Genomic DNA, 137,531 nt, shown 5'->3' with positions numbered 1-137,531 from the left:
GTCCCCCGAAGTGTCCCCAGGCCCCTCTCTGCTCCCCCTTGCCTCAGGCAATGCCTATTAGAACAGGGAAAGCAGATGTGTCTCCAGGGCAGTAGGAAGATGCCTTCAGACAGTGCAGCATCTCCCAATTACTCCAACTCCAGTGTTAACCTGGGGTCCCTTTTCTCTTTTCCAGTTCTCAGAGACTTCTCTTGTCTCTGAAGATGGACATCTTACCCCAGGCCCAATGTGCCTGCCTGCATTTTGAGTTGGGCAAACTGTAACAAAGGCTCGGTGAAAATTCTGGCACCTCCAAGGTTCAAATGTCCAGCCTTGGAAGCCACGATTCCTGCAGAGCCAGTTCCGCCTGCTGGTTTTCCATCCTCAGTTGGTCTTTCTTCTCTTCAACTTTTCATTGCCTTTCATTTCTCCTCCGGTCCTTTCCTTCATGACATTAATGCTGTGTCTTGATGCTTCCTTCTCCCTGCTTCCTTCACCTCAGTCACAGCTCAGTCACTGTTCATGGTCATGAGGACACCACATCACTAACACTGGGCTTCCCAGAACTGCTTGAAATCCCCTAATTTTTAGGTCTTAGAAGCAAGGAAGAGCTTTGTGTGAATTAAGTACTTCCTCATTGTGCCATGCCTGGCACTGGCTATAAACTAAATCACTTCTCCCACACACCTCATTAGCAGTAATGAAATCCGGACTGGCCTCCTTAGCATGGCATCCATATGCAAATGAATTTCCTCAGCTCAAACGATCTGTACAGCCAATGCGTGGCTGCTTGGGATGCCTCCAGCAGCCTCTGTCGGGTCACAACTGGAATATGTTTGGGGACTACTGTTTACCAGGAAGAGCTTTATGATACCTTTAAATCCATCATTCTGCACCCTAATTCCATCGTGAACTTTAATAGGCACTTGCAGCACTCTGGGATAATGAAAAGGCCAAAGCAAAATATCCCTTTCATGTCTACTTTGACTGTGAAAGAAAGTAGTCATGAACTAATGGAAGGTTGAAACAAAGACAAGGTTACTAAGACATCCTAATCCCTTGCCAGTCCTAAATTAGAAAAATCCCACTTCACGTAACAGCTTAATAAAAGATGTATTTACTTCCATAGACCTTGCAGAACAAATTCCAAAAAACTCACTATCCAGATGTCCCAATAGTAAACGTGGATGATCAGATCATGCATTTCAGGAGAAGGAAATGCATCCACTAGGAAGAGCTTTCCAGCACCCTCATCTCCTCACCTCTGTCAGGCTGCATGCAGGACTGCCTCCTTGACAGTCCCTTGGGAAACAAGGGCTGGAAACAAGAACCTCGGGTCATTCCTTATTGTCACTGCTCCACAAATACACTCACTCACAACAGGCATTTGTTGCTGCAGAATCAGTGCTGGGGTCCCCTTTTGTGTTGCTGAGGACCTTGGGGTCAGGAAAAACAAAGGGTCACACTTCAGTTTCTGTGAAATGCCTCCTTTCTTTGCAGTTGACTCATACCCTTTGTAAGGCCCTGAATGGAGCCTCTTACGTGAATGGGGCTCCTACCACACAGATTTCAATACAGCCCTGCTCCTTTCTTCACTTGTCATAAACCTGGCAAAGAAAGTGCTTTGCTCATCACACTTTGGAAACACCTTGCACATCTTTAAACTCTTCCATTTACATTTCTCAGATACTTCTCATTACATGTGTGTTTCTCTTGTAATCAGTTAAAAACGCCAAGGATATGCAAAAATCCTGCTTCCTTCTTTTGGACCACATGCAACCTTCATCCCTGCTCCTCTCTGCTGCTCCCCAGTTCCTAAATCTGCTTCTTCACTCAGGATTCCGGCACCCAAATCCCTTGCTTAGCCCACCAACACAGCAAACACCAGTCACCTCTGCTCCAGGCTCCTTACGGCCCATCCCTGTCTCACTGTGGTGCTCCGACATCTCACTGAAAAAGGGAAAAGTCCACCCCAGCACCAGAGATTGCTGCTGTATTTGCAAAATGAGGGATCAAAACCTGCTTTATTCTCCTTTATGTGAGAGAGCACATAATGCTCCTTGTGCTCAGCACTTAAACAATAAGGTACAAATCCTCTCCGCAGATCTCCTGATCTCTAAGTTCAAAACAGCACTCTCCTTTGCTCTTCAGTATTGCAAGTAGTAGCAAAATGGTTTGTATTAAATGCCCTGAATGTTACATGTCTAATAAACAGAATAAAACTTCCCCCACAAAAATCTGTATGTGGTGATAACTTAGTCATCTTTTACACAGGAAACTAACTGTGTGAATTAAAAAGTCTCTCCTGTTTCCTGTTCTGCTTCATTATGTATTGTCATTACCTCTTGCTGCTGTTTGAAAAGAAAATCTTCCTGAAATCTACTTAGAATTTAAATCCTTATTGAAAAGCATCAAAGAATAATCAAAATGTGCTCTCTCATATCAATGTAATCTAATCAGAAAGGCTCATAGAATTATTTATATACATACATTTTAATGATAATTTAATAATTTATAGGCTTAAAGAAATAATCTCATTCTCTTCTATTTCATAATATACATCATGAAATACTATATTTCATTACTGTGTACATTTGCCATTTTATTTACTTAAATGCAGATTTGAATAAGTTTGATCAATAATTTTCTAGTGGAAGAAAAAGACTATTTCTTTTGCGGTGTAATACTGTGTGGACTTACTCATCTTAAAAACATAATCCTATTTGTAACTTTTTTCTTTCAATTTATGTGAAAGATTGAGCAAAGTCTGCAAACAAAAAATGCCAGTAGTTACTCGGGCCCTGCTAATGTGCAGGTTGGAACTGTTAGCCATAACCCCTCTCCATAATTTTCAAAGATGGCACTAAAACTCTGGAGGCAGAAGGACAAGAGATGCAGGCAAACCCCAAGAAGAAATGAAAAGTAATGACATGAATAAACACTGCACTCATGCACTACAAATTTCCTCCAGTAATGTACACATGCGGCAGCAACTCCCTTAAGTCAAAACGAACTCTGCTAACTGCAGGATGCTGAACAGGTGGAGCAAATGCATTGCTGCACCTTGTCCGTATCCAACAGCTGCACAAGGGTCTTGAAGGGTACCTGGATCCTGGTTGTGCGTGGGAGCAGGTAACTCCTGGAAACCTTGGGAAACTGCTCTGAGGTGGGAACTAGTCCTCTCTCCCCTCCTCCCCCACTTGCATCCCTCCTTCTGCCACCATGCAGATCCTGGAGAGATACTGCCATGCCTCTGGCATGTTCAAATTCAACCTAACACAGAACCAAAAGGATTTTTCCAAGATTCAGTAAGCCAAGTGTAGAGCCAAAACTGCCAGCAGGTAGTGCTCTCCCATTAGACAGATCTTCATGCAAAGATGATTCTGTGACATGACTATTACCCCTCCAAATCTCAGCACCAGTTAATGTTCATTGCACAGCTTCAGCAATCATGAGCCTTGAGATGCAAGATTAGGAAACTCTTTGTGGGTATTTTTGGTGCAAAGGTTTTTCTTGTCTTTAAAAAAGAAAACCACCATGATGTGCCTTGCCTCTGTGTGTGTGTCCTTTCCTCTCCTCTTCCCACACACTCTGCCCCTCCCCTGCCAAGCCCTCAGGAGCATATATGTATGTGTATGTGTTATACGTGTATTGATGCGTGTTTGATATACATATGCCTGCTTTGGACACATGCTGGCTACATGGGTGCCTACATCAGTGCAGAAGGTAGAACAAAGAAAATAACACTAACAGGAACTAATGGGGAGGCATTTAGGAGTTAAAAAGGGGGAGAATGTCAATGGAAACCTTCTGTAGGTCTAGCAGAAGTAAACTTGTCTAAATATGTAAATTAGGGATCAAAATGTCACCTTCAGTCATAAATGATTATCCCAACGTATAGTGCAGGTTTTCCCAGTCTAGTGTTGCACTACACCTTGGCAAAACAGGAATGAGCCACCTCCATGAAACACCCAGTACATAGTCCTGAAATTTACAGACTTGCCTTGTTCCAATGAGAGAGACATATTAAAATATTAGTTGTCTATGGACAACTAATTCATACATGTTATTACACAGCCTAATAAGAATTACTGAAATTACTAGAAATATTTAAAGCTGCTAAAGTAAAATCACTCCTCAGGCTGAACTCCTTGACACTAAATACTTGTCTTTTACAGACCTGTTCCTCCAAATAAACATTCCTGCTCCCAGAAAGCACCAAAACCCATTAGCAAGGAGAAAAAGAAATTATCTCCAGGTCTTTATTAAATCATTTGGGAAAACTAAAATATGTTAAAGTCAGTAATTCTCCAGGGAAGTGGACAGGCGCTTACTAGTGGTTGGAGTTACTTCCCTTATTCCCTATAGTGGCTCTCTCACTGCTCCACCCTGCCTGAGCAGGAGGAACAGTCCACGACACCCATGCACGGTCTCAGTTGACTGCTCCATGGTTAAATTCATGCACTGTGAGTTATATACAATATGTAGATCTGCACAACCCACAAAGACTTTTTTCAGAATCAAGACCTTTTATAAAGTAGGTAGTTTTGCCCGGGGGGAAGATTTCAGTAGTATTTTCTACCAAATCTAATATAAAACTCATCAGAAAAAAAATTATTAACTATTTATCTGTGTTATCAATCCTCCAAATATTTTTACCTCTAACTGTATTTCTTTGCACATATATGAGATCTCTCTTAATGAATCTGCTTCAGTTGACCAAATAACTTTTCTCCATTATATTGCTTTTTTCTTCATACTTATTAGTTTTTTAAGTATTTTGCTTGTTAAAGTGTCTACCCTCAGTATTAGTCTACTTTAATTTCATAGAAGTACTTAAAAAATAGCCCTTTGTGGATTTGCCACTTGAATGTTGCAACACTGAAAATCTGAATACAAAACACAGAGTGTAACCCTAAATTAAATTGCTCTACAGGAATTGATTTTTATTGTCTCAGCTGATAGAAGAACAAAATGTAAAAAGCACACTGAAAAGTAAATTCAATTAAGTGCTAGTAATCTGAGGTGTCATTAGTAGCATAAGCAAAGAGAGGTGTTGATTTACAATGTGTTGTGTTCAGCCTGGCTCTGGTGCTCTAAGCAGCTCTGCTCTGCCAGAAGGAAGGAACCTGGCAGGGCAGGATTGAGCTGCAGAGATTTTCTGTGGCCCATCCTCAGGGGCTCATGGGCACCATGGGCAGCCCTGGCGGTGGGAGCAGGGTTGGGGGTAAAGACTTCACGGGCGGACCAGGTCAGGCAGAGGAGACTGCCAAAGGAGTTGGTTGCTGAGCCAGGGTGAAAGTGGGACTTTTACTTGAGGTTAAAGACAGCTGCCTAACTACATGATTCCCTTTCTATTTCTTGAAATTTGGCTGTAAGAAGCTTTTTTTTTTTTTTGTAAGTTTCTTTTTCATTTCTTTAAACCAGCTCTCTAAGCTTAAATGTGTGCTTGTTCTTCCCAATTTGACTCCAACTAAAACCGTGTATTCTCAATGTGTATTCAGTCAACAATGTCATCAGAGGTTGTGGACTGCAGCTACCCATGCTTCTGACCTCTCATATGATAGATGGGATAAAAGAAAAAGGATTATGAGTATTTCTATGTATGAACCTTTTTGCAAAATAAAACGCTGTTTTGTTCCAGCAACCAAAGCCACAGGAGGTGCCTCAGTTTTTAGATGACAGTTGATAAAACCGTAGGATGTATTTTCTGTTTCAGGTGAAAGCTTACTGTAAATGGGAGGGATTTAGCTGCAGCTTAAAGAACACCCATGGAAAGTATGAGAGACCTGCAAAGCACCACAGCTTTTAAATCTGAATGATCACTGGGAGGTAATGGTGGCCTTGAAACAACTTCAGTTCTTGTGTAAATGATCCTCTGCCTCTACACCTCTCACTCACAATGAACTCGGGCTACACTGTCAACCCTGTAACAACTTTAGTTTTCTGAACTCCTTAATATAGGTCATGCTTCTTTTTTTTATCAGACTCCAAATATAAAGTATACCATCACAGCTGTGGAAGTATATACATTGTTAATGATAGACATATTTTTCTTCTTTTTTCCTTTCTTTTCCTTCTTTTTTTTTTCCCTTTCTTTTTCTTTTTCTTCTTCTTTTTTTCCTTTTTTTTTCTGACAAGGCTAAAAAAAAAATTAAACACTTTGGATAAAACCAGAAAAAGCATCTTCTCAATGCACTTGTGGCATCCAGTGAGAGCTTCCAGACCAAGCAGTGAAAGCTGACAAAGTGAAGCAAGTGATAATATAGTATTAAAGTGAAAAGTGTTGCACAGCTTCAGTAGGGGAAGCTGCCACCCAGCCTTGAAATGCCTGTATGTGATAATTTTGTTTTGGAGAAACTGATTCATTACCATTCCTTCTCTCTCCATAAGCTCTTTCCACAACAAATCAAGCAATGCTCAAAACTTATACTACTTTCAAAGTGAATGAGAATTCACTGAAGTTGATTAAAAGAGCAGATTTGGAGGCTTTAAGTTCACTCTTGGCAAAACCAAAGCAAGTTTTGCTATTTGTTTGAGCCTTAACAGGGAGAGAGAGGGAACTGCTTTTTATAAATCTTGTGGTTTTCAGTGTAGCCCTGGCTAGTTCAGATTTAGCTTGGCCTTTAAACAACTGAGCTCTGAAGTTTTACTGTTAAACGAAGTTGTGGGGAGAACTGGGAAGTGTCCCTGACGCTAACCAGTGTGGTGCTTCCTCTGGGCACTGCTCAGCCCTCCCTAATGAAAATAGCCAGAAAGTTCGAGGGAGACTGAGACTGAACTGTCCACATCTTCCAAAAGACAAGTCAAAACATGCCCTTGGCCCAAAGTAATGGGCTGTGCTGGAAGTCTGCTAGAGCCAAGAATTAAACCTCAATTTCCCCGTTCCTCAGATGTGGCACTGATTTTTCCTATCAAAAGGCTTACTTTTGTCTATTCACTATGGGCTCCTGGCCCATAAACAACAATTTTCTTTCAGTTTAATTAAAATACTTTTGTCTGCCAAGATGCCATCAAATCTGTCTTTAATGGTATTGCCAGTCACAGCTCATTAGCCCCTTAGGCACAGTGGTCAGGCTGAAATGCTAAACAAGAAAACATGATGAGAACAAGTGTTCACTGATGAAAACCCCAAAAATGCAAAGGTGATATGTTCTGAAAAAGGAAAGCAATCAGCAGTTCTAGCCCCCACCTCCCATCTCTTTTAGAAAGCTGAGGTTTGACTCAGGATTTGGCCTCAGCATTGCAGGGTTCCCCAGTTTCATCTTCCTCCCAGTGCTGCCCAGCAGACCTGCTCTGGCCTGTTCTCCCTGCTTGTGCTGTGCCACTTTGTGCAATATCCAGCTTTAAGCATGCAAGGATTCTTTTTGGTCTTTTAGCCTGTTCACAAGATTACTTAGTCTTTTGTTCTCTTATGCAACCAACGCACCAGTTTACTTCAATCATCATTTTGCTTTTCCACATGTTTTTGTACTATTTCACAGCACTGGTTTGCCCAAAGCTGACTTACCAAGGCCCTGTGGAGTTCGTATGCTCTGGTGAAGCACACCACTTCCTTTGTTTATTTCCTTTCCTTTACCACATCATCAGACGTTGTAATATATGATAATGTACATGAGGCATCATTTCCATTTATAGGTACAGACAGATTTATATGAAGAGTGGAAGAGACTGCTCCATAATATATGAGAATACTTCTTTACAGATGAGCACTTATCTTCATATTTAAGACTCCGTCTCTGTCACAAAACACTGGTAGATCTACACTGAGTGAAGAGTATCCTGTCAGAAATCTCAGCTGTCTTGCTGCAGGCTTTTCCTTTTTTAATTTTTTCCCCTTTCCATTTTATTTTTATTAGGTTCTGGCTACTTCAGTGTCTTTGAATTTCCTATAAATTGACATACATCTCTTCCTGAAAGATCTGACTTAGTCCTTGGTGTCCTTATCTTAAAACAGGGCTATTAGAATGACCAGATAGGATAGCTGCTACAAAGGTTGTGGGAGCCTTTGCAGGGAAGCAAGGCTACTGCTCAGCTCCTCGATTCCTTTCAGCATAAAGCTTTGTCTACATTTTTGTAGCCTGGATTTTGGGGTACTAGGGATTCAAATGCATGCAGAAGTCTGGGGATATGGCTTGACAACACCACTTAGATGATCTAATAGCTGGCTCCCTGGTGTTGAAAGGGAGAAGCCCTTCTCACCTCCAGTCGTGCATTTCCGTGCTGGTAATGACTCTTGCTGAGCTGAGTGAATTTACTGACCTTGCAGAAACCAAGTGTGTGAGTGTGTGTGGAAGGAGGAGGCTCAGGTTAAGCTTTGGATAATTTAGCAAAGGATGGGATTAAATGGCCTGGGCAGAGGTGCAGGGAGAAGGACTACAGGGATGAGCTGTCATATTTCTGAACCTCATGGTCCCAGCCTGCTTCAACTGAGCAATTCCACTCCTTGCTTTTCACTGGCTCTAGTGTGCATCTGACTTGGTGTTGAGTCACTCCAGCATACTAAATTGGTAGAAAAACGGTGGGGTTTAGGGTCTCAAGGATGTGTGTCTGCCTTGCATGCCCAAATGGCTCAGAGCAGAGTTAGCCAAGCACGAGAGTTGGTGTAAGGAAGGAGACAGGGAATGTGCAACCACGGGTGGAAAGTCGGGTGGGATTGCAGCAGACAGCAATTAAATTGGTTTAAGCTGTTGTTTTGTGGCAGCCTGAGCCAATTTTAGGGGCGGCTTAAACCCAAGTGTAAGGATACAGTTAAGTACCAAATGAAAACATTTTCCTCAGTAAGTCTAAATATGAGCACCGTATAGCTGTTTTTCTTGATTTCACAAACACTCACATTAAGCATTTTTAAATGTTGAATTTATTTATAGCCTAGGAGGCAGCTTTTTAAGAACTGTATCCCATTAACTGCTAGTCACTCCTGTGGCTGTGGGAGCAGTGCCCCTTGCTAAGAGGTTTCTGCTAAAAGTCCTTTTATTGCCTCCACGTTTGGAGCAGACTAATGCCAAAAAGGAGACCGTGTCTTCTGGAAAGCTGGCAATGGAAGCAGAGTTTTCTCTTACAAATATATATCAGTAATAATTTTTGGCCCTAGCCTTTCTCTGTGTGTTGTTTTGTACGTATTCAGCTTCTGTAGAAAGGAGGAATCCCTCCCTAACTGCATCTGAGTACTGGTGTCCATCAGCTCTCTACAGAGCCTAGAGCAAGTGGGTCGGCTGTGACAGTGTTCCTGAGATGCGTGTGTTAGGGGATTCTCAAAAATACAGCACCCTTCTGCGGTTCTGTATTGGCTCTTGGAGCACCCCTCGGCTGCTGTAATCTCTGGAGTCCAGCATCAGGGGTCCCTCTTATCTCTCTTGCCAGTGTGAATTGATCTCCGGGCAGATCTGCAAATGAATGGCTGCAGATGGGAAAAGCAACCGGGGATAAATGCTTCCTTTGTGCCTTTAACTACCACAAACGCCATTAAGGAACATGCCAAAACCTTAATGAAATAGCGCTGGGTACTTTCTCCCTGTCTTTGGGGCAAGCCAAAGAGGATGGGAGCATGATGCCTTGTCTTGTTTCATCCAGGGTCTCCATCCAAAAAACAGTCATTCTCTCCTTACACAGTGCTCCAAAACCAGTGGAAATGGCCTCAGCATCCTGCCAGGTCATTTTGCCTGGGAATCTGCTGGCCCACAAAAGCTGCTAAACATAATTATGAAGTCCCCAAACCAAACATTAATAAAGGAAGCAGCAGTATCTGAGGTGCTTCATTTAGGGGTTGATTTAAAAAGAGAATCCAAAAATGTCAGTGGGAATGTTTTGCTGTTTTCAGTATGCTTTGTATCAGGCTGCAGGCCTGGATGTTGCCAAGTGTTGTGGAAACACATATGCGCATGACTTCCAAGCTGCATGCAGCAGCAGTGCAGGGGGAAGTCTGGAATATTTGGGGCTCTTGTTACAGCAGGAGGAAAGCAGTGCTGCAGGAACCAAAGCAATACTTTTTCTGACTACTCACAAATCTATGCCATACACTTCTCTTTTTGGTACCCTGTAACTGATCACATCAAGCTATAATGAGGAACTGAATGGACAGCCAGGTAGGTAGTGCAGCCACGTGAGATCTCACCCTGCAGCTCATTATATCAAGCTCGTGCAGAATGTGATGTGTTGGCATCAGGGGGATACTTGGATCTGGATTCACTCTTCACCCTGTCTTTCCCATGGCAGCTGCAGATAGGCTATTGATCTTCCTCCTCATTAATCAGAATAATTTTGAAGAAGAAATAAGGGGCTCATTTCCTATCCATTCTTCCCCTCAGTTCTTTAATTTACAAACAGCTTTATTTTGAGCTTTTCCTGTTTCCTGCCTCCTTTATGAGGCACCATTCAATGACTGCAACTTATTTGGTAGTGATATGTGACTCACAAAGTGTCTGGAGTTTCACTTTGTAAAGCATTAAGCTGGGACTAAAAAGGGAAAGAGGAGGGCCTTATTTTTAAATAGGATTTTCTGTGCTGTAACTTGATCAAACTCCAGGTAAATGGATTCAGTTGTCCGGGGTGGAGGAGGGAAACATGTGCAGTTACAGTCATCTTTTGGGTTTACATTTTTAAATGAAAATAAATGTATCTATCTAGGGAACATATATACATCTCCCTTTACTCCAACCTCAGAATCTTTAACTACCTTCGCAGCCCTGCTGTGCAGCAATAAAATGCTATTATCCTCACTGTCGTTCAGCAATTTTGTTTATTTTAATTGAAATTCCTTTTGCAGACAAAACTGAACACTTAATGTGCATTTTGCAGGCATGGTTTAGTGGTGGACTTGGCAGTGATGGGTTTGGACTCAATGGTTTGGATTGAGTTGGACTCAATGATCTCAGAGGTCTTTTGTGACCTAAAAGATTCTATGGCTCACTTCTTAACCTCAGATAAGGGAAGAAGACAATGGAAGGCAAAAGACTAGCAGAATCCAGACCCAGGCAAGAGTTTTACAACCCTGGTAGAGCAAATGGAGACTTGGTGTCTAAGCAAACTGCAGCGAATCTGCATGCTGAGTGGAGAATTTTCCACTTTGCCAGCAAAAAATGTGAAACAGAGAATCCTGCCTTATACTTGGGATTTCACTGCCTGAGTCAAAGACACATGGAAGAGCTCCCATCCTCTTTGGATCCAGAGTTTGCATTTATTTTATAAGGAGAGGAGTCATATCCAGCTATTTAACAAAATATTTTGGGCTCAGGATGATCTTGCAAAGGACCCCCATGTAGGTCGAGGAATGACTGGAGCACGGAAAGGGGTTTAGGTGTAAGGAAGACATTGAGCAACCTGATACAGTGAGTACTGAGGAATTTTAGGGGTCTGTGGAACTCAAATATCTAAATAAGTGCTTAAACCAATTGAAACCGCAGCTGAACCCAAAAAGCTTAAAGTCCCTTTGGATTTTAAACTCCCCTAAACTTGACAGCTGAACATGTGTGCTGTGGCTTAGGAGATGGGAACCTGGTTCTAAATGTGGACTTGTATTTCCAGTACTTCACTCCAGGCTGGTAACTTCCCACCGTGATTCATTTTGTCGTTTGTTTTAATTTTTTCCTTAAATTCTCTTTTTTTCCCCCTGTCCCTATTAATGAATCTCTACAGAAATTTAAAAAAACCCCAGTTTCTTCTTTTAATGCAAATCAACCAAGAGATTTGAATGGATTGCTGTTTTTGATGGTAGGCTAGGTAGTTGTAAGGACCAGTTGCTAAACTCTCTAATGAGATAAAGGGGGGGTTATATATTTACGTATTGGGAAAAATTTCTTCACTGGAAGGTTGATCAGGCACTGAAACAGGCTGCCCAGGGAAATGGCGGAATTACAAACACTGTAAGAGTTCAAAAGGTGTGTGGATGTGACACTTGGGGACATGGTTTCATGGTGAACACAGTGGTGCTGGGTTAACAGTTGGACTCAATGATCTTAGAGATCTTTTCCAACCTAAATATTTTTAATATATATATATATACATTACAGAGAGAAGAGCTATTGTACCCATTTCAGGTTTGTTTGGAGCCTTCTCTGAGTTGTTTCTTTATTAAGCAGTGACTCAAACGGTGGTAGGAGTAAGCGACACGCACTCGATGGGCAAAACATTTATCTTAGGACTACATACTTTCAACTAGATTCACTGTATTTCTAAAATACCCAATGTGGGGTTGAACACACAGCACAAAGCAGAGTGGGAGTGTGTTATTTAGGAGGAAATTGTCAAGCTATTTGCTGCTGCCATATTGATGAGGCTTCTTGGACAGGTAACATTAGGATAGCATGATAGAAAATGAAAACTCTCTTATCCGATGCTTGGGGAACTAGGTGTGAAATTCCTAAGAACCCATCCAGAAGAAAGCAAAAGGCTGCTGCCAGGAAGCAGGTGTTGCACCTAGTTCTTAAACTATGTAGCAGATTTGTAAGGTCATGGGCATTATTAGGAGGTGGTGGAAAGCTGTATACTTTTGATTCCCCTTATCAAAAGGGATTTGGGTTTATTGCAGAAGTTCTGACAGCTCAGTGGTATTCCCTGCCTTATTGTGCCTACTGCAAAAGGTCAGTCCATTCTAGTTCAGGCAAAGGCTTTGTAGCCAGAGTCCTCCTGACAATAAACTATAAATGTTTTGTCTATCAGAAGGTGATGATAGCTTGGTATTGCATAGTTTTCCTGTGCTACTGGAAATCTTTTTTTATATAAACTCCTCTGTCTCCAGGATTTATCAGCCTGGCAGCAATTATAAACAACACCCCATGGATTTGGGACTTCCTCTGAATATTTTCAGAGAAATGTTAAGATGTATTGGGTTTTCTTGCTGAAGAGTCACAGCTCATTATTCTGAGCCTGTGAGAAAAAAAGTGGCCATGGATTTAAAACTGAAATCTCCCTCTACCATTAAAAGTGAAGGATGTTCCCCCAGGGGTGACCCCATGGAATGGACACCCATCTCAGCAGGGCTGCTGCATGCAGCTCTCTAGCAGAGAAGTGCCCACATTCTCTGCTGGAGAGAAGCCTGGGACACTGGAGAGGGGACCCTCACACCCATCATTTCTGCCCACCCAACTTCTTCACTGACTTTTCTTTGGCAGCAATAGGGAGGGGGGAATCTTCAATTTCCATAGCCTTAATCTATTTACATATGCAAGACTGAAGGCTGTAAATATGGAGTCTGTTAATTGAACTAGTGCTGCAGCTTTGTTTGGACCCTGTCATCAGTGTATCAGTAGCTCTAGCAGCTAATGAAAGGATATTTGCGTTGTGTGGGAGTGAGAAATTCCAGCTGTTAATATCCTGGAGCCTGTGGAAAATACTCATACGGTTCAAATGGTGTTCTCCAAGGGGCTTGAGGAGAGAGTGGGAAGTATGCAGAGCTGCCACCTGAGGTGACAATGTCATGGAACCAGTGTACTATAATGATGATTGCATTATGCAACAGGCTTAAAATACTCTAACAAAAGCCATTACTAGGTAAAATCATGCCAGTGTTAAGTGGCCTCATTGCCCTAACCAGTGGCATAGGAGAGGAGATGGGGATTAATGCTCCCTTCTGCTTAGTTGCAACTCTCTGCGTATGGGTTCATTGACACATGGTGCTGGACTATCAAGAGGAGGATACCCTGTTCTCACTTCCATCTTAATTCCTTAAATTTCTAGGAGGGATGGATCTAACTCCTTTCTGAGTTGGAAGGGAGTTGAGCCTAAGTCCCTATGTGTCTTGAATCAATGTCTTAAGTGGATGGCCACCGTGTTAAAGGCTGCAGAAGAATTTCTGTGTCTTTCAGGAGTTAGCCTGGGACTGTGAAGCTCAAACAAGCAGAAGTTAACATTCCTGGAGCCCTCCTCCAGTGCTAAAGTTTGGGATTGGGAAAGGATTTTGGAGACCACTTACATTGTTCATATTTTCTGTGGGATCACTCTGGCAGCTCCATAGTGTACTGGTAGGGGGCCTGGATGTCTTAAGGGGTGTTTTGAATCACATTTTACACATATGGCCTTGTGTTATGCCTATGTAGGCTGTTGCTGGAAGGGGTAATCCAGTGCTTCCTTTGCCTCAGTCCCAGATTCCAGCTCATCGCTTTTTGCCTCAAATCTCACTCCTGTACAACCGCAGGCAAACCAGCACAGCTTGCTAACCTGATGTCAGGAGGTTTCTGGGGAATGTGTGAAAAGAGTAGTTTTCAAGAAATGAGCCTGGGCAGACTTGAAATGAAGTAGCACTTGTTGCCAGATCAGAAAATCCAAAATAATATGGTGGGAACACCTCACTGCAGGCAGCCAGGATTACAGAGAAATTCAGGACTGACCTTTCTGGCGGTGTCCTACTGTGGTGCTGGATGAGGAGCAGCAGCAAATGCCAGCCCCAGCAGTGCCCTTTGCGCACTAGTTTCAAGTGGTTCCAAAGTTGGAGCATGGAGCACATAAATGCAAGCACAGTCCAGTCATGGCCATGCAGTTTCTGACCGTATAAAGTGCAAATTTTCCCATGTGTGATGGTAAGTGTCTTCAATTCATCTTGCAGGGAGTATTTTCAAGATCTAGCTCTGATATACTGGAGGGCTTTCTGCTGCATCTAAAGGGCGTGATTTCAATGAACTGGATGTTGGTGAGTGTGCTTATGGATTTCTAAGAATTCCTTCCCCGTGTTTGTGGAGAATGATTATTCTTCTGTCTCTTCTTAAATTCCATTTTTCTTTCCATCTGTTTCTGGTTTTAGTTTAGACAAAATAATACAATTTTTTTTGCTTAACACTTTTCTCGAAAGGTAGAAAATAAAATGCTCCAGTCCTTCATAAATGATTTTTTTCTGCTGTCCTTCCCCCAGCCCATTCAGTTGTGAGTGGAATGGCATATGTTGTTAGATACCCAGCAAAAGGAGAAGTACATAACCCAGAACCTAATAAAACAACAAATCCAGTGTGCCCTCCTGGTCTGCAATCCTTCAACAGGCTCCCTTCATTAAACATAAAGCCATGTGTTTCTTAAAACAGATCACATCCCTGGTGCCACAGTGTGATATGTGTTGCTCTCACTGTATTTCATGAGGTTTTTTTAATTTATAGCAGCACTGTTTTTATTCTTACAAGGATTTTTGAAGAAGTACCCCTGCCTCCAAAAAAAAAAAAAAAAAAGGGGGCAATACTGATATCTGTGAAAGCTGTAAACTATTTAAAATTGATCTAAGCAGCCGTGCTTGCCACTGACCTTGACAGCTAGCTCAGCTTTGTTTCTGGCAGTGTCCACAGCTATGCCTTACTTCTTCAGGCATTTTAGTTGCCCAGATAAAAATCCCAGTTAAGTCTGGTGGCTCTGTGGTGTTGTTCTGGATTTACACTGCCTTAACCATGAACAGAATTTAGCTGTGTGCTTCCTGCATGTTCCTGCTGCTCAGACTGTGTTTCCATGACACAAGCAGTGATGGAGCACCCAGGAGGACTGACGAGTCACAGAAACCTTCTATTTGCATTCTGCCAGCTTGCTGCAGCCCCGGTGCTTCAGATTCACTGCTGTTTTAAAGCGAAGGCTAAGGAGGTTATGGCCATGTGCCTTTAGCTGGCATTCAGGCTTTGGGTAACTAATAGCACTGGTGAGTAGAGGACACCAATGGAGTTTCTTTATATTTGATTAAAGAATGAATTGTTGCAAGCGGGGGGAGAAAACTGAGCTCTCTTGTAGAACAGGTTTGTACCTTGCCATTGGGATATTTTTAACAATATAAAAAGCTCTTTAGAAACAAGTGTGATGGATTATATGTACTAAAATTGCTTTTTTAAATTTTATTTTAAGGTAAAAACACCATATACAGCTGCACATGTAATTCAGGGAGGGATGGGAGGTAAAATACATTGTACTGCATTAGAAATGTTGCTTTTCATTTACAAGCACATGAGAATGGCTTTTTACTAACTGAACTCTATCTGGTTTTCTATGTACAGCTCTCCTAATAGTATCTCAGTAGGCCAAAATTTCTGCTGAATTAAACGATGGCAGTCAGATTGCTTCAAATGATGTCTTGGTCTTTCGCACAAATGGAACGTTTGTCACACTGTTACAAAAATATCTGGAGTGTTTATTAATCTAATAAATTTTTGAACGAGGAAACCCCCACGTAAATGAAAAGAGTTGCTAATTAACCACAGAGCTGAAAAGTTAAAGTAGTTACTGCAGACCAAGGCTCAGTTATGCTGACATGAGCGTGAAGTAATTTTACTGAAGTCTGTGCTGTTACCTCAGATTTTCCCCTCTGTCTACAATCAGAATTTGGTTCAGTCTGCCTAATTATCTTTTATCTGGGCTTAGTTTCAGCTCAGTGACACTTCTCCACCTTGCAACCAATCCTTTGGCTTTTGTGAACGTCTTTTTTGTTAAGAACAGTGCCATTTTGGTTTCCATTTAAAAAGAATTAAAGATCCAATTATGCAAATTAATTTTAAAAGCTTTATCGCCAGACTTCTGGGAGAAAGGTTGTTGCACAAAGCTTGCAACAGACTTAAAACAAGGGTTCTTTGGCTTTGAAATGCATCCTGGCGTGACACCAGCCTCTGCCTCCTGTCATGCAGCTGGCAGCTGAGTGGGAGACTTTGGGCACTTCAGGGACCTGACCTGGAGGGGCCCTGTGGGTCTGCCACACCAAAGCAGGGCACCCCTATTCTCCGGGAAAAAAAGGCTGGGCTTGATTCATGACAGCGGAGTGGAGAGTGATAGAGGAAGGCAGAGGGATGTACTGGGGTGTGATACAGGAGCCCCCAGAGCCCCCAGGCACATGGGGGTGACTGCTGGGCTGTATGTTTCGGCTGTGAGACTCGGAGGTTGAACCTCTGCCCTCTTCTCCTGAGGATTTAAGAAGAGCCACTGAGACGAAGCAATTACTTCGGAACAGGGTGGAATTTAGCTCAGGAAAAGCATATTCAATCACAAGTCTAAGTTATTTAGGCTTTAGAAATTATCTACTGCAAATATTAGGGCAAGACAGGGAAGAGCAGGAACAAGCTAAAATAATATTTGCAAGTACCCTGTGCTCGTTGTGATGAACAGGGTTACCTACCCTTCTGTCTGACAGGGGAAAATGTTAATGTGGAAATGCAAAGCTCAGAAACTGGCTGGAAAGAAAGCATGGGAGACGTGAAAGAAGTTCTACCCTTCTTTATGTCCCCCTTGTGTGTATCCAGCTTCTTCCTAACAGTACGTAAAAGCTGCTTAAGTAGCAGTAGAGTTGCTTCTCACTTGTTCTAGCAGGGTGTGGAAAATCATAGGTTACAGAGAACAAACAGACATTGGCATTAAGCGTCCATATAGTGAAAACTACAAAAATATCACCACGTTGCTGCTGAAGCAAGGAAACAAAGGTGGGCAGGCCCAGCTGTGGTGGCACACTAGGGATGTGTGGCCCCTTGCAGAGCCTCAGAGGAGCTGGTGGGCCTCCCTGGGCTGAGCATGCAAATGAGCTTACTCGGAGAGAGTTGAGCTGCAAAACTCCAAGTGGGAATGAAACTTTGGGGAGTTCAAGTGTGTTCTATACTTAGCCTGGGAGAGAGAGGCGAGGGGTGCGATGCCTCTGTGGTGCCAGGAACAGGAGTGGCATCAACCAAAATATGTTCTTTATATCTGCAGAAAGGCTTTGCTGCACTGTGTCTCTCTGTGATCTCAGCAGTCAACAGGGGGCTCACTGTCTCGCATTTGGTGTCCCTATCACACAGTCATCAGGCAACTATTGCTTAGCTTTTGGAAACAAGCCTGAGCTGCTCAGGGTGATGGTTACCTGCAGCAATTCAATAAAGGACCAATGTGTTGAGCTGCACAAGGGTGGGAATCCTGGGAGTGATCCTGGCCCGTGTGACAAGGACCATGCTGGCAAAGTCTTCACTGCTCTCCCCACCTGCACATTAACAAGCCAATGGTCAGCAAGTGCTAAAGGAAGACTGACTTACAGAGAGGACTATAAAAAAAAAAAAAATACTTGTGGAATTCTTCTGTTCACAGAAATTTTCCCTTTTAGGATAAATTAAAAGGTAAAAAAAGCAACAGGATTTGACAAATTTGCTCCTGATGAGAACACTGCACTGGAAATGCTTCTCAATAATGGGATAGCTCTTACTCTTCCTTCTCTGGATGTTGAGTGGGGTAAACCTATGGAGTTGCTCTAGTTATTTTATACAGACGTGAGTGAGAAGATGCTGAGGTCACTACAATATTATGTGTGTTTGAGGTAAGCTAAAGATTTTAGAATGGAAAGTCCCTCCCCTTCAGTTTTGCCTTTTTGATTCTGTCGATTGCTATAAAGGACTGCAAAGAAAAGAAGAAAAATAGGTATTTACATGGACCTGTGACACTCAGCAGAAAAGATTTAGCAGCATTTTCAGAAAGAATGACAATGTCATATCAATATGTTGTCTTACATAACTAGCATGCTCTGCAGACCACTGTTGCAATAGACAACTACAACTGTTGTAGTAATTGTCCTCAAGACCCTACAGCATAAGACAATGTCATAATGTTTGAATGAGAAGGTGCTCAGGAACACCCCTGCTGGGATCACTGAATGCAATACTCCAAGGGAAAACCCATCCAGCCATGGTGCTGCCAGAAGGTTTGGGGTAGAACTAGTATGAATATTTTTTAATTGTTTCTCCTCCTTTTGAAAAGGAAAAGAGGAGCTTGAAGAAAGTGAAGGATGTTGTGGGGAGAATAGAAAGCTTTACATGAATAATTTTCCTTCATCAGTCTAGTGCCAATGCCACAGAGGCTGTTGCCTCAATGAACATCCCCACTGGATCCCTGATAAAGCTGTTTAATATACTCAGTATTCTGCTTAGCTGACTGAAGATGTGATAGGAGGGTAGGGTCTCTCATGAGCTGCAGTGTCTCCAATTGACAGCAGCTCTGCCTGGGTCTGGAGGCAGCAGTCATGACCTCAGGGGCCTAAATGCAAAGGCAGCATTACTCTATGGCTTGTGTTATTTACACTCCTGAAGATGTTAAATGTCTTTCCAGTTGTTCATTCAGAGGACTCAGAAATTGGTCTGATCATAATTATATTCCAGCATGAATTAGCAATCAAGACATAAGAATTTGCAGTATTACAAGGTAAATGAAAAAGCCTCTTATTTGCAAATCCCTGCTCCTGTTGGTCAAGCTCATGCAGAATTCCCTTTACAGCTGGTGGCAAGTAGCTCCCAATGTGATTCCAGTACCATCCAGAAGTCATGAATCAGACTCCAGTGCACTAGCCACTCCCTTGGGACAGCTTGCTAAATATTTCTTACCATGAAACAACTGAATTGCCTAAAGCAGGTATCAACACACTGTGAATTTTGGCCTGTGCAGAGCTGAAACTTCAGGCAGTGAAGAGAATATCCAAGACACCCCATGGAGATCTGGGCTTTCTCAGAGTTGAGGGAGGCCAGAAACTGAAGCCATTTGATTCGTCTGAAAGTTCTTGCTCTTGTCCTTCACTGAAGTTAATGCTAAATCATGATAGCTAGAGCACCAGGCCAGTCAGGATCCATTTTGCTGAATACAAAATGAGTGAGCAGAGAGAGGAGCGTCTGAGCAAACTGAAGTGGAACACCAGAAGCCCAGAAAATGAAGAGCTGATCCAGCACAGAGGGAGTCAAGTTCCTTCTGAACATTGCTGGCACGAGCCAGTAAGGGCTTCAAACAGATGAGAGCTTTCATTCTCTTGCTTTCCTTTCGGGATATACTGTAGATGAGCAAATCGGTCATTCATCAGTGCTTCCACCTCTGGTGTTGATGGCTTTTGTTGGTTTTTTGGCGAGGGTGGGTTTTGGTTTTCTTTTTTTTTCCTTTCCTTTTGCATTTCTGCCCAAACAGCTCAACTGCTAAAACAAACTCCAGCACAGTGTGTTCAGAAGTGGTTTGAATATGCTGAAGATCAAAGGGAGATGCTGCCAAGTGTTTGATGTACACTTGTTTTTAATTCAAGGTTAAAGAAACAGCAAAAGCAAGGATGTACAGAATGGCCCCTATTGAGAATGCATCTGGGAGGTGAAGGGAGAGACATTCCTCCCTAGAACCCCATAAAAGTATGCACATATGCTTCTCCCTATTGTTAATCCCTTTTGCTGATGGGATGTGGAGGAGATTTTATACAGTGGTGCAAAATGGAAATCTATTGCAGGAGGAAAGAGTGCTGCAATCCCAGAGGGACTCTTATGTTCAAAACAAAATACAACAATGGAGTTAATTAGCATTGCATGGTTCATAAAATCCCCTCGAGGGGATCTTTCTCTGTTCTAAATCATCACTTGTATGTGAGATGGAAAAGCTCCCACTGAGCAGGCCCCTTCCACAAACTTTTAATAGATATTACCACGGTTTTTCATCATTTGCCATTGGCTTTGAGAAAGGTAACAGCTGAGCCAGGGCTATTCAGCTGCATTAACCAGCTGCATGTTAATATAGAAATACTATCCTGCTCCTCCCTTCTGCCTGCAAACCACCCCGGCCCCCCCCCCCCCCCCGCAGCAAGTTAACCCCTTCCTGCCACGTATTTCTCTGCCACTGTGACACAGGCAGGGGGGATAGTACAGGTTGACAATTAAGCAAGGGAGGACCTCACTATAAATATTTGAACTTTACTTGTGTGCAGATGAAGTTACCCAAACCAGATCTTCGACCCACTGTGTCCACACCCATTTGAAGGGACAGACCTTGCTCCAGAGGACTTACATCCCAGTGCCAGGGAGGAGGGCAAAAGGCCAAGAGGAAGGAGCTGATCCCAGGAACCTCACAGAATTAAACCCATGCCTCCCACCTAACACACTCATTATTACTCTCAGAGCCTGTTGGCTCAAGATTCCCAGCAAGCCCAGCTATGTCCTCACTGAAATGCCCTGAACCCACACAGCACAATTTCCAGTGGATGTGAACGTTGGAGACAATCTGCTCTGCCCTCTCATAGCGCACTGTGCGTGAGGATCAATGCTTCTCTGCTGGTTTGACTGGCCTCCAGTCATCCTCCTGCTCTGTTTTGTATCATGCCAAAACTGATCAGTACCTGCACATCCTTCAACCATTTGCAATCATGTTGGCCAGATGGCCAAGTCTGTGTTTCAGTGCCAGCTTGCACTCAAATGCAGTTCACTCACAACTGCAAACTGCTGGAATCAGCAGCAAAGCTCTACCGTGGACATGACTGCACTGCCTGATGAACTGCCCCAGTGCTGATCCTGCGTCTCCCTGTCTCCTAGGGAGAGCCAGGAAGCCCTGAAGAAATACTGCAATATGGCAAGAGTTGCAAAAAGATATGGCTAATGAATTGCTGGAGCAAGAACATGTCAGGGCACCTTGTAACTCTCAATCAAAAGCTTGGAGCTGAAGTGCTTTGTAAAGAAAGAAATCAGATTCTGGCAGGGTTTGTGCTCCCAAATTCTAATGGGTGAGAGAGGGTTTTGTCATGGATCATTCCTACTCAACTGTGTTTTACAGTGATTGCCCCAGGTTAGTCAAGCCTACTGAATACTTTGGGACTGGCATGATGTCTGGTAGGACCTAACCATAAAATTCTAGTATACCGGGGGAAGCTAGGAGGTAAGCCCCTTTCTTCTTCTATTTCAGCATTGGATGTGTTTACTGCTTTCTATCTTAGCTAAGTGTATTGCCCTTCTCCCCTCACCTGGCCAGGGTCTCAGGGAACTGTCTCAGTGGCTGGGCCCCAAGAGCATCTCTGCTTGCAAGCAAAGATTCCCCCGTAACATAGGAGAGAAAGATGAGTGGACGGGACAGACTGTCTGTCCAGGGCAAGGATCCTCAGTAGAAAGCGTCTGTCCCTCTTTACATTTTACTAGCATTTTAATTGAACAGTGATGAGACTGATGTGAAAAAGAAGGTGAAGAATGGTGAAGAATGGCGATCTATTCAAACAAACCATAAGCTAACAGAAACCATCTTCCTCCAGCTGTGGCTAAACTATCACCCATCCCAAACTCCCCTTCTCCTCCCCTTCCTGACTCTCACTTGACACACCACAGTGGCACATCGCCATCTTCCCCTTTCACACATTGACCGTGAGTGACCAACCTAGGGCAAGAGGAAATCATTAAGCTCATAAGCACATCAATGCCTTGGGAATCTTCTGTTGGCTTCCCACTGCCATGCCACCACTGCTGGCACCTGCTTTTTGCCCTTTCCTCCCTCTATGCCCATTATGTTACTGCCCCACTTTTCCCACTGCAGTAACCTGCACATTTTAGCCAACCACCTCTGTCCCACCCTTGGCACACCCAGTTGGAAAGTGTCACCATGGTGACAAAATCCTTGAATGCTGGGCGCCGTTTAGATTTGTTACTCTTTTACTTTGGCTGAGAGACTACTCTGAGATCACAACCTTGTAGTTCTTGTAGCACTGATGACATAACATTTCATGACTTTGCAGATGTACTCAAAGCTCTTTATAGTATGTCCCCAAGCATTTTATCATGGCACATGAGGAGATATTTCACAGTATTCTATTTAGGCACTGCTGCTGGCCCAGAGCCTAGGCATTTGAACAGTAAACTCCTTTTAGGATTCATGTGAATGTGCACAGAGATAGTGAGGCAAGAAACAGAGGATATAATTAACCACTAAAATTCTTCACAGTCATTGCAAAATGCCAACAGACTGTTCATCTTTACAGAGAATATAAAGTGGAATTTAAGCACAGGTCTCTGTTCCTGTTTTACCAGCCTTAATCTCAGATATCAGGGGCAGAGGCGGTTTCCTGAATCTTTCTGTGTGCTCTTTCTTCCTTCTTCAGAAATCTGTTGTAGAGTGGCTTATGATGCACAGCCTGCCCTAGTGCAGACCAGCAAAGCCTTTAGAAGATGTGATCTGCCTTACTGAAGCTCAGACTAGTTTCTAGGAACAATTTGTGAAAGTGGCTGAAATCTTAGGGACCTGCTGTACAGACAACATACTGCTGTATGTTAGAGTGGAACTGCAACACATTGCAGCCATCCCACAACAGGTTACATGCAGGATTCCTTGTTCCTTGTTAATGCATTTTCCCAGTTCACTGTAACCCAGATTGTTCACCCAGGGAGCTTTTCACAGCCACTCTTCCTGTGATACAGTTTCCATGGGAGGAAATATGGGGAAACCCACAGTGTAGGAAAGCCTGAAGTGACTACCTCCACTTCTGAGTTTGCTTTGTTATAGAATAAGCCTGGAATAAATGGCAAAAGAGAAATCTGAATCTAAAGGCCTGCATCAAGAGCTGCTAGGAACCTGTACAGGGCTAATCCCATGAAACACACCGAGATGCTAAAAGGTTCAGGTAGGTGCCTAACCACTTTAAATTACTCTCAGAGGAAAGTTAAAGCTCTATTGTTTTAAATTCTTAAAACTGTCAACTGGGAAATTCCCTGTAGAAAGCAGGCCTGCAATGACTAGTCCTCCAGTGTCTTTCCCACCTTCAGCCCCTATGATTTATGTGCTCATAAATTCCTTTGTGTTCCTTACTTACCTGGAAGATACAACTATGGCTGGCATCCAAGAACACCATAGTGGAGCTGCGTTAGGCTGTTTCCTATTGTCTCTTCTCTGCCTGAATTTGGATCCAAGAGCAGATACAGACCAGATGTAACGTGTCCTCTTCAGACTGGAAGGCCACCTTTTCCCATGGGGACATCCATCCTGTTCAATTCTGCCAGGTGATGGTTGAGACATGAAATGCCCTGTCCTTGTCAGCTGCTACCAGAATGTCTTCCCTTGCTGCACCTTCCTCAGGCCCAACCCTGTTCCTGGCTTCAATCCTGCTCTATTTCATTTAAAGGTGACTGCATCAGGAGAAACAGAACCAGTCTGAAGCAGAACTGGTCTGAACTCAGAACCATTTCCCTACAACCACAGGCTTTGTGGAATATTTACTTCACATCATTTTTCAGGACGAAGTTTTATTTCAAAATAGCATATAAAGGAATTGTTTGTTAGCGTAACTCTGTTCCATGTTAGTGTACCCAAACCCCTTCTTTGCCATGTATACAGCAGTGTATTTGCATATCAGAAGATTTCTCATAGCTTCTCAAGTTACTGTGCCTGCCTAACTGCTTGCAATTGCCACAGCAACACTGGGGGGGAAAAGCTTTTACAAATGCTTCACCAGACAAATCACATTTTTAAGCAGAAGCAGAACAATTCTCTAAAAAAGATGTTTTCCATGAGGGCAGAATCAGTACACTTAGCTACAATACTGGAGTGTCAGATGTTTATTGAGTCAGCAAAGGAGATATAAAAAGAACTGGCAGGGCTCTGCAAATCACTTTGATTTTTAGTAGTGACTCTACTACAGTAAACAGTAAATAATGTAAATAGCAAAGGTGTTCTCATTCACAGAGAAATGAAATGGGAAGTCAAAATCCTTTTTTTTTCTTTGTGATAAGAAATCTTTTGAAACCCTCTGATGCCATTTCTTGTTCCATCAGTATCACATTAACTTGATATGTTGCTGTTAAACAGCCGCACTTAAATACATCAAATGGATTAATGCTGGCATTTTATCAGGTATAGTTTCTGTTTCTGTAAGACATCTCTAGACATATAGAAACTACTTAAAATGAGAAAGGAAGTTTCTCCTCTTCACTGATTCAGAAAACTGTGAGTAACTGGCTGATATTTCTTGAACATCCCGATTAGTGCCAGGCTGGTCACAGCGATGACAGGGCAGATAAGTTAAGGGGGCTTTGAAAATCTCTCTAGTGACACAAGTTAGCACAGCTTCGAAGTGCTCTGAGCTGTGTGACACAGCAAGCAGAGACACAATGAGGAAGAGCCTACAGACACATCCAAGCTAGTTGCAGTTTTGCCAGACATAACTCAACTGAAGCTGAGGGATGAACTCAGCGAGCTGTCTTGCACTGGCTTCACTTATCTGGTATTGCTGTATGTAAATCCTCAGGCTGAAGGAAGAGGAAGGAAAGTAGTTGCTCTCAAGAGAGAGTAATTTCATCACTGATAAAGAAAAGCACTAAAAGAAGTGAGTCACTGGGCTCCATTTACAGGGTAGTAAATAAATACAGTGCAGTCACTTGTTACTTACTGTTTTAGTACCAAAAGTAAGAATGAAAAGTCTTCTCTGTCCCAGTTCCATTTCTGGTTTCTCCCTTGAGCATCCAGCAGTTTATCTCTGTAAGGATAAGCCACTTCACAGGCTGGCAGGTAGGCTTCCCTTCCCTTCCTACTGTGCTGGGATTCATGTGATTCCTACCTTAAATATATGACTCTGTTCAAATAACCTTCAGCTCATGGGCCAGGGCCTTCCTCCCCCTGCTCTCTAAGAACATCACTAAATCACTGCCAGCCCTGGCACGAAGCCTGGCTCCAATTGTGTCATCTTGGTCTTGTGTCACAAGCCACTGGGGCCAAGGCAAGGTCAGGGCCTTTCTGATGAAACAGGAAAGGTTTCTCCAAAAGGAAAACTGAACCCAAGAAAAGGAGATCTTTCTATCTTCAGATGGATTTTTCAGCACCCTGTCTCCTTGTGCAGGACAGTTAGCAATTTCCTCCCCTCTCAGCTGCTGCTGACACATGGCTGGATGGCTTCCAGCCTCCTCTGTGCACATTGTTCTGCGAGTGTTTGTCTTAGCAAAGTGCAAAGCCAGCTGCACCTTGCAATTAATAAATATATGTCAACACTCAGTGCAAGCCCAGTTATTATCATTACCCCAGAATTAGAGGGATGGCACAGCCACTGAGCCACTCGAGGGTCTGATCCTGTCAGGTGCTCAGCACTCTTCATTTCCACTGGCAGCAGGCAAAGGTGGAAGCCAGGAGGGAATTATAGGACTCAGCTATCCAAGGGGTGATTCTTTATTTAGTCTCAAATTCTAAAAGAGATTATCCCTGTCAAGAGAGAGGAGCAAAGAAAAATTAATAGCTAGGGGCCATCCCCTCAATGGCTGTAAAATAATGCCACTCACTTAACAGAAATGGATCATTGCTGATCTACATCAGCTCAGAATCTGGTGCTGGTAAACATGAAATTGATACTATAAAAGGAAATTAATAACAGTGAAAACTAACCTAAAAGATGAATACAGATGCAAGGATTCCTATGCTGGTTACAGTGCAGCTGTGTGGGGCTTGAATTGAATTTCTAACCCATCTTGACCCTGACAGGTCAGAGAACTCCCCATTTTATGCTTGGAGCAGTGCCCCCCTGGAGCCAGGGTCACAGTGACATACCTGTGGAGGGAGGACTTGAATCCTCAGACCTGATTATGATTTGCACTAATGCCTCTTTTCACTGTAAATGCTGTGACATTTACATAACACTCTGAGCACTGGTAGAATGATATAGAAACCATGGAGGGTGATCTTGAAAGGAGGTTAGTTTCCTGAAAAGGCAGACAGGATATATTTTTGAGATATCTCCACTCTAAAAATAGTTTTTCAGGCTAAGTCCTCAGGTCTTGATTTCAAGAGTTCAGCATTACTTCTGTACCAATACTTTGCAGAATTTGTAGAAGTGCCCAACTAGTCTTCAGGTATGTTTGTAATTTCAGAAATCCTGCCACCCCTGCAAGCAGAGGGTTAGGCTGTCCAGCAGGATTTGGCTGCATCTTAAGGAACAGATGGTTCCCATCCAAGGTGCTGTGTCAGAAGGCTTGAGGATTGGGCTAGAAGGCTGGAAATGAGCAGGGCCTTGACAGAGTGGTAGCCTGGAGTACTGTCAGGTGTAGTGATGCTTCCACAGGGAAAGGTGCTTGCTGCCATTTACTCTTTTCCAAATCTGTTGGTCAAAGCATCCTTACATCATTTAGGGCAAGAGAAGAGCTGGAGTGAGTGCTGGTGCACTGACTTGAATGGAGAGCAACCTAAGAAATACACAAGGATTTATAAATCAACTGCCTCGAAGGAGGCCAGCTGCCAAAACCCAGCACAACCCTGGGCCTGGCGACTGTCACTTGCATATTACAGAAGTGTCAGCTCCTCCAAGAACTGTTATTGGTAGAGCAGTGGTTACCCCTACTTCCTCTGCCCCTTCTAATGTATATGCAGACACTGCTGTAATATCCAGGGCCATTGCTGCATGATAAACACCAAAAGAGGTGAACTGTGCCCTGTAGTGAGTTAAAGTGAAGTGTATTTAGGTGCAGCAGGCAATGCTGAAGGGTTATACTGTGGTTAGACAGAGGGACTCTGTTGAGTCATGTATTGCTGCAATCCTTACAAAACAGTTTCTAGAGCCCAGTCCTTCCTGAGGAGCACCAGACCCCTCTGCCAGCCATGGACCTGATGCTTTACCTCCATTCATATCTCCAGCTTGTTTAATATTGCTTTGAGAAAGTTAATGCAGGAGTTTGACTCACCATGGATAATTATTATTACTGTCATCTATCTTGATTATTGTGGAAATCAGCTCCCACATTAGACATTGTTACTTTATCTCTTCATTTTCCACTGTCACATACATAACTAAGTATCAGTGGTCCCTTTTATGTAATAATACCAAGAAATGGCTTTTCCTAGGTAAACTCACAGGGAAAAATGTCATCATGGTCCAGAACTGTTTAAAGTCGTGGACCTGCAGTTTCCCAGCCCCATACCACTGTTAGAAAAGGCTTCTGAGCTCCATCAAGCTAATCCAGAGGCAGTGAAAGATTCTGAATAATGTAAAATTTTAATTTCTTACGTAATCAAAGCCAATGTCTTCTGTGAAAGCCATAGAGGACTATCTTGTATTTTTATAACACCTGTTTGCATTTCAACAAAGCAACCTAAGCATGAATCGTGTGTGGTTGTATCAGACCTCCTGAGCAAGGTTGCAGATAAGTGACTTCCTGGAGAGGCTGGGTGCTGCCATGCCTGTCTGTGTCCTTGTGCTCAGGAGAGTAGAGCCCTCACTGAGCCTTGGGGTTGTCACTGCCACCATGCATAGTGTATAGCACTGTTTAGCCCTCATCATCTACATCCTCTTACCTACAGGTTGCCCATAAACTAATGAAAAAGCAATTTTGCAATTTTCCTGCCAAATTTTTTCCCTGGAAGGTCTCTTCTTATGACATTTTACCAAAACCCACAGCCCAGACTTGTTTATGATTGAGCTGCTGCACCACCAGTACCGTTTCTTGCTGCTTATAGTACCATCTATTCTTCTTTTAAACTTCTCCAGACAAAAGGCATCCCTTTTTTTAGTTCTTTTTTCTTTTATTTTCTGTTCATACATTACCTAGTATGAACAGGTAATAACTAGTGGAGTTATATTCTGTAGTAGAGTGGGTTTGGTGTGCAAGCTCTGTGCTTGCCTGTTTTTAAGAGGGAGCTTTTTTTCCATTCTGTGGTAAGGCAACAAGAGCAGCCACAGCTGTGAGTTTCAAGTCTCTATGCTAAGTTGCTTGTGGCTGAAGTTAGTTGGTTTGTTACTTGTGTCCTTTAATGTGAAGAAGGGTTTCCCCCAAAACTGCGTTGGCAGGCACAGCCAAAATTCTCCATGGTGCCTCCCTGCTTCTGGATCATCAGCAAGAAATTAGGTTCCTTCTGAAAACAGGAGAAGGGGGGACTGCCTTACAGAGGGTGCAGAAAGCAGGTCTGCAGCAAATACTGCGTGGCTGTTTTTTGATCACTACTACATCATCTGATACAGAGACAGTGTTTCTGCCTGGGAAGTGCATCCATCTCGGCACTGCTTTCTGGGACTTTCCCTGACTGCCTTGGTGTGCTCTCCTTGCATTTGGAGAGCCTCTTCTGCACTGGGTCCCAGAGCCACTGGCTTTAAGACCTTGTTTGTGCATTTTGACCACAGGAGCTCATTAAATGAGCTGATTAAAGTCTAGATCCTCAAAGGTGTTTAGGTACCTAAATCGGGTTAAGCCTATTTGATCCCTGTGGGGTTATGTACCCCCATGTTTTTAAGGAGCTGGGTGTAGTGTTGTGGTTTGGGAAGAGGAGGAAGAGAGGGCAAGGAAGAGTTATTTTCCTGCAAAATGTGCATAAAAGGACTGAGTAGTGGAAACAAAGAACATTAGACCCTGAATTAGAGATCTGAAGGCTATAGAACTTATGAAGAATAAATAGTGGAAGTAAAATTAATGTTTCCCACATTTCCTCCAGCTTCTCAAAATATACTGGGGCAAACCACACATTTTCCAATACTGACATGCCTTTTTCATCTTATTTGTTTCTTTTCCTCACTGCTAGTCTGCCACTGACCATCAGCCCCTTCAGGCAAGGACTGTGCTCTCCTTCATGTCTGTAAAGTGTTTGGCAGACCTTGGGCAATAAGAACACTCCTTTCAAAACCAACCAGGTAGTGCACGGATCTATGCTGTCCTGAAGCCCCACACAATAGAAAGAGCACAGTATGTTGATTCTTTGGTATTTATTATTGGTCTTATGTGCTGGTGAGCTGGTTTCAGTTCTTTTTCCTCATGACTGCTGGGCTCCAGCTTCAGTTGTAATAGGCCCTGATGAATATCTGAATTTTAAGGGGACTGCTGTGGCTGTGCCTGGGCATGGCTCCTACCTCAGAGTTCATTTCATCATGAGGGAACCAGGCTACTTCCCAGGCACAGTCACATGTTGGAAAACCACTTCTCTGTCAAGAAGGAGCTGAGCCACTGATGGTAGTGGTTTGTCCCGGGGACCCTTTTGCTGCAGCTCAGAGGGCTGGGGGTGCTGGCTGCTGAGGGATGCAGAGTGGAGTGGAGTTGTCCTCACTCACCTGTATGGCTCTCTGCAACTGCTCTGACAAAGCTCAGTGGTGAAGAGGCTGCTTATTATATACGCCTGGCAGACATAAATATGTGCCAATGCTTATCTTTTATGAAAACAAGGGAACAGAGATGTCTGCTGCTGCAGTCTCTGAGTGTGCATGAAGTCTGCAGGCAGAAACAACAGCTCCCAGCTCTCTGCAAACACATTTCCTCCTTTTGCTAGGCCACATCCAGCCAAAAATGGCTTCTCACCCTTCACTGCAAGAAGGCGAGGCAGTGCCCATGGAGCCCATTGAAACAGAGCTGGAGGAAAGGCTGATTAAGACATGAGCGAGGGAACTCTGCTCACGAGGCATTCCCTGCAAGGGTGCTGATGGGATGTCTTCCCATGAACCCTGCAGCAGCCGCCGCCTTCCCCGGACCTCCAGAGACACTGGGAGAATTTCCTCTTCAGCTATTTTCAGGCAGCATCTGCGTCTCTCACCAGCCATGGATGCCACAAGGCATGGTGCCAAAATATCAGCAGCTTGGCAGCTTCTCTACATGGACTCAAGAAATATATTCTGGATTAGCTGTACCATCTGCCTCTCACAGGTGTTCATCTGGGAGGACGGGGGAGGAGAAGGGCACCTGAGGGCACCAGCATTGAACGGAAAGTGTTTTATAGGGCAATACACGTTGTAGCAGCTGGTGCTGATGGAGAAGGAATAAGGAGGAAGAACAGATACTAATTCCTACCTTGGAAAGATTAATAAAGTTTACTGCCTAGTTTCACTGAATCTCGGCAAATCTAAGTCCTTGCCCCTTGGTCTGCTGCAGGGGTCCAGGGGAGGTTCAGGGTAAGAATCTCCAGGGTTATATACTAAAGAAGGGTAAGCAAATTTCTGGACAAATTTGGAGAAGAACTATGTGGTGTGTGCCTTGTTTTTGAGTAAGTGGAAGTTTGCACCAAGCATCCACTGGCCACGGGCTTGGGATTTTTGTCAGCTCTGGCAAAATAACCGCTGTCTCTCAGCAGACACCACAAAGGTCTCATCCTCTTTTACTTGTTCATGGTTAATCTTTAATATTTTCCTGGAAGTGGAACTCTACCGGTTCTCACAGAACTACAAAGCCACATTTATAAACAAAGATCTTATTTGTGAGAAGATGAAACCCTGATGGCAATGAATGGTTTGCTTTCCACCACGCTACAGAAACACTGTTTCCTGCCACTCCCATGAAAAGAATTTGTGGCAGCAGTCCCTGCACAGGCTGCACACCTACAGAAACCATGGGCTGCCCACGCCAGCAGCACCAGCGCCTGTCACCTGCCTCACCTCTGGGGACAGCTGCAGGTCAGCAGGAGCTGGAGCTGTTACACCTGCAAGGCTCCATATACCACCCATCAAAGAAGGGCAAATGGCCTAGCTTAAAACTTTTTTTTAATCTATTGCAAGGAATGGATTCTCACTGAAGCAGGAGGTTATTTATGCTGTTTGGAGATAAGCTGTTATTAGGACAAACACTAGGCAGATCTGGCCCACATCTTGCCTGGTGCATCTTCCTGCTGTCATCCTTGCTTGAAGAAGTCATGAAAGAAATGTGGAAAGCCATCACCACTTCTTTCTCTGCCTTCTGAGCTGTTGGTCTGAAACTTCCTTTAAAACCTGCAGAAGGTACAGGGATGGCTGAGCTTCCCACAGTGGCACCTCCACTTCCATTGTCTTCAGAACTGTTCATGGGAATGGAACAACTTTGCAGCAGCTACTCTTCAAGACATAAGGCTGTGCAAATCATGAAAGAATGGCACAGAGAGGAAGAAAAATAAACACACTCTCAGCTCCTCATCTGCAAGCTGCTGCTACATAAAAAGGCAGCACAGAGCTGGTGTAAGGAAAGAGATTGTTCTTTCATGTGGTTTCCAGATAACCACCGATAACATATAGGATTGCAGCTGACCTTGTGATACCATATTGCTGCTTATATTTTCTTTTAAAGTACAGAAAGCTGTGTTGCCTAATGCAAACAAGACTGGCAATGAAGAAACAAGCTCACAGCACCTCCGGTAGCAAGGCTGATGACTACAATATCACCTTTCAGCCACTGCTCTCCTGTTCTGTCCATCATCATCTGGATCATGTACTGTCTATCATTTGACTGTAAAATATTCCCCTTCATCATTAGACACATGGTTTCTTGATCCCCTGGACTGAACCCCTGGGCTTTCTTTTCCTTCATCTGTGGAGCTACACATAGTATGTTGCAACATTCCTGCTACCACACAGCTTCTCAGGAGATGTACAAGGCCCACCTTTTTGGTGGGTCCTTACCACCACACTTCAGGCCTAATTGCAAGTTAGAGCTTCTCCATCAGTGGCACTGTGAAGAAACCAGAGTCTTGATCCAAGCAATTTTAATTGGATACTTATGGGAATAAGGACAAGTAATAAGAAAAAAAGTAAGCTTTGCTCTTTCGAACTAGACCAGGAAAACCTTGACTGAGCTCAGGAAGGCTCACAGTGTAATCTTGGTACATCAGCTATCCATATTGCATAGAGTTCCAAAAAGTTCTGGTTTTATTCAGCATGCTAAATAGCATTAGTATTTATTTCCTTATGTGAATTTTCTATTTCTATCACAACTTTTTTGTTCTCAGCCACAGAATAAAAATACACCAGATGCTAATGGCTGTTTGTTGGGTATGTAGAAAGTGGGGAAATTGAGACTCAGAAAAGGAATTGCAAAGACTTGTAGATAGAACAGAATAAAAGATATTGTCAGTTGCCTCATATGTCTCATACTGTTCATATGCCCCAGTTCCTTAAAATGATCATCTCACTCCATGAGGACCAGCATGGCCAAGTCAGATATGGCAACACACTTTCTGAGCCCTTTTTAATTAAGAATGGTGTGAAACAAGGCTGCGTTCTTGCTCCTACCCTGTTCACTGTCTTTTTTAGCATGATGCTCCAAAGGGCCACAGCAGATCTCAATGATCAGGACAGTATCTACATTCGATACCGTACTGATGGAAGCCTATTCATTCTAAGGCGACTGAAGGCCCACACCAAGACCTTAAACCATCTTGTCCGGGAGCTGCTTTATGCTGATGACGCTGCCCTTGTTGCACACACAGAAGCAGCTCTGCAGCGTTTAACATCCTGCTTTGCAGATGCTGCTGAGCTCTTTGGGCTGGAAGTCAGCTTAAAGAAGACAGAGGTCCTCCATCAACCTGCACCTCAGGAAGTCCCCCATCATCCCCACATCACCATTGGCCAATCAGAACTCAAATCAGTCCAACAGTTTAATTACCTAGGCAGCCTCATCTCCTCGGATGGTAAGATTGACGAAGAGCTAGACAACAGGTTGGCAAAGGCATATAGTGCTTTTGGAAAACTCCACAAAAGAGTATGGCGTAATAAACACTTGAAGAAAAGCACCAAGATCAGTGTTTACAAAGCCATAGTGCTGTCTACTCTTTTATATGGTTCCGAATCATGGGTCATCTACCGCCACCACCTGCGTCTCCTAGAACACTTCCATCAGCGCTGCCTCCGTACAATCCTAAACATCCACTGGTCAGATTATGTGACCAATACATCTGTTCTAGAGCAAGCAGCAGTCACAAGCATTGAGGCCATGTTACTGAAAACACAGCTGCGTTGGGCAGGGCACGTCTCCAGGATGAAGGACCACCGCCTCCCTAAGATCCTGCTTTATGGTGAACTTGCCACTGGCTGCCGCATGAGAGGAGCCCCGAAGAAAAGATACAAGGACTCCCTGAAACAACATCTCAGCCTTGGCCATATTGACCACCATAACTGATCTACTCTGGCCTCAAATCGGGAGGCCTGGAGACACACCATCTATAACGCTGCTGATGCCTTTGAGAACACACGCAGGATCACTCTTGAGGAGAAAAGGCAACGCAGAAAGAACCGTGTCTTGCGGAATACACCATCTAAGGAGTCTTTCTGCTGTGCCTTTTGCAATCGGATATGTCTATCTCGTATTGGCCTCGTAAGTCACCATCGTGCCTGTATCAAATGTGGATAGAGCCTTCCCAAATCTTCGTTCGCGAAGCCTAGCCATGATGTATACAATTTAATAAAGGCATTAATATCTTTGGGCATCTTGTAATTTTTAATGCTAACTTTTCGTGTCACTTATGTTTGGGATGAAGGCAAGAGAAAGAGAGAGAGAGAGAGCGAGAGAGAGAGCAAACATCATATTAGTCCTTGTGAAAAGTGCCAGCAAGTACTTAATACATATCTGTGTCAAGCAGTGCAGAGGCAGAAAAATCCATACAAACATGTACCGAGAGGACCTACAGAAAACTTCTTGCCGTTGGGAAGAGAGAGCTACCTGAAGGCTCCCATGGTCTTGCCTGCTTCGGATGCTGGGAGAGGTCCTAGTGTAATGTAGGGTAATCTGTTTCAATCGCAGCATGAGCCTCTGCTAGCTACTGCAAGCATCCCAAGACCACACAAGCCACAGTCCTGTCAGACTCCCCAGACGTTTGTAACAATATCTTATGACCTCAGATATTTTATGGTAAGCTGTGTCTGATCTTTAGGAGCACCTGTAAGTTCAATTCCTACAGAGCTGACTTCCACAGAATTTTTATGAATATGTTTTACATAGAAGATTTGCCCTGTATTACGTTTGAATGTGTATCAGACAATAAATCGCATAGCTGCTGTGCTGGTCATTAGCAGACGTCTCCCCGGGGTTCCAGGGTAACCACATGATGTACAGACTGGTTGGGCAAGTTTCAATCCCAGAGGGAAAAAAGAAGAAAGTGATGACACAAGGCTCAATTAATAATGAATTGGAGGACCAAAATATAATAATTGCCAGTAAACAGATGTTGTGGAAAAGAGGTCAAACAAACTGAATGTTTTATAACTATGTAGTTATTTTTACCAGCTGATATGTTTAACATACCAATCATGCCATTTTTTTTAAATTTAGCACTATACAATTTCCACAAATTATGCCTACAGTGGACTGGGAAACACACTACTAAGAGCTCCAAAAGTAATAATAACTGTATGACATGATATTGGGGGGCTGCTATCAGGTTTCTGTAAGCATCAACATCAGGATTGAGGGCATCCAGCATCTTAAATTAATGCCCTGGAAATGAATATAAAATCACTGCTAATAAAATTTGCAGATGACATAAAGACAATTATGAGGACAAAGCACCCATACAAACTGACCAGGAGCTCAGCAATCCTGGATCATTCTAACTAGACCAGTTATGCAGTGAAATATAAAGTAATTCATTTAGTGTCATGGAACCAAGCCAAAGTTATAGACTTCATCCTGTAAAAGAATGATCTGAAAAAGATTTTAGCAGAAAGGCAATTCAACATGGACTCCAAAGGCAATTCTGTGATAAAACACGACCAGTCTTACCCTGGAACTTCTAGACTGGTGATTACTGAGTAGGACTAAGGAAGTGATTTTTCTGGATAGAACACTGGGCCAAATTATACTGGAATACAACATCTGGTTTTGGTCTACACAGGTTTAAAGGATTTTGGAAATAAATCCGAAAGGAGAGTTTCCTGGTTACAGGGGCTGGGATCAGTTTATCATTACATGGGTATAACCAAAACTGTGTATTCTGCACCATCTGTGTCATTTCTGATGGACTATTAATAAATGGATCGTTTGCAGCAGCTGCCCAGGGCACACCTGACACCTCAGGCTACAAACTGGGTGTTAAAGAATCACTGTGAGGCAGGGGAGTGTTCTTTTGTTTTCACATCAATGACTCAGCTGTGATAACTCCGCTCTGGAAAGGCATTAACACCTTCACACCCAGACTGAGGGGTCATCTCTGCTAATGGGCCACCCAGGACTGGCAAAATAGGCAGCTGCAACACTCGACCGTCAAAGATTCCAAAAATATCCCATGACTCACAGAGTTAAATCACCTATTGTGAAACTCCCCGTCCTGGAGGAGGGACTGGACATTCCCACCTGAACTTGAGCATATATAAACATCGGGGCTGGGGACTTCTGGTACCACTCATTGGATCGAGAGGAGGACCAGAACACCAACAGGACTGCGACTGCCACTCTCAACAGGATTGCCATGATCATCTGGACCAACAGGTTTTTCTTTCCTTTTACTTTGCCCCCGGGGGGGCACGTGGTGCTCAGCACAGGGACCAACAAACACTGTTCTGTTCTTGTCCCAGGGTGCTGAGTTATACATCTGTCTTTGGGGGTTAAAATCAGTTTTCTCTGTATTATTGTATTTATTGTAATCTTTTTAGTAAATTGTAACTCTGACTTGTAATCTCTCGAGTTGGGTTCATTTCTCCCACTGGTTTACTTTTAAACCAGCACAGAGAGAAACCTATGCAGCAGGAGATGCAAGAGCTTAGTGCTTTAGCTTATTGAAAAGCATATTGAAGGCACTGAATTATATCACAGAAGTACCTTTCTTGTAGGCAGAAAATAGAAGGGTTCCACAGCCTAGAGGAGAAGACTGTAACAAGGACTAATGACTGGAAACCAAAACCAGGCAAGTTCAAATTAGAAAAGTAAGAATTTTTTTTTTTTTTGGTAGTGAAGGTGATCAACATGACCAAAGGAACAAGTTATTCTCCATCTCATGGCATCTTCAAATCAGCCCTTGCCTTCGCCAAATGCAAATTATTGGCTTCATTCCAGACATAACTGAAAGGAATTTAATGGTCTGTGATACACAGGAGGCCATGCAAGATATCTAATGATCCCTTTTCACCTTAACTTCTGTGCATCAGTGAATTAAAGGAAGGAATTCTGGTACTACAGGATATTGCCAACTGGGAAAGGATGAACTGGTGCTTTTGGCATCCAGAGAGGAGTGGAGGGTGCTTCTAACAATCAGATGCTTGTTACTTTAGTTACAACTTTACTCTTTAGTAATATTATTAGAGGCCAAGAAATTAATTTCTTTTGGGGTTGGGATGGGGTGAGAATTCCTGTTGCTAAATTTTTTCCTAACAACAGGCTTGGAAAACAAATTTTCTTTATTTTCTTATCTCAAAAATTTTGCTTTGAATTTTTACTTAAACAAATGTCTTCATTTGCTTAGCAAATGAAGCAAATCATCTGGAGGTTCCTAGTATTATCTGTGATAAATAGTTAATACTAAGCCCAGTCCAAAGACCATTGAAACTCTTCACAAGGAAGTTTCAGATTCACCGACAGTCAGTCATTATGCAGTCTCTTAGTATCCACATTGGGTCAGTAGAATAGACTTCAGCTACTTTGGCATAGATCTGGATACACACCTGGGAAGCCTATCTGCGTTGGTTCAAACTCTACACTTTGTAGGATTTTTTTTTTTTTTTAATAAACCATACAGCAAATTATATTTTACCAAGAATGGTATTATTCTGCAGATACAGTGTCTTTTCCACAACTAGGAGAATGTTGACTTTCATCATAAAGTTCAGTTTCACACTACCAGTACCAAATAATTTGTTTTTTCAACTTCTCTATTTTCTCTCAAAACAATATTCTAGAAGACCTGAAGAGAATTAATCCCAATAGTTTTCATTTAGCTCCTACAATAAAAATGCCCTTTTTTAAAAGTATCATATTTGTCAGTCATTCCTGCCTCTCTGCTTCATCAAACTTCTTGAAAATTTGGCCTGCAGGAGTACTTGAAAAAAAAGGTGTTTAAGCAAAGTGGATTGTTAGAGCCAACTCCACTGATTTCACTGTCAAATTTTCTCACTATTAATATCAGTAAGTATTTTTTATATAAGTAGCAATAATACTGAATACTGTAGATTAAATGACCTAGAATATATACAATAAGGGCCCTATTCTTCAACAGGTGTTTTCTATTACCCATCTGTTTTTATTATAAAGTTTTTGCCTACAGCTGATCTGAAAAAAAAAATATATCTACTGTTCTATGTGCATTACTCCAGCATAGTGCTGGTTCATACTTGTGTCTCCTACCCAGCACAGCATCAGAAGAAATAATAATAATTATGATAGTATTGATGATAATAATAATATTTATATATATACTCCACAAGCAGAAGAATACGTACCAGTATTAAGAAGAAGAAGGGATTTACCTAACAGGAGGTTAACTCGGTGACAAGAGATTAAGATGGGAACAGGTGGATCCAGAGTACTTGGAGATTGTATATTTTATTAAAAGTCTATGTTAAAATGTTTTTAACTTAACTCGTTTATGAAATTATACATATCATTATATATATTTCATACATATGGAAATTTTTCTCATTCAGAAAATCTGACACTACCTACTCTATTCTATTATTAGGAACACCCTCTAATATTACTATGTTCAGGCCCATTCTAAGTAGATCAACTATAGTCCTGTTCTCTCTCTCTCTCTCAAAAAAAAAAAGGAAAGAAAAACCCATAGAAATGCATCACCGATGCACTAACGCCTACTGGGAATATTTTCTCAGCTGGGAATGATAAACTGTCAGTAGAGTAGATACTTTGGGGAGAGGGAAAGATGCAGCAGAAAGGAAGGAGAATCCACAAAGTGGGAAGCTTATTGTGAAATAGAAAACCTGCGATGAGTTCCCTATCCTGCCACTGATACCTTGGGGCCATGTAGATGATGTCTCTTTAGTGTCTCTGCTCCTTCTCCAGGAGTTCTTCACCACACAACCATGTTGTGAGGCTCTCAGATCTGATTGTAATGAGGAACCATATCGAGAGAGAGAGACAGCAGGATAATATCTGCCTTTATTAGGGGACAGATACTGCCTTGCAAAGCCAGGACATGGATCCCTGCTGTTAGGATATGAACAGAAGGATTATTAAATGAATGGGTGTCATAACAGAAATAATAACACTGACCTCTAGTTTTCATCAGTATTAATGTTGTTCCCTCATTATAACAAACTATTTACCCTTTGGCCTCATTTTATGCACATGGGAATCAGATTATTGCCTCATAAAACAAAGGAGCAGTGAGATTATCACTTAAGTAATGGTCCCAAACATACTGTTAGCACAGTGTCACGGACTGTTGCTATACGGCAGAGCAGTATAACCTCTTTCATCAGGGCACAGTCCCAGTAACATGGGCAGTGGAGCAAGTAGAAATGTCACAGGGCAAGTGAGCACAGCTTCCCATTCACCCTTGGAGCAGTCAATCCCCAGAATTTTATCCTTGCAACTTGTTAAACCTCTGAAAGCTCACAGCCATTTAAAAGTGATAGCTGCTGTGTCCGTGCCAAATTGTTTTATCAGTTTTAGATAGCCGATTTTTCACACACCCTCCCCACCCCACCCCCTTGGTATTTGCTGATAAAATGTTTGCACACTGTTACATGGGGAAATACAGAGCACTGGGCGGGGGGGCGGGGGGGGGAGGAAAGAAAAAAGGCCTTGATAATTTCAGTGCTGGCATTTCAGAAGGAGAATGTCAAGCAGTTTATATCTTGTTGACGTTGAACCCTGGGGCTCTCCCTCCCTCCTTCTTCTTCATGTTTAAAGCAGGCAGAGTGATCCTACGTTAAGGGCGTGTAGTCAGATACCTCTGCTGGGGATTCTTCTGACCAGCTTCAAGCACACAGCAGTGACTGAAGTCCGTGGAGACAAGGATCTGTGGATATAATACCAGCATTGTCTACACTTTCATTTCTGCCATACGCTGGCCCCTCTCCTCCTCTGCATTCATTGTCACTATTACATTTATCTGGAGAGAGAGGCTACCGTAGGCTGCATATTTATTAATCATTCTTACCTGCTTCTCTTTTTGTTCTTTGCTCTCGTTCTTTTCTGTACAGGGAGACTGAAAGGCAGCAGCATATCATTGCAGAAGTACTTACACAGTACTTTTCTTATCCACAGATCTCCAAGTGCTCTACAAAGGTAAGTGCTAATATAACAATTATCATTCCTGTTTGTCAAACCAGAGAAGCGAGGCTAAGAGAGAAACCCAAGGGCACACAGCAGGCCAATGACACGGAGTGGGAGACACCTTACAGCTTCTCTACAGTATGTTGGATTTTGTTCATCGTGTTTCTTAAGTCAAGTAGCCTTGTGGAAAGGCCTCTCTTGTCCTCTATCAGAGACCTTTTGACAAGCAGAAGACACCCTTGCTTTAGTGGACAATCCAGTGCAGCAAAATATTATCTTCACTGTAGTAGCAATAGGGTTACTTTCTTCCCAGCACTCTGCAAAACTCCTTCCCAACCACTGCTTCCTGTAGAGATTACTATGCTGACAGGGTTAGCAGGCTGCAAAGGGTGCATAGGGATCAAGAAATGAATAGATGCATCAGGAGATTTAGCAGAGGTCACTAAACCCCTGACTTTTAGCAACTACCCCTAAACACCCCTCCCTTCCAAAGCTGGGGACCGACCACCCTGGGTAGGCAGATCTTTCCCCAATTACACAGACACAGCAGCAAAATTTTGATTTCCCTGAAAGTAGTGGTGTCTGTATAATATCACACTGCTCATTTCTAGATCTTGATTTCAGCTTTGTTTATCTTCTGAGTACAGTTATAAAAATAAAATCCAGATTTTTTTTTTTTTTTTTTTTTTTTTTAAGTGCTGATGAGAATGGGAGTCTGGATGTCTCAGGGATTAGGTAATGGGAGAGACAGTCTTTGGCTTGAAGTCACCCATTCAGCTTTGGTCAGGTCAGCTGTGTGTTAGCATTTATATTGTTTGCTATCCCAAGTACTGAGAAGTTGGTGGTCCTATTCTGATGTGCAGCTCAAAAGGAACATTTTACTTTGAATGTGAAGAGGATTTATTAGCAACAGGGCTGAGGAGTATATGAGCATGGAAAATTAAGCAGGCCTGAAACTTCTGGGCTGTGCCAGGATTTCAGTTCACTGGAAGATGCCGTGGATAACACTGCACATCTCTTGCAGGTAATTGATCTAGGGAAAAGTCTTCAGTGCAATCAATCTAGTACCTTCTCAAAGGTGGTATTGTCATTTTTAAAGAGGCTGAACATTAGTATTGTTTTCCTTTGATAATTGAAAGTTTCAGTAGATTTAACAAATTCCTTTTCAGTTAGGATTTAACAAATTCCTTTTTGGCTCACACTAGCATATGAACTTAATGTAATTTTGTATATTATCATCTCCACTGAAAATATTCTGTAGTTTCTTTTCCTCTCCTGGTATAAGTAGAATATCTATAATACAGTACTTGCAGCCACTGCCAGTGCCTTGGACGATTGTGAGGAGAAATGTGAATTAGAAGTGGATTTGAAAAAAAATCCTTTCCTTGATGGTACCTTTGTAACTGATTAGATTTGGTAATGGACTTGCAAATGAAGTTTAAACATTAATCTAAGAGCTCAATTAGGTAAGGTATTATGGTGCAGTGGAGATTTTCTCCATTCCCCAAGCAAGTGAAAAAACCTTGGAAATCAAGACAAAATCAGCTTCTTTTCTTTCTTGTCTTTAGAGAGGTTTAACAGAGGTTGTTACTGAATTAATGAAATATTATTGATTCATATATCCTTTCTAGTAAGTGAAATGGAAGGGGATATCACTTATAGTTCCTGAGCAGTTTCATACTGCAACTGGCGACACCACTGGAGCCTCGTAGGCCTGAAAATCCCCAAGCAAATCAGATCTCTCTGAAGGTCACATTAGCAAGCCATGTGACTTTTTTCAATAAACCCTTCAGATTTAACTTTGCATTGGGAGTCATAAAGTACACTTTTCAGTATGACCGAGTTACTGGATCCCATAATGTTTTCTTACAAAGGTGTAAACTCAAACTTGCACTTAACTGCATGGGAATTAAGCATATCATTAAAGTTAAGTGTGTGCTTAAGTACTGCTCTAAATAGAAATGCTTTCCTGAATCTGGAATAGCGGAAAAGAGTAATTCCTTCCACTGCAGGCCTTGCAGGGTAGAATGCCATAACCTGCATAATGCATGAGGTCAGATAGAATGGTTGGCTGTAGTCATCCTGTTTGGACCTCCAGCCTGTGAATAAGACACATCGTTGGTCAAATACCAACTTTCCAACTGGACTACATCCAGCACTAGCAAGCAGTGTTTAGAATTATACTAAGGAAATAAAGACAGGCTGGGGTAATTAAACACAGGGGAGATTTTTTCCATTCACAAGCCCTAGACATCAGTGTTTTGAATAACTTGTTCTATTAAAAAGCTATCTTGCTACAATATATTTGAACAATCCTTTATTCTGCTCATTCTATTAAGGTTGCTCTAAAATTATTCCACTGAGTATTGCCAGCAGCTTTGAGAACTTTAGCACACAGCATTAAGTAGAAATGAATAAACACTTGGCTAAAATAACACATGGTGACTCTCTTAAAAGGCACTGTCAAGGCATTTTATACACTTTTCCTTTTACTCTGCTTTTTTATAATATTCCTCTGAGAAGACTGAAAATCCTCATTTCTTCCCACTGTCATTTGATCCCTCACTCTGTGCAAATAGATGTTGTCTTCAATGGCAATGGGAGAGAGCCTGTCTCGTTCCTCTTAGGAGTCTTAGCTTGCACAGTCCACTGCTCTGCTGAACCGTTTTCCTTATGGATCAGCAGTGAAGGTGTCCCAATAATTTCTCCTATGCAGCTGTGTGATGAAGGGAGCATCTGAAATGCAGAATTGGTAGTCCATATAAACCAATGACTGTGAGATTTTTAAATATAAACTCTTGCAAAGTAACACCTAACATCTGCACGCAGGTGTAAAAATCTCCTCACAGCACATGAACCCAGCAGATGCTGAGTTTGGTGAAGAACTCAGCTGTCCACTGCAGTTTCCCACTACAAGAGCCATCTTCAGTGAGAGACTCATCCCATAAGTACCTAGTGATGCCTTACAACAAAAGACATTCTTTAGCTACTGCAGGGAGGATAACCTGAGCAGGATGATGGTTCTGCTGGCTGGGACCATTCAGCAATGGATTGACAGCACTGATGGTGACTCAGGTATACAAGCCTCATAGCATCAGCTTGGCTCATATAATGGAGTCAGCACTGAGTAACTCAGTGTAGCCATCCAAACCATCTCCATCAGATATACCACTTCATGTGAGTTAGAAATCTATGCTGGATGGTGCTTTGAAGCAGGGAATTGCTTGCCTCTTCCCCCATCTTCTTGCACCCTAGTGCTTTTTGCAACACATTCATCACAGCTCCTCCCTCCCCCTCTCACTGTCATTTGGCTGCCTGAGGAACAGCAGGAATGTGGAGCCAAGTGACTATGTACTGATTCACTTCTCTCTGAGGTAGCACCAGCAGTCTGCCAGCTTTAATCACACAAAAAAAATTAGTTTAGAAATGTGGGGGCTTTTTATAAGCCCTGAGGATAGGTTCTCTTCTCATCTGTGCTTGTGTCAATCAGGAGGATGTCAACAAAAGCCAGTGAGACCTTGTTTATAGTGCAGTCTTAATTCCTTTCCAAGTCTCCTAACAGAGGGTAGATGCCACTATAGAACTGTTGCCTGTCAGCAGTCAAACAAAAGCATGCTGAAGTAGTTCCTTGGACTAGCTAATAAAAAACAGCTTCCATTAGTTCAAGGGCTATCTCCTCTCGCACCATCCTCTTTCCAGTTTCTCCACTGTCTCCTCACCCAGACCTGTAACCATCCAACGTGACAGTTGCTGGTCACAGCATCCATCTCTGCAAGAAAAATATTAAATCTCAGCCCAGGAATGTCCCAGGGAACAAAACTGAATTTCTTGAATTTAGGAGGAAAAACCATCTAGGGCAACTACAATTTCACCGTATGGGTGGGTGTTAGGGGGATTTCCACCACACTTCACAGATCGAGGGAGAGCAATGCTCTCTACCAGCATTACATCACCCATCTTGAAGAAGAAAGGCAACAGCTGTTTAATAGCACTGTGTAACACTTCCTGACAGCTTATGACAAAATGGGAAGTGGAAATTGGACTTTCTTTTTTAAAGATCATTGCTACTATTTTACCCACCAATTCTCTCTCATGAATTGTGTGATTCAGCCCCAAGAGGACTTGCCTGAAGAACTGTTCTCACAAAGAGAGCTACTGTGAAAGCCCTTTTTGACAGGTTTTTCCAGATTTGACGATTTCCTTGACATTAGACTCCCTCCCTCCCCCTCTCTCACAAACCCGTGCATGAGTATAGCTCACTGTCTACTTTCCTTTCACCATCTTTCCATGAAAATAATTAAAAGTCTCTGTGTAAAGATCTCTCTGAAAGATTTGTACCTCAAACATAGTCCTACTAAGACGAATTTTGTGGGGAAGCCTGAAGTACTTTTGCAATCTTTACCCCTCAATTGCATTTTGAAGTGCTGTAACAGTTAACAGATATTTAAAGAGAAACGATGTTCTGTTTCACTAAGGCTCTGTGTTTTCAAAGTACATCAGCCCTTGTCTTGAGCTGATGCAAATTTCCACTTTGATACATTCACAGTGATTTGGCCCCACCAGGGCCTTGTCCCATGTGCTTCCTTTGAATTAGCCTCATGTTAGCCCTTTCTCTCAGAAATAGAGCTCAAGCTCCTGTCTGCATTACAGGGTCCAATAAATAGCCTCCCATGAGATGGGAGATTGTGCCCATCCCTTAGCCCATTGTAAAAGGGAGGCAGCATGACTGATGAGTCAGGTACTTCAAGTGAGGTATTACAGAGCAGGTGATGCATGGTACCCTGCTAGCAGGGTCAAACATGTCTGAGCACTTTTCTATTTATGGGATGCTTTTGAGACAATATAGTTGAGATTTATTTTAGTATATTTGATTCAGGACACACTTACAGAGTTGAATTTTTGTATCCATACCTGTATTGTTTATGTGCGAGTACGCGTGTGCATTTTTATGTGTGTATATATATTGTAGGCACGTTGCTTTGGTTGGCTGCTCTTCAGATTCAAGACACAAAAAATTCACCAGTTTCATAATTCACTACTCACATTCACAGACCTTTCCAGCCTCGAAAACCATAACCACTCTCTACATTTTGTAAGATCAGACGACAAGGACCACTGCCTCGTAACGGTGCCTCATAACAGTAAGTATTGAAGTTGGACATCGTATTACAGTGCAAAATTGCAGATAATAATCACGGCTCAAAGCATATCTCTGACATAAGCATAAATATTGCTCATTAAATATTATGGGAGAGGAATATAAAAATCTAACTTGGTCTCTCATTGAAGCAGTAAACAGCACAGCCAAAGCACCTGCTACAAACAGCTCTGTAAATCTTTATATAACATATGGCATCCAGCAATGAAGAATTAGTTTGTCTTCATGTTCATCTACATTTTGAGGAAAGATATAAGTTCCTGGGAAACCAAATCTAAACCTTTCCAGAGGTGCTCATCCTTGGGAACCTCAGCATCCTGTTTGAGACCTCAATAATTCTCCGTGTGACTGGAAAGCGCAGCTGCTTCCAGTAGCCAACACAGTGATATAAACCACAACACCTCCATCCTTTCTGAAGTAGATCCTCTGCTAAAGCCAATGAGAATTTGGCATCTGTAGCAGTAGTCAGTTTGGCCCTTCCAAATAAGGTCTTGGTGTGCAGTTTTCAAGTCAATTGCCAGAGGAGATTTTCTTCTGTGAGATATGTCCCTGGATTTAAAAGAAAAAAAAAAAATAATTGTGCTAGCACTTTTGTTACTTATATGAGTACAAAAGCTGTGTATAGACCAAGCCAAAGGCTTAGGAATCAAAATATACATATTGGATTGTGCTAGTTCACTGGAAGCAAATGAATACATTCAAAACCATAGTCCAAGCAAGATAAACCATACTTTAGCACTCACTAAGCTGATAAAACTGAAGGCTTCAGTTCAACAGATGTCTCCATGAAAGAAGGCAGGCAGTCATGTGCGGTTCTGCCTGCGCTCTGAGCCAGCCAGATGTGAGGCAGCCAAGAAGTCCTAGTGAACCATGTGTGCTGGATCCAGTGTGTCATATGTGCTCTTGATTAGTTTTCCATTTCCAGTCTTGGAAGACATTCTTGTCCATATGTGGATTAATTATGTGTCACATGCTCCTTTTGCAATCAAGGAGCAATGTCAGCATTTTTCTGCAGCTACAGAAGCACCTTTACATTGAAAGAACTGTAGGTTGGCATCTTTTCCTAGAGCAAAAGAGGGGAAAGGAGAGGAGAAATAAGCTTACTAAAAATGGTTCTTAGATTTAATTTTCTTACTGTGAGCTATGGGCTTACAGTTAAAATAATTAAAGCACAAATATCACATAGGTAGCTCACATAGGGCTCCTAAATTTACACTGACCACATAAAAATTACCAGGTAGTAAGGGATGCTAAATATTTACTATAGCTTCAGTAGTCAGCACTTTTGAAAATAGGCCACTTGATATAGGCAGCTAAACAGGCATGTTGGAAATGGTTTGCCTTAATTAGTTCCCCAAAGTTACATAGATTATTAGAAAAATAACTAAAGAAGCATTTTTATTCAGGAGGCAAAATGTAATGCAGTGTTAAACTATTAAATGTAATTTGCATGAAACGTGGTGTGCACACACAACTCCCTCTGTTTGAACTTTACAGCCTTTCTATACAATATACTAGTAATAATTTTCCCCTTGTAATACTCGTTAAGTTCCTCTTGCTTTGGGGGATATTAAGTGAATGCTTTTGTAGGTAAAATGACAACTGCAAATGAATGGTAAGATTGTGTAGCTGAGTGGATAAAATACTTTAAATCGTGGCACTATGATAAAGACACCTCTGCAAAGGTTGCAAATCATTTTTCATTTTAAGGTCAGTGTTCATGATTCCACTAACATTTTTAGATGGGTTTAAGACTGAGGTTCATTCTGTTTAAATGAATCACAGGGCTGTATCTGTAGAAAGCTTTCTGTGCCTGCAGAGAACCCTGCTCCTATTCCACAGCAAGGGAAGATACAACCCTCTATCTGGGAAAGCTCATCAGGAAATTATTTAATTTGGCACTAAACAGCTTGATCTATCTAGATTCTTTCTCCTCTAGCTCAAGAGGTAGGCTCTTTTTTACTAGTCGTAGGCTCAGCTTGCACTAATAATGAAGGTCATGACCTTACAGATAAGGAGAGGGATATTTTACCTTAAAAAGCCATCTTATGAGAGATTACCAGATATCAAATTTGGGAATTTTCATGGAAATTGTACAGAGGAGAATAATGCAAGCACTTAGGGGGCTCTAAAATAAATCTCTCTTCAACATATCACTATAATATTAGGAGATTAACTTTCTACACGACTGTCTGCATTAAGGAAAATTCTGTCCATTTTAAAGGCAAGCTCAGCTGCAGTACTGCACCAGCAGGTTGTGTGCAAAGGTAGGCAGGGTTTGGTCTTATTACCAAAAAAAGCTGCTCTCACTGCTGCTGTGAAACAGACACAGGTTGTCCTCGTGGCTTACCTCCGTAAAAGCTGATATTAGTTTTGTCTAACAAATTGGACAAATGCAATCTGAAAGCTGTGATTTCCTCTGCATCCTTAGGGAGAAATATCTTCAGGAAGGTGCTTTGACGGGTTAGGAATTTTTCCCAGCTCCTGCCTTCAGCTGACTTCTCAGAGAAAAGGGTAAAAACAGTGAAAGCAAAAGAAGAAAAGTGGGGTGCCTCCAAGTCCAAGAGGAATTTTTCAGAAAAGCATCCTAACTTTATGAAGCGTGATATTAACTTGGGCTGAGCCTTTTGTCAGGCCTAAAGGTGTGGCAGAGTTTGTGCATGAACCCAAACTGTGCCCCTATGACTCCGTGTAACAGCACAGACTTGAATTTATACTGAAGAGGAGAGCTTGATCAGTCTTATGACTTTATGATGAGACTGGTAGTCAATGCTTTCCTGTCTCACTTTTGGAAACAAAGACTTTTCCACTGGCATGGCATTGTTCCCTTCATGGGTGTCCTAGTATATAGACAGCTAAATTCAGTGCTAGTGTAAGTGAGCACAACCCTTGATACCTCAGCTGAACTGAGGAACGTGCAACGGCAGTGAACCTGATCCAGTTTACCAGAAGAAAAGTGTTGTTTACTACTGGGAGCACCTTACTCATTGCTGCTAGTGCTGTAAATATATATTAAGATCCACTATCTCCATCACTGCCCAGCAACCTCATCAACTCTCAGCTTCCCTTTACTTTAGTTAAATTCTCCATCCTCACCTGAACCCCAGTATAAACTCCCCTTTTCTCCTGTTTTTTGGGTTTTTTTCTTTTTTTGCGGTGGGTGGGGGAGGAGGTGTTGAGAAGGGCCCTATGGACACCTCAGCCGCAGTGGTGATTTTGCAGCGTTGCTAAATTAAGTCGCCGATTAAAGCCGGCGCGCTGCGAGCTCCCCCTCCTGTCGCCGAGCCGGTCGCTCGGGGCAGCTCCGGCTCAGCGCCGGTGGTACCTACAGGAGGGCAGAAGGATGCTGAAGAGGGGCTAAATCTGGAGGAAAACTCCTTCGAGCCGCCAAGGGAGGTCTGGCATTGAAAAAACTGGCATGTCGGAAAGCAAAGCAGCTTTATGTTGTACACTAGAGCCTTCATGGACTAGGGTGATAAAATTGTCTGGCGCAGGATAACACTAGCCTTTGCCAGGACATCACTTATTTTATACAATTGCATCTTTAAGAAGGTAATAAATGCTAAAATTACAAGAAAATCCCTTGTTCCTTTACTATCTCTGTATCTTCCTTTGCAATGGTTTAACTCAGAGGGCTTGGGATATAAGGAGAAAGCAGAATTTTTCAGAGACTCTAAGCCTGCCCCTTAGGCACAGAGGAAAAGTGAATACAAACTAGTCAGAAGGATTTTGTGCAGGTTTTCTCCATCTATGTAGCGTGTCTCTATACAGCAGTATGAGCAGAACCTTGCATAGTATACACTAGGCATGAGGGATGGGAGAGCCAGATCCAGAAGTGCATTGCTGTGGATGCTACTGTAGCTCATCCCCGCTCACAGCATCATGAGAGCATTTTAAGAAGGAATGAAACTTTCCAAGTGAAAGCTCTGCTGAGAAATCATCACCAGCCAGTGTTGCCCAACAACAGGCAATCACTGTAGGTCTACCCTTGGGTCTGACATGGTTTAGAGTCCAATTACACAGTGAAGCTGAGAGAGCAAGTCCAGGAGCTTCCTCTCACTCTTTCTCAGTGGCAGGGTGTACTCTGGAGCAACTATGAACCAGCTGCTTGAAGTGCGTAGCTGTTCTCTTGTTTACAAACCAGAGCCAACACTCATTTGGATGGAGGGATGAAAGGGAGAAATTGGATTCAGGCCCCTCTTGAATGTGAACTGAGAGCTGTAGCTTAAAGGGAACAACAGGAGCATCATTTGAGGTGAAAGTGAGCCAGGCACAGAACAATTTCAACTGTGTCCTTTTGCCACTTCCCACTCCTGGCAGGCCCTGGAAGTGCCTGGAAGATGGTCTAAGCCATTGGACCAAACTGGGGAGGAGACAGGGGTGTTGACATACAGGGAACAAGGATGGGGAGACAGGCTCATCGCCGGAGCTGAAGTGATTCATTAAAGGTGTGCATAGGGTACAATGAGTCAAGCAGCTATTCATTTAAGACTGGAGGTGGGAGTAAAGAATTTAGTACTTTATTTGTTTGTGGGCTTGCACCAAAGCCTAAGCAGAAGTCTGAGAGAGAGCAATGTATGTTTGCACAGTTTGCAGCCCAGCCAGGGAAATCTGGCACTCAGGTTCTGCTGGGTAGAGGTTTTCCAAAAAATCCTACTTCCAGCCTCTAAAATCCATTAAGGCCATTCATAGGGCCCTATAGACTGTGGAGCACAGTTAGGCTATAGGACAAAACACATTTGTACTTCTGAGCAGAGACTGTGTCTGTATTGTGGGCTGCAGCTGTAAACTGAGAGATACAAATATGAAGTAGGTCAGAAGGAGAGCATCATACAGGCAGAGAGGAATAGAGCTTTACACTTGGTGTAAAGGCTTTAACCCTTGCCAGACCAAGGGCCTCAGTAGATTTAGGAGAGCCATAACCTCCATCAGGTAGTTGTGATGGGTGGAGGTGCTTGTTTGTACCCCACATGCCCAATATGTTTGTACCTCCTCCTGCCCAATCTTTTCATGCATGCTGCAAGCACATCCCATACACCAGGAGTCAGTAGGAATGGATAGATTAAAATCTCACCCCTGTGAGCTGCTTCGAAACACCTCTAAACCATGAGGCTATTGAGAAGTATCTGTAGTGAAAGCCAGACCCTTCCTCTTAGTCAGAACTTTACACGAGGCAAGTTTGTTGGTTTCAGTTGGACACGAGTGTTACTTACTATGGTTTCTAAAAGTAAATCAGAGTTTTAATGTCAGAAATAAGCAAAGAGGAAACCTTCCAGCCATCAAAGCGAGGTTTGACTCAAAAAGCAAGAAAGAACCCGGTTGTTCATAGGCAGCCTCAGAAATCAAAGAAGCCAGAATCTCCACTTCCCCAGTCACCACCTTCGCCAGCGCTGCCTTGGCACTAGGCTTCTCTCCTGAAAATGTGAGTGGGTGGAGTTGTATTTGCAGGCTGGAGGGAGTTCCTGAGCTGACATACTGCCAGATTCAGGCCTGTTAACTGTTGCTTTCACTGTCAGCTGCTGAGATTATAATGGGAGCATTTTTAATAACGTTGGGGCAAAAATTAAAAAGAGGGCATTAGATTAAGCAGTGACCCTCAGACAATCTGTAAGTCACAGTAAGGAGAGAGATATCTGGAAAATTTGCCAAGTTCAAAGGTCTTCATTATTCATGTTCCAATAGCTGACTTGATGGATTGTCTCTGGTCTGTGTCCCTTTATTCCTTCCACCTTCTCTCCTAAAGACAAATGCTTAAGACAAATCTCTAGATGGAGGGATAGACTCTGTAATAGATTATTTCTTATTACTTAGAAATTGGTTAATAATTTACTAATTCAATTTCACTGTTCCATCCCCCACTTCAATTAATCTTTAGAATATAGAGTAAATGCTGTTCTTTGTTCTTCTAGTACTAATGAAGAAAGAAACTAATGAGGAGACCTGGCCTTGATACCTTTCTAAAGATGATTTAGCTGCATAGTAGTTAATTTTCTTTTTTATCTGCTTTTATTTACTTTTCTTCTCAAACACAAAATCCATCCATAAAACTGAAAGCTGTAAAAGCTGATTATGAGCCCAGTTTCATGTGTGCTACACAAGTCTTACTCTAGACAAATTCCATTTCTTGTCAGAGTGTAACAAAATAATGCACACCTATAGTCTGCCATCCTGTAGATAAATATTTTATACAGATAGTTTATATATACCTGAATAAAACAAGATATAGGAACTTTTGTACAGCAATTCAAACTGCTGTCTGCCATTTTGCAATGGTGCTTTAATATTTAGCAGATGTAGAGAGTAATTTGTTTCTAACAAATTGTATCTGTGGCTCTGTGGCCATAATGCATTTCAAAGAGATTTTTTTAATCTCACCTGTCAGGAATTACACAAGTATAGTCAATCCAGCCTCCTGATATCCCTTCCAGCCCTGTTTCCTGTAATTCTATTACCTTTGGTTTCTTACTTTTCTTCTGGTGTTTTCTCTTACCGGAACCCTCCCATCAGCACTCTGAGAAATGTTTCCAGCCCTGCCCATAGCACTGTAGCCAGGATACATGGGAGTCTGTGATTGATGGCTGCTTGTCTGCCAATGCACAGGTGTGAATTAGGAAACCAGTTCAGATTCCAGCCAACAGACCTTTGTTCTTGCAGCATGTTGTGTCATCATTTGGATGTAAACATTTAGGGCACCAAATGACGCATTCCAGCATTCAGATACTTTTTGCCAAATGCCATTTCACACCATGGAGAGGACAAAAAAAAAAAAAAAAAAAAAAAAAAGAAAAAAAAAGAAATCTGTCAAAAAAAACTCCAAACAGCAACGTTCATCTATTTTCACTTTCACAGAGTCCATTTTCATAATGGTAGTAGCATGTGGTCATCATTGATAAGCCTACTTCATGTAATTGCCACTGATACAGGAAGCTAACAGCCTTTTCCCTCACACCTACAAGCTTGCTTAAGCCTGTCCCATTACAGAACAAGGATAGTATATTAAGCCATTTAATAGTGGGACCGGAATACTGTCCATCCAATGAAGGAGAGAAAAGATGCTGTTCAGCATGGGAGAAATCCTACCAGTCAGGACAGGATTCCTCACAGCAGGCTCTTGGCATCCTTTTCCCCATGAACAAGATCACTTAGACCTGTGTCTATTTATAATTTGCTTCTGAGGGCTGCATAAGTGATCACTGGCAGGAAGGCTACATCCAGGTCTGCTACAGGCCAGAAGCATTCATTAGCTTTTTGTCTTTCTACAGGGACAGGAAATTCCCTGTGCATCTTACTTTGCCCTCAAGCACAAGAGGGGGAAGGGCTTGCTGTATAAAATTTGCTTTACAGATTCCTAATTCTACTAAGCAAACACCACACTATACACCACAGTGCAGGCCACCAAATATATTAGAATAGTGAATTGTCCCAGATCTTTGGCAGTAGGGGAGTAAGATTTTCCAAGTGACTGAGTAAATTGATGCCTCCAAAAGCACCGTAAACTGATCTATTTGGCTTAACTCTGAGATCGCTTTATTACAGTGTAAATCTGGAGTAAACCTGCTGAACTAAACAGAGTTATGCCAAGGCAAAGTCAGAATCCCTCTCTTCACTTTTTTTTCTTTTACTGTGCTGCCTAATCCCATAGCTGCAGCAAAACTGAAAAATCTATATATACAAACTCCATTGGCCAGGTTCTCTTATTGTGAAACCTACAGTATATCCCAACCTTATAAGAAATCATTCAAGTGTGACACTGTCCTCTCTTTTGCTTTTCTGATAAGCACAGAGGAAGGACTGCCAATAGCACAGAAACTAGAAGACAGGAAAATAATATTTCACAGTAGTGGAAGAAAACATAACTGAATGGATATCAAGGAAGCTAAATTAAAGAAACCCACAATACCTGGGTTACATGTCCACAACACACAGCTACAGCACAGATGTCAAGGCAACTAAAGGATTCTCCCAATGGCAATCTTCTAGTTGCAGAAAGCAGCAGCATCTCCACTAATGAGTTGCTTCCAAAAATCTGCTCTTATCGAATGGCTTGATTTGAAACAGATTAAACTAGTGAAAAGAATCTTGTTGACTTCATCAGTCAGTGCATGAGGCTTGATGAATTTAAATAAAACGTAAACTGGTGAAATACTATCATGGTAAATGAACCTACAGTTTCCCAGATTGCAGATGATCGTATTGCATTGTTTGACCTGTGTGACAATGTGTATTTAGAAGGGTGAGTGTCATCTTTCTATGGCATTGGCAAAAAAAAGGGCATCTTTTGAGATTAGCAGATGTTTAAAGCAAAAATAATGGCAGAATTTAAGGGTGGCATTGGAAAGGTGCTAGTCCTGTCTCTGCTATATGAAAAATCTCCAAATTTTTTGCCAACAAATTCCTAGAAAAAATGGTAATGTTCCATTTCATTATTAGCTGTTTTTAAATAATCATATGAATATGCCTTTCATATCAGCCCACGCTGTAAAGACTGCCTGTAGTTTCAATATATAAATTCTGAGATCTGAAATGCAAATCTCATTTTTGAGGACACGGCAGTTTATGTGCAAATCTTCAAAGAGCAATTCTCCTTCTGACTATACCTAGTAGAGGAAGTACTCTTGACATCTACTGTTCAGTGTCTTTTTTTTTTTCTATCTCAGTTTTGCAAACAAACCCTTCCAGGGTGTGGTACGATTGCCACCCAAAGTGCCACAGAGCTGTGCAGTTTCAGTCACTCCTTGAACATTGAATACTGTATAGGAAGAATGATTTTCTGCTTTGCTTTAAGCATACACACCACTGGATTCTTACTACACACGTGTCTCTAGGCTGGGAGACATCTTACTAAAACTGTTTCTATAAAAATATTTATTGACTTCTGCAGTTATGTTATTACGTCCTGTTCATACAGTGGTAACGCCTAAAGCCCAGTTATGCTGTAAGAATGAAAAGTTCATGTCCAGAGGGCTCCTATTTTTATCACACCGACTAATGCAATAGGTAGTGGTTCTCAAACTACAGGCCCCTGTGGACCTGTGAGGCTGTAGAGCATTTGCTGTGTTACTGATCCGCTGAGAGAAAGCTGCTTCCATGAACAGTTGCAAGGCACTTCATGGAGCAGCCTGTAAGCCCGGGAGAAGCAGGAATATGAAGAAGGATCTCACATAGCAGCATTTGCTATGGGAGGAAGGGGGGAAAGGAATTAATTGACCATTTTGTATGACTGGAGAAGATGGGGAAAAAAAAACTTGGCTGACTGGACACACTGGCCAAAATTCCAGGAATCACTTGCAGAGAGTTAAGAAAAGCCAGAAAGAAGGAAGTGTATACAGAAGAAAAAGTGGAAAAGGTAAAAAACAATCAGAGAATCATGGTCCCACAAATATGGAGAAAGGCAGTGCTTCAGGCTATGCAGAGAGGAAAAGCAAAGTCAAAGGAGTAAAAAAGGTGCAGTAAATTCTTTGAGAGAAATCCCAAACAGAGTATCAAAAGAAGCTCCTCTTGTTCCTGTTCTAACTCAACAGAAATGTTAAATTAAAAGATTGGCAAAGAAACTTCATTACGCCATGGCTAAAGTTTCCTGAAGCATGTCTATGCAACAAAAGAGGTTATTATATTATATAATGTTATATAATTACACTGGTATAATACCTTGTGTGAACAGTCTAGAAGTGAGCCTTTTTCCAGTTTTGACTTATATTGCTCTAGAAAGGGTATTAGATGAACCAGAGACAGTATTTTTATGCTGGAACGGGAGTTCACAGATAGTGTTATTCTTGCCTAACTCTATCTGTATGATTGTATTGATGTGAAGGGTGAAACATATCTATAGGGATAAAACCTGAAATATCTAGCTGTCCTTCAGGCCACAGACATGTCGTTCTTTAGCTTAGCAAGAAGTCATATTTCAAAGACACCTTTTATGATTGCATGGGAACAGAACAGAACAATACAAGGTTATTCAGAAATGTTTAGGTTTCCTAAGCTTATACTTCCGTGTTAGCAATTGCAGAAGATGCCACATGGAACTTTTGTGAACATGAACGTGAGAAAGGATAATGAAGAAGTGTTATGTGTGAAGATTTAGTCCATGCTGTGAACACTTCTATAACCTTTGGCATAATCTGAGAGTTACCATGGCCTATATCAGGAAGAAAAAAAAGAGACAAAGTTTAAGAAGCCTTGAAATGAAGGGCTCTCTAATGCTGGAGTTTTTAACAGCATACAACTTTTTGTTTTAATTATGGACTTTATGTGGGAAATGAAGAATGCTTTATCACTCAATAAAGATGAAAAAATATATGATTCAGGTGTTAAGTAATGGTTAACAATCAGATGCATGTTCTATTCTTTGCTTCCATGTACTGGTCAGACAAAAAGAGAAGAAAAGAATTGCAATACACTGGTTTCTCAAGAATGCAGCATCAGGGATCTGTAAAAGTCTGAGTGATTCTATTGCTTCCTTTTGAAGGGCTCTAATAATAAGGAGGCCTAGGGAGAAAAATTGCAGTTGAAGACCATTGAAGTCTTGAACTGCAGTCAAGCCACAGAGTGAAATTACTGAGCCCTGAACACCTCTCCTGATCTTTCTCTGTTGAGAAGAACCTTTGTTAGATGAGGAGGCAGAGGCTGAAAGACTCAATTGAAATCCTCACTAAATACATTTTCTGAGAAGTTAGGACGTGGACTTTTTCCTCACATGGATATACAAATCCACAAAATTGGAGCAGATGGGAAAACTCTCATTTTTAATAGAAAGAATAAACTAGAATATTACCAATTCAGCATATGAGCAAGCAAAGCAGAATTTCTTGTACTAACCCATCTAGGCCAGAGTGACCCATACTGTGACACTGAGAAATATTTGAAAGTGCAGAAAGAAAGGACTGTAGGTGTAAATATTATTTACAAGGAGAGAAACCCTTTTATTTCAAATACTAGGAAAATTGTTTTGTCCACTTATTACTGAGTTCTTAAATATCACATTCAGTACAATTGACCGACATTTTATATGTCTTATTGCAGACCTTCATCTTTACAATGAGTGATTTTTCAGAGAACATATTCAGAGTCTACGGGCAATCTGTAACATTCTGGTGACCATATAATAAACACTGTCCTTTTTCATCTGAAATTATGAAAGAACACTACAAAAGCAGAGGCATAAACTGTAAGTGTACACTATTAATAAGCCAATCCCCATCAGTTCTCCTCTCTGATTATTCTGTTCCAAGACAGAGACACTCTGAGGTTAACCTTACACCAGAAAAAGATCTCTTGGGATAGCTGTGCAGGCAATACAGCAGTACAGAAAAAATGCAACATCAGGAGGTGCACTTTGTGCTGGCAAACCAGTCTTTTAGACTGGCTTTTACAGGGCTATACCTGGTGTTATGCCAGCATAGGCATGTTGTAACCTAACCATTTACTACTGTGGTGGAAAGCTTCATCTACAGATTTTGTCCAGCAATAGACATTGCCATTGGCCATTTAGTGTTGACAAATAAAAAGCAAACACAAGTTTAAACGTCAAGTTGGACTTTCCTGCAAGCTAGCAGAAGAAGAGTGGCAAAAGTACTGCATTTGCTGCAGTTTGACCCACCGCTTACAGGAGTCTGTTTGTGTGGGTCATGTTGGACAACATCTTTCATCTCTCCCACAGGTCTTGCCAGCAGGAATGTCATCACCTTGGGATCTTTCCTATGGTACTACTGTTTGATGATAGTCCACCTACTACTTAATCTAGTATTAATCTAGTATTCCACTTTCTGAGTTTCTTCAGAACCTGAGTACTGCTGCCAAGGAAAAGTGGTATGTAGAAATGGAAAGATGATGATGATCAATAAAGCAGCAGTTCCTGTAAATTGAAAAATAGGCAGAAACAAGGAAAACATCTGAACTAGGGGAGCATGCACTGCCAGAAGAGAAAAAGTCAAGGAATACAGCAATCCAGAGATCCTAGATGGGCCTTTGAGAAACCTGGTGTAGTGAAAAGTGTCCCGGCCCATGGCAGGGGAGTTCAAAGTAGGTGATTTTTAAGGTTCCTTCCAACCCAAACCATTCTATGATTCTATGAAGAAAAGCAGAGCCAGCTACTGCAAAGCCCAAAGGAAGCACAGAGGAGAAGCATTGTTCTGCAGAAAAGGAAGTCCATCAGGCACAAAAAGGAAGCAACAAAAAAGACTAATGAGTGGCTAGGGATGAAGTCTGAATGTGCACCTCTATTTACACTTTCAGTCTAACTCCAGATGAACATCATTCTCTTTTTTTACAGGATGGAAAATGAAGATCAGAAATATGGAATCAATGCTATAGAGACATAGACAGGGGAAGAACCACACAGCTCTCAGTCCTGGTCGCTAAGTACTAGCTACAGACTGGGCAAACTGAGAAAGAAATGAATCATTGTATCTTCAAGATAAAGCAATTTTAAGACTCAATCGCATTACCTGGAAGCAAGGCAGAACCCCCTGTTGAAACTTCTTATGAAGCTGCAAAATGTAATTGATCTAAGCATCTCCAGTTTTTCAATTACCAAAACGAACCAGATCATATACCAGCAGAGGCGTAAAAGAAGCACAGTAGAGGCAGAAGATATGTATAGTTATATGCTGCTATACTTCTCTGCTTAAGCATTTGGAATTAATTGCCAGCTGCTCTTCATATCTATGGGAGTTCAGCCAGGACTTTAATAAGGTCAAAACATGAAACAGGTCTCAAGTCTTTCTGCCCACACGACAGTCTCACAGCAAGGCCTTCAGACAGGTCACAGGACTAGTCTCTAACAGAACCAAAACCAAGTAGCAAGCAGCAAGCAAGGGTCTGACAATGAGATCTAAACTTTTCCTTCACAACTGAGTCCTCTTTGGTACTGGAATAAAAGGAGAGGAAACAATTCTTTTTCTGCTTGTGGACCCTTTCATTCTTCTGTAAGGAATCGAAAAAGATAAAACTCTAAGGACTAAGAGCTGTATTGTGTGAAAAAATTACAGCAAGGGAAGTTGGACAGCATTATTAAATTATGGCAAGATAGTTGTGAGTGGGAAACCAAAGGGTGAGACTGTAAATTCACTACCTTATGTCACATAAATAAGCCACTTTTGGTTTCTCTGTTACATTTTGTCTCATTTGAATGAAGTTCCTTCCTCTTTTGGCCCAATTCAGAGTTTCTGTCTAGCTTTACTCAAAAGCTGTGTTGTAAATCCTGAGTTTATTGTAGCTTTTCCTTGCCACCTCACCTTGTATCACAGGGGCACACAAAAAGGACAAAATGTGTCATCCCAGGGCTGTGTAAGGTATCAGTATGTTTCTGGATTTGCTGCTGTCACTTGCAAGTGTGACATTACCAGCAAGCTGACATTAGGAGAGACAAAAATATGATCATTTCTTTCTGCTCCCCACAAAAGGTCTGATGCAAAACTCACTGGAATTGCTGGAAATATAAGGGGCTTTGGCTCAGACCCAAACAGAACAGCCAGAAATAATGCTGAAAATGTATTTGGAACTGAGATGGTACAAAGGGACTAATCCTAGTCACCTTCCCTTAGTGGAAGGCTCATAGTGATTTGAATTGGCTACCTTCTGTTGTGAATTAAGCTCAAAGCCCCAAAGGCAACTTGATTTCAGCCATCTATCTTTGCAGCCTCCTCCAAACTCAATCCAGAGGGAAAAGTGACTAATCCTATTCAGTGGCTACACTGAGCTAGTGCCATCGATTAAAAAGGCTTGGGGCACAGGGAAAATGAATAATCTGGGTCAGTTTTGCTCTGCAAGTCCTTTGCACAACTCGTTCAAGAAAATAAAAAAAAGGACACAGCGAGAGGAAGCACTGATAAGAAGGAAAGCTCACCCAATGAAGTGCACACACTTCACAGGAAAGAAATACAAGCAGATCAGTGAGGTTTTGTCCAAATTCCTAAGATGGGATGAGATTGATTACAGGAGTTAGTTCTCCTATTTGCTGGAAAAGAGGATCGTGTTTTACATTTTTTTGCAGTTCTTCCATGTTCATACAAAGCTGAGAGGCCAAGCATGGTAGCAAGGCAAGCTGCAAAAACATTTCCGGGCACAGAAGTCGGCTTCTTGGCCCCCCCCCTCTCCACGGCTGTGGGTATGGCATGGCTAGCACAGGAGAACAGCCCATTGCTGATCCTAGCCATGACCTAGAAGGTGAGTCATAATATGGGAGTTGCCACTGTAACAGCTGCTCAAGCGATGACATTAGTAGGTGCTTTCAGCAAAAGCATTTTTGGGTAGGCTTCAAAGTAAATAACTGCTGCTGCTGGTTATCGTATTATTACTTTGAACAGGGTTACCAAGGACTGTGTGCTGCAGAAAAGGTTAGTTTACAGATAACCCCCTACCAAGGTTATTAACATAATATAGGAAAAGTGCCTGTGTGATTTTATAGCACTCTTTACATTTTCCCTGCCCCTTATTACAGAAGTGGAGGGCTTTCATTATTAATAACAGTTGTCTGACTTGACTTTGGTGCATGTTTCCTGTGATGACAGGAAAGGGCTGGAGGTTTGTTTGCGGCAAAAGAGAAGATCTTCTGTTTTAAAAGAGTTGTTCCATAAGCAGTAAAATTTGTGAAGCCTGGTCACCTTGTTTTGTGTCCTCTCATCTTCTGCATCTGTCACCTGACACATACCACCATACCGCCAGCCCCATCCTCCACAGCCCCCTGGGTCAATTAGGAGAATGCTGACAGAGCAGCTGGTTGCTGTTAAGTCTACAGGAGCTGAATTCTGACCCCCTTTTGTCGAGGAGGGGCATGAAGCCATCAGATCGCCCACCTTATCTAAATGCCATTTTTCATGAAGTTTTACGTGTCTTCAAGGCCATGGTCAGTGGTGGAGATGTCAAAGCTCCAGTTACTAGAGGGAAGAACGACTACGGCTTCCTAAGTGTCATTCCTACAGGTCAAACTAGACAGGTTGTCTCTGCTAGCAAACTGCTTTTGCAGGACAGTTCACTGAGGCCTCATACATGGTACCACAGGTAATAAAGACTGAAGAGGTGGGTTAGCAGAAAAAAAAAAAGCTCCAAAATCAAAACTCCCCACTCAAAGACCATGTAATGTTGACACTCCAGTGGAATTCCTTCTGTTGTCAGGGTGATGCTCAGAGTGTCACTGGGGTGTATGTGTCTAACACACTGCATGGCTCAAGCAGGAGGCTGGGTGGCAAGTTTGGGGAGTGTAGGTAGTTTTGGGATGGATCAAGAGGAAATGAGGTGCTGCTGAGATATGTGCAGAAAACGAGAGAAAGAGAGAGGATAAGGAGAGAGAAGCAGCGTATGCAGTGCTGCAGAGGAGAGGGTAACAAGGGGAAAGACTGTTCCTGCATGGATGTCCCCTCTAGGGATACCTCTGACTCAAGGATTAGGGGATATAAATGGTGAAAGACCAGTGCCATGACCAGATCCTTGTGTTGAGTCACAAAGTGTGAAGCTGCTGTCCCATGGAGCAGGGGCACAGCATCCCCAGGCAGCCCTGCTGACAGCTGACCCCAAAAGAAGCCACAGGCACCCATTACCCAACCCAGCCTTTAAGGTTTCATTCCCACTCAAGCCTCCAGCCTTGCTCAGGGGCAGGCTCCTCCCGGGGGCCGGCTTCACAGCACCGGTCCCACCGGCGGGCAGGGGGCCGGGTCCCAGGGGAGCCCGAGGGGCGCTCGCCGCGGGGAATGGGGAAGGCTTCCCATGGCCGGACCCGGGCCCGCCGCAAGCCGCCGCCCGCTGGGGCCATCTTGGCATCCCGGGAACGGGCAGAACCCGGCAGCGTCAGATGGGAAGCCCGGGCTTCAGGAGAAGCCAGCCTCGGCTGCCCCCCCTCCCCGCCCCCGGTCGCTGTGAGGCGGAGATGTCCGGCCTCGGGGTGTCCCCCCGCCTCCGTCCCCCGCCGCTCCGGCGGCTTCGGTTTTGTAATTGACCCCTGGGGACTCCCCAGGCGTCATGTCGCAACAGCGCCCTGTCGAGCCAGCAGCCAGTCCTGTGTGCCTGCGGATCACCTCGAGGTCCTCCCGTGGGAGGACTCCGATCCATTATTGCGTGGTGGTGACAGTGCAGTGTATTTTCGGCCACTGAAGACACCAAGTAACTCGATAGGTGATACCTCGATAGGCTGTGGAAACTGGAGGCATCAAGCCAAATGTGCCCCGGGTGAGGTCGGTGGGAATGCCGGTCCCCATTGTCCATTCACGAGTGGGTCCGGCACCTCCAGGAAGAGCCGCGGCTGCCCACCGGGGCTGCTCCCCTCGCCCACACCTGGGCTGGGGGTGGTGGGTGGCTCCAGCCAAATCACTTTTCTCCGTTGGGTGGACAGGGAGGGAGAGATGGACAGCAGAGGTTTCGGGGAGATGAGTAAATCGCCTCGCGAATACAAACACGCTAGCGAATACAACACGCCTTTTCCCGCAGACGGGATCCTCATCAGGAGACTCGGAGGGGGGGGGGAAAATCCCTAATAATTTTACCTTTGGAAAATTGAAGAGTGTGGGGGTGCGTGTGTGGGAGTGTGTGTTCGTGCTGTCGCTGCCAAGCCCAGGATTTTGTTTTCTCTCCCAGCATGCGTTGATGACATCACGAAGTGCCCCTTCTTTGTGTGTCAGTGATGTCACCAAATGCAGTGTGTGGGACAATGGAATCCTGAACTCCGGGCGAGGGCGAGTGGGAAGCGGCTGCTCCTGCTGCTGGTTCAGAGCTGAGTCGAGAGAGGGAAGGGAGGACACAGCTGCTGCTTTGGGGCTGAAACAGGTGAGAGACAGGAAAGCTGCCGGGGATTCCTTTTGCCTGGATTGGTGGGGGCGAGGGGGCTTTGCGATGGGCTCTTCTATTTTCCCCCCTTATTGCTTTCCAACTGAGACAGGTGAGAAGTTGCTGCTGCTGCCAGACGGACAAAGCAGGTGAGGCAGGGGAGTAGCTTTGGGTTAGACACAGTTGTAAGAATAGGAGGAAAGCAAACAGCCCCCCCCGCCGAGCCTAATAGCCCCCTCTCAGCTTTAAAAAAGCAGCCCCGGGAACTGCCCCTCTCCCAGCCACCTGCTTCCACCGCGTCCTCGCGGAGCTCCCGCACGGAAGCAGCACCGGAGCCGGGGAGGGCGCCTGTCCCACCCCCACGACACCCCTGCAGGTTACTTTTCAGAAGGTCTCAATTAAAAACTCACGTCCCCCTCCGCGCGCCCCTTTCTCCCTTCCCCGGGGGCGGGGGAGGGAAGGGGGGACCGTGGCGCCGGGATCCCCCTTCCATCCCCGGAGCGGGGGCTCCGCTGCCCGCCCCCCGCCGGCCCCCGCTCCGCGCCGGGTGGCGCCCCGGCCCCGCCGCCCCCCAGCCCCGCTCGGCGGTGGGGGAGGCAGCCAGGGAAGCCATTGCCTGTTTAATAGTTGCTGTTGCAGCACTTCCGCTTCTCTCCCAGCGAGAGAGACACGAGTGGCCAGGCCCAGCCGCACCGAGGAGGAGCAGCCAGACACAAAGGGAGAGGTAGGGGGACGGGGCACCCCCCGCCGCCCTCCCCGGGGGCAGGGGCGAGGGGCAGGGCCGGCCGCGGCCCGGCGATGGGGCGGCAGCCGGCGGGGCAGGGGGGTCGCGCCCGAGGCTGTCAGGTATCGCTGTGCCCCCGGCCCTGCGGGCCCGCGGCTGGGGCAGCTCGGCCGGGCCCCCCCGGCTCTCGCCCGGCGGGGGCCGGGGAGCTCCCCGGGGGCCCGTGTCCCCAGGGGGGAGGCGGCCGTGTGCTGGCTTCCCGGGCCCGCGGCTGCCCTCCTCGCCCCCCCCCAACCCCCTCGAACTCTCCAGGGGTGCCCTGCCAGCCCCCCCATCCCTCCCGACGGCTTCTCGCCCCTTTCGGGCGCGGACAGCCCGCCGTGCTCGCCCTCCTCCCCCGTGTCCCCGGGGTGCCCTCATGAGCCGTGCTGTCTCCCCCTGGCACCCCGCTGCCCCCCTCCCTGCCACCGGCTTCCCCGGGCCCTCTGCTCTCGCCCCTCTTAGGCCCTGGCCCTCCTCCCTCCCACGTACCCCCCCAGCACAGACCCACTGTTCCCCTGCCCCTTTGCTGGCACATGCCCCTCAGTGCAGTGGGCCTCGGTGGGTCCCATCAGTGCACCCCACTCCCTGCTTAGCCGTTCCCCTTCGTTTGCCCTCTTCCTGCTCCCTCCCCCCACCGCTTACAACACTCGATCCCACAGGCAGGGGTTATCCAGCAGGCAGGGGTTTCCCCACCACAGGTCACAGATTCTCCAGGGTCTTCCCTGTGTTGCCAGTGATGCCCCACTTCCATTTTAGAGCTGGTGATGGTCACCTCGCCAGCCCCATCCCTTCCTGCCTCCCCCACGTGCCTCCCGGGAACCCAAGGGACCGGAGCTGTTCCATTTTTATCTTTTACACCCCTAGGCTGGATAGTGGTGGGTGGTGATGGCTCCTCTTGTGTGTGCAGTTTGGGGGAGATTAGAAGGAATTGCTTTGAGCTTCCCTGATCCTTGCAGTCGTCCTCGTTCCAGTCTCCTCTCATTTCGCGCTTGCTTTCTGAGAGGAAGCTTTAAAAATCCTTTTCCCCCTGCTCCTCGGTGCTCCTAGTGCACGCAATGCTACTGCTTCTCCCGCTACGGCTGTAGGGCCTGAAGAGGAAAGGGAGACATGAGGATCCTTTAAAAGGAGCATGACCCAAACACAGAGCGAGATTGTCAGCTGCCTTTCTCTGTGTGTGTTTGTGTTCACTGTTTGTTCCCCACGCCCCATGGTGTCTCCTCTCCAGGTTGGGGTGTGTGGTGGGGGGGTCGCTATGTCGGATGACGATTCGAGGGCCAGCACCAGCTCCTCCTCATCTTCATCCTCCAACCAACAGACAGAGAAAGAGACAAGCACGCCTAAGAAGAAGGAAAGCAAAGTCAGCATGAGTAAAAACTCTAAGCTGCTATCTACCAGTGCCAAGAGGTGAGACTGCAGTCAGTTTTCTCACTGATTCACTGCATCTTTCCTCCTTCCTCGTTTTATTTTGCTCTGTACCCCCAATGCTCCCTTGCTGCTTTCATTCCTCGTCTCTAGCCCTTGTGCTCAACCTTTCCACATGAATCTGCTATTGTCTCGCATTTTTCAGTGTCTCAGTGCAGTGACTTTCTGCCCAACTTCACTGCTCGCTGATCTCTCTTCCTGTTTATTCCTCTGTTCCATCCCAAATATTTTCCTGTCTTTTCTTCCTCTGGGTTGTTATTCTGACCCTCACTTATTTCTGCTGTCTTTCCTTTTTCCTTATTGGCATCTGTTATCGGGATGGTGTAGGATTGACATGTAGACCTTAATTCTTTCTCTGCTACTGGAAGCTATGTGGTCCCAAGTAAGGCATTGCATTTCAACATCAGTTTCCCTCTCTGTAGGTTGGAATTATCTAGACTGGCTTTTTTACTTTCCAGGACTGATTTGGGGATTAATTAATGTTTGTGAAGTTTTGAGATTGCTTGCATTGGGGGAGGGCACTCCAGTGCAAGTGGTGTAGTATAGCCCCAGATCTTTTCCAACAAATATGTTACTGTTATTTTTGTCTGCTCAACACTTACATTGAATTTTCTGTATATGGTTGGATGCTGACTAGAATAAATAATCTACAACCAGTCCACTTGTGGACATTCTGCTCTAAAATAGTCTTTGCTCACAGCACAGAGTGGGTTGGGGTTTTTTTGAGAATTAAATAATTTTTGTTCCAGAATAATGTGTAGGGAGAGATGCCTGCATAGAATAGTAATTCCAGAACAGCAATGTCAATCAGTTTTCTTCACTTGGACTTACTCAGGCTTTTTTTTTTTTTAAGTAAATTGTTACCCTTTCTTATTTGTTCTGTGTTTCACCTGAATTCAGCACCATCCTGCTTCAGGGAGCTAAGCTGACAAATGGAAGTTTTCAAGCAAACTTGCAGTACTTCAGTAAGAATAATAAACCATCTCACTGAATAGCTTTGCCCGGCAGCAGAGAGGTTGTATCAGAAGGTGTCAAAAGTGACTAGGGTTTTATGCAAAGCCCCTGCTGTTGCAACTAAGTTCTCTGTGGCTTTGTAGAATTTAGGCAGTTTGGTTATTCCAGAACTCCACTCAGCAGGTTTCCATGGCAAACTGACATAGATATTGGCAAATGGTGTTTACGTGTTGTGCCCTTCACTCTTTTAAGAAAATTTTAAACTGCCTAATGTGGAAAGGCTGTGGTTCTTGTGTGACAAGTGGAAGAGAGGCAGAAGATGCTGAGTTTAAAGGAGAAGGGAGGCAGACTGAGTGCTGGGTGGGGAAATCTGGAAAGGAAGCCTGAGTGACAGTAATGGGACTCCAGGGAAGGGGATGATAGCTGGTTGGGCGTTTTGTGGCAAAAGCAGCATAAGCCCAGAATAGTCTGGGCAGGGAGTACAGGGTGTTGGCTGAACACGATGGAGAAAGGGAGCATCTGGAGTGCTGAGGGAGGAGACCTGGGGATGTGTGGCTCTTGAGGGTGAAGAGAGGGGAGAATTGAAGGTGGCAGGAATGTGCAGGAGCCTCGGAAATAGATATTCACCTTCCTTTAAGTGTCCTTGAGAATGGCGCAGTTATTGACTCCCTCAGGGCTGATGTGTTTTTTTTTCTCGGGATGGTGATGAGAAGCTGTGGGGAGAGGGGGAGCCAATTTGGCAATGACTGTTTCTGTCAATCCTGTAAGACAAAATTCCTTTTCAGACTGCAGTTTCCTCCTAGCACTTGGTGCATCACATTTGCAGAGGTTTCCCCTCATTTATAGGCTGGTTGTCAGAGCAAAGCAGACAGACTTTTCCACTGTGTGGCTGGCATCTTTATGGGAGCATGCAGCAGTGCACCTCTCTGGGTTCAGTGCGTGATGCCTGAGTGCTTCTCTGCCTGCCTCTGTAAGAGGGCAGGACACCTGTCCTGCTTAGTGAGTTTGGACTGGTGTGAGGCTTCATCTGAGAGTGCCTCTGTCTTATGTACTGTTGCAAACTCAGTGACAGTATGTCTGTAAGGTCTATGTGTTAGCTGCTATCCCACACAGTGACTTACTTTTGTACCTTCTTGCTTTTATTGCCACAGGATTCAGAAGGAATTGGCTGACATCACCTTAGATCCACCTCCCAACTGCAGGTTGGTGTCCAGTCCTTCCCTGAGGGGGGTGGGGGAAGGTGAGGGGCTGAAGTATGCCTGTGTGTTGTAAGTGCCTTCAGAGGCTTTCGATGGAGCAGAGGAATGGCTGTTTAGGTGGCCTGCAGTAATTTTGTGAATGCTTGGATGACATTAAATAGTTTCCAGGTGGGGACACCTCCAAAGATTGTATGTGTTTTGATAAGTTTTCTGTTTGTTTCGGAAGTTGTTTTGGTTTTTTTTAACAATTGCATTTCAATCAAGTTACACTGCTTGCGTGTGTATGTTTCGGAAACTGGTCTGTAAAGAAGAGTGTGAAAACTTTCTCCTTGTTTGTTTTTTTTTGTTTATAAATCTAATGCCTGACTGCGCTAATCTTATATAAATAAGAGTCCTGCCAAGGAAGCAGAGAATAGTAAAATGCTGTGAGGTTTTTAGCTCAGAGTGTTCTGTTGTGAACAGCAGCTCACAGTGGAAGAGAAGCGTGAATTCGTCACTCAGTGGGTGCCCCACAGGAGCACACATCTTAGCTGATGAAATAAAAAGCAGGGATATTCTGTTGCCCTTTACAGAGCAGCTTGTTTTTAAGTGTGTTTTAGAAACTTGTACTATTTTTTTAAAACATCTAGCAGGTTGATTTGAGGCATTGCATGGTGTCCCTGAGCCTCTTTGCATTTGGAGAGGAGACTGTAGTAGCGTAACGTCTTTGGTTGTGCTCGTTCATTCAAGAGGAAAGAGACTTTTGGTCTGGTCTGTGTTTGCTGTAGTTGCCAAAGCACAACTCTGTTCCCATCTTTTTGCTGTAGCTGAGGTTTGATGCCTCTTGATGTTGGTAATAGCAGAAATCAGAGAAAATTATGTTTATAAATAACTGTTCAAATTGGTCTTTTTAGTATTGAATTGCTGCCCACAAATGTATGTGAACCTTTTTATTGAAGCTTTTTGCCACTGTTTGTGTGCAGAGAGGCATTAGCACAAGAATTAGCCTGACAGGTCCAGAGCCACCCTTTCAGTACCAGTCCCAAGGATCATTATTAATGAAAGGAGGGACTGGATGTGATGTGTGATGTCTAGTCTGATACTAAGATTTTTGTGCTGTTTGGAAGATAACCAGTGAGCTCGGAAATCTTTAGCTGTGACAATGTTGTTTTAGGGACAGTAATGACTTATCTCAATAATTCAAGAATTTCCAGTTCTTGGGCTGGAGGCGTCTGTCTTGTCTTCGTCCTGGCTCTGTGTCAGGATGAAGTCCACATGCTTTTCCTTCCTCCTCCCACCATAACCTGATTTTCATGGGAAAGAAACACAGAAGCACAGCTCAGAAAGGCACTGTGCCTTGCTGTCTAGATAACGTGAGTCTGGATGATCAAGGTGCCAGGACTGCAGTGAACTTTGCAAATCTATCCAACAGTTGTGATAGTGAATGAGTATGTTAGATTGCACATTTCATCTGAAGGTTTGTGTAAATAATATTAGAACCCTAATTTGTCCTTTTTTCAATTGGATTCATTCACAGGTAAAGATGAGCTAGCAGGCTACCTGTCAAAATAGAGTATAGTTTTGATTTTTCTTTTTTAATTAAATAGACCTTTGAGGATAATGCACTTCAGGGTCCGCATAGTAAGTTTGTGTTGTTTCAGCCTTTATAAATATTTCTAATGGTAAAAACTGGATCCTAGTACAAGTAGTGATGATTGATCTTCACCCGTAGTGGAATTACAAGTATTCTGCATTCCTTCTGACCTTCCAATGGATGAAGGCTGGCAACTCTTGCAAATAATATATGAAACTGATGTAGTTGTTACTGTCCCTTAATATGTTGATAGGTAGGAAACCTTGAGTGAAGGGGTTTGTTGTGTGTGTGTATGTGTGACAGTGCTGAGAGTGGCAGAGAGCACCTCTGCTTATGGCTCACAAGGCTCCAGTTGTGCAGTCAAGCACTGGGAGTTTGCTTCTGTAGCAGCGGGTTTGTAAAAGGGTGAGCAGGTGCTGATTGCCACAACAGTGAGATGAGTTTCAGCTATCACAGTTATCGGGAAAGTTCACCTCTTGTGGATAAAGAAACAGTCAGTTTATGACTGTTAGGATATTAAGCAAGTGAGAGGCTCTGGTTGCTGCGTGATGTTTAAGGTTGCCAAAATTTGCTCTTGGGAAGCCTGCTAACAGTGACACTGCTTTCCTTTATGTTTTTTCCTTCGTATGAACATTATTGGCATGCTGTGAGGGAGGTATTAAATACATAGTTTGAGAACTTAGTTTCAATTTCCTGCCTTTATGACTTTGCTTATTCTCACCTTTCCTCTGACCTCCAGCCCCTCATATTTCTGCTGTCTTTGTGCCTCTACAGATGTTTTTCAGGTGTCACTGGAGGGGAGGCCAGTCCTCTCCTTTTAGATCTCACTCTCTCCTGCAAGTTTAATCTCAAAACTTACATATTCAGGGAGTTATATACGATGCCAAGTACTACTTGTTCTATTGTCAGCTTCAGGGGTGCCACAGCATCAGAAGTCACATTTGAAAATGTGCATCTGAAACTGTATCCTGTGTTATGTTGGAAATGTCATAATCTTTTTTTCTGGACATCTGTTCTTGCACACCTCACCACCATCTTTGTATTTTCCCCTGTTCCATGCCCAGTGTTTGATAGCAGTTCATGGCTGGCTGTGCTTTAATTTTTGGCCTCATTGCAAAATGCTGTTCTTCTTTCAGTCTTATTGCAGAAATGAGAGTTCAAGATATTTAGCACATCCCAGAGCAGCTCTGCATATTGAAAGACAAAGCTTTAGGTTGTGAATGATTTTTAGTAAGAGCTGGGATTTTTTTCTTCTTATAAAATACCACATATAAGATGCAATTACAAATAATGACAACCATTTGATATTTTAAAAAAAAAAGCTTAAAACCAAATGTTACATTTTTATTTTTGTAGCTTGCAGTGGCTGTATTTTCATGTGTGTAACCCACAGATCATCTGTTTAAAAAACAAAACCCAAAAAACCCAAACCCCAAACACACTCAACACCCTGTGATTGAGCAGCTGTGTGGGTTTTAGCCATATGTGGGTAATATGAGAGGAAGTTTATCCCAGAACTTCCTCTCTCCTCAGTACTTTCCTTGCTTCTGGTTTTCCATAGCTTGTCTATGTCCCCCAAAAGCTTACCTGTGCTTGTTACTCTTTTACTGCTTTGTCTCTCGAAGTCCGTTTGCCCCTCCTGTCTCCCCCCCAGGCTGCGATTTTGATTTTGTGTAGGCTAGTGCAGTTACTCGTGCAGGGGTGCAGATTATGTGCATGGAAACACAGTCTCTGTTTGGCCTGCATTCAAAAAGTAGGTTTTTTGACTTGAAGACATTTTCTAAAAGGATACGTTTAATACATGTCATGAAATCATGGGTTCCTGATGGGAGCAATGCTGTCCTCATGAGTGTCCTAGTGTAATATATGTGTGGCAGCTACTTCTGAATGGATTTAAGTCCTCTTCATCACCTTCAGTAGTCTGCTGCTCTAGAGGTCTTTAATTTCTGCAAGTTGGTTTGACTTCTGATATTAATACTGAGTTATGAAAGTTAAATGTGGCTTTCAAGTTCAAAAGGTGGTTAGTGATTAATATAAACTGGAGAATGACTGTTTGGACCTAAAGTATTTTAAATCTTTTAAGAGTGTACCTGGTGATTTCTTCTCCTACTTTGTATTATGTCAAAAAGTTATAACTCTTGTTTTAGGACTCAATGAAGGTACCTAGAGACTTTTTACTTTTGATCTTCTGTATATGTTGGTGACAGAGCAGTATGTCATGTCTTTGAGTCAAGGAAGTATGTGTCTGTGACTGTGACTGACAGATGTCAGAATATGGTTCCATCTTGATATGTAGGCAGTCCTGTCTTTGCTGAAGACACTTGTATTGTGAAAAAGCTTGCTTTCTGTCCCTGTGATAAAGTTTTCAAAGCTTTAAGAGAAGTTAATTAAAGCTTTAGGTACTGTTTATTCACTTTGTGTCATGTATTTGATCTATGTATTTAAGGATCTCCTTATAGTAAATCTGCTTGTTGAGGTTATGAAAGAAATGTTTTTCCTCACTTTTAGGGTGGGGAGTTAGAGCACACAAAAACCAAGTGAGTTGTCCGGGGTCACACAAGAAGTCTCTGGCAAAGTGGAGAAATGAATGTAAATCTCCTTTGTTTCAAGCTAACTAGCAGCTGAGCTGTTCTGCTGGAACTGTGTGCATCAGTTGCATTATGAGCAAGGCTTTGAATTTGAGCTTTATTGGGTGTCTGGTATTGACTGTATGTAAGCACGGTAATTTCATGTTATTTCTCCCATCTGTGTAGAGGGACCAAAATGGATATTAACTAGAATTAATGTTTTTTAATCTTTCTTACCCAAACTGAAACAAGTTTGTCTCCACATGGCTTATTTAAGTCCACATAGGCAAGACCAGCTGTTATTTAAACAAAAATAATTTTCAAACACTTACTGAAAGAGGCATTTGCCTGCAAGACTTACCATTGCTTCAGAGAAAAATGCCATCACAAATTCATTATTTAGATAATAATAAAATACAGTTGTGTTTCCTGGCACTTTCAGCCCGGTTTTTGTAAATTCACAGAATAAGGACCAGATCTCCCTGAGAGTCTTGTGAAAGTTAACTGTCATCACTTAATAAATATGTCTTGGTAGAGATGGTGGGGAGAAGTGCTCTGCATTATAATGTATGGAATATTAATAGTTTTCAAAACTTTGCAATGTGGAATTAAAATTTGTTGGCTTGGAAGAAGTCTGCATAAAATGTATGGCTCAAAGGCAGTTTTGAACTCAATAGTTTCATATTATAATTAATATATTTCATCTACATACCATGTAAGTCTGGCATTTGTCTTGCTTACATTTGTTTTTTATGGTACTTGTAATTTTTTGCAAATGTAATTTTTCAATACTTTCAACTCCAATAATGCTTGAAGTACTTTTGCTTTTAAATCTAGTATATTATCTAAGGATAATGTGTCACTGTTTAATATCAGTGTTGGTTTTGTTATTTTCATGCTTGGAATAGTCCTTCCTGAACATAGCCATATTCTGGCATAAATTTTCTGGTCTTAAATTTTGTAATTAAAAAGCTTAATTTCAGTTTGACCTTTTTTCTCAGTATGCAGACTAAGTTATTTGATCAAGAATGACACAAATGCCTGGTTTTACTTCCTTGTAGAAATAAAAAATACGGATCACGTTTAATGAAAATTATCAGCTTACAAAAGTGGTTTTAGAACTTTTTTTCTCCCCCCCCCTTGTGTTGTTTCTCTAAATGCAAGTGTTTTCTGTGAGAAGTTTCAAGACGCAGGATAGGAAGCACCTTCATAATTAGTGCTGTGTGTAGTTGAAAAATATCTTTTGTCATATAAACTACCAGTGGTTCAGCATTCCCTCCTTGCTTTGTTTGGCACATGATCCCTGGAGAAATAACTCTTCCTTTTGAAATGGTGTATTAACTAATTTAGAGATCCTCTGCAGCTGTGTATGGTCTGGCTTGCAAACCATAAAAATAATACATTTCTACACTTGGTGAATTTGAAGTATGTGAAAGTAGGTGCTCCTGCAGGCAAAGTCCTCTACCTGGCGTACTCGGACAAAAACTGCACAGGAGCAGCTTCTTTGCTGTGGGTCGATCAGTTAATATTACAGGAATTAACCTTTCTGAAGCTACTTCTGTTTTTATTTTAGCAATCAGAAATGTTTTGATGGCCAGGCTACTCGGATACTGTGGCAGGAGCTGGCTGATGCTGTGGTAGATTTTGTTTGGCACATCCTGGCTCAGTAATTCCCAAATGAACTGCATTCTGTGCTCTTGCATGCCAAACATTGGAACGATGAATCTTGAGAGCGGCTGTGAAATTGTATTGTGGCTAAGAACAAAGAGGATTGAAATCCCTTCTGTGCACACTCTCTTGTATACCACTTAATTTTATTATTTGACTTTCAGCTTTGCTGCCCTTGGAGGGCACTGTGCACCTGTGTTTATGATGCTACATATGTTTTATCTGACAAATTCTAATATTTCCTCTTGGTCATGCAGTCTTGTTTGGTTCGTTTCCATTGTATTCCAGTGCTGCTGCTTATATTGGATACGTGCATTGCAGCGGGTTCTATGTTTGGTTTTGTTTTAGGAATTATACATTATATGTGTGTACAGTATGTAGGCAAATGTATGTACAGTACCTACACTTTAGGGGTTGAATCTACCTTGCCTTTTTATATGAAGGCAAAATTATCTACAGAGAACTGGCTGATCTAGGGGATTGAGAAAGTAGTAGAGGATGGTTTTGCGTTTGAGGATTTCGAAAAGAGCAGGTTGCTAGTGGCTGAGGGCTTTGTGGTTTATGAAGAATGGCTTGGTTTTGAGAGCTGGTAACGTGCTGTCTGACAAGATGTTAACTTTGGTCCTGGTGTCCGAGGGAATTGTGCCGGGAATGGAGACAGAGCTGACAGGCACCTGTAAATCAGTGGATTAAGGTTATTGGTGAGTTTGTGCATAGTGAAACTTCTGTGGTCTCTGCCTGCGCTCTTCTGTAGTTGTACATGAAAGACCAGACTTCCATAGAGCACCTTTTTAGAAGTATTTAATGTACTAAACAAAAAAGGATACCATTTCATGGGAACAGGTTAAGAGATTATTGCACACCTGTGCAGACTCGCACACCGCGTTCAAAGTTAAAGGCTATGCTTTCTCCACAAAACAAAGTGCTTCAAACTAGGTTAAATTAATAGTGCAATTTAGTCATTATAAGTAGAATCTTGCCAATCTGTAAATTTATTTGAATGAAATAAATTTATACTTATTTTTCCCTCTGAGGCTTAACAGCAGAGGTCCAAATACTGACTTCATAATTTTACAAGATGAAGAAGAGAACATGTATTGTCAAGTACTATAAATAAACTAAAACTATCAAAATATTACTGTACACTCTGGAATTCAGAGGGGTTTTCTTGTTTCTTCTGCCAGTTTGCAAATTTCAGCAACATGCAATTGGACTTCCAAGGCATTTGTGGAAAGTGTAATGTTTACCACCATGCATTTAATACATATGTTCTGTGTCTGAGGGGCTGATTGACATTACCAGGAAAATATATTGCAGAGTTGTACACATAACTTCAATATTCAATATGCAGTGTTCTTTATTAACCTGGACTCTGTGTGATGGGAGCTGGGAGAGAAAAGGAGAGAGAGGCATGCAGACTATAGCTTGGTGTAGATATGGTATTTGACTCTCTCTGCTCCCTCCAATTTGATTCATGATTTCACAACTGAAAATATAGATCAGGTAAGATTAAATTGAGCTGTTTTGAGAACTGGGTCCAGGCCAAGTTTTGGCAGTTCGTTTGTTTAAGAGAAAATATGAAGTAATTGGATTAAAAAGGCTGTACGATTAATGATGTAGATTCCTGTTAGATTTCTTTGCCTCTGTGTTTCTGTGAATCAAGGCAGAAATTAGGGCTTAATTCCTCCAGGGACTTTTTTAGAGTCAAAAGTGAATGTAACATTATCACAGCACGTTAGTAGATGTGTTTTGTACTTTCTCTGTATCAGTATAAATGGCTGATTTCTCATCTTTCTCTCTGGAGCTGCTGGATTTGCTGGAACATAGAGAATCTTGAACTGGTACTGAGAATTGTAAAGGCAGTAGTAAATGCTCTGTGCTAAGAGGGGAGGCCCTTCCCGGGGCAGGTGCGCTGCTAATATTTAATGCTTTTTCTTCTGTGGCCATCTGAGCAATACGTTTTGGTCAGTGAGCTAATTCCCGTGTCTGTCTGTTTGAGAGAAATCAGGAGAGGGGTCTTGGTGTCTTTCTTTTTTCTTTTGATGCCTAGGATCATGCAGAGAGTTGCACACAGGGGTAAAAAAGACCCTGAACATTAAAAATTAATTCTAAAATTGAAAGTATCTTTTTACAATAGGTGAATTTATTAAAAAAAGATAAGTACGTCTGTATGGTCTAAGAACTTTGTCAGAGTTTTTTGGAGACAATAGCAAAGTTTCAGGGCAGTAGTGATTGTTCTTCAAGGAAACCTGCCAGGGTAACTGTCTCAAAAGTTTTATATGCAGTTTGAATATCTTCACTGACATTTTAAGGTGCTAATTTACATGACGACTGTTGTGGTTTTGTCATGTATTTGTGCTTTTCAAGTGGACAACTTCTAGAAAGTTTGTGTGTTATTTTATATTCTGAACAACTGTAGCTGCTCTGAGAAGTGGCCTATAAATGGTGGAGAAAGTGCAACATATTTCATTAAAGCATTATTTAGCTGTTTCAGATGGTTTTGAAAGATTGCTAAAATGTACACAGTTGTAATAACATCATTTTAAAGCAACTATATCAACACTGTGGTATAACACAAAAGGTCATTTAAGCAGAAGTTTCTGATCAAACTGATTATTGTAGTATTATATTTGCACATTATTTTCTGTATGTCTTAGTAACCTTTTTAAAGAAGCTAAATTAGGTGATGTATGCAAGTATTTATCATTGTGTCCTCCTTGACTTCCTTGTAACTTGTTTATCAACAAGAATTGCCTAGTTTTGTTTTTGATGGGGTAATTCTTAATTTGAGAATGCTATCATATTTTGTGGGGCTTTGGCTTCTGATGAAAGTATTTATGCCTACTTATACTTGGGTGACTGTGTGAGAGAGGGAAAAGACTGGAGGCTTTAAATAGCTGTGCCAAGTCTCAAAATATGATGAAGCTGACTGAGTTCTCCATTGCATTAAAGTTGTGGTGATGCTTTCCTAATTTAAATTTAATTTTAACAGCACCCTTGTGACATAGGAAATCAGGCAAGAAGATGTGTAGGAGTGACAAGAGTGACCTAGGAAATCTAAGTTTTGAGTGTAACTAGTGTCAGGCCTTCAGCTGCCCTGCTGCTTGTCTTTTAGTTTCATCTCAGGATTAAAATCTCTAGTAAAATCTTAATATTTTCTTTGGAATAGCTGCTTTCCAAGTTTTCCATCCCCTCAGTCTCCTTGTGAGGGTAATCAGATTGCAGGTATTGATAAGACTGGGAGAATGAATGAGTTGTAGTTGAGAATCAGAAAAGGACATAAAGCCACTCAAGGCAGAAGAGTGTTATGTTCCTATGGACAGCAAGATTGTGCTGGGCATTAACAGAGACTGTAAGAAACAGCAGAGAGATGGTCCATCAGGGCAGCTGAGGCAATTTTTGCCCTGATTGCCGAAACAGTTGCAGCCAAGGTGGAAGCAGAGACAGATTGATGGTTTTTCTGCTCCAGCAATTTAGTTCAGCTTTTGTATTGCCTTCTGTAAGGAGCAGAAGAGACAGGGCATCCTCCTCTTGAATGAATGGGGGGACCATCCATGGGCCAACCTCTTCCTGGGCATGACTGAATTTTTAAAATAGTAAAGCATGCAAGCTGCAACAATAGTTCTTGCTGTGGTGATTGCTTTACACCCCCACCTGGGAAGCAAAATATTCATATAGATGTGAAGTCAGTGCCCTTATACGGTCTTACAGTAGGTAAAAGCTAAAATACCTTAAAGAATATTTGAGGGTGCCCAACTGTATCTTTGCAGACCTCCTTCAGTTGCTGCTTGAGCCACATGTGGGTCTTGAGCCATGGATTGTCCTCCTAGAAGCGCATCAGTGAGATGAGAGGAGTAGGAAAAGTGGGGGAGTTACAGCAAGAAAGGAGCAGAGGGAGAGAAAGGCAGAGGAAGAAATGGAGGAAGGGGGCAGAAACAGGAGAGAGAAACAAGTAAGCAGCAGACTGGGTAGAAATGTTCAAAAAACAATTGTAATTTAGTCAATCCCAATAAAGTAGACCAGTATTAAAGGTAGGAAGTCGCAAATTTAATTTGTTGAAGGTTCTGAGTCTCCCAAAGGAGCACACCTTGCCATGCTTCTCTTGCAGTTGCTACAGGAGCAAGAGCTATTATTCAGTAAATTCCATAATACTGGAAATGGAGATATTCACAAAAATTGTTAAGAGATCATTTTATAACAGATGAAGTCCTTCTACCCAGTAGGTATTGGAAGCTTTTCCTGCAGGAGGGTGTGGAGGCAAATAGTATCAGCACATTGAAGGTGGGTTAAATAAATTCATGAGCAACAGGTCCATAAACAGACAAAGAGAGCTCAGCTATATACCCTTTAGCACCTCGAATTCAGTGGCTGTGGATGCTGAGGGAGTACAAGGGGAATGGACTATAGGTCCACAGTCACCTATTCTTAGGAGTATGTGCTCTTACTACTGACAGGAGGAGGGTGCTGAGTTAAATGATCCCAAATGGTCTTTTTGAACTCTGTGTGGAATACCAACCACATTTTCCTTCATTCCAGTTCACTAACTTCAGGCTCTTTTTTGTTTCCTTACTCCATTTCACATGGCTTTTAGCCACCCAACATGTTCAACTTCTGCCCTTTCTGGAACCATTCTTGCATCTCTTCTTTTTATACTTTGCCATTTAAAGCAAGCCCTTGTTTGCTGTCACTCAGCCGATTCTCTTTGTTTTTTGTGAAGGATTAACCTTCATTCATTTGTGTTGCTGAATTTAGATTGTAAATTTTCAGGGCAAAGGACTTCTTTAATTTTGTCTGTTTGCAAAGTGGTATGTAAATTTCCATCTATGTTTAAATGTTCTTTAGTAATAAAGTATGTTTAGTCTTTGGGCTTGTAGGTGTCACCCTAGCCCCCTTCCCCAAAAAAGTTCTGCTTATGTTGTGATGTTGCATTTTTTTCTTATCTGATAGAGGTAAATAAGCAGGTTGTTTTATTCAGCAGCTATTGTACTTTGTTGAATATATGATTTGGTTATTTTCCGGGTTTATGCACATCAAGGTTATCACAGCTGTTACTTTGTGATACTAGTACATTGTAATAGGATAATGTATTTTGAGGTATATTAGTATTGGGGTTTTTTTTCTTCCTGGATAGTGGCAGAGAAATAAGAAAGTTGTCCAACAGCTAACCTCTTTGTTTGGCGTCTTTGTGCTCCTACTTCACCTTCCACCTCAATATCTAGGAGGACTGTAGCTATTTGTTAGGGAAATATTAGTTAAATTGCAGAGCTGAGACATTCCAGTTTAAAGCACTTAGTATTTAGTGTGTGTACTCTTAATGACTATAAATATTATGTTACATTTGAGGTTTTGTAATGTATCAGGTATGTCTTGTACGTTGTTTTTCCCACAGAAAATGCAAATTTTCTAACCCATGGACTGTTCAAGCTGTATGTTCTACATTGCATTACAAGGATTCCACTTTGTATTTCATAGAAGAGTCTTATTTATGGGGAGATGTAAAGTCCAGACAAATTATTTAGCTCTGAGATAGTTCAGGTGCATGTTTCACTCCAGTGCTAAGTAGCACAGAACTAACCATTTAGGACATATTTATTACCTAGTACTGAATTTTGTCAGGAAAGACTGAAAAATAGGGATTGGATAGTAGAGGCTTTGTGGTAACGCTGCAGGAGGGATGCGATGAACTGGCAGGGTCCAACGATAAGCTGTAGCAGCAGAGTAAAGAGCTGAGGGTAAATGGGGATGTGCTGTGACCTCTCTCATGGCTGACTGAACAGCTGGATGAGATTTGTTAGCAATTCAAAGCTTAAAAAGAGATAAGGAAGGAGTGCTGATTGAGGTTTGGATCTGGAAAGGAGAGTTATCTGTTACCTAGCGAAGTCTGTTGTATTTGCAACAGTCTTGATTGATTCAGAACAAATGAGGAAAAAAAGGATGGAGCTAGAGCTGATGGCTGAACTATGACATACTAGGAAAAGAGTGAAGATATGGGGTAGGGTTAAACATGACCCTTAAATTCAGAGAATAACGGGAGAAAAAAAAGCATTTTGCCAGATCCCTTTCCAGTAGTAAACCTGCCAGTCTCTTGCAGAGATTGTCAGCTCTCTCTTTACTTCCTTTCTAGGCTTTCCCTTCACCACAATCCAAGGGGTCCCAAGTCACCAGTGTGATGAGAGTTCTGCAGAAGAGAGCTAGTGTGCCTATGCTGGCCCGTGGAGCTGGGCCTCTTTCTGCAAGCCATCACAGGCTTGTAAAGAACAGTGCTAGTGTCTTCTGCCTCCTTATCCCTCTGAGCTGAGCACATTGTGGTCCCTTCTGTTTCCTGATGGCTGCACTGACCGTTCAGCACTAAGCCATTAGATCTGTCAAAGTCTGCAGCCCATGCCTACAGGGAACTGGAAGAGGCAAGGTTGTCCCATAGACAGAAAGAAAATATTTATTAGGAATTAAAAAATAAGCAGACATAACCATTCTTGCTTTATTAATTTACTTGCAAATGAAGTAGCAGTGATCAGCTAAACTACTGAATGTGCATATAGATTTTTTTTTTCTTTTAAATTGCTGAAGTACCTGGATCATGAATCAAAGGAGCTTGATGGAAGGGAAAGAGGAAAGTGTTTTTAAAGTACTTAAATGAGCAGTTGGGATAATCCTGAGTGCAAGGTAACATAAGAATTGGCATTTGTCATCTTTCCTTATGTAGTACTCTTTGGTCATTGGAAAAATGTACTTTATTATTTTGAAAGGTTTCTAGTCAAGAGGATATGTCTAAACTTCACTTGGGAATTATTAGGACATTGGACATGTGCAGTAGGTGACCTTGTATGAGTGTTTACACAGCAGACATGTGTATGCCAGGCAAATGAAAGATTCTTTTGGTCAGTACTTGAATGACACATCTGGAAAGTCATCTAGTTGCTGTTTTAGCAAATGATTTCTTTTCAGGGAGAGGATCTTGGGTTTTGGATATTAAAATAGTAATGGAACTATAATGTTTGCTTAGATTGGATTTCCTGAAAGATAACGTGTCATATCCTAATGATTCACTAGGTCAAGTGCTAAATTTCAGTCCTTGCTGGAGATAGTGAATGAACTGTGTCCAGAAATAAGTGGATTTGTATGTCCTTGTTTATATTACTATAGTTCAAGGTTACTAAAATGTTGTGAGTTTTAATGTGCAATGCGTATGATTTATCTACTTTTTCTTTAAAAGTGCCAGACTGTTTACTGAACTATGTGAGCACTTTACTGTTTTATAGATAGCCAATGATTTTCTTTTTCTGAACTGGTTATACCCAGAGAGTAAACATTTTTTCTTCCTTATTTATTTATTTATTTATTTATTATGCTGGGACAACTGGATGGAGGAATACATCTTGCCTTTGGCTTCTAAAAGAAAGATTTCTCTTTTTGTTCAGTGTACTGGGTTTTATATAAGGTTATTCTCTAGTAAGGGCTGTATAAGATTATGAAGTTATCCTCTCTTCCAGAGGGTCGTATATGTCAGATCTCTGGTCAATACGCAGGAACTCTCACTTTTGACCTTTCTGTCTCTTTGGACCCATTAGCTGTTGGACATAATGGTCCTTCTAAATGGCCCTTCTAAAATTGCTTAATTTCCAAAGAGATCATTTGTGCTTGTTCTGTTACTGCCATTTGATGCTGCCTCTCTACACACTGCCAAAAGCCCACAGTATATTACATTTTTATTGTTATGTAAAGCAGCTGTAAAATAAACTGTGGTTGTGTGTGTTTGAAATTTTTGCTATTGGCTACTTCTTTTTTTCCCTTTGTGTCTTTAACTTTTACATTTATAGTTTTGCCACCACAGAGAGCTTATGAAAAGCAAACATATAGACTGTTAAAAAAAAAAAGTAATGATATGCACAGATTCACATTGATTCCTTATTCATATTTATTATCCTGTTTCTCAGTATAAGAAGAGCTAGAACATGCTGTACTGGAGTGGTTTTTTGATGGGAAGATTGGGGGTTTTGTTTTCTTTGCATTGGTTTAACTGTTAAAGTCCTCTTTAGGAAACTTCAACAATTGTAGACCAAGTGACCATAGAGGAAACAAAGAAAGAAAAAAGATAAATGTATGTGCAGTAAGACATTGATCTGGATGTGGGGAGGTCTGTTTAACTGTTTTGTTTTTTTAATACTTGCATGCCCGTAGGCAATCAGTCCCATGTGCATCTTTAGCACACTCACAGGATTATGAAAGGTGATTTCTTTCGTGTGTTCAAGTTTCTCTTTACAAGTAGTATTGAAGAAAATAAAGGCTTAAATTACCCTGTATTTTTGATTCTTTCTGTACCTCTTGTGGTATGTAGTAGAACAGTCTCAGGAGTAAAATTATGAAATGCATATATTTATTAAGGGTTTGACTTTCCACAAAAGCTGTTTCCAGTAAGAGTACTCATTGAGATGATGAGTCTCTTGATCATTCTTTGCCCTAGTGGGAAAAGTGTGTAAAACCAGCACAACAGCCACTGGGCAGCCTCTCTCACGATTTCTCCTCCATGCTGGTTGCATCTGCTAAGGTGTTTTTTGTAGATTTTTTTCTTAGTTTAAGCTGTTTTTCTGCTTTAATTTGAGCTTGCACAGCTTAGATCATGCTTTCCATTCTATTCAGAAATACACTGAACTCAGTCACCACTGAACCAGAGCTGCCTTTCCTCTGTAGCCTGTGCTGGGGAGATATACCTATTCGGTGGGGGTCTGCTCTACGTGGATTAAAGGAACGTAAACTATAAAGATTAGAAGATGCTCAGGAGGGGAATGTATACTTGGATTTTGCCAGCAGTTAAAGGTAAATCCCTTACAGCAAGGAAGGCTCTAAATAGTGCCTCTCAGTATCTCTTTTGCAATAGATGAATTGTTGGAGAAAACTGAGAATATAGTACAGCTACCAGACTTCAACTTAGAAATAAATGAAGTAGATTTTAGCTTGATTTTTATTTTGCTCACCATTTCATTATAATTTGCACATTTTTAAACCATTAGATATTATCTGTAGAACAGCTCTGGGGGAACAGTGTTGCATCAGATCTGCCATTTGTCAGCAATGTGATTAGGGTGTGCATATGTGTGCAAACACCCCTTTTGCATTCACTTACCAGAGTGCAGTTGTAGTTCTGAGAAAGTAGAGTTATTTTATTATTTTTTACTTTTCCCATACCAAATGTGCAAAAGTAGCTGTGTGGAAAAGAATTATTGTAAGATCAGCTTTACTTTTCTTCAGCATTTAATATGACTTGCAGCAGCTGACAGAACACGTTTTCCTAAACTGCAAACATTGCATCACCCAGGAGAAGCATACATGGGAAAGTCTCTTTAAGTGGGGGCAAAACAGACTCCAAGGGTAACGCTGACTTGCCAGTTAATCCCAGTGGCATAAAGGGTAAAGTCAAACTTCTTTTTGTGACTGACAGCAAAAGGGACTGGCTGGGATCAGTGCTGCTGTATCGTGTATCCTTGTCATCATTTCGTATCAAAAATGATAATACAATTCTAGGTCTGCCATTGTGGAAGACTATATATGAGTGTGTGTGTGTGTGTCTGTGTGCCACTGAACTGAGTGAGTACAGCTATGGAGGTGTACAGATTTTGTGTGTGTGTATGCATATTTGTACACACGTACATGTATACTCAGATTTTGTATATGAAGTAGTGTCTGTATGATCAGAAATGGATGTAACTGTTCTGTTATCACACAAGTGTGTTAAAAGATGTGTTTTTACAAAATTCAATCTGAATGTCATCACACTCAGTTAAGACACCTCATTTTGTATTTCACTCACCTGCATTTCCTTTTTCTATCCAATCCTGTCATCAAGTAAGAACTAATTCTGCTCTTGTGCCCTTGGTTAATCATAGCAGACTAGTGGCTTTCCTCCAGTCTTTGCCGAGTTTTGACTCAGAACATTGAACTTCTTAACTGTATGAGAACACTTTATTTGTTTATAATCTGTTTCACTGTTGAAAATACACCTTAAAAAAATAAATCTGATCCAAATTACATGTATTGTCAACAAGAGTTTCTCTGCTCCAGAAATTTGTCTTCAGGTCCTCAAAGCTGGGCACATACAGGTGATGCCTTTTCACATGTAGCAAATGTGTGTTAATGATTCTGGTGTAAAGATCAAGGATCCCATCATACTGCAGAGTGAGGCATTGAAGTCTAAGTGTATTTTTCATCAACTGCAGTGTTGTTTCCATTAAATTAAGATGAGGAAAGTTGGAATTGGGCTTAGTAAGACACAGTGCAGATTGGCATTGGATCTGAGAGTAGGCAACCTTTATATTTAGGGATCAGTCCTATAGCTGAGGTAACATAAAAGCTCTGTAATTTCTCTGAATGGTCCTTTCCTGTCCTGTGATAACTAAATCAAGCAATGTTTCCACTGAAATTGTAACACCAATATCATCAGTCTCAATCCGGTGAGTTCCCTCTGAAATCTACTTCCACTGCTTTTATAAATTTAATGTCTGTACATGGACATCTCTGTTTTATTAAATGTTTTGGTTGAAGTCATGCTTTTGTTTGATGCAGCTTGCACCCAGATAATGGCAGTTACATACAAATATAGCCGTAGACCCTTCCTGCAAGTGCCCAGAAATGTCATTGCAGAACTATGGCATTGATCGCTTTTAAGCCATTCATCCATGACCCTGGTGATGGCACCTGAGAACTTGCTTACACTTACAAAAGAAGCTGGAATTGTTGACTGTAACTGCTTCTACAATGAGGTTTAAAATAGCATGCTGAGTATGTGTGAGGTTTGGGTGACATTACATGTGAAGTTCTCTTCTTTTGCTTTTTTTATTGTCGCTCTCCCTCACTAGTGTCTTCAGCCATACGTACTGTATTTCATTTGGTTAGTTGTGGTTTGTTTGGTGGTTTGGTTTTTTTCTTTTTCAAATATAGGCATACCAGCATTGAATGGGGGGAGCATTTTTTAATGCTTGTGGTATTTGTTTTCTCATTTTCTGTCATAAGCCCTATGCTCAAAGTTCATAAGTTTTTGAATTTCTGTACTTCCTTTACTTGTTCATCTTTCTCTGATTCTCCTAGTAGGCAGGCAAGTTTACTCCTGTCTGGAAGAACACAGTCAGGATGCAATAATTCAATCATTTAACTGTCAACTTCATGCTGCATTGAATACTAGTATAAGAGAAAATAAATTAGAAACATCTGTTTTCTTTTTCTCATAACAGAAGAACAAAGAAATATGTTCTATTAAAATCAAAGGTGGCAAATATAAGAGCAATAAAAAGAAGGTATTATGTGTGTCTTTCACACATATAATTAGTCTCTGGAATTTACTGTCACAGGAAATTATTGAGGCCAAGAACATAACAGAATTTTAAATAGAATTGGGTAGACATGCGGCTACCGTGAATGTTCAGAGTCAGTCTTATTAATTATTGTGATCTGGGAGCAATGTTAAACTCATGCTCCTAGGTTTAAACAACATTGAGATGTTGTGTCAGAAGAGCCGGCTTTTGTTTCTTCCAATTAAACTTACCTATACACTAAAATTTGCTTGAATTCTGAGCATTGCACTGAAATCTTTTTGTCCAGTCCCAGCTTGTACATACGCAAGTGTTTTTCCGTGTACACACCTGTCCTGTATCCCTTTGAGACTGGAAATCCTCCTCATGTATTGTCTTTGTCCCTTTTCATGCTTCTTTTCCGCATCCCTTTCCATATCAGCTTGTCCCAGGAATGGCCATTATGCATCATGTCTTGATCAGGTTGCAGGGGAAAGCGCACGGAAATGACCTACAAAGTGAGCAATAGAAGCCAAAGACCTGTAAATGATTAATACCTACACAGAGCAGAGCCACAGCCTTGATGAAACTTGAGTATGCTGTAATGAGTGAAATCACTATATTTCTGTACAGGAAGTGATGATGGTAGCAGGCTCTTTACCATGTCTTGCCTTTTTAATAAGTGACACTTCAAGTTATGGGATTAATTCCACAGAGTGGAAAAATATCAGGAGTGAAGTAATAAATAAGTTAAAAGGTTATTATAGTTGACATTTATGCCTGCAAATCTCAGCAGGACTTTTAAACTCCACAGTTCCTACACGCTGGAGCCAGGGAGGAGAAATATCTTCTTGATATGCTAAAGCTTTTTTATTTTTTAAAAAAACAAAACACACCCTGACCAAACAGACAAAGAAACCCCCCAAAAAAAGAGACCAAAAAAAAAAAAAAAAAAAAAATCAAAAAAACCCACAAGAAACCCACATCTGTAGATTCAGAAAGAAAAGAAAAAAGTGGTTGAGCAAAAGTGTAATAGAAACAATATTTAGAAATATTGGGCATTAGCCAAATATTAATGGTCTCCAAATTCTCTTATTGGGAGTGTAGAAAAGGTAACTTGAATAAATCATGGGGCTTTAAAGGAAAGAACCTTAAAATGCCTCCTGTAGAGGAGTTTAGCTCTCTGCAGAGCTCTGTGCTTTCTTTGTAAGATTCTACTCTCCTGTAATTATGTAAAAATTACAGTCGGATTAATGACAGAAGCAAAGCTTGTTGCTTGTTTCTAAGATGCTCAGCAGCAACACTGATTGATAACAAACTCTTAGAGTTTATTCTTCCATAAAGAATACAATATTTTGTCTTTTTACAGGACGTAGATGCAACAAGGATGCTTTCAAAAATGTTCTTTGCTGACTGTGACAATGAGGAATGCCATAATTAGTGACTGGGCTAAGTGTGATGAAGTAAATTCCCAAGCCAAGTGCTTTGCAGCGGTCTGGCTTTTGCAGTTGCTGCTGGGGGGGTGGGTTTGCCAGGTTCCCAGTAGAGATTTCTCTATCCTGCCTTGCATATGAATTAGTTCTGCTGAATTTGATGGAAGTTTTGTCATTGGCTTCAACTCGCCCAGACTGATACAGAAGTACCGGCTTCTAGAAAGAGACTTGACAGATGCATTTGCCAACAGGATAGATCTTAACAATGAGTAATCTGTGGCAAACTTTGAAGGAGGGAAAGGGACTTACTCTTTACTTGCCTAGTGTTCATTAGGGACATAATCACCTATGATGATAAATCTTCCAGTTTTGAAAAAAGGAAGGGCAGTAGGTTCTTCTGGTGTGTGAATGAGAAAAAGGCTTAATACAAATACATACAAAGTAATGGTTTGTCTATCAGCTCCTGTGGAATGCTGTCCATTTTATCTCGAAAAGAATATTGAAGAAGTAGGTGGATTTTGGAGGGGAGAGATGGAAATTATTAAAAAAGGAACTGGAGGACTTCTCATGTGAAGATACAGGGATTGTTTCCTTAAAAAAAATGTTATATTTATTTTCCTATTTTTCATTCTCTAGAGAAAATAGATGGGAAGTTTATTTTCCTCTGACTTCTAATACAAGAACAAAGGCATGTGGAATGAGATTAAAAGATAGAGAAATTTAATTTTTACAGAATGAAATTGGACACAGGGATTCCGTGCTGTATTAATTACTGAAGCCAGGAATTAAGCAAGCCTCAAAAAGTCTGAGTTTTGCCTTCTGTGGAGGGCAAAACCAGACAGAATTACTGCAGCTTATTCATAATACTGATTTCAGAAGGAAAACGTAGATGCCTGGTTTTAAGGCTCAAGCATTTACCACTGAGGGTGTTGCTATGGTAAGGGAAAACAGAAGACCTGGCAGAAGCCTTCTGATGCCCGTCTCTGTCATATTTGACACTGGAAGCCAGTGAGAGATGGAGTGTTAGAATAGGTGGACTTCAGGTCCAGCCTGGTGTTTCCTGTATTTCTTTTGATAAGCCAGTAGAGTAACAGATTTTTCATTTCACCTGTGCTCAAAGTCTTTGCAGTAATGCTACCTCTGTTATACTAATGTGTGAACTGAACTTTATTTTAACATTGCTTTATATGGCAGAAAACTGTGTTTAGAAAAAAAAATCCTTGTAAGGCATGTTATAAAAAGGGTTGTGCAGTATGAAACACATTCATATGTATCAGTATATATATGTGCGACCAAAGCACCTTTAAGAGTAATTTATAAAAGTATTTTCTGTTATATTTTTTTCAAAATAATATCTCTCTCAGACAATTGAGTCTTGAGCTGAAAACGAGGACACATACTTTGGTGTCTTACTCCAGTACTTAAGATTGACTTTGCCCGATCAGATTTCAAGTTTGTAGTAGCATTAACTCATGGCTTGAAAGTTGCATGTGTGACATGAAGTTTCACATGTATTTATAGAGAGTGAATTAAAAAAATTAATTTTAGCATTGGTTAGTTTGCTACTCTGTTAATGATCTGTTCTACTCTTCTGTCACAGAACAACCTCAGCAGAAGAGAATTATTTTCAGTTAGTTTGCCTTAACTGGAAAAAAAAGGAGTTGTCTCATCATAACTTGTAATTATATTGGATTAAAAACTCATTGTAAAATAAAAAAAAAGAAAAAGGTCAGGTTTAGTGATGGGAGTTAGCTGCCCTTGGAAATTGTTTGTTGTTACTGATTCACTAAGAAGTCTGTTTCTGTGTTCTGTAAGGGTTTTATTTCCTGTCCTTTCTGAACTGTGATCTTGACATAAGAACTTAAATGAAGAAATATCCGTATTATTTTATCTTGAAAGTTCAGGTGGAATTGTCTGGATTGGCTAAGAAATTTTCTAACATAATGTAAATATATTTACATTGTAAACATATTGCTGTTTGAACATCTTTATTTCACTAAAAGGAATATTTGAAAAGCCTTTTAGTGAAGAAAATCAAAGTGAATGAAGCTGCAGTGACTGGAAACAAATAGTTTTTCTTTGTTCTTACAGAGCTTTTCCCTACCTTCATACCCCAAATCCCTGTGATTTTTAGCTAATGGTAGATTTATTTCTCTTCTTATATTGTTATCAATGTAAAATTGCATCAAGTGTGGGTATTAAGGCTATCAGTTCTTCCAGGTGTTTTGCCATACTACTGTGTGCTATTACACTGTTTTCCTACTTGTGCCTAATTGGACGTGACTTGTTCTTTTTGTCTTCAGAAATTAATAGTGTAAAATAAGGTGCAAACTGTTCATCTATGTCTGTGTCAGTTTTACAGTTCTGTAGGCACACCTCTTTATTTCTGCTGCTGTCTGTATGGAAATGGTTACAGCATAACATAAGCGGTGCTCAGCTCTCAAAACATACTCTCTCCTGATCTTGCTTTAAGGTGTAACTTGTAACAATGCCGAGGTTAACAGGTTAGAAAATGTACACTGCTGTATGTCTCTAAAACACTTGCATGTGTCTGTGAAATGTGGTCTCCTCCTTCTGCCTCTGTTTATGAAATATAGTAGAAAATCTCATGCTAGCACTATTACCAATTAATATGTTAACAGCATCCAATAAAAAGATGTAAATTTTTACTAAATTCCCCTAAGACCCTTCTTCGTGAACTTCTTGGATTGCCCAAGAAGTTTATGAGGGAAATACGTCTTTCTTTTTTAATGGCTAGAAAAGCCTCTGGATCACAGGAATATACATGAAATATTATTTAACATCAGTGGTTTTGGGTAATTAAAGGGGTTTTTAAAAAAAATTACATGTGTTTTTTTTCCATGACAGCAAAAAGCTGTGTGAGACCAGGAGTGATGTTGAGGAGGATGCCTAAACTTCTTGTGCTCCCTGGCAGCTCCCTGTTACCTGCCTACTGTGGTCCTCTATCAGCAGAATTTAACTGCCACTCGTGGGTGTTGCCTTTCCAGCTTATTTAGTTGTTGCTAAGTCATCTCTCGTTGGTGGAAAGCAGGGAGGAGAAGACACCAATTTTGGATTTCTTTGGGGTGTGAATGTGATGTGCTTTTCATAAAAGGTGTCAGTGATGTAATGCCCCAAGTTAGAACTATTATTGCCTTGCACTTCATTGTTAATGTTTCATTACATTTGGGAGAGACTTCCAAATAAAAATGTCATAAAGTGAAGACATTGGGAAGTTTGAAAGTCAATGATGTGGGAGTTTTTTCCTTTGGGGGAAGTTACTTAACTTCAGTTGCCAAATAGGGTTCTGAAGAAAAGAAAAAAAAACTTAGTTTGTGAAGGACTATATCTCCCCTTTAAGTTAAGGCATGCAGGACCCCAAAACTGTATACATTACATAGGAGCACTGCATAGTCCTCTTGTGGCTCCTAATGTGGATTAAATTTAATGTTCCTAATACTTTGAAAACAAAAAAATAATCAAAACTTTAGAAAGCCACCACAAATGTCTATGTGGGCTATCCTTACACATATAAATCTGCTGGGGGAAAAAAAAAAGAAAATTCTCTTTTAAGTCTCTTGAAAGTTTTGGAGGTTTTTAAGCTTTTGCCCTCATGTCAGCTTCAGAATATTTGTAACTGCTGCAGTAAATGCTGATTAGCTATTGTGACAAGCTTGTGTCTGCAACTGTTATTAATGAGAACAACTCGCAGTGGTATATAAACAATTTTTAGTGAGTGCTGTGTAGTTGGCTGGCAGCTGTGCTGTATTACAGTCTAGGTAATCTTCTTTTACTTAAAGAAAGTAAACTCTCATCTTAGATTTCTGATAAAATTTCTAGTCTGTACATGCCACAGTTTCAAAACTCAAAGGCAATGTTTTCAAATTACTTTTCTGCCAGATAATTTTGATAATTTTGATTTAGAATTGTGGAAAATCAGGAAAGAGATGCTCTAGGTATTGCGGCATAACTGAAAAGATTTTGTTGTTGTTTTGAAAGCAGTAACCCAATTTCGGTTTTGTATTGGCTGGTCTGTGTAATTTTGCTGTTAGCACCTGCAGTGAAATAAATTAATCCCAATGCAGTGGTCTTAGTTTATTTAGTTTAAATGTAGGAAAGGAAGTCTAATGGAGGTAAAGGAGAAGGGGAAGACATTTAGATTAGGTTTTTTCTTTTTCTTTCTTGGTTTCATGTATGATTAAGATATGTCCTTCAAAACATACTGTATTGATTAGCAACATAGTGTTAGTGGTATCAGCATTGGTATGCTGATGAGAAGAAATATAATTATGTGAAGCCAAGATACTGGGATGGCCTGATCATTAAGTGATGTTGACTCTATCTGTCAGTGATCTAATGGGAAGGAGACTCTCTTGTTGTTGATTGGCTGATGGATTTGGATTAATTTGTAGCATGTTTTTTGGGTGAGTTGGTTTATTGGTAGGTAGGTGGTGGGACAGTTTAGAAGCATGTGGTACATGAGCAGATTTTTTCCAGCTTAAAGTTGCATGTAAACTAGTAATCTTAAAATACTTCATCATCTGTTTTGGGTACAGACTTTAAACAGGATTCCTGCGGTTCAGTGCAAGAGAGACAGTAGTGCATCCTTTACCCTAGCAACGCCAGTGTCTGTTCACTTTAAAGTAGCCCTTTTCCTGCCCTTGGAAGTAAGAAAGCTAGCTTAAGGAGTCAGTTGGATGAAGCCACAAGAACCTTGTCCTTATTTGTTTGAGGAAGTTCGAGAGTCTTGTCTGCTTTCAATTTTCAGCATAGCAGGGGCATCTTGCCAAGTGTTACACATCATCTTTAACTTTCTGGGGCTGTTTTTTCCAAGCTGGTTTGTAGCTGCTGTTGCCCTTATGTTCTAACTCGTTTAGGGTATGCATTTCTTGATCTGCAGAATTACTAGTTATAATGAAATCAATGCAACAAAGTGATGATCAAGTCAAAAATAAACAGTCCACTATGATAGCTCAGTGCTGGATACCTGGACTTATGAAATAGCTGGGATCCTCTATTTTTTTTCCTTGAACAGAACAAGTGACTTCTGAAGAGAGAGAAGCCTCTAGATCATGTGGGTTCAAACTTAGCAGTTGTACACTTTATGTACTACAGGGTGCCTGAATATTTATGATGTGTTGGCTGGTTTTTTTATCTGTTTATTGATATCACCTTTCGTATTCCTGTATTGATAGGGACAGAACAGGAGGTGGGCATGAAAGGCAGAAACACAGATACAGGTCCGAGCTTGATTCTGGAATGGCAGGTTAATTGTGATGGATTTCTGTTTTCCCTAATGGATAAATCATGCTATTTAGGGAGGAGCCCTGTGATCATTCATTGTAGCACATTTAGGGCTGCTTATGGGCAGAAAGGAGACATTACTGAACTCTTTAGTTGTCAGAGGGGGTAGTTTCTGTGCCATGTGTAAAGAACCTACTATATCCCAATACGTGCCAGCAGGAAGTAGAAGTTTTGTTTTCTTTTGAGGAGTACACCACATTTGAGATTAGTGGCACAAGAACTTTCATATTTATTAATAGTATTGATTGTCTTTTGTTTGTTTTTAATTACAGGTCTGTCAAATAGATGCTAGGCAACCAGTTAAAGAGTTTGCTTTATGAAAGCATTAAAATTGCAGAAACAAATAGATTTGCTAGTTATATTTTTATACCAATTTCATTCCATATACCTGTTGGAATGTGAAAAGGCCCCGAACAAATAGTGTAGTCGGAGAAATAACACATTTGTGAAACTGCCTGGTTTTGGTTACCATTTGTAAATTACACATCTGTGTCATAAATACTAAATTTGGAAATGAGGTCTGATGTGTAGGAATTTCTGTTCCCATGCTGGCAGTTAATAGTCTGGTTGACAAATGGCAGGAAGGAAACTGATGTAAAAATAATACAAGGTTAAGTTGGCAGAGCACAGATTCTACCACCACATCTTGTCACTTTAAGTAAGACATTGCTAATTGTTAGGTGAGTCAGATTCTCTGTTACTCTCTCCCAATTTGTGTTACTGTTTCTTGTACAGGGTATTATTTAATGGGAAATGCAAGGTCACATATGAGACATTTGAATTTAATATGTAGTTTTTGGTCATGGTGTCAACCTAAAACTAGGAGGCAAAAAGGAAAAGATTTGCATACGATGAAAATAATTTCATTGACTACTTAGTGTGGTATTTTCTGTGTTTGCATACTGTACATACTAAAGTCTCAGATTTGCAGAAACAGCCTCTCTGCAGTCAAGTTAGACACTGAAAATGTTCCTGCATGTAGGGGAACCAACTTCCAGTACTTTGCAGTAGAGAAGGCTAAGAAGAAGCCCCACTGCAGGGGAAAGCGGAAACCCTTGAGAGCTGAGCAGGCTGGATTTATTATCAATTTTGGAACCAATGCTAAACGGATTAATTTTTCTTGAATCTTTTTATGAGGACTTGCTCTTAAATTGGAGTGATTATTGTTAAACTAAATAGAGCTGCAGCACACTTCTGAGAATATCATAAGTCTCCTCCTGAGCTCCCTGAGGTCAAAACTGAGATTTTATTTTAAATCTTTGAAGCCTGGTTTAAAAATCAAACTCTGCAGTGAAATTGTTCGGGAGGGTTGGCCTTTTCACCAAGTAGTTTAGTAGTAATATTTTGCAGAGACTGAAATATTTCAGGTGAAGGTCCTAAATTTGCAAATACTCCTGGGCATTTCTGTTTCTGTTGTAATAGAAAAGGAGTGAGATCTTGGCTGTGATAAGACTCTTTGTTGTTGTGCGATCTTATTGCCAAGTATTTTTTGTGTAAATTGGAAAACATAGTCCTTTTTTTTCTTCCCACAAATAAATCCTTCTGATCAGTTTTCCTTGAAGTCCCGTAAATCCCTGCGTAACACCTTATCAGCTCCATTATCAGAGCTATTTAGTTATTTATTTCCTTTTTTAACCTAGTAAGAAAGTAATTCACTGCACCACTTATCCTCCAGTTTAAGTTTTGTGCAATTTTTCAAAGCTCTCCAATTTTACATTAGGCTGATACTTAAGGGAAAAGCCTTCCCAGATGCTAAAACAGAAATTTTGTGCCTGAAAATGAACAGAAGAATGATATTATTTCTAACACAATTCTCTGTTAGAAATGTGGGGTTTGTGAGGCACTTACACTTGTGCAATAATATTGTGACTGCCATTTTAAATTGAAGACAGAAAGTACAATACTTTCAATGAGTTACGAGAAAAATAATAATATTTGCTGCTTTGTACTTGAAAACCATGCCCCGGAAGGTGCAACGGAAGGAAAACTAAGTTCTGTTTTTACAATTTTGTTTGGATTGCTGTAGCAATGTAACGTTCCATCTTTGCTCACTTACTTTTCTTTCCCTCCTTTGCTCTCTTCTTATGTTTTAACTAAACCCAGCTGCAACTTTTTCTCTTGCTGTCTTTTCCTTCTATCTGTCACTGAGCCCATAGGAATGTCACCTATGCCAATCCATCATTTTTAGCTAACATTAATACAGAGGAGCAGCTTGATTGCGCGTAATGACAGGGGGCAAAAATGGCCACTCTGATTCATGTAGGCACATGGTAATCCAGTATATTGCCTCTAACTTCCCATCATCGCACAGGAGGGATTTTCTTATGTTGTGATTTTTTTTTCCCTTTCTTTTCCTTTAATTTCCATTCTTTGACTAAAAATGGAAGGCATCCCACTTTTAAAATACTTTGCAAAAAAAATGGCAATTAAATGCATGGCCCCAGGTATCCTTTTAACTACTACTGTTTTGTTCTATTTGAATTTCTTCCTAATAATTGTGTAATGTTTTAATGCTTATTTTATAATTGGAAAACCTGTGTAAATTTCATACAGGAGTCTTTGGATTGTATTCTAGCAGGCTTGGCATAGTGAGGTCCTGGCTGTGAATGGAGTGTCTTGGTGCTATAGTAATAAAAATAATACATTTTGGTAGCTAAAGCATATGCAGAAGGTGACAATTGATTTCTAAAATTAGAACTGTGCATTAATATGAAGGTTTTGAAGTGACGTTTGGGTCAAAGGCTGCTTTTTTGTTTGTTTGGGTTTCACTCTGTTCTGTGACATTCCCATTTTTAACTCAGCTTGATTAAAGATCTGTAGAGCAAAATTTCTTTGAATGGGGGATTTTGTGTGTGTTTTTCAATGGCTAAATTGTCATGCTTCTTTTTGAACTGGTGATCTAGTACTTGATCACTCGGGTGATCTTCTGGGGTGCTTTTGCAATCTCTGCACCAGATTCAGCCTAATAATGTGAGTGAGCAAGTTTAGTGTGGCCCCACCTAGTGAGCTACCAGCAAAAAAAAAAAACATATTTAGCCTGGGGTCAGGAACAGGGTGGACTAGGAAGGAAAATCAAGGTGCACCAGAACTTCATGTGAGAATGATATGCTGCCTCGCTGGCAGTCAAAATTTCTAATGCATTTTGGGCTTGCATCTTTGGAGAAAAAAAAAAAATGGAAAGGGGGAAGGAAATAAAGGGCAAGAAAGAGACCTAACATTCAACTAAATATTTCCCAAAGCTAGTAGGTGATGAGTCCATAACCAAGATGCACTTCCATGTTCAGCCATTCACTGTTTCTTACTACAAAATAAAGCAACAGGAAAAAAAATATTGATGTTGCTGTCATGGTTTGTAATGGTACAGCTTTATTTTGGAGATCATTAGATTCTCTGCCACCTTGGAATTCCCATGTGCCTTAGTATGTTGTTTGCTTTCTGATTTGAGCTATGTCCCTTGGAAAAGGTCATGTCTGCAGTGTTTTTAGAATTTATATTTATTTTCCCCAAGTGTGCAACTTCAAAACAGCTTAGCTACTTGCATCAGGCTCTTCATGTTCAGGTCGAAATAGCCTCAAAAATAGCAGCTGGGGATATGAAGTAGTTGGAGTATGAGTTCGTGGTTTTGTTACTTGTGGTTTTAACTGAAACATATTGTAGGTTTTCATTAGCTGTTATTTCCTTAAGCATAACATGAAATTGCACTTCTTATCACCCTGATGGATAGCAGTCTCTGGCACTTCTTAACTGCTCTGCTAAATTAGTTAGCTTTTAAAAGGAATATATGCTGCTTTGATATATCAGGGTATTAACCTAGTGTCTGTACCATTTTGATTTATTTATCACTGCAGTGATCTGCTATTGTGTGTTTTCTGTATCTCAGAGAAGAGGAACTAAAGTATTTGCCAGCCTGAAATTTCACTAAAGGGAGCACTTACATTATCATTTGGTCAACCCCTAGAAAGGACCAGGTAGTTTCCAAATAAACTACCATGTTGTCATAAACAATGGACTCTTTCTGAGTCATTCTCCTGGAAAGTACTGTTCAGTATGTTCCCAGGGATTTTTGTACATTAGCTATATGTGGTGAGCACCAAAAAGTCCTGCCTTCCCTCCATGGCATAGGTGTACTTCAAGTGATTTGCCCAGGGGTGCCAGGGTGGAGGAGGAAGCTGAGTTTGTGTGTGCAGAGTATCAGGGTGGTATCACATAATGCAGGCCTGTGGTGGAGGTTGTACCTGGATGGCTTAATACGATAAAGCCACACAGGCTGGGTGTTCTTGCAGACTATCTGTCATTTCAGCCTTTATAATTCATGAAGGGGGGGGTGTGGGGTGTGAGTATGTGTGTGTGTTCCCTCCACGAACACCGAATCTCTGAGGCACAGTCCTGTGTTTACCGTTGCTCAATACCACAGGGCATCTGCAGCTCATTTACTGAGGCATCATTCTGTTCCCCAGCCTCTGCTGCAGGCATTTATAATTTACCTGTTTGGTTTTTAAGTTGAGAAAGAATATGGCACCTGCCAGCACAAGGAGGCAGAGCAAGATCAGGTTTTTCCAAAGCAACACAAGGCTGGATGGGACTTGACCGCTGCAGAACTTTGAGCCTGGTCTCACCTGTGCTGAGACTTTCTCTATGCCTTGCATTTACCAGGAGGTAATGCCTTGCATTTTCCTGCTTCTGGACTTGGAAAGTTAGGTAGTCCTTGAACAATACCTTGGCACTGTGCAGTTTCCCAAGGAGCGTTTCTGTCATAACATCTGTCCAGAGCATAAGCCAGCATCATTGGGAATGATCAGGAACAGTTGCTACAGTGGGTGCAGCGCATCTTCACTGAGTATATCGCTGTTTTTCCGAGGAAGAGAGATGTCAGTTGCACTGCTGCGTAACACGTGCTGCCTGGTAGGATAATAATGGGTTGGGATCTTTTCAGTCTTCTTTTGGATGTCATCTTTTACTCTGCATTACAGCTCTTTTACTCATTTCTTTCTTTGGAAGTGAAGAGGTTGTGGGCTGCTGAGTTAATACAGAAAGTTGTTGCTCTCTACGCTTGTCTTGCAGTGTAAACAATTTCTATTTAATTGGTGAAGATTGTCTTCACAGCGGTCATATGTTGCACAGCTTCAAAGTGTTGTATTAGTAGATCTAAACACTTAATTTGAGCAGTGGTGACATGCATCAGGCAAGGTGGCAGCTGTGCCTCTGAGCCCTGTGTCTATGCATCAGTAAATTCCATTTTGAAGCAGATAATTGCAAGGATTTTAAACAAAGGATGTAATCTTTAACCTCTGATATCTCCACCAAAAGTTAATGCCGCTGCTCTTACGCTGTGGTCCAGCATTGTCACTTTTGTATTAAGCAGTAGGTCTTCATGAGCTGTTTGATATTACCTAATCCTAAATTAAATCTGGGCAATATTCTACTCTGAAGCTGGCTTGCCTCTTCCTCTTTCAGTCTTTTCTTTATAAGAAATCAATGTTAATGTGTAAAAATTGGACATGTACAGCTGTTTCACTCTGTTAATTGAATTATGAAAAGCTTAAAAGGTAAGCTTAGTACATCACTGTTAAAGCCTACTGATGTGCAACAAAGATGTTGCACTCTTAATATGGAGGTCTAGCAGTATATTACTTCTGTGCAGTGATAGCTCTAATTGGAAATCTAATAGGATACAAGAGATTTCTAAGACTATTACAAATGATAATATATTATTTTTTAAGTCTGTGGGATTTTTTTATTGACAGTCCTTTGGGCTGAAGCTGGAAATAAAATGCAGAATGTTGAAATATTTCTCGTTGGTTCAGAGGACTGTAATCAGTGCTAATCACACATCACATTTCTTGAGTTCTGAAGTGCTCCCAGTTGCCAGTTCTCATGATAAAAATTCCAACAGTAAATCGGTGCTAACAAAGCTCAAGTACCTGTTCCCTCTCGGTAGCTCCATCTTTAGGGGAGGGAGGGGAGGATGATCTCTGGTGCAACTTGCAGTAATGACAGCATGTCAGTAGGTTGCTAATGTATATATAAAGAGGTGATTCCTTGGAGTGGTGGATGAGAGTGCCCCAGAGAGTCCTTTTCAGTAAGTTTGCACAGTTAAGTTGGTGTCTTTCCAGAGGCAGAGCTTCCTGTCGAAATACAACACTCTTCCAGTCTAATGCACAAGTGGTAGCTGGAGAGTACTGAGTGTCCAAATATATAGACCTGCATAGGACAGGGACAAGTCATTAAGGTGGAGTGGGATGCCAGAAGTGTTCAGGATAGAATGGCTTTTACTTTAATTTAGTACTGATCTTGAGCTGCACAAGGTTTCATGTTCTGGGGAGAAAAATCTTTCCCTCGTGGCTGGTGCATCACTTTACAGAGAATCTGTCTCTCTTTACTGCTTTCTTACATGCTTTCCTGCTCCTGGAAGCATGCTTTTAGTTATAGCTTCACTATTGTTGAAATATCTAGCACCAGCATATTGTGAAATTTTATTATTAGTCTAATCTGAAAATAAAATTTTAGGTATGATAACAGAACTAATTCCCTTTCTCCCTCCTGATTCCCCTGCTGTCAAGAACATGTTCACCAGTACTGTGAAGAGCAGGGGAAAAAAATCATGTCTCTGATCACCGAAGTTACTTTGACAATTTATGTTTTCACAATCGTATTTCTATTTGTAACATTGTTACTAACACTTAGCGATTACTCCGGTTCCCTGCACCTTAATCAAATGCATATTGTCATGTATATATTGAATTTACTGGATTGCCTTCCCTCCCGAGTAATACTGCTCCATGATTGTTATATTATAAAGAGAGCCCGTTTTTATCCTTCTGTCTTATAGTAGCTTTATTAAAAGAATGGGGAAAGAAGACCAAGGCTGGTTTTCATTATATTAGGAATGTTAAGATCTATTCCCTTCAGAACAAGGGGAGAAGAGGTTTCCAAAGCCATGGTACACCCATGATGGAAAAGGCTGTGTCAGCACCTCCCTGTATGCAAAGGGAGTTTTCAGTTCTTGCATCTTACAGATAAAATACTACCATAGCAGCACAGAATGAAAGAGGCAGCAATGGAGTCCTAAACCATTAATGGCTTTATTGGTTGAGCTGTACTTACATGACATACGGCACACTGCAGAATACAAGTGTCTGAGGATCTCAGTAAAACTAATTTTCCACAAGCAGACGTCCTTTAGTTTGTACCACTCGTAGTGAGCTGCTGGCAGGTTAGGGAGAATCTAGAGTTAGACAAAGCTGATTTGAGAAAGTACTGTTTAATTCCCTTACAAAAGCCGTTCCACAATGCAAATAATATCAATGGGGTTAAGTTCACGTAGCCTCATTTTAGAAATCGGTGTAGCAAAATGATAAAAGTGTAGAAAATTCAGAAATTTAAGAGCATCATTATGTATTTTTCTTCCTTCAATTATACTGTGAGCCTTGGTTTAGCAATAATGCAGGAATATATTTTAATTTTAAAGAACACGTAAGATAAAGGAAATTAACATAAGTCCTTAATTTATTTAGTATGGTCTTTAATGTGGTACAGTTTTATTAAGACTGAGAAGGAAGAGCCGTTTCTGAAATACAGTGGGAAATTGTCCCTTGAAACTTAATTCTTTGTTGTGTTGATAGTGTAGTATGTTTGGGAGTAGTTCTGGGCAATGCTACTCTTATAAAGGCCAGGAGAGAGAGGCTGGAAACTATGCCCCATCCCTAGTTTCTTTGCTTTGCTAAGCAGTCGGGAACACTGATAAGTCCAGGTAAGATCTTTGAGATTTTGGAAGCATTCAATCTACTTTTAATCCCTGTCTCTACTTCAGGTTGTGTATGAAGAGTAACACTGAAAACTTTTTTCCATATTATACTTGAAGAATGTAAGAAGTCATATTTATTTGAGCTGTAATCATATTCCTAAACAATTTTGTTTTTTATCTCTTAGTGCTGGCCCCAAAGGTGACAACATCTACGAATGGAGATCAACTATTCTAGGACCTCCAGGTTCAGTCTATGAGGGAGGTGTTTTCTTCCTTGACATCACATTTACACCAGAATATCCTTTCAAGCCTCCAAAGGTAAGAGACCTGTAGCTGATGCCTTAAGTCATGAATGCTCAACAGACCGTTGAGTAGCATGCAGTGTTAATGGAATGCAGCCCATTTGAAAGTCATTCTTTTTAAGAACAAACTTAAGCCCATTTCAAACATTACACAGGTTTCTATTAGCTAATGTTAACAGCTTTTCAAGTCCTCTTGATCGTTATTTTGGACCTTGTTTTCTTTTTTCCCTGCTTCTATTCATAAGAGGTCCAAAGCAATTAGTGCAAGCACTGGGACAGGACTGGGAAATTGAGAAGTAAATAAATTTGAGGAGAGGAGAAAGGCTACAAATACTTGTTTCTCAAACCACTTGGGTACTGTAAGCATAAGTTACGTGTGTTTTGGCCACTAAGGTAATATTTAATTAGTCAGTTTAGTTGGACACTTGTTCACCTATTTGTACAGTAACAAACTTTCTGTAGGTGTATTATATTTGTGAAGCTCTTACCTTCCAGTGTGTTTGTGTTCCAGTGTTATAAGGCAAATACCAGTGGAAGTGAATGTTATCTTGTGGTTCCAATACTTGGCCATGGGAAGAGTGTTAGGTTACCAGAAGAGGTGGTTGTGTATACACTCAGTGTTTGCCTTGTATCTGAAAGCATTTATGTACATGTTTAACTTTCTACTTAAAAGTTGTTTGATTCATGAGATAAATGCCGACAACTGCCCCATCTTCAGACTTTGCTCTAGTCTGCAGTAGAAAGGATTTGTCATAGTTCAAGCCATCAGTCCATCTCAGCAGAGACAATGCTAATTGGTCATGCAAGACAAATCAATACAAGCTTGCCAAATTAAAGAAACTTTTTGACTTTTTCCTAGCATAACTTGAGGGTTTCTGGTAGTATCAACAGGACCTTAAATTCCACCCCTAAGATAGGACTCTGATTCACAAGCAGCATGGTCCACCTTGGGGCATGTCTAGTGCTTTCCTACTGACATCTGTCTATCCCTTTTTGGAGATTCTCTGGCATCACGGATAGTTCTCTTGGGTTAGAACTTAATTCAGTTTAGAATAGTTTCTCTTTTTCTTTTTTTCATTAGTTTGTATTGAATAATTTATTGTCCAACCAACTATATGCAGTTTATTATGTCATGAGCCCAGGACACATTTAAAGAGGAAGCTTTTTCATTCCTATGTGTGCTTTGTTACACCTTTGCTTTCTGTGCCGCAGGTCAGAAGCATTTATCACCCCAGGCTTATCCAGACTCGTTGCAGAATCATGAAATGGTTTGGGTTGGAAGGGACCTTAAAGATCATCCAATTCCAGCCTCCTTGCCATGGGAAGGGATGTCTTCCACTAAACCAGGCTGCTCAAAGCTCCATCCAACATGGCCTTGAACACTTACAGGGATGGAGCATCCACAGCTTCTCTGGGCAACCTGTTCCAGTGCCTCACCACCCTCACAGTAAAGATATTCCTCCCAGTATCGAATCTAAATGTACCTTTCTAATTTTAAAACTGTCACTCCCTTTCTCTGCCCTTATAAAAAGTCCCTCTCCAGCTCTCTTTTAGGCCCTCTTTAGGTACTGGAAGGCTGCTCTAAGGTCTCCACGTAGCCTTCTCCAGGCTGAAAAAACCCAGCTCTCTCAGCCTGTCTTCATAGGAGAGGTGCTTTAGCTCTCTTGATTGTCTTCATGGCCCTCCTCTGGATTCACTCCAACAGGTTCACATGCTTCTCATGTTGGGGGCCCCAGAGCTAGATGCAGTACTCTAGATGGGGTCTCACGAGTGCTTGAGATTGCCCCAAGACAGTTACAGGACCTTGCACATGGCCTTCTTAAACTTCTTGAGTTCTGTGTGTTTGGGCTTGTCCAGGAGCTACTTGTTCAGGTCTCTTTGCCTTCTCTGGCAGGTGGACCCCATCAGTGCCCAGCAGACAAGGTTTCTCAAAGCAAGTCCCATGGTCTGAGTAGCCAAACACCCAGCTGGAGCATCAGTCCTGTAACCATTTGTTGATTCGCCAGATGCAACTGGCCCTTTTGAACCCTTTCCCTTTGACCAGGAGGATTGATAAAAAACAGTTCTTTCCTGTTGCTCCCAGGGCTCTGTAATCCTTCTTGACACTGCCAAGACTGCTCCTGGCTGTATCACTGGTGCCCAGGTGAAACAGCAGCAGTGGGCGATGGCCAGTGGACTGCACAGGGCCTGGAAGCCTGTCTGTGACATCCCTGTTATGAGCCCCTGGTGAGCAGCACATCTCTCTAGAGAGTACATCAGGTCTGCACACGGGTGCCTCCGCACCTCTTCAAAGACTCTCCTACTACTGGCACCTGATGCCTTCTCTTAGTTGCGCTGGTTGTTACACAGGGAGTGGATGGGGCTCCCTTACCCAGTTCCATGTCTTTCCTGACGTCATGGGTCTTTCCTCTCCAATCTCAGAGCAGCAAAGCAATTCTGCAGAGGCAAGTCAGGCTTTGAGGGGAAGTCTCTTCCTTCTGCAGGTCCTTGCTGTGGCAAGCTTCATTCTTCTGCATTATTGGCCCCCCTCCCTTCCCTGTGTGCTGATGGGAATGCTTCTGGCTGCTTGGCTGCACGCTGTGGGTCCTCTGCAGACTGAGCCTGGAACCAGCTGTCCAACTCCTGCTCAGCAGCCCTGATGCCACACAGCCTTCTCACTACCTCCTACAGCTCAACCACCTGCTGCAGGAGGTCTTCCACCTGGGCACACCTTTTGCAGGCAGATCGGCTGCCTGTCCTGCCCCAGGAGAAAGGTCTCAGCACTGCCTTGAGCCTGAGGTCTGCACTGCAGCCTCTGCCTTCAGCAGCTGCATCGGGATGGAAGCATCTGCCACTGCAGACAGTGCAGATGCCCCAGGCAGAGCTGCAGCCTTTGCTCTCTGAGTGCCCACATTCTGCCTTGAGGGTCAGGTAGGATCTCTTACAGGACCATATTGTAACTACTGGCGATATGGAGACAGCCTTATATGCCGAGTTCCCTGATGCAGAACTAAATATACAGTTATGTCATACAAGCTCAGCCGTGCTTTCTGCTCTGTGCTTCTGACAGGAATCTCTTTATCTTTGGATCTAAACCCTCACCCAGATGAAAAGAAGGGTGGGATTAAAAAAACAAACAAGCACCACTTAACGAGGCTTTAAAAGACTAGTTTAGTGGCCATTCACTGTATTGTAGCAGTCTCTCTAGCAAAGTCCAAGTTGGTTTACAAACCACGTATATGTATGGAAATAAAATATATATAGCTTCAGTCACATTGAGATGGGATATAGGAGAAAGCATAGTGATGCTCTAATAGAAGATACTTGTGCTACATGAGTACTTCAGGTTTAAACAAAGAGCCTTTCTTCGCTGCTTCTGTGTTAACATCTACACTAGTGTTAATAAATGGTAATGTGGAAAATATAATTATCCTATTGCTCTTACTTTATTCCTGCTATTTTGTTGTTTTCAGATTGTCCCAACTACTTGCAGTGACCAGTAAATACTGTTTGTGGGTCATCTCGAAGTGCTAGGCTAATCTAATTACCATAGCCTTCCTTTATATGTCTTTTAGGGCAAAAAATAAAGAAACAGCTGGTTGAAACAAAACCCAGTGTATGACTTCGATGATAAGCACTAGCAGAGCAGTAATTTTAGAATAGAATGTCATTTTAAAAGCCTGAAAGAATGTAATTTTAAAAGCCTAAAAGCTCTGAAAAGATTAAACTCTCTAAAGAAAGAGGACTAGTTTCACTTGAAACTTCCTTGGTAAGCCTTGTAAAATCAGTGGAATAAAACCTCTACTGCCTCCTTGAGTCTTTGAGGACAGTCCCTCCTGTGGGCTGCCCGGTGGTGAAGTGCCTGTAGTTAAACACGTTTCACAACCTGAAAATGGAATGTCATTAAAGGATTTACTTTCTTAAATAAAGCAAGATGAAAATGGTCATCCTGGCAGGCTTCCAAGCCCTTAGGAATATCCATGAGAGAAGGTGCTGAGGCGTAACCACTGTTGACAACTGCTGTGTGGCTGATGAGCATCCTAGAGATGTGTGATAAAGGGTATACAGGTGCAGCCTTTGAGGACTGGGTCTAGCTCCAGCAGAGGGTTTGATTCAGTATGTTGGTGCAAACATTTTTGGAGAGTCAGAGGACTGTGCTGGAAGTGATATTAACAGATTCCTGGAAGGATATAAAGAGGGACTGCACTACTGTAACTTGAGGGTGGAGAAATGAAAGGTCTTAAAATTTGACTTGGAAATACATTGCATAATTCAAGGAACTTCAGTGGGAGAAATCTGATAGAGGGACAGATACTCTCTTTCATGTCCTAAATATGTATAATGGAGTTCTTTTGCATTTATTGAGCATTCCATATACCACTTTGAAGATTTTAGTGTTAATCTGTTCTCTACTTCTTATGTTTTCTCATTTTGTGTGGTGTTCTGGTTTTGCCTATGTCTGAGATAGCAATTGAATTTGGCACGTGCTGGGTGGGCCTGGATTTAGGAGAATCCAATAAACAAGTATAATTAGAATTTAAGAGTTCAGTACTTGTACTATTACAATGGACATTTTCCCCAGAGTTATATTATAGTTGGATTAGATTTCATTTATTGAGGTGAAAACAGTAGCTTGTGTTGACCTGGTGTGTGTGCTTTGATCATTTGTATTAATAACCTCTAACCACTTCCTTCTACCCACTCCTATTCTGCTACTTGTGTAAATTAACCTCTGCTATCACTTCAGGGTAAGGTCGAGAATAGCTTCTTTTATGTCTTTTCAAAAGCTGTGCTTAACTCTGTGTAGTTACTGCATTAATGTAATCTCAGGTGGGACATTTCCAAAGGATTGTTCAGTTGCACTATATTTTTCTGCTATTCTACATGCTGTTCTCTTTACTACCTTCTAAGTAGCTCAGTTTCTTTTGATTTTGGTCTTAATCTGCTAGGTTTATATGATTTTTTTTCCTCTTTAAGGTGTAATGAACATTTACTTCAAATATTTTTGTTTGTTTTCAAGAGGGCCTCCAATTTCTCGCCCTCTTCCAGCTCCATTTGGGTTCCCTGCATGGCTGACTTTTGTACCGTCAGCAAAAATTCTAAATGGCAAACAGCTGGACTACATGTTTCTAACATGATCCCAGTTCTGACTTGCTGCTTTAAGTGAAAACAAATTTAGATTTTTCCCACAGTGTTTTGGTAGAGCTCCTCTAGCTGGAGAAAACTGCTTTTGGTGCCATGGATATATCCCTTAAGAATTATATCTTACGGTGTGTTAAAGAACCAGCATGTTCTGCCAATATATGGGAGTCCCTTCTTTTGTTTTTGCTTTCCCCTCCTTCATGAATAATAATTAAAAAGTAAGTCTTACTTTTAAAGGCAAACAGGATTCATGTTTTGCTCTCAGTTATCAGTCAACTGGACTGAGAGACTGCCTACAGAGTATTCAGCTTTTGTGCTGAGCATCAGGATTAACAACTTTCTGTCTTTACAGATTAGAATTGTTGACCTCTGGTAATTTGGTCCTTATTGTATCTACTTGGAAATACTCCATGCTTCCCCTTCTGGAAGTGTTTAATCTGTCAAAATTCTTACCTCGTTTACATTTAGAGTCTTCTTGGAAGGAGACCAAGGATGCAGGTCAAATAGAGAAACACTGAGCAAGCAATGGGGCTGGGCTGAGGCTGCTCGGCAACCCAGGGCAGAGCCGCCACCAGCCACTGCAAATGCCACAAACTTCTGTTTTGCCCTGAACAGTGTGGGTTGGGGCAAGTACCGCAGAGGCAGGTCCGCCCTCTGCTCAGGCTGATGCACGTGGACTTCCACATGACTGTAGGGAGTAATTAGTGCTTTTCCTCTGAAGATTAGATGATCTGGGAAACAAAGGTCACTTTGGTTTCGTGTCTGCTATTATGCCTCTAAGGTTCCCTAGGTAGAAAGCAGCAGGGGTTCTTGGTTTTGGAGTGGCAGCTTGTTGCAGAAGGTGTGGGAGGATGACACATCTCTGCTCTCTTTCAGTCATTTTGCTATTCCCACCCATAATGTGCTAACGTGCAGGGATTCGGGGTTTCCTTTGCTTCCTGTTTTAATCCAAAATCCAGGAAGCTCACAAGACACAAAGTGTAAAGTCTCCCTAAGTGTGCAGTGTGGGTGTCTCCTCTGTGACAAGGAACCGCTTTTGCAAGTCCAAAAATAGCCTGTGTGCTCTGTGCATTGGGAGCATTCTTGATAACACTGCATGGATTCAGTGCAAAGGGACACAGCAGGCACCAGGGTTTTGTAGCTGTGTCATCTCACCCTGTGTCTGCTTCCCAAACCAGTGAGAGCAAGGGTCACAGGCAAAATTTTTGCATCAGAAAGGCAGTAGAAAAAATGAAGGTTGACTGGCAAGTTTTATGTGTGGGCTGGTCTCATGTCGAGGTGAAGCACTAGTGTGTTCTTGTTACCCCGCAGGCTTACCAAGTGTGTTTTGTAAATACCCCCATGACCTATAAACAAACCATAAAATTTGCGGGTGTGGGTGTGGATAGCTGACAAATTTTGAGGATTTAGGGCATGAACCCACCAGCCTTTATTCATCCACATAATCCTAATCCATGTAAGTTCCACCAAATTTGTTGTTGCTGTTCATGCAGTAAGTCAGAGTAAGGCCTCTCTACGGGTCACATTGTGTTCTTCTGAAGCTGGCTCATGGTGCTTTTGTTTCGCTTTCGGGTAACTTCTGTGGCAAGCTGTCTCGCTCAGTCACATCTCCCAGATTTGAAAATAGGAAAATCCAACTAACTTACCCTATTGCTGAGCTCTTAAAAGTGATGAAAGCTGTGATTCCAAGTGCCCTGGCCTGTCTGGGGGATTTTACAAGTCCTTGGGAGCCCAGCAGGAGAAAAATGCTGGTGTTAAAGCCCTGGGCCCCTTTGCCACTGCGAGCAAAACCACAAAAGGTAATTAAAAAAAAAAATTAACCCCCCCCCACATACTGGGTTTTGCGGTGGCCGTGGAAGTTGGCTCCTGAGACTGTTACTCATTTTTAATTTAAATCAGGCTCTTTTTGGTTTCCACCGCGAGAGGGCGGCGGCGGCCCGGGGAGCTCGGCGGTGGGTCAGCCCGGGGCCGCTGCTTCGCTCTCTCACGTTGTACCGCCCGTCCCTGCGGCACGGGTGCTCATAACCCTCTCTTGCAGGTAACATTCCGGACAAGGATCTACCACTGTAACATTAACAGCCAAGGCGTCATCTGCCTGGACATTTTAAAAGACAACTGGAGTCCAGCATTAACCATTTCTAAAGTTCTTCTCTCCATCTGCTCCCTCCTCACAGACTGCAACCCGGGTAAGTTCCCTGCATGGCCACGCAGGCTGCCTGCCACCTTGCACCCCTCCTGGCATCCAAATATTACATGGCCCTCATCTCACCCTGATGGCTTCAGCCAGCATGGCTCCAGCCTCCAGAGCAGCAGGTTTCCCTCTCCAGGGCAGCCGGAGAAGCTGCCCAAACAGCCTGCTGTTCACAGCTCCTCAGGCTGACCCAGGAGGAAAGCAGCGGTCCTCCTCATGCACATGAAAACTTCTTCCTCTTCCAAACCCACCCTGGGTTTGGGTAAGGGTTGAACACTCTTTGCTGGTCTGTAGGGTTACAGTGATTCAGTAATGGAACTGGAAGAGCCACAAACACAGTTCTGAAAACAGGGGATTAGCCTCTTACTTTCCATCATCCATCCATTTAAAACCAGTGACCAACTATACCACAAGTAATTGTCACTGCTGCTCTAACCCACCCACTATCCACACTAGTTAAGAGGAATGTGTCTTGGTTTTCAAAGTCAATTTTACAGGTTGTATTTTCATATATCTGAAAATCAGAGAAACGCCAGATTTCACACTGTGTTACATATGCTGAACTTATTGGAACCTCTTCTTGAGATCTGATCTTTCCTAGAAGGCAGGTTTATATTGATACAAAGACATTTAGCAATGCTTTTAGAGGGAATAAAATAAACCTGAAATGCATGAATTGGTGAAAGTTATCAGTAATGCAAATTATGACTGATTATTGTCTCTTAAACTCCTTAAAACTTTGTTGACATTTCACTCTATTGAGTTATAGATTAGTACATCACCATAAATACACAAAATCAGAGAGGATACAGACCATCAATTCAGTATGTTTAGATTGTTACAGTGAACTTTACCTTGTATTAAATTCACAGTTCAGCTTTATTTTAAAGTTTTTATTTTGTCTAAAATAAGCAGTGTATTTCCTTTTCAGCTGACCCCCTGGTTGGAAGCATTGCCACTCAGTATATGACTAACAGAGCAGAGCATGACAGAATGGCCAGACAATGGACCAAAAGATACGCTACATAAATCGGATTTTCGTCAAACTCTTACATTATTCGTCTGTGATGGAAAGAGCTGCTTATGAATTTGAAGGGGTGGGAGGAGGGAGGGTGCTGGTAAAGAGTAGGGTATTTCTATAACAGATTTTATTCAGTCTTTTATTTCCTAAGATTTTGTTGTTGTAACTTAAGGTATCTTGCTACAGTAGACAGCTAGGATTGGGAATAGCATACTTTAAGACTGTAATTAGTTCAGCAATATTAGCTCACATATAGTACCGAGAAGAATGTAAACTTCTTAGACTTCTTTGGTTTTCAGTTTGCTTGCAATATGTAAAAGATTAAAACAGCTTAATTTTGTACAGGTACATAGGTTGACGTTTATGTAAAAGTCCTTTCAAGACTCTACACACTGTTTTTGCTTTTTGTTTGTTTTGGGTTTGGGGGATTTATTTTGTTCTGGGTTGGTTTTGTTTTGGGGTTTTTGTTTTGTAAAAAGATGTCAGCATTGTTTTCCCCTATGGGAGGTCACATTGGTATTTAACAAATCCTTTTTAAAGACTGTCATCTCATGATCTGTGATATGGAGAGGTGGATATATGGCCTCATATATGAAAGGAGAAGTAGTTAATGTATTATTTTATAAGCCAATCTATCTTTGTGAAAAGAATAAAGGGTTTAATCAGGACTTATGGTAACCTGTAGTGAAATACCTTAAGCTGTTTAACTGTAAGGTGTGGAATAGGAGTCACTCAGTGGATTGGTTGTATGTTGTGGGCTACTTAAGTCTGCATTTGTTACTGTGCTAATAAAAAGATGTTTAAAAAAAAAAAGAAAATATTTCTGCTTAGTCCCTTGCTTTCCCATTTTGCCAGAGTGGTGTCTCCCAGTACTCTTTGATGATTACAGTATGGTTAAGGCAAGGGAGATCTGCAGGTGAGTGTACTGACTGCTGCTATTTTGGGAACACAGTTCTAGACAACCATACAATGAATGACAGCGTAAGACCTTCGCAACTGTTCGCTAAGTGTTGTGCAGGGGCATGGCCGTGAGGAGGTAACATACCACAGGATCCATGATAGTTACTTTTTAGTGGAAGTTTTCACAGCATTGCCTCTTCAGGAGTGGCATGTTTTGTGAAAGTACAACTGGAAAAGTGTAAGCAATCTAGAAGGGAAAGAGGCAGGAGGTAAAAGGAAGAAAAAAATATCTTTATGCTTTTCTGATGGAGTGGTCTGTTTGGACTTGGAAGAGGAGAAGGAATCGTGTCCTGGTAAGCTAGCAGGAGACATTGTAAAGGAGACTTAATCTGTAGATCCTTTAACTACCTATAAAGATTATCTCCTAGAGACATGGTGTTTACATTGAGGTGTGTAGCAACAGGGCAGTTAGTTGTGGATATGGCATTTCAGACCACTCCCTTAAGGTAAAGGCCGGAAGCACAGATTCATTTTCACATGGCGAGTACTTCACCTTGTGAAATTCTTCTGGGTGCCACGTGGTCATCTGCACTCTCAGATTTGGGTTGATACTTTAAAATAAATTCCATATATATTTTATTTACATACTTCTCTTCCTATCTAGATACAGAACCAATCTAACTTGCTCCAAAGTAAGCTGTTAATTAGAGGTGCCCTTTCCTTTGCTGGGTGGCTGTGGGTAGTAGTACCTTAGCCTCATCAGCTGAACTGCAGTCTTTTGACACAGTGTATGTTCAGGTGTATGAGTCCCCTCAGCTGTTTGGCTGTTTGGTATATAGCTACATCACACCAGGAGCATCTCTGGTCATCTTTCCCTCCTCTCCTTTACTGAGTAAAGATGTAAATGGTTAAATCTCAGTAGGTTTTTGCCAGCTTCTTGCTTTGTGCTACCAGGACATGCCAAATTAACTGTTGTAGCTGGTGAGGGTGACTGATCTGTACAGTGGGTATTCAGCAGGATAGAGGTTTAAGAAGAACAGAGAAAGATAGTACAATTTACTAATTTATTTTTCTTATTTTTAACAATTTTTCCCCATTAGCTCGTGAAGGGACTCTAGCTTTGCAGAAGGTAAGTGATCCCCAGTGACCTAGAACAGGGTTTGAGTCAGTGGAACAGTAAGAACAAAATATGTGTTCTGCCCTTTAAACTACTCTGTACTTTACTTATTAACCCTATGCAAAACTGCACTACAGCAAGTTTCATTTTCACTCAGTACCAGCCAGTGTATGTACATTGTTTGCAGAGGAGACACTAAGTTTTCCATAACTTCTCAATAAAATACTATGGTATTTAGAATAGATTATTTGAGTGCTTAAAAAGCATCAGAGTAAGCTTATGAAAGAAAACAGTGGGTGGTGGTTTTTTATGTGAATGCATTGAATGATCTAAACTCATTTCTAGTGAATTAACTAAATCAAAGATAACGTGTTTGCCTTTACATAACCTATTTGAAAAAATGGCCTTAGTCACTTGGAAGATCCTTTTTGTCTTGCTTGTCTTAAAATATTTTCAAGTCCAGGAAGTCCAGGGGAGCAGGTGAGCAAGCTACACTTCCACTGCACAGCTCTGGCAGCCTACAGGTGACATCAGTCTTGGCAGTAGAATTGGCACTGAGTCTGCGGCGTGCAGAGCTGGACAGGAACCAGTCATCTCCATTCTTTCCATCTCCACACGTTTTAAGTTAATTCTGACTTGTCAACCTGTACTCCCTTTGCTCAAGGGTGAGCTTCACTGATGATGTGATGTTAGTAGATGTCTTCACATATTTTGATTCATCCAAAGCTGATTCAAGTCCCTTCTAGAAGAAGGATTCTGCAGAGCTGAAGAAGGGGAACGTGACCCATTCCTTGGTAAGAGGTTGCAGCAAGGAGGTGAAGCGCTGCTGCTCTGAAGTCACCTCTACTTCCCAAGCATGCAGGCAGATATGGAGTCTTCTGGGCAGGGAGAAGCCTGGAGTACACGTGTGTTCAGTAGGAAATGAGTGAGTAGTGGGTGTTGTCCTGCAGAATCACTGGGGACAATGACTATTACTAGCCAGGTTGGAGGAGGTCATGCTGTAGTGCTTACTCAGCTGCAGTGTTGCAATGGAAACAATTGTATGTTTCTAGCAGGGCAGTGCAGGAGCTTGCTCATTCATAATTGCTCTCTTATCTTACTCCTTGGCCACAGCAATCCAAACTATATTGAGCAAAGCACATAAACAGTTTCGTCTACCTTTATTATAATGGTAGGGATACCTGCTTCGCTTTTAGTGAAGTGTACTGCTGCTCTGACATCAGTAATGCTGACAGACTTTATTAACCAGTATTCAGGAAGAGCAATACTATAAGCTTAATTGTGATCATTAAGCACACTATTTAGCAGTTATGATATGACACTGCAAATATTGCTTGTGGTTTTGCTGATTCACAGTGGAATTCTCAGTATTTGTTCAAAACAGCAGTGAAAAATGCAGGAACTGAGTATTTATGTTCACTCCCTCTCCCTGCTCTTGTCTTCAAATATAAAGAAAAGGTAGCATCTTTTAGTACAGGAGGTTGTTAAGATGCCAAAAACTGGCCACTGTCTGTGGGAACAGTTGCTCATTCTGTCCCTCTATATATATCCCCTTTTGTTAACTTTACTGACAGGCTGACCTAGGACAGCAGATTCCTGCAGCACAGGTTTACCTTTACCAGCACTGAGTCAACACAGCACATCCAGTTGTGCTCCTGCTGCTGGACAATGTGCAGCATGATAAGTCCAAACCCATTTGGTACAGGTATTTCTGGGTGTTTTCCATGAGGATAGTCCTAAAAGGCAGCCCCCTACACTCCCTAGCCCGCTCTCACAGAGCAGTACAGCACTTTGTACCAGTTATTATCTGGCCTGTAGCTTCGTACAGGGGGTGGATTGCTGCAGCTTGGCTGAGCAGCCGGGTGGGAGTGTTATGCAATGCACTAAGCAGAGCCCAGGCAGTACCTCCTGCATACAAAATTGCTCTGTATAATTTCTCAGTACAATTATCACCTATGTGACTGTGACTGATTTGTACTGGACATGCTGGAACAAACCCACATACAGCTATCTTGTCCGTCAGGTCGCAGTTAAATTAAGGAGTGCTCTGAGAGCTTTTCTGGTTTGTACAAATGAGTTCTTGAGCTGGAAGCACTGATTGCCAGACTTTGTTGACGAGCTTCATGTCAGGGTAGATCTGGTCTAGTATTTCCCAGAAGACGTGAGGGGTGTTTTTGTATGATTTTGGTTTGTTTTTTTTCCTTCCAGACACTGGCATAATATCAGTGGCTAAATCTGGTAATCATTTCTCCTTCCCCATACCCTTCTCCTGCAACAAGACACTGACCTCAGCCTTCTGCAGCATCAGTATGCTTTGTGGCCCTATTTAAGGTCAAGGTAAAAGAACTACTGCCATTTGAAACATACTGTCTCTCCAAATTGCTTTATTGCAGCTAATACTATTTGTGACTAGAGGCTACAGATCTGCAAGGCCATTGCTTAATGGTAAGCTTGTTGATTTGTCCCTCAACATGGCTGCATCCAGGCATAGTAAAAGCCCATGATAGAGAGGTGTCCATCTATCCCTTCTGTCTTCATAACCCTTGTTGCAAGATAACTGCTCTCATGAAGAGCTTTTTTAGGTTTTTACCACCAGCGACTTTTTCAAGCCAAGTCTGTGAGAAGAAAGGATACCTCTTAGCTATAATCTTGCTGATTTTATTGCTGAATGAGATTATTGCTTTAAGTGAAACTGCAAGAAGCAAATGGCACAAAAAGGACTTAAGACTGTGACCTGGCAGCAGGAGACAATGCTAGGCTAGCCTAGTTATCACAGTTATTCCCTTTGCTCTTCCTTCCAGGTAAGGGAAATGTTGATTTGTTCTGGGACTGGGACAGTTTGCTAGCTAAGAAGGTGAAGGGTTCAAGCAGTGTTTTCCGATCTGTCACAGTCACTTCCCACAGTCTCACTTTCTCAGCCCTTGCCCATTGCTGTGCTGCTTCTGTTTCCACTTGCCTTTGGTCCAGGAGGTCAGTTTTGTTTCCCAAGACAATAACTGTTACCTACAAACCAAACAAGAAGGGTGAGCTTTATACCAAAACCATCCACCAGTCACAATCCTTTTAAACAGCAGGCAAGTAGCTACACAGTTCAGACCTGTCCTTTAACTTAGCCCTGGCACAAGGTAAGTTGCATGTAGTTTGGAAGATCAGGGTCTGGGATTTGAATTAGCCTCATCTACTTGTGGGTTGGGAGCTTGTTTTCATCATAGGATATGCAGGACTTCCCCCTTCTCCCCACCCTGCTCCCCCCACCAATTGCTTGGAAGGGAAACAATACCAGAGAGATCCAAAGTTAAACACCCTGATTCTCCACTTACTTGGCAATTGAGCTGTCCTAGGCAAATGATAAGAGCGTGACATCTGCGTAGGTCAGAGCAGCAGATGCTTGAGAGATGAAAAAATGCACAGCAGCAGAGAAAGCCTGGACCCCACAGCTGTGGATTTTGCCCTGTTTGTTTCTTTTCCAAGCCCCAGCCCACAATATAAATAAAGCCAACCGTGCCAGTGGCCCAGGCAGGCTGGGCTGCTGGGCCCCTCTCCCAGCCCGGCCCCGCTGGCTGTCCTGCTCCAGGCACCAAGAGCCACTAGAGGGACTGAAGCAGGGACAGTCTGCTGAAAGGGGCAGATAAGCACCAGCACTGTCCTCTTGGAAGCAGTTTCAAGAGCAGCTGGTTATTAGCCAAGTAGAGCAGCACAGTGGTATCAAGTCAGATTCATAGCTGTAAGGATCCACCAAGTGACTTCTGTATGACCAAGACAGTACAGGGTGGCTGAGCTCAGTAGGTATATGCAGCCTTCCCAATATTTCAGTTCTAGGAAGTGCTGAAAGTAGTGCTGGACATGTGAAGTTACTGCTCCTCCTTATTTTAAGCTAACCATTGTCTAAAAATGTTTTACCAGCATCAGCTCTTAGGGGAAACCATGCCTACATGTACAGTTCAAGGTCCTCAGTCAGACTCTGGTCTCATCTCTACACTAGTGGTTTGACAGAGATCAAGTCATAAAGTCCTCTCTTACTGATGATTTGTGGGTTTTGCTGTGGCCACACCTGCTTGCTCTTTCCTGTTCATCAGGCTAACGCCAGGATGTCTTCTGTTTCTTTCCAGCTAGAGCCGTTTGTCCTGTTCCTGTGAGGTCTGAGGCTTCCTTTCTTTTCTACAGCAGTCCAGGGTGTTTGAAAAAATGCTGTTTGGGTTTTTTTTTCCCCTCTGTGAAGGCTTTGAAAGAAGCTATAATCTTCATGTGCATTTATCACATGGTCCAACTGAATTTATCTATGGGTAAGCCCTGTCAGTATAACAGACACAACCTCTACGTAGTGTAAAATTTGGCCAGACTTTAAGCGTGCTGGAGAACCCCTACCACCAGCAGAGACAAGGAACCAGCCACCAGTCCTTTCTGTCATCTACCACACAACAGAGGACTGTGCCGCTCAACAAGTTGAAGTTCTACCAGCTCAGAAGCACATACATTCCTAATTCAGTTAAGGATTCATTCTATCAGAGCCCAAACTTTAAGTCATAGAATAATCCACTGATTACCAGCTATCTTAAGATAGGACTCCTGATTTCACCTTCTGTGCTTCAAAGCCTACTTTATATGGATTAGAAATCATAGGAATGAAACTAATTTATCCATTTTATTGTGGGCACCACTCTTTTGACTACATTATCCTCAGTCAAAATCACAAAAGGATAAGCAAACTGTCTGTTTTCTAAAATACCTGCATGCAATGAGAGAGAAGTTCTGACAGGTAACACAGAACAGCAGGATGCAGATCCTGTTGGAGCTGTGACTCCCTCTCCTCATTACAACATGCTGTAGAGTAACAAATCAGGGCCCTCACAAAACACAGCACCTGGGAAAAATTTCCTGCTTGTCCACCTTTCCTTGCCCTGCAGGGGAGTTATGATTGACTCCTGTATCCCTGATATACGTGACAGTCTGCAGCTCACACCAGCCCTACCAGCTAACATACCTCTCCTGTGACTGCACATTCGTTCTGCTGTCAAACTTGAGCCTGCCTTCCTCTACCACCCTGTGTGCTGTCAATACAAAACAAGTAACATTCTTGGAAAGTCTCTCCCTACCATTATCCAATTAATTCTTCATGCACTTTTTTTCCCCCAAACAGCATAAAACAGGCATTTGGAAAGCTGTAGGCCAAAGACTTTTAGCAGAGAAAACTACTTGAGAATATAAAGATATTGTAGGAAAAGCCATAATGCTAATGCCACATGCAAGTTATATTTGTTTAGCTAAGCTGGAACACTGTCAGCTGAAAACACTAGCTGCTTTCTAAGGGAAAATAGAGCAGTCATTTCACACAATTGAATTGATTCAATATGGTTGTTAAAATACATTAAAGCTGCTTTGCCAATTGACTAATGTCTGGGAGACCCATTGTCAATTACACTAGTTTGCAAGCCATCAAGTACATGAATACAAAACAAACAAAGATAATGCCCTTCGCTATATTATTCCATGCACTTGACTTCCCCTGTACAATATCTAAGAAAACATATGAGCTGCACTGCCATAGACCATATGTTTTATTAGCCGTAAGTGTCCTGGCTGGTGCATTCAGCTGACTGAATTTTAGCTCTATTAGAGGAAATCAGGAAGAGAAAACAAAAAGCATTCTTTTGAATGACCTGCATGGCATGTGAATGAGACTTCACCATGAGATAGCTTCCTTTTGCTGGGTTGCCCAAGGCTGTGGGTATATTCATTTTCCTTTGTATGCAAGTTTTACAGAAACAAAATCTATTCTTTGCCATCTTAACTTCCTATCACTGATACAGCATTTAGCCAACCATGCATTTACCTCCTTTTTGTCCCTAAAGACATCGATCTCCTTTTTGAGCAGTTCAACTCTTTGGAAGGCTTCAAGGCTGGTCACAGCATACACCAGAACAAAGCCATCAGCAACAGAGAAATAGTGTTTTGGCAATTCTACGCCCTCCTGCAGACCTCTGGTGTCATAAAGCCGTAACTGTTCCTTCACGCCTCGGTCTGTCTCCACCGATGCCAAATACACGTCTTCCATTGTGGCACCCTCTTCTAAGCCTGTTTGAAAACAAGCAGGAAAGTTCAACTGCTATAGGTAAAGCACCACTATAATAATTATTTGCAGGACAGCAGAATTTTACCCCATAACAGCTTTCAGTGCATGTTTTCTTGTGTGACTTGACCTGGACTCAGCCTTTCCTGGTATTCCCATGGAGGGTTGTATTCATAGATGACCACACTAGCTGTTTCCACTAGCATCACTGTAAATGCAACCACCTAATATATAAGCACATGATTATGCCTGTAAAATTAATCTATACAACATGCACATTCAGAATAGGATAAGATGTGTGTTCTCCCTCCAGGTTTTCCAAACTCCAACCACCCAGTGTACCAGTTCTGTGCCAAACATGCTGCAAAAGGGCCTGCCCAAACATACCCTTTTGGAACAACAGCTGAGAAACACCAGATAGCAAGTACTAACATCATAAGCCTACTTCTTTGCTGCATAATGAGCTGGGTCACACTGCAGAAGCAGCAGCCAAAGGAATAATTCTGGGAATGAATGTGCATTGGTGGTACATCTAACTAACAAGTGAAACCAAGCCAGAAAGGGAAGGGGATGTTTGCATACAAAAAAAGTTGCATACTCTATTTACTCAAATGCACAGTGAGCTTTTTCCATCCCTTAGGGATTTAAAATGACTCAGATTTGCTAATAGGAGCAAGTTCATTTACTGCAAGGTAAGAGCATGCACAATGTAATAAGCTTTGATACGTGTATCACCTGTTCCACGGTGACTGTCTGCATACTGGCCCTCCTTCCCTCCTCCTCTACCCCTAGTAAATGTGAGGTAATTCAAGGCAGCTTGCTTTGAACTAATTTAAACGATTTTTTTTCCCCAAGACAAACCCAGAAACACATAAATCACCTTAGCTTTGTGTTTCTCCTGGATGCAGGTGCATAAGGCTACAGGTCCAAACATCCTATGTATAGTGCAGCTGGGCCCCTTTCAGAGTTGATTTTAAATATTCATATAAACCCTCTGCAATCCATGTTTTTGCCTCCACTGCACTCCTATATACAATTGTTTGCTGTTGCAGGGCTACAGTAATGAGTCCTGCATTACTCTCTTTGTCTGCCAAAAAGGGACCATTTTAGTGCATTGTTTAAGGAAACACGAGGGATTATCTGGCCTGTGAAAATAAGGATTTTGCTATATTCAATGACACTATTCAAAATACTTCACATTGACAAAGAAGCTAAAGCATTCCACCCACGCTGATGGTTTCCCATGATGTATGCAGCATTCCTGTGCAGGAAAGTGGCACAAGCTGTTCTTTTTGCCCCTCTCTGCGCAGTCTTCATAGATTAAACTCTTATTAGGTTTCCAATGATTTAATTTATCTCGCCTCCAAATATAGCCTACTAACGTGTGGGAGCAAAACTAAGAACAGAAGATCAAAACAAAGGTTAATAAAAAAAGGAAGCACAAATGCATTCTGTGTGGTTGTAGAATGTGTTACAGGGGTATTTTTAAAGACTGAGGTAGTAATGGAGCCCTTTCTGGATATAGCACTGTTGTATAGACGTAGCACTATGTTCTTGTTCTGCCTCATTGCATTGTACAGACAGGTCAAGGAAATCAGTAAATACAGCTTTGGCAAGAAGGAACGAACCATAAGTACCTAAGTTTTCTTTTTAGAAAGCAATGAATAATGTGGTACAGTTTTCTGTCATCTAAATGCTGCACTGTAATTCAATGACATCTAATATATCCACGTTATCCTGTGGCAATCTCTTCCCAATGGCATTAAAAGCAGCAGTGAAAATTGTGTCTTTAACATCCTATTTGAAAATGAAGAGGAAAATTTAAGACCTGGGATTTAAATCAGCAGAATAGAACAACAAATTTTGATATGAAATAGGGGGGCCTCTTAGGAGGGAGTTGGAATTTATGTACCAGTATCAGATTCCAGAGGTGAAATTTCACCTACGTGCACTGGGGGAGGCAGTATATGCAAGTAATTTCCTAAGTAAACACAGATAATTTTTAGAAATACCTGTGCCACCTTATTCAAGGCCTTGCTTGTAAAACCCAGACCATGTATTAGCCACATCTTACTGACAATGATATTTACACTTCTTGTTAGTACCGTCCCATTCAAACACTTTCCTGGTATCTATTCAAATATGGTCCAGGCAAGTTGTTTTAAGACTAATTGTGTCAGTGTCCTAGAAAGGTGCTGGCACCATCCAATCCTCCCTGCCACAAGAACCCTGTTTCTCCTTTCCTTCACTGGCATCCCCAGGCACACTCCCACCTTTGCTGCCTGGGTGGGCAAGGGCAGCTTGTGCTGGGAAGTTACCGCCCTGCAGACTGCTGCCAGCTTGAGTAGATTTTCTTTGGAGGAGAGCACTACAGTGAGCCACCTTTCAGGTTCAGAAGTTACAGGGGTGAAGGGGAACTGACAAGACAGTGCACAATCTCATGCTTTCTTTGAAAACTAAAGGTATAAAAAAGTTAGGAAGGGGAAGGAGGAATAGACAGGAGTGATGCCATTCTTCAAGGTCTACTTAGCTGGTGCAAATCTTAGGAGAGGCAGAAGGGTCTTTGTCTATGTTACCAACTGCTGACACAGAGGAACTGCAAGGGGAAGCCTCAGTCATAAATTGGATGGTGTTCAAACCTTTGTGGTTTCCCAATGAGGTAAAGAAAAGGCTCAATATACTAATGAATACTGCACACTCAGGCCTGGCATGGCAGATATATTGTAAATACAAAAGTAAATCAAAATTTCAAGATGAATGGAATTTCATAAGTTCACAATTGCATCTTGAACATAATGCAGTGCAAATTTTGAGTCTTAAGTACTTTTGAAGATCTATGTAATCTCTTTTTCCCTTTTTCTGGAGGAATTCAGCAAAGAGCTTCTAAAGCCTGCTATTTCTTATGTTTGCAAACTGCAGGATAAGGGGCTTTGCTTACTTAGGTCTCAAATGACAGTCTATCAGAGGATCCCTGACTCAGAGAAGAGCTGGGCAGATCTCAAAAGGAGCTGGTCTATTTAGATTTAGCTGCTAACAAGTAGCCAGGTTGTGACCCTTGGTTGCATACACTCAGCTCTATTTTCATCTTTCTAAAATGCAAAGCTGACTGCACCTCTATCATGAGGTAGTTTTAATTTAAGAAGCAAATATGTAAAAAGGTGTCTCTGCCCATGGAAAGGGAATTGGAAGGAGATGACCTTTAAGGTCCCTTCTAACCCAAACCATTCTATGATTCTATGAATGTATAATTAGGTTAATTAGCCTCCACATCTTATGAGCTGTATAAGCATGCATTGGCTCAGCAGTCCTCCCCACAGCTCCCCGGCCCCAATCCCTCCAGCTTGACCAAGTGAGGCAAATTCTTTCATTATGGGTTCTACCACAGTAATATATGGTGTTTTCATTCCTACTTAGTAAGAGGATCTGAAGTAGCTGCTTGTGAATAACCTGGCCATACCAGCTATTTACACAGCCAGGAGGCAGAGATAAATGTTCTATAGAAAGAGCTCTCATCTCCTTCTGTTGAGCTGATAAGCTTTACCATAGGTTTTGAGGTAAAAGCAGAAGGAAGACTCCTTTCTGCACCATCACTGAACAGGGACACTGTTTAAGGAAAAACAACTATCCTTTTTACAGATATGTCCCATGCCAAAGTTAAGGCAACAATTCTCCTGTTAGTCTAGTCAAGAGAGGTCAGGCCAAGCAATGCCACATACCACAGGTATTTAGTGGGACAATCTTCTACTGCCAGTCAAAAATCCATTTCATGACATTTCCCATCCCAGGTACCAGGCAATCACAGAATCATAGAATAGTTAAGGCTGGAAAAGACCTCTAGGATGATCAAGTCCAACTGTTAACCCAGCATTGCCAAGCCCACTACTAAATCGTGTACCCAAGTGCCACGCCTATGTGTTCTTTGAACACTTCCAGGGATGGTGATTCCATCACTTCCCTAGGCAGCCTGTTCCAATGCCTGACCACCCTTTTAGTGAAGAAATTTTTCCTAATATCAAATCTAAACCTCCCCTGGCATTAATTGAGGCCATTTCCTCTTGTCTTGTTGCTTGTTACTTGGGAGAGACCCAACTCCCACCTGCTCCAACCTCCTTTCATGAAGTTGTAGAGAGTTGTAGAGAGTTCCCCCTAAGCCTCCTTTTCTCCAGGCTAAACAACCCTCAGTTGCTCCTCATGGGACTTGTGCTCCAGACCCTTCATCAGCTCTGTTGTCCTTCTCTGGACCCACTCCAGCACCTCAATGTCCTTCTTGTTGTGAGGGGCCGAAAACTGAACACAGGATTTGAGTTGTGGCCTCATCAGTGCCAAGTACAGGGCGACAATCACTGCCCTGGTGCTGCTGGCCACACTATTTCTGACACAAGCCAGGATGCCATTGGCCTTCTTGGCCCCCTGGGCACACTGCTGTGCATTTATAGGTATCATATACATATGTGCAATTCTTAACAACTATTCGTCCTGACCTATGGCAATATAGTCCCTACATGACGCAAAGCTAAATCTGCACCCATTTCAAACATCTCCTTTTAGGTTTTCTTCTGATTCCTTGTATTAGTTTAGCAAGAGAGTCTGCCATGCAATATGTACATTATTTTATGTGGCTCCGAGAGCATCTCTCATCTTTTTGCCCTCTCTCTTCCCATCCTGGGGCACAAGGCAAACAGTTTCTCTTGCAGTTTAAAGCCTAGCACAATATCCAGTACCACACATTGTTGCTCACATGCTACAGAGTTATTCCTCCCTCCTGAGTACTTTTTCCTCTTTGACCTCAAGTAATCCTAGTGCCTTTGCAAGAGTGTTAGCTGCTGACCATGTGAGCAACAGTGGCACTTTGGGACTTCATCGGTGGCAAGCCAGGGAGACTTGAAGTTGCACATTTTTCTAGGTAAAGGAACACAGTGCAACTGGGTTCACAGCAACATCGCCGAGCACACAGCCAGGAGCATGGGCTCAAAGCCAAGGGCTTTACATAGCAGCGTTAAACCTCCAAGGACTCCAATCACTTCTCTGACAGCAGCTGTGTCTCCACTCTTTTTACAGGAAAGTCAACAGGAGGCACATGAGCACTGACATAGACACAGGGCTGATTTACAGCCAGGAGGAACCTCTCGTGTCAATGGCTGTGACACTTCAGAGAATGGCACCAGACCTTGTGCTCTGAGCCTCCAACTAAGTTCAGGCATGCCTCTTGTCACTTGGGAGGAGGATGTGCATGCCATCAAAATGGAAAGACTCCATGCATTGGCTCAGCAGTCCTCCCCACGGCTCCCCGGCCCTCAGACCAGCCACGGAGCTGCTCCTGACGTCAGTCAGGAAGCACAGGTTTTGAAACAGCTTGTGTCCATGTTGCCATGCCCGATGAGCTGCCTTGTTGGTTGGCTCTGAACAGACAGGCTTTCAGCAAACACACTAGTCTTTTTTGCCTCCTGCCAAAAAGGCCAGAAGCCAGAATGTACATGTCAGCTTTCTGGAGCTCGCAGGCTTTAGGAAATGAGCATCATGACCCAGTAATCATGTTTCAAGCGTGGAAGGGCCACCCCTGCAATGGTAGCACCAGCAATGGGTCTGTGCAGTTTAAAGCAGCTCAGCTAAGAAGCACTCAAAAGACTCGCCATTCCTCAAACTCTGTCCTTGCTCAGTGAGACCCTCACAGTGGTGTCCTGCCTCTGCAGTTTGAGGGCTAAATCAGTACAGAGTGGAAGAAGAGTTGAAGATCTTATGGGAACCATTTTCACCAGCCCATACTTCAGACACCCTCTGCCACAACTGCCCATGTACTGAGGAAGAGGCAGGGAGGATGGTGACCACTCAGGAGGACTGCCAAAACCACCAATTTACCAGTCCACCCCCCAAAATGTGCCTGATGGCCCACACGAGTGACATCAAAACTGCTGAGCCACAGCCTCTCATCCTTTGGGGCTGCAGTGGCTCCATAATGAGCCCTCTCCACATCTTGATCTAGACCCTACTATTTGCCCCCTTCTCTGAATGTCTTGGGAATAAGATTTGACCAAAATCATAGAAACCAGGAGACTACCTTCTTCTTTCTCCCCAGCTGCTCCCTCTCTTTCTGATAATTCCGAAAAATAAGAGACGAGCTGCAGGAAAGGCAAACTGATCTTTTCAAGATGTGGTGGGTGGAGGTCTGCATTTCTAAATGGCCAAGATGGAGCAGAGCATTTGGGAGCGACAGAGGGACACCCACAGCTAAACCCCAGGCACAAGGTCTCCCTCCGGTTATGTCAGCCAGTATCCATGACGTTGTATAATCATGTACATGGCTGGCTCCATAAATAGCTCCTCTGATCAGCAACACCCGAATATCCTTCCTGCCTGGGTTGCTAATAGGAGGCAGGAATTAATACAAGGCAATACGATTTAAGTAACGTGGCCTTGCTCATGCTGCTCGGGTGTCCCTGACAATCACCCAGCCCAACACGGAGGAGAGGCAGGTTGGTAGCACAGGGAAAAACCTTCAGCCTCCAGGTTTTGCAACCTTCACGTTGAAAGCTACACGGGGCTACGTGCATAGCACGGTAGGATGCTGGAAACAGATGTTGCTGCAACATTAGAGGAAATCCTCCTTTTAAACACGGGTATTAGCATGCAGTTCTGTATCACGCTTTGCCAGCAAATTCCTCCCATCCACGCATTTTAAAGGAGCAGTGCTGCAAAGCACCATTCTAGAAATCCTGGTGTATACGCAGTAACTTATACCAAGGTCTAATTTAACAACTCAAGAAAAAGATATATAGTGACTAGGCATCTTCTGTCAAAACCCTGGTGCCACCCCTTGTCTCTGGGCGAGGCAGGAATAATTTGTCAGCTTAATGACCATTGCCCTTCCTCTCAAAGCCAAGTCATGTGGAAACAGAGGGAAACATGCCGGTTTTGCCTTTGTTCCCTTTCTTTTGTGCACAGCAAATCTCAAACATCCCCTGCTCCACTGTCAAGTCTATTTTCCACAGGAGGATTTCTTTGAGAGCTGAGACACTTGGCCTTCAAAGTTCAGCACAGAATGTGGAACCTAAAGCTTAGCTGTTTTTCTTGCCAGAGCTTTGATTAAATGTTAGCCAAAACCAAGCAAAATAAAGCTTTAAGAAGATGAAACAAAAGTCTAAACAGTGTCTCCACTCATCACGTGACATCTATTTATTTTTCAGGCATCTATGGCGTCCTTCAGGGAACGAGATATTTCTTATGTAAATAGGCAGCAAGCACATCACCTACTTTCTGTGTTTGTTTCTTTTTAAACATTCACGTGTTTTATAACTGGGAACATCACGGAAAGGGTTCTTCTCCAAGGCTCTTTTAAAAATCTGCCAGTAAGTGACTATGAATTTCAAGAACTGCCCAGAGATGCAACAAAACCACATGAATTTTCTCCTTCACTTCAGTGCAGTTCTCTTTCACCTCAGTTACTGGTGTTTGGGGGCCCACACAGAACAAAACACTGGAAAAGGAAACAACCTCCCCCCAAAAGTAAAAATGTCTCACCAACAGTATGCTTTCCATAGAGAAGCTGCTCCAAAATCGCAGTCTTTCCCACTGAGGCCATTCCACAAACCACCACTTTGTAGCCCTTTCCCATCTTTCCCGAGGGAGCAGAGTCGGCAGGCGAGCCCTGTGCAGACACAGGAGGCTGTTAGCCTGGCACGGCGGCAGGGATCGGCTCCCGGCGGGAGCAGAGCCCACGGAAAGCGAGAGGCAAAGCGCGAAGCAGCGGGTGACTCGGAGGCACAGCTCCCTCCCAGGCGCTCGCCAGAGACTGATATTTTTAGGACTCGAGTTTCCTCCCACACCATTTTTTAAGGTTTTTAGGCTGCTGCCAGTGGTGCTGATGCCTGCCTGCAGCCTCGACACTTGTTCTGTCAGGCTCAGGGAGGCTGCGAGTGATTAAGCGTGGAAGGCCCCGGGGGCAGGGGCTGTGTTTGTTGGCATGTGCAACACTGTGTTATTGCGCTGCCTGGTTTTGCAGTGGGCCTGATGGTACCAGGATGGTTCTGGAAATGCAAGAAAATGGTGGTTCCCTCCCTTTTATTTCACCCACAGAAAGTTTATAGCTTTTACAGACTAGGACCTACAAAACAGGAGTGTTAAAGGCAGAAGTATGGAAAGCAAATGCAGAAGCAGGTTTTTGCAGTCTGCTTTACATCAGTTTGGATGGGTGGGGGGTTGGTTTTAGCAGGAGGTGTCCAGCAGCTGAGGCAGTTCCCTCCGCCAGTGAGCCATGGCAGGACAGCAGGCCCAAACTCAGTTTGTTGTTTGGAGCCATTTGCCACAGAGAGAGATGAAGAGTACCTTTTTTTGGACCAGGAGGGGCTGGCGTTGTCCTGCTTCACTTCCAGTTTAACCAGGTAACACTTCACAAGCCAGGGTGCTCTGCAAAGCATACACTGAAAAACAGAAAGGTCACCCTGCAGCCACAGACAGGAAGGAATTGCAGGCTGGGAAAGCCTAACTCATAGAAACATAGAATGGCTTGGGTTAGAGGGGAGATTAAAGATCCTCTCCTTTTAGCCACCCTGCCATAGGCAGGGATGCCACCCATCAGACCAGGTCACTCAGTGACGCTGCACACAGGAGGGATGGGAGCAGATTGATGGGTAAAGTCACACCCTTGGCCCCAGCCTGGGCTGCTCATGCTCACCATGAGGGGGCTGCAGCTCTGGGGGCTCCCTGGTGCCCTACTCCTTACCCCCCCAATGAAAAGGTTTGGGAGCTGGTTTTAGGGCTTTTTCAGCCCTTAGAGTTTATTATTTGGAATAGAATAGAATAATCAAGGTTGGAAGAGGCCTTCAAGATCATCCAGTCTAACCATCAATCCAGCACTACTGCTGTGACCCCTAAACCACATTATCCAGATCCAGATCCAGGCGTCTCTTAAATACCTCCGGGGATGGTGACTCCACCACCTCCCTGGGCAAACCATTCCAATGCCTGACCATCCAAACAGTGATTTTTTTTTTTTTCTAGTATCTAATCTGAATCTCCACTATCTCACCTTAAGGACATTTCCTCTGGTCCTCTCACTGCAGGCACGGTAGAAGAAACTGAACCCCACCTCACTACAATCTCCTTTCAGGTAGTTGTAGAGAGCAATAAGGCCCCCGCTGAGCCTCCTCTTCTCGAGACTAAACAAACCCCAGCCGTTCCTCATAGTCGTATGAGTTCTTTAATTATTATTTTAGAGATTTTTTTTTTTTTAAGGCTTCTTTTCAGGGTTTTGAGGGAAGTCCCGTCCCCCCCCCCCAATCCCTAACCTGGGGGGGAGAGTGGGGGGTGTTTCAGAGGATGTCGCATTTCGCCGAGCCCCTGCCCCAGGTCCGGCCCCGGTACGCGCCCCCGCCCTCAGCCCCCGAGCGCGCCCCCGACCCCCGAGCGCGCGCGCACACCTGGGCAGAACCTCGCGCCGGGCCCATTGACCCGTGCGGGCCACGCCCCCTCGCTCCCATTGGCGGGCGCGGGGGGCCGGGCCGCGAGGGGCGGAGCGGGGCGCGCGGCACCGCTGCCCTGCGGGGACTGCATTACCCATGAGGCGCCGCGGCAGCCGCCGGAAGCGCGGCGCTACCGCTAGGGTTTGTGGGAAGTGGGCCTCTTCCCTTCCGGTGCCGGGCGCCATCAGGTGAGGGATTGTCCGCGCGCGGCCTTTCCCTCCATCCGCGCCCATCCCCGGATCCCGCCGCACATCCGCCCAGAGCCGGGCGGCACGGGGCTGCTCCCGCGGCGCGGGCGCCCTGGGAGGCCGGTGGGGGAGGGCCAGGGGACTGCGCCCCGGCGGGGCGGGAAGGGGAGGAGGAGTGGCTGGGAATACCCGGGGGGTACACAGGGGGGACACTGGCGCAACGTAGCGGCTGCAGGTCACTGACAGACCTCAGGCCCCGCTTTGGCTCCGGGTTTGCGATTCCTTCATGGTGTTCTGTGCCATAATGCAGGGAAGACGGCGGGCCTCAGGGGATGGGAAGGGATGAGCCGTACCTGGGCAGACTTAAACAAGAGGGGTATCCGAATCATATACGAGCTGGATTTGGATTTTTTTTTTTTTCTTATAATGTAAATAAGATGGGCGGCGTGTTCCAGATGGTGAGTTGGGTGGGGGTTTGATGGAGTGCGGGTACACGTGCTGGTTGCTGCAGACGTGTGAGACCTGAGGTTTCTAGGAAACTAGCAATAAACAGGATGAACACATAAAGTAATACTTGATTTTAAAATGCCTAGAGCTTTTCAGAAGCGTTCGACTCAGAAAAGGGAGTTTGTAATAATCGTTATTTTCTTAAAGGCAAAGTAGGAACATTGTGTTGAGTCCTTGCTCTGCTGAAGTCAATACAAATTGACCCTGATGGTACTTAGCAGAAATAATTTAAAGAAATTAATTTAAAATAAAAGAAAACGCAAAGCATCTGTGGAGCAGAGCACAGGCTCAGATGTCACCATCAGCGGGACGCTGAGCTATGGCACTTGATTTTTTGCTCCATGTGTGACCCAAGCAGTACACCTCACTTTGCTTAAAGCCCAGTTTCAGCAGATGTGGAGAAAGGCCTTGTCTCTCCTGAGATGTAGGAGGCACAGTGTGAGGAGCAGTGAGGGAACAGAAGTCCCAATGCAGTTCATTTCTTAGGCAACTGTTAAGCTTTCACTTGCCAGTAAAACCTTACTAAAGTAAGTGTTAAGAATAAAAAATACACTACTTGCCCTCCCCTGGTTCTGTGTAGATTGACATTTACAACTTGTTTCAGGTGTTAACTGTTATTTTTGGTAGTATCAGACATAACACATCGGAAACTTTCTCAGTGGAGGAGTTTTTAACACCTCAGAACACATGAAAAGGAGAAAAATTGCCAGGAATGGTGACTGTTGCATGTCCTCCTGGGGGTTGCTAAGTGTGATCCATGTTTCCAGTTGTGTCAGTGGTACAGAGGAGCCTGTGAGCTCCCTGTCTCTCAGTGGTGTTCCATGTGTGGTTTTATGCAGTGTTGGTGTTGGAAGACGCTCAAGTTTGGGATCGGGTTTTGGTGCGTTGTTTTCACCGGCCTCTCCGTTCAGCAGGTAGACAGACATGGGTGCCTACAAGTACATCCAGGAGCTATGGAGGAAGAAGCAGTCGGACGTGATGCGGTTCCTGCTGCGTGTGCGCTGCTGGCAGTACCGGCAGCTGTCGGCCCTGCACCGGGCACCGCGCCCCACCCGCCCGGACAAAGCCCGCCGGCTGGGGTACAAGGCCAAGCAAGGTAATGGCATGGAGAGGTGAATTCCACGTGCCTCAGAATGCAGTGACCTGGTCTTTCGTCAGCTTCCTTAAGTGGCACCAGGATAACAATCTGAAACTGAAGCATCCCCTAATAAACTGAAGTGTCCAACATGAAATCAGCTGAATATCATAAACGTGTTCAGTTGGTAGCAACATCCACAACCTAAGACCTTAGCTCCCCTTAATTTTCCATCTGCACCTTCTACGGCTGCTTTGGCAGATGAAGATTAAGTGGGCTTTGGCCCCAGTTCTTGTGCACTGTTGGTACTGCAGAGTTGAGCAGTGCTGTTAATATCTTGGGTTTGGGGGGTGTCTTTTCTCTGCCTAAGCATTGTCATGCGTTACTTTGACTTTTTTTCAGGGTGACTTAATTGCAGCCTTCCAGTACCTAAAGGGAGCTACAAGGGAGCTGGAGAGGGACTTGTACAAGAGCATGTAGTGATGGGACAAGGGGGAATGGCTTCAAACTGAAAGAGAGTAGGTTGAGTTTAGATTTTGGAGAAGAAATTCTGTACTGTGATGGTGGTGAGACACTGGAACAGGTTGCACCATCCCTGGAAGTGTTCAAGGCCACGTTCGATGGAGCTCTGAGCAACCTGCTCTAGTGGAAGGTGTCCCCTCTCCATGTCAGGGGGGTTGGAACTAGATAATCTTTCAAGTACCTTCCAACCTGGGCCATTCTGTGATTCCATGACTGTTATTACAGCTGCATGCACTTGAGTAAGCAAGATGATGGAGTTTGTACTGTTATTGGAAAACAGTTATTGCTTAGGGAAGGAAGTGGAGAAAGTGGCCATCTATGTGTAACTTGAGCAAATCCCATTACAAAAACCAGTATGTTTATTCACTAGGAAAATAAAGAGCTAAGACTCTACACTTCTGTCACTGCTCATCTAATTTGGTCATTATTCAGTGATTAGAATTCAGTAGGGTTTGTGGATGGCTTGTGCTTCAGTGCTTTATGAATGCTGCTGTTAGAATATGAGATTTCAGAGTTTGAGTGGTGGCTTTGTTGGGTGTTCAGGGGTGATTTTTTTCTTTTTTTTTTTTACATTTTGTAATCATGTTACAACGTAGCTGTAGCTGTTCTTAGTCTGTTTGAGACTGAATAGTGAAAAGGTGCCATAACCTCTGGTTTGGAACCAAAAACTAGTTGTGAGAGGATATCACTTCCTTTACTCTGTTGTGATGAAAATAACAAAACCATCTTGTGCTATCCACCTCCAGCTGTAAATCTTGGTGAAGGTTATTATAATGACTTTAATCTTGCAGCATTTCATGTAAATTTTTGGGGGTTGGAAATGCAGTATGGGCATTAAAATTCCTACTAGAATTCTCCTAGTTCCTAAGTCGCCGTTTCTTTCAGGTTACGTGATCTACCGTGTCCGTGTCCGCCGTGGTGGCCGCAAGCGCCCGGTCCCGAAAGGTGCCACCTATGGCAAACCCGTGCACCACGGTGTTAATCAGCTCAAGTTTGCCCGGAGCCTTCAGTCTGTTGCAGAGGTGAGTATTTTGGTTACTGCTCACAAATTTGGGTAGCAAGGTCTTAGTCTGTAAAAGCTGAAAATGCACACAGACAAAAAAACCCCCAAATCAGCTGTTTGGTTAATATGTTGGGTAAAAGATCTTGAATTCTGGTGGCAGGAAAGCACCAGAATGTCTTGAAAAGCTCTGTTGGGACAATAAAAAAACTGTTCAGGCTTTACAGATGGGGTCTTGGGGAACCACTTAGGTGGTTTCTCGAAGTTCGTAGTGTATACTTCTAAAATATGCCACAGTATTTGTAATCAAAAATAGGTAAGTAGTACAAGCCACAATAAAATAAAGAGTTAGGCATGGGAAATAAGAATTCAAGTACGCTAAGGCGTCTGACTTGTCGGTAAATCCCACCTCTGTTCCCTGCCATGTTGTATGTATTGCCAGCTGTAGGTGATGGTCCCTTCACAAAGTAGAGGTGAGTTCCTGTCTTAAAGTGTGTAGCACCTGTTTGTGTAGTAGGAGTGGTGCCTGGTGTACTTGGCTGTATCGTAGGATCTGAGAGCAGCTGCCAGAGACCGTCTGGTTCTTTATAAAAACTTGGGTACCTCACTAGCACACAGATTGGTGCTAAAGTTATTTCTAGGTGAGATGCGTTCACAGTAGTAGTGTGGAAAAGATGTGGTTGTCACCTTTACAAAAAAACTCTTTAAGTGGGTTAGAATTAATACGAGTCCTCACTCAAAAAGAGACATTGTGAAAGAAGGGGGACTCCTTGTTGCCTTTCTGTCTTGAAGCAGAAGACTTTTCTGTTCTCAAGATTACAGAAGTATTCCTAAGGGACTTCATCAAGTTGAATATGGTGGGATTTTTTTTTCAAGGAAAAAAATGCTTATTTAAAAGAAACACATGATGAGTTTAAGTTAAAAATGCAATTCTGTATTATCAGTACTCACGGCATTCTCTTCATATATGCTATTCCCAGATGGCTAATCACATGCTCACTTGAGATGACAACTATGAAGAGGTTATTTTCCCTCAGTTTTAGCTTGAAATTTTCGGAATCTGACATACTCTCTCCGGAAGACTTAAATTTTTCAGATTACAGAAATACAAAGCCTCAATTGGAGCTCCCATCCCTGCACGGAAGCTGGTTGAGGGTGGTTGGTGTTTTAGTCTTTCATACAAGTGTTGCTCTTATTCTAGAATAAAACAAGGACTTGAAAAAATGTTATTACATGTGCAGAAGATAGTCAAGTACTGTTTAGTGGGAGCCTGTAGCAATAGATTGGGATCACATTGGGGAAGAAGATGAGTGTATTCTATTGGTTCATACTTTCCCATGGTGATGATAAAGTCCTACAATTAAACACCCAGTGTTTTAAATAAGGAACATCCTTGACAGGACAGGCAGATGGAATTGCATAATTGTTATTTTCTGCTTTGTTTTGTTTTTTAAATTAAGACTGCGTCTTTCCAACCACAAGTGATGATAGGAATAGGAAGCATTAATATGCCAGCAGTGGTACAAAAATTTTTTACAACAGCTATTCCTTTTCTCCTATCAGTACAGTCTTACTCTCTGCAGAAATGTGTTTCTCCCCTGTAGCTTTGGATGTGCAAATCAATTGGGCTTTCATAACTTCCCACAAAAGCTTGTTCTATGGCCCCAAGTGCAGCTCGTGCTCCTCTTTTCATATCAAAGTTACTTTTAATGCTGTATTTACTGGTTGGGGCTTCCGTGTAAAAAGAGTTCTTTCTTTTGTCAGCCAAGCACCTTCCTGCTTATATTCTTTAAAACCTGATTCATGTTGGAATCCAGACAGTCTTTTTTTTTTTTTTAACACAGCATTCCTTTCAGCTGTTACTTTTCTTGCACCTTTGCAACTGAAAGGGGAGGAGTTCTTTCAGGAAAAGAGGGTCTCTTGGGGAAATTTCATGTTTCAGTTAAGTTGTATTTTTCTGCATGAAGAGTGCCCTGCATCCATGGTTTTACAGGCCTTTGCATTTATGTTTTCCCCTAGGAACGTGCTGGCCGTCACTGTGGGGCTCTGAGAGTCTTGAACTCGTATTGGGTTGGTGAAGATTCCACTTACAAGTTTTTTGAAGTGATTCTGATCGATCCCTTCCATAAGACCATCAGGCGCAACCCCGATACCCAGTGGATCACCAAGCCCGTCCACAAGCACAGGGAGATGCGTGGGCTGACGTCGGCCGGGCGGAAGAGTCGTGGCCTTGGCAAGGGCCACAAGTTCCACCACACCATCGGTGGCTCCCGTCGTGCCGCCTGGAGAAGGCGCAATACCCTGCAGCTGCACCGCTACCGCTAATCCTTGTAAACGTAACCATCTAATAAAGCTGATGCGGGTTCTTAAATTCCACGAGTGCTTCTGCTGCTTCTTGGTGTATGTGCACAAGTATAGAATTCTCCAGGAGCTCTGTTGTTTCCGTAGTTTGACAGGCTTTTGGAAATGTAATTTGATACTTGTGAAGTTTGTAGGCCGCAAGTTTAGAGTTCTGTGACGGGTTTCACTTTTGGTAAGGGTTGGAGTCTCTGTCCTGTGCTTAGACTGAAGGCCAGCTTTGATCCTGTGCAATGAGATATAAACTGAAAGTGCTTGTTTATTTTTTATAGGCGATTAAATACTCATGAAAGTGCACAGTATTGTAAATATAGACACATCACAAAGAGCGATAAAGTTTTAGGCTGAATAAAATACTGACTGTAAACTAGGTATTGCTTAATATGTCAAGATTCCAACCTGTTTCTTTTGCAGTGGAGACAGTATTTCTTAGATCTGCCTTTTGATACCAGAACAGAGAACGTCTCTGGTGCTAAGAGAGCTGCATTCTGATTTACTCTACATGGTTAGGTGGTAGAAATAACCACATTTGGATGGCATTTATGATCATAAATTAATTTATTTTGGGCTACTTTTTGTGAAATTACAGTGTGACCTTTCAGCATGAAGTCAACTTGCACAGAAACACTGAGAGAATAATTGCACTTCCTGGTAAATTAGATGGATGGCTGTCCTAGCTTCCACAGATTCTGTACCACATCCATTGGGTAGTGATGGGCAAAAAGGTCAGTAGAAGGCCCAAAAATTAGCTGTGTCTCCCTGGAACTTCAACTTCAGATGTGGAATGATTTTTTTTTTTAATGCTGGGCTGAAATGTGTCAAGATTTTCCCTTCAAATGAGAAAATTCACTTACTACTTCCAGTTCTTACAGGAGGGTGGTAACCTGAAGAAGAGATGTTTTGGCAGTGTGTTCTTCGAGCCAGAGAGAACAGCTCAAGGCAGCAATTCTTTCATGATGTGTTTGTTTGGCCCCAAACAAGAAAAAATTCAAAAGGAATCTTCTGTTAAAAAGTGCTGTCTGCTCTAGGGAAGGGAGATCTTTTTTACTTTTCCTGTGAAGAAGCACTAGTTTTCTTGAGAGCAGCTCCTGTGACGGTGTTGGACAGGCAGTGGAGGTTCCTCAGAGCACATTCAGTGAATGAGATCTCCCCCTGAGCATGGAGGGGTTATTGCAGAGAGGGGGCTGATCTTTCTGTTTTGTGTGTTTAGGGCTTAAGGTGGTGCCAGTATAGCTAGCATGTCCATTCCTTTGGGACTTCTATTGTCTATTTGATCAGCCTCATCTATTGGAAGGTGTCTCTGCCCATGATCTTTAAGGTCCCTTCCAACCCAAACCGCTCTATGATTTTATTTTTTTTTTTTTAATAAAGCAACAGCTTCAAGACTGGTGGTGCTGTATTGGGTGTTGTTAAACTGTTTGGGACCCTTGCCATTCATTGATGGGGGAAGGTAATAGCAGGTGACAGGGCAGTCAGCACTAATGCTGCATCCTTTGCCAGCTTTCAAAACTTATAGCATATGGTAGTTCAGTGAGACTTGAACTTTAAAAAAAGGGGAGAAATACTATCCCCTTCAAAGTTCATTGAAAACTACTAATGAAAGTGTACCTACGAGGGCATGGTATGTATCAGACTAGCAAAGGAACTTGAAACAGATAGTAGTGACTTCAAGGGATGCTCTGAGTATGGATGGCTCATTCCAGGTATTTGAGAAGTCAGATTGCCTTAGCGTCTTTTCACACTGGAAGTGTCTTATGCTCTGTTAAACAGTGCTTTGGGTTTGAAGGGACATTGAGGTATTCACGTGGAGCAGAAAGGCTAATTATCTTTTACTAAAATATTTTAAAAAGGCAAAACATTGAGGAAAAACTTCTGTGGGGAGGTGGGTTGTTTGCTTGGGAAATCCAGGTTAGAGAGAGGTTATGTGATCTCCGTCTTTCCTACTTGATTTTTGAACCTGTCATGCAAGTTCAACAAATTGCAAGTAGTCTATGTTTCATAAGATTGTAGTGGAAAGAAGTCCTCTGAGACAGGAGTCCTAGTGAGAGGCTGTTGAGTTGACCCCACCAGGGGTCTGCCTGAAACAGGGACACTAAGCTATAGCTGAAGGAGGGCAGAGGAAGGGAGGAGGAAACATCAGGAATTTTACTAGTGATATCTATTAAGACATGGAGGAATCCACTAATCTGTTTCCAAGCCATCTACTTGGCTTTGCTTTTAGCACTGATTATTTCTCAGTCTGAACAGGCATGTTTTGGATGTAATTAAAAGAGCTGTCTGTTTTCTAGGCAAGACAAAATTAATACCACAGTTAAACTGCAGAGAAATGGGGATGTACAGTACCAGCCCGGTATTAAGTGCTGTTGAACATAGTTGACTGTAAGCTTTTATTAGGCTTTTGTGTCAGCCACCCAGATTAGCTAATCACTTAGTTTTTGGTGCAAGGTGAGGGCCAGGCAAGGGCACTATTTCTGTCCTCCTGAAGAGTGGAATGTGTAAAAACATTGTGTGATTTAGTGTGTTCTTTAAATAAGCAAGTAGTAAACTCCCTTCCACATAGCTAAAAGAAGTGCTCATTACTTGGCAGCACTAGCTATGTTGAAAAGTAGAGACTCACTAATCAACAGGGAGTGTAATTGTTTCCTTGCATTGTCTCTGCGAGGCAGCTGTGTGCTGCTGGGCGAGGGACACGGGCCTGCTGCCTGCAGAAGGCACAGATGCTGATGCAGGGAGGCAGTTGGCTCCTTCCTTGCAGCAGAAGGTCATGGGATTTTGCTGGTGATTTTGTGTGGGTCTTAGAATGAAGTAATTAGTGATGGAGAAGAGTTATAGCTCTACTTTCTCACTTATCTCTGTCCTTGTAATGCAGCAGTTGTTCACCAGCCTTGACCCAATAGAGAAAAGTGACTGCCTGTGAAGACTTCCAGACAGCTAATGAATTAAAAAGCTAGACTCTAAAAATAGAGCCTGATTCCTACTCTATTATCTACTCACTCTCCAAGATAGGAAAAACATCGTAATTTTTGCCCTGAACATCTTTTTTTGCAGCACACAGAGGTCTAGTTCTGAGAGTATCAAGCCAAAATACCAAAAGTGATGGAAACACAGCATCAGCCAGAAAGAAAGCAATTTGGATTTCAGTTGTACACTCTTTTCTGAGGCTTTGAGCAAGCACCAGCTTTTTGATCCAATGCTTTTTAAGTAATTGCTTGAAATGTAAAGCTGTATGAAAGGATGGAGAGGTTGAGGGTCGTTCATGTGTCAAGGTTCTGAATCAGCTTCAATTTAATAATTATATGCAGAGTGTTTAGGTTGCAAAGTCTTATTCCCTACAGTTAGGAAGTGTCTGAGCTACACTGCTTACACAATCTTTAATTCAGTGGCTATCCTGCTCTTACCTAGTGTGCCAGAAAAGGCCCCTGGCAAAGTCAGGGCTGGAACCCAGTTCTTCTGGCCCCTTGTCACTGCCTGAAATTTAAGAGAGCATGCTTTTCTTCAGTATCAAATGATGTTCAATGATATAATTAAAGGCTCTTATGTAATGAAGATGATATTTAATCTCATTGAATACTGTCATCTCTCCATCATTCAGGGAAATGGAGACCTGGGGTATCCTGAAGATCAGGGAGCTCAGTGGGAGCAGATGAGTGATTAAATTAAGCCTGGCTCTGATAAGATCAATGCTGGCTGAGATTGCTCTCTCAGATGGCAGGTAGCCCCCTTCCAAGCCTGCTCCCTGCATTGCCTTCCTGGTGTCAGGCTTTAGAAGAACACTTGCTAGTTAATACGCTGGGCCCTGGCTGACTCCATAGGGGTTTTGCAGTCTATGTTCTTGCAAAGAGCAGTGGAAGAATACCTCTGAACCCAAGCTGGCTGTCCATGTGCAAGCTGAGGAGTTCCCTTGGAAACACAAGAATAGAGAGGCACATTGAAGGGGGGGTAGGGAAAGAAAAGCTGTAGAACAAAGAAGAGGACAAGTAAAGTGGCTTTCAGTGGGGCTTGTTAGCACTCTGGTGCTACCTGGTGCTGTAGAGGAGGCTACAGATGGCCAGCGTCATGCAGGGTTCACCAGCCAGGTCTGTGTGGTGCAGTCCCCGCAGTATAAACCTGGTGGCACCCAAAGGTCCTCAGCACAGAACTAGCTCCACATGCCTCTGTCTCTGGAGTCAATCTGCTACCCCAACCCAGATAGCAGCTGCACTTCACCAGACCCAGAGCAGGAGGATGGTTCCCATTTGGTGCTGTGAAAGACACCGCATCCAACACCGTCTCCCAGGCCTCGTCAGCAGACTGTGTCAGTAGTCAGAGCAGCAGGCAGAAACCAAGACCTTGTTAACTCTACATCGTGTTCACACGTGTAACTAAATGAGTCGTCATCCCCAGAGAGCTCATACGCCAAGCAGAGGAAGTAGCTCATTAGTCCAGTGTTCACTCATTCATTTATTCATACAGTTTTCTTCCAGCATTGTTTTTCTGTGACTAACAAGCAATTATTTGAACCTTTCCTTGTATGAGAATCATGGCCCTTCAACTCATCTGCTGTTACAATCCACCTGCCTCTCTCATGGGTTTCATGATTAGGAGATGAGTTTAGATAGCAAGTTATGCAACCTTTATAAACAATGTGTTTTGAGCTTTGCATTTTCAGTTCTTTCAGAGTCATATAAAAAAAATGATGGTTTATAAAGTTGCTTTCTCATGTTTGACTATTTGGAAAGGGATTTTGTCAATGCACGGTTAAAGAAAGTCATAGTAAACTTTTTAAGCAAAACAGAAAATTTTGTATTATTTTCACTTTGCAAGTTGCTGTTACGGGTGTTGATGGAGAACATCTGCTTAAGATCTTTTTTACAGAAGAAGGTGGAAGTGAAAGGAACATTCTTGATTTTTTTTTTAAATAGTTTTATAGAAAATACTTGATTCAATGGGTTCTGTTGAATCTGCAGAATTTAGTCCCCAAACTTAATTTAGGTAGTTTTATTTCTGATAGATGCCTGGTTGTCTATGCTTAAGAGGCAGAGACTAAAAACCTGTATGAGCTGATAGTAAGATACTAAGTTTTTCATGTTAACTCTAATGATTTGTACTGGGAAGGTGATTGTTGTCCCAAACCGCAATTTTAAAGCATTAGTTATACCATATCAATGGGAAACAGAAAATAAGTTGATTACTATAAGTTACACTGAAACCCCAGTTCTTAGAGTTATAATTTATATTGCCAAGAAGGAAAAAAGAAAGGAAACCAACCCACTGTGAACAACTGAATCAGTGTTCTGACTCCTGAGGCTAAATGAAAAACTCAAGTACAGTTATTATTTTCATTGGCTAGTTTAATAAAAAATACAAGAATTATGAAACTGTGTAAAACATATGGCATACATGAATTCTATTTTCTCTAGTGATGGCTCCATCTATTTAGAACCAAAAACTTCGAAATCCCTTTCTAACAAACAATCTCACCTTCTAGTAGGTGCCATTCTGGCAACGCTCTGAAATTTTAATCTATTTTAAGAAAAAATAATTTTAAAATAAGGAAAGAAGATATTTGTTTTAAGCATGAATAATTATTTTAGCCAAATTATGACTGTGTGTAAACGAACTACAGAGCTGAAACTTGATTGTTTTTGCAGTTTTTGCAAATTGTCCTAAAATCATATTAATTGCATTACAGTTTGAATATTGAATTGCATGTTACTTTCATAAGAACTTTGTAATATATATAATATATATAATATATAGTAAATATATATAATATATATATTATAATACTGCTTTGTAATAGTATTAAAGGCTGAAGGAATTTTGTCCTACGCAGAGGAGTGAGACAGAGTACCAGGAAAGCAACTACCTTCCATCTTTCTCCACTTTGGCCCAGCCTGAAGTGGTAATCCTAGACCAACTCTTTCAGCATCTACCAGCCAAAGCAAGCTGACCCATCTCATTTCTTCTGGATTTATATACAGCCCTGGGTAACAGGCTACTGCTTGCTGCTGACTCGGTTCTTCTTGTTGTTGTTGTTCAATAGGAGTGAGATTGCCAAAGTTGTAGTTGTTTAGGTTTGTAAAAAATGAGCTGCTCAGTTCTGTGTGCCAACACAAAGTTGCCAACTCTGTTGTCACAAGAGCTGATTCCGACTGTCTGTCAAGCACAGTGGGGAGGAGCAGAGGTGGGAGAGCAGTAGGTCCTGAGCTGGCCAGCTCTGAGGTGGGAGACTTCCTAATTCAAAGACAGACCCAGTGTAATGTGTCCTGCTGGGATCTGTGACCTGGCACCAGATTAAGATTTGGCATTGCCTCAAAGGGAAATAAAAAAAAGAAAAAAGTGTGAGCTAATGAAGCCCCTGGCTCTGGTGACAAGAGCAGGGATATGGCGTTTGACAGCTCCTGGCCTCCCAGCGAGCAAACAGTCATGCAGGGCCAGCCCAGAGGTCTAAGGGGCATGGTGTCCACTTTTGACAGGGACCAGCAACGGGTGTTTGGAGAAAGGCTGGTGAGCACAAAGCATGTCCAACACCACGTGCAGCATCTCCAGTTCTCTGAAGGGCAGGGTAAGGATTTCCTCATGCTGTGGTTGCCCTCGTGCCAGCAGCCACCCAGGACAGCTGCAAGCTGTGACATCCAGTACTGGATGGGATCTCCCACAGGTCTTCTGGTTTGGCAGGTGCACAGGCTGGATCCTTATGCAGGATGGCATCTGAAGGTAGATAAAGAGAAAATTATTGCCTTGACTCATGGGTGCCTCCTGTAATTTGAAATGGGAAGTTGAAATACAACCTGTTTTGATGCTCTGCTCCTGGAAGCTCACTGAACCAGAGACTTTCCAGATGACTCACAGCAAGATGGTTGTTTGCTGAGAACTGCTGTATCAAGGATTTGGCAGGATTATATAACAAGCAGTTGTCCTTCAACCCTGATAACATGTCTTCTCTGCAAGACTGATGCTTACAACTGACCAGTTTTGAGGAAGAGCAGTAAAACAAAATGGCAAGTGCCTGGAGACATCTTCAGGATGCAGCTGAGCTCCTGCCTGGAACAGATCTATTATTTGTTTCTAGGCATTGAACTGCAGTTGTTCAGGAAAAGATAATAAAATTTCACTATTAGCCTCATAATGCCACCCATTCCTTTGCAGTGGTCCTGTTTAAGTTGTGCTTGGCATGGTGTACCTCAATCTATTTAGCAGAGGCACTAAAACTAGACGTGGAGAATATACCTGTTTCTTTGCTAAGGTTCGGAGAGTGATCTTTTGGGGAGCTGGAGCAAGGCTGGCTTATTCTGAGTGCTTGAATTTCACCATGTCTCTTTACATGCCCCTCCTGGAAAAGACTGTACTGGATTGAGCTTTGGTAAAAATTGCTAGTGTATGTAGGTGAAGGTTAAGAAGATCCTTTCTAGCCTGCGTTGTCCCAGTTCAGGGAAAAAAATAACAAACAACTCCACACAAAAACCCTCCATGAAACAAAAATGAACATAAACCAACCAATCAACCAACCCAAAAAAACCCCAAAACAAACCAAACAAACAAACAAACAAAACAAAACCCCAAAACCCCAGAAGAAACAGGAATGATCCTTTTTGTTACTGTCTGATATCAACTTTTGCAGAAGATAATTGATTTTGTCAGGGAATTCCAAGAGTATTTTCAGTCCTTGGAACTGTGTTTGACACTAATTAACTCTACCCCAGCCAAAACCAGCACAAGACCCCAGCTGGGAATTGCATTTATTTGCTGATGTTCACGTAACAAGAGATGAAGTGACCATGATGATTTTATTAAAACTGTAAGAGGCTCACCAGGAGGTTTTGTTGGTTTGCCCATGATCGCTAGAAGGAATGAGAGAATTGGCTTACTTCCTTCTTGTTTGTAATGGTTTGAAGCAGAAAGTTCTTACTCTGACTTAATGTAGAGAGAGCCAGTTTTGCCACATGTGAAGCTGGTAGCTGAATCTGACTAAATGCACATCTGTCTTTATTCACGAGGTTGATAATATCCAGCTTTGTTTCCATCACATCAAATATGAATGGCCTCTTAATAGGAATATAATTGTGTCAGAAGTAATCTGGGCAAGTCGCTGAGGCATAACACAGTCAGACCCAAGATTTGGTACAACCACAGAGGTCAGTATTTCTACTGCTTGTACAAGTGCCAAAACTGCAAGTGCAGGTTAGTTTGGATACACAGCAAAGTCTGTATCCAGAGATATCCCACCAAGGTATTTCTAAGGCCCTATAAACATAATTTGGATCTCACACTGGTGTTTCAGGATTACACCCTTCTGCTTTCAATAGAGTTATTCCAGATTTATCTGGAATCTGAATTATTTTAAGAAGCATTGTGTACTTGCAAAATAGTTTGAATACCTCAGGTTTGTTTCTAGTAAGCTTT

General features: G+C 42.4%; 3 protein-coding genes and 2 long non-coding RNA genes across 15 annotated transcripts; 3 read left to right on the top strand and 2 right to left on the bottom strand.

Annotated features, from left to right (window-relative positions):
* The first annotated feature begins 35,582 nt into the window (after positions 1–35,582).
* Positions 35,583–48,237, top strand: LOC135423178 (uncharacterized). Its single transcript, XR_010434732.1, has 4 exons — positions 35,583–35,759; positions 39,428–39,512; positions 44,552–44,641; positions 47,090–48,237. It is a non-coding gene; the product is annotated as an uncharacterized LOC135423178 (long non-coding RNA).
* Positions 43,732–47,109, bottom strand: LOC135423186 (uncharacterized). The gene is made up of 3 exons (XR_010434737.1): positions 47,009–47,109; positions 45,402–45,721; positions 43,732–45,207 (listed from the first exon to the last, which is right to left on the bottom strand). It is a non-coding gene; the product is annotated as an uncharacterized LOC135423186 (long non-coding RNA).
* A 12,981-nt stretch (positions 48,238–61,218) lies between the features above and the next one.
* UBE2E1 (ubiquitin conjugating enzyme E2 E1) lies at positions 61,219–119,464 on the top strand. 8 transcript variants are annotated; one of them, XM_064673046.1, is made up of 9 exons: positions 61,219–61,413; positions 61,526–61,562; positions 62,073–62,137; positions 63,495–63,583; positions 65,707–65,757; positions 97,508–97,640; positions 104,784–104,931; positions 105,868–114,083; positions 119,100–119,464. In XM_064673046.1, exons 1-8 carry the CDS (start codon positions 61,234–61,236, stop codon positions 105,963–105,965), a joined length of 801 nt encoding a protein of 266 aa, XP_064529116.1. In that variant the 5' UTR covers positions 61,219–61,233; the 3' UTR covers positions 105,966–114,083; positions 119,100–119,464. The 8 variants fall into 8 exon arrangements, with proteins under 8 accessions (XP_064529116.1, XP_064529099.1, XP_064529126.1 ...); XM_064673029.1 differs by having other exon boundaries at positions 63,405–63,583; XM_064673056.1 differs by lacking the exon at positions 65,707–65,757.
* Positions 107,908–123,527, bottom strand: NKIRAS1 (NFKB inhibitor interacting Ras like 1). Of its 3 annotated transcripts, none has more exons than XM_064673140.1 (5): positions 123,455–123,527; positions 122,361–122,455; positions 121,557–121,683; positions 113,805–114,046; positions 107,908–110,977 (listed from the first exon to the last, which is right to left on the bottom strand). In XM_064673140.1, exons 3-5 carry the CDS (start codon positions 121,648–121,650, stop codon positions 110,738–110,740), a joined length of 576 nt encoding a protein of 191 aa, XP_064529210.1. In that variant the 5' UTR covers positions 121,651–121,683; positions 122,361–122,455; positions 123,455–123,527; the 3' UTR covers positions 107,908–110,737. The 3 variants fall into 3 exon arrangements, with proteins under 3 accessions (XP_064529210.1, XP_064529227.1, XP_064529220.1); XM_064673157.1 differs by having other exon boundaries at positions 122,361–122,441; positions 123,455–123,473; XM_064673150.1 differs by lacking the exon at positions 123,455–123,527 and adding an exon at positions 123,064–123,206.
* Positions 123,528–123,574: 47 nt separating this feature from the next.
* Positions 123,575–129,164, top strand: RPL15 (ribosomal protein L15). Of its 2 annotated transcripts, none has more exons than XM_064672894.1 (4): positions 123,575–123,684; positions 125,106–125,287; positions 126,674–126,810; positions 128,808–129,164. In XM_064672894.1, the coding sequence occupies exons 2-4, from the start codon at positions 125,116–125,118 to the stop codon at positions 129,111–129,113; spliced, it is 615 nt and encodes a 204-aa protein (XP_064528964.1). In that variant the 5' UTR covers positions 123,575–123,684; positions 125,106–125,115; the 3' UTR covers positions 129,114–129,164. The 2 variants fall into 2 exon arrangements, with proteins under 2 accessions (XP_064528964.1, XP_064528954.1); XM_064672884.1 differs by having other exon boundaries at positions 123,587–123,684; positions 125,103–125,287.
* Positions 129,165–137,531: the final 8,367 nt, after the last annotated feature.

The sequence above is a fragment of the Pseudopipra pipra genome, chromosome 1 (assembly GCF_036250125.1).
Source record: "Pseudopipra pipra isolate bDixPip1 chromosome 1, bDixPip1.hap1, whole genome shotgun sequence".
NCBI classification, from domain to species: domain Eukaryota; kingdom Metazoa; phylum Chordata; class Aves; order Passeriformes; family Pipridae; genus Pseudopipra; species Pseudopipra pipra.
The sequence above is the reverse complement of the archived record's forward strand: the minus strand, read 5'-3'. Positions and strand labels throughout refer to the sequence as shown.

Bases quoted from the DNA above. Each gene is read 5' to 3' on its own strand.
- UBE2E1 (XM_064673029.1), top strand. From the start codon at position 61,234: ATGACATCACGAAGTGCCCCTTCTTTGTGTGTCAGTGATGTCACCAAA. The intron at 63,584-65,706 runs GTGAGACTGCAG...TTATTGCCACAG, and splicing joins CTATCTACCAGTGCCAAGAG to GATTCAGAAGGAATTGGCTG. The intron at 65,758-97,507 runs GTTGGTGTCCAG...TTTATCTCTTAG, and splicing joins GATCCACCTCCCAACTGCAG to TGCTGGCCCCAAAGGTGACA.
- NKIRAS1 (XM_064673140.1), bottom strand. From the start codon at position 121,650: ATGGGAAAGGGCTACAAAGTGGTGGTTTGTGGAATGGCCTCAGTGGGA. The intron at 114,047-121,556 runs GTGAGACATTTT...GTTTTCAAACAG, and splicing joins CTATGGAAAGCATACTGTTG to GCTTAGAAGAGGGTGCCACA. The intron at 110,978-113,804 runs GTAAATGCATGG...TTTGGTTTGTAG, and splicing joins TCTTTAGGGACAAAAAGGAG to GTAACAGTTATTGTCTTGGG.
- RPL15 (XM_064672894.1), top strand. From the start codon at position 125,116: ATGGGTGCCTACAAGTACATCCAGGAGCTATGGAGGAAGAAGCAGTCG. The intron at 125,288-126,673 runs GTAATGGCATGG...CGTTTCTTTCAG, and splicing joins GGGGTACAAGGCCAAGCAAG to GTTACGTGATCTACCGTGTC. The intron at 126,811-128,807 runs GTGAGTATTTTG...GTTTTCCCCTAG, and splicing joins GCCTTCAGTCTGTTGCAGAG to GAACGTGCTGGCCGTCACTG.